The sequence below is a fragment of the Vipera berus genome, assembly GCF_964194415.1.
Source record: "Vipera berus genome assembly, chromosome: 1".
NCBI lineage: Eukaryota > Metazoa > Chordata > Lepidosauria > Squamata > Viperidae > Vipera > Vipera berus.
In genome coordinates, this window is record NC_138202.1 from 32,076,411 (window position 1) to 32,220,589 (window position 144,179).

The 144,179-nt window shown below is 39.7% G+C and overlaps 2 protein-coding genes across 5 annotated transcripts in view; one reads left to right on the forward strand and one right to left on the reverse strand.

Moving 5' to 3' along the window:
• Positions 1–861: 861 nt before the first annotated feature.
• Positions 862–76,622, forward strand: CEP170B (centrosomal protein 170B). 4 transcript variants are annotated; one of them, XM_081332677.1, is made up of 19 exons: positions 862–1,089; positions 10,172–10,308; positions 14,526–14,615; positions 23,988–24,066; positions 29,551–29,609; positions 31,897–32,035; positions 42,418–42,534; positions 46,831–47,307; positions 48,341–49,107; positions 51,628–51,813; positions 53,600–53,732; positions 55,221–56,984; positions 62,137–62,383; positions 64,214–64,373; positions 67,622–67,765; positions 67,948–68,036; positions 68,783–68,876; positions 69,358–69,409; positions 70,651–76,622. In XM_081332677.1, exons 2-19 carry the CDS (start codon positions 10,189–10,191, stop codon positions 70,884–70,886), a joined length of 4,953 nt encoding a protein of 1,650 aa, XP_081188803.1. In that variant the 5' UTR covers positions 862–1,089; positions 10,172–10,188; the 3' UTR covers positions 70,887–76,622. The 4 variants fall into 4 exon arrangements, with proteins under 4 accessions (XP_081188803.1, XP_081188806.1, XP_081188804.1 ...); XM_081332680.1 differs by having other exon boundaries at positions 42,418–42,504; XM_081332678.1 differs by having other exon boundaries at positions 877–1,078.
• Positions 76,623–80,167: 3,545 nt separating this feature from the next.
• AHNAK2 (AHNAK nucleoprotein 2) overlaps positions 80,168–144,179 on the reverse strand; it is a 64,297-nt gene continuing 285 nt past the window's right edge. Inside the window, exons 2-8 of the mRNA XM_081322403.1 lie at positions 117,773–117,840; positions 115,864–115,959; positions 114,313–114,375; positions 108,887–109,028; positions 105,897–106,078; positions 86,962–102,970; positions 80,168–84,537 (exon numbers count right to left, since the gene is read on the reverse strand). Coding sequence (XP_081178529.1) covers positions 80,936–84,537; positions 86,962–102,970; positions 105,897–106,078; positions 108,887–109,028; positions 114,313–114,327 — 19,950 coding nt within the window. The 5' untranslated portion in view covers positions 114,328–114,375; positions 115,864–115,959; positions 117,773–117,840 and the 3' untranslated portion in view covers positions 80,168–80,935. The remainder of the gene's footprint in view (positions 84,538–86,961; positions 102,971–105,896; positions 106,079–108,886; positions 109,029–114,312; positions 114,376–115,863; positions 115,960–117,772; positions 117,841–144,179) is intronic.

Sequence of the window (144,179 nt, forward strand, 5' to 3'; positions counted from 1 at the left end):
CCTGCACCAGTGCTTTTTTTGTAAAAGAAAAAGGTGCCGGAACTCACACATGTCATACAACCCGCCATGCCTACCCTACAAGGTTCCATCCAAAAAAGGTGCCGGAACTCCGTTCTGAGCATTCTATGAGAAAAAAAGCCCTGACCTGCACAGAGAATGTTTCCCTTTCATTTACATGCTTGATAACCCTGGATTAGGTAGGTCATCCAAAGTTCTAGTCCAGGTCTCTACTTGAGAACTGTTGCCTTGGCCACCGAAAATACTTACCTAGGTAACAATCTTATCAGGGTATGTTCTAGACCAGACCCGAAGGTCTTGCTGGACCTAGCACCCAAGATGCACACCGTTTCTTCCCTGCATGTTCCATTGCTCTGGATTTGGATTTATTCTCCCAGTGGCCACGGCGGCGGCGAATAGCTTTGGCCACGGCATGAGCAGCCCCCCCCCCAACTGCGCCCCCTCCTCTCCAATTATTTGCCGCCTCGTCCCCACCCTGCCTTTCTTTCCTAGTAGGACGACGCGCGCCGCGGCTCCTCGCGGAACATCCCACCCCCGGGCTGTTCCAATCCGTCGGTCTCGCCAGTCGCAAGGAAGCTCCGGAGCAGCCTCGGCAGAAACGGGAAGCCAACCGGTCCGGCATCAGCCTCTCGCATCGGCGCGCTCCAGCCTGGCGGGACGAGGTTTCGCTCCGTCGTCACCTGATCTAACCTGTCGGTTTGCTGCCGGAGCTGCCCGGAAGGGAGAATTAGGCTGAGCAAAAGGCGCAGAGAGGCGAGGGAAGGGGAGGAGAGAGAAGGCGAGAACCGCCCCTTGGCGTCTGGAACCTGCTGTGCAAGTCAAGGCTGGAGGCGGCGCTGCCTTCTACTTCGTCCCTGGGCAGCGAGAAAGATCCCAGCGCCGAGGAGGAGGAAGGGAAGAGAACCCGAAAAGCCAATGTGGGCAACAGCATAATGGCAGCGCCTAGTCGAGGAGGCTGAAGGGAGACGCGAGGCTGCCGCCGCCGCCGCCACGCTGGGTTGGGCTGGGCTCGGGCGCTCTCACCTGGCGCGGCGCTGAGGGCAGGACGTCGGAGCCGTGGGTGCGGGCAGGGTAAGGTGGACAGGTAACCGGGAGGAGTCTGAATTTACGGGAAGAGCAGTCATCCCGAGTCCCTGCTGAAGGAAGTCCAGGCCGGGTCCTCCGGCAGGAAACAGCTGAGCCTGCCTTCGGGTTGTGCCCGAGGCCTCCGCCCGCTGAAGCAGCACCTGGTCGCTTTGCGGAGCACAGCCTAGGGCAGAGGCCTCCCTGCAGGGATGAGCAGCCGGGCCGGGATTGCGGATAGAGCGGGGAAGGGCAGGCGAAGGGGGGCGCCCTAGCCTGCTGCAAAATCGGACCGCGGGGGGCGGGTGTGGCTGGTGGTGGTGATGTGGGAGAGGCAGACGGCGGCGGCGGCGGGGAGAACTATCCCTGCCGCCGGATTTGGAGGGGTGGAGGGAGAAGGAAGCAGATGTGACTACAACAAAGAGTCTCGTGATGCCATAAGAGGCTGTGCCTGGGACCAGGGGTGGATCTGAAAGCGGGGAAGGCAGGTGTGGCAGAGAGGGGACTGCAGGTGCAGCGGTTTGAGTCCTGGGCAGGTAAACGGAGGTAATACAACACTTCTTCTCCAGCTAGGATGCGGAGCTGTGCGTGTCACTGGGTGTGTCTGGGTGGAAAGAACAAGGAAGAGGTGTGCAAGTTGGAGGGAGGGGTAGTGGGATTAGTATTTCAGTGACTACAGGTAGGGCATTATTTTCAGTGAAAGCAGGTGTAAGAAAAAATACCCAGTCTCCCTGCCAGGTTTAAAATATGGGATATGGAACTTTGGATTCCCTCTTTGCTTTCTTTCTGTCTAGTTCTCCCTCACATCTGTCACTAGCTCTGCCTCCACCCAGCATAATTTTTATGGTCCCAACATCCCCTCTGCCCCTGCTTTGAGCCAATGCTTGATACTGTCTCTAAACAAAGAGATTATGGTGCTCCAACCTAGGTTTTTGGAACTGTGGAGGTTAAAGGTGCTTCACCTTTTTCTTCTGTTCCCTATTTCCCTTCACCCTCCCACTGAACTGCCAAAGTTTTTCTGAAAGAAAGGCAGTTTAAGCTGGCTGGCAGTTTTGTGGTCACACCTTGACTCGGGTTATTGGTGTGGCTTTTTTCTCCACCCTTTTTTCTCTAGGTGTGGATAGCTGCTGGCAGTGGCTTCATAATGGTGAAAGATCTGGGATGAATCTTGGCCTAGCTAGCTGAGTTGGCATTTGATGGCTGCCAACCAGGCAATCGCCCTTGAGGATATTCTTCTACTTTTGTTCTTAGTGCCTTCCTGTCTTTCTGTTATTAAACTTTTTTTTAATATTTTGTTTCATTTACTCCATTCCACAGCTGCTCTCTCTTGCATTTTGCCTCATTCTCCTTATTAAACTCTTCTCTCCCCTTTCCTCCTGCATCAGATGGATTATTGAGGCCTGCCTGTCTGTGTTTTCCTTTAAATCTTCCCCTCCTTCTCAGAAAATGTCCATAATAAGCACTCATTGCTGCTGAATTTCCCACCTCTGAGGTTTAGCGTGATGATTAAAGATACAGCCGCTCAAGGGGGGCAGGGAAGAGATAAAATAAGCACTGCGAGCTTTGATTACTGCCCTGACTTGTGTCTGCATTGTGGGCCAATAAGAGCCTGCTTAGCATGTTTATTCCCTTCTTTCTAGTAACAGATGCAAACATGTCCTTGCAGTTAGTTGCATATATTAGAAGAGCAAGCAGATCGAGAAAGAGATGCTGTGTTAAAAAGGAATAGTAAAATAGTAAAATTCAAGTTGAATTTTTAGGAAGCATCTTGTGACTATTTACAGTAACACATCTAGTATTTTCATAATCCTTTCAGGGATAGGTCAAGTTCCTATCTTTATGTTAGATAGTGGCAGGACCAAGGGAGAATGAATAGTATAGCCTTTTCCATCTTGATGCTTTTCAGCTGTGTTGGATGACAGCCTCTAATAACTCCAGCCTCTTGGGCTGTGTTGTGTAAGTGCCAATAAGCCCATTTGGTATATAAGCTAGGGACGATGAATGTTATGATTCACACAACTGGAGGGTATTAAGTTCAGTTTGTTTAATTTCTATATGGAATACTGGAATATTATCTTGTTAATATTACTTTAAACAAGAATGGCAGCTACATGAGTTTTTTTATTTTTTTAATCCCATTTATATCCCGCCCTTCTCCGAAGACTCAGGGCGAATCAACGTGCTTAGCAATAGCCTTCATTCTATGTATATGCCTGCTTATTAGGGCTTCCCCGCCTCTTCCCCCCCATTTTTACAAAGTCAGCTTATTGCCCCCAACAATCTGGGTCCTCATTTTGCTGCTCATCTACAGTATTTTGTGTGGTAGAATACACCTATCCTATGTCATGAGATCACAGTTTTGCACATTTTCCTATGAGAAGCTGCTGGTGAAATTGGCAACATAGAATGATTATGTTCTGGGATGTGAGTTATGGGAGTACAGATCTAGTCTTTCTCCTGATGAATTTGCAGCCAGTTTGAATCTCACTTGTTCCAGAGCTGAATCTCATAGAATACAATTCTAAATATACTGCTCAAAAAATAAAGGGAACACAAGATAAGACATCCTACTATTAAAGACAGTACATTGTGTTGTTTAAGTGTTCCCTTTATTTTTTTTGAGCAGTATATATTTAATTGGGAGTAAGGCTCTTCAGTTTCAGAGGGACTTAGTCCTGCTTAAATGTTTCTAGGATTGCAATCTCCTTCTTCATACTATGCTTACATTCTAAAATTGTACATACAGTAGTTCTTGCGGTCTGTGCTCAATTTCTTCAAATGTGTCTTTTCATAGGTCACTAACTAAACAGTACTGGAGTTATAGGTTAATGGGTTTGCCTTTAGTAATTTGCTGCATTAAGTTTGTGCCATACAGAATAAATTATTTCCATGGAAACACTATAAATTCTCTTTTAGTGTTCCAGCCATCAATGCTTTTTTAAAATCAACCAATAGAGTGATCACAGTTATTTTTTTTAAAAATAATTTTGTTGGCAAAGGTGAGTAAAAACAGTCAAAGGGATAACCAAAATGGTCCTGGAACTGAATGGAAAAGTTACAACATATTGTTTTCTTTTAATTTAGAAAAAAGTCAACTGAGATGAGGTAGGATAAAGACAATATATTAAAAGTCTTGCAAAATACGCATGGTTTTGAAAGCATATCCAGAGTCATTCATACAAAGCCATTTGTCTAGCAGAATAGAAGTAGTTTTGGGAACTGTCCCAACATCTAAGGAAAATTACCAATGTAAATGGCTTTAAAAGGGGACTAGTCAAATAATGGAAGAAAAAGCATAAATGCATACTGGTTTAATAGATATAGATTACCTCTATTATTAGTTGCTAAGAAATGTGCGGAGAGGTGGTGTTGTCCTCATGACTTTAGAAAGCTTGACAGATATCTGATTAGCGGCCTCAGGAATAAGATTCTTGGCAAGGTGGATCAGGTTTAAATCTGGCTACTCTTATATTCTTAAACCCCCTTCATGGATTACTGCCTTGTCGTGGCGAAGGGGCTTGCGTAATTCAATGAAGCCATGAGCTATGCCGTGCAGGGCCACCCAAGACGGACAGGTCATAGCTGAGAGTTCTGACAAAACGTGATCCACTGGAGAAGGAAATGGCAAACCACTCCAGTATCTTTGCCATGAAAACCCTATGGACAGTACCAAAAGGCAAAACGATATGACGCTGGAAGATGAGCCCCTCAGGTCGGAAGGCGTCCAATATGCTACTGGGGAAGAGCAGAGGGCTAGTACTAGTAGCGCCAGAAAGAATGAAGCGACTGGGCCAAAGCCGAAAGGACGCTCAGCTGTGGATGTGTCTGGTGGTGAAAGGAAAGTCCGATGCTGTAAAGATTTTTTCTCCATAGGAACCTGGAATGTAAGATCCATGAATCAAGGAAAGCTGGACGTGGTCAAACAAGAGATGACAAGACTGAACATCGACATCTTAGGTATCAGCGAACTAAAATGGACAGGAATGGGTGAATTTAATTCAGATGACCATCAGGTATACTACTGCGGGCAAGAATCCCTCAGAAGAAATGGAGTAGCCTTCATAGTCAATAAAAGAGTAGGAAAATCAATACTGGGATACAATCCTCAAAATGACAGAATGATCTCAGTTCGAATCCAAGGGAAACCATTCAATATCACAGTAGTCCAAGTCTATGCCCCAACCACCAGTGCTGAAGAGGATGAAATTGACCGGTTCTATGAAGCCCTACAGCACCTTATAGAACTAACACCAAAAAATGATGTCCTTATCATCATGGGGGATTGGAATGCTAAAGTAGGAAGCCAAAAGATAACTGGAATAACAGGCAAGTTTGGCCTTGGAGTACAAAATGAAGCAGGGCACAGGCTGATAGAATTTTGTCAAGAGAATACGATGGTCATAGCAAACACTCTTTTCCAACAACCCAAGAGACGGCTCTACACATGGACATCACCAGATGGTCAACACAGAAATCAGATTGACTATATGCTCTGCAGCCAAAGATGGAGAAGCTCTATACAGTCGGTAAAAACAAGACCAGGAGCTGACTGTGGCTCAGACCATGAGCTTCTCCTTGCAAAGTTTAGGCTTAAACTGAAGAAAGTAGGGAAAAGCACTAGGCCAGTCAGGTATGAATTAAATCATATCCCTGTTGAATATACAGTAGAGGTGACAAATAGATTTAAGGAATTAGATCTGATAGACAGAGTGCCTGAAGAACTATGGACAGAGGTTCGCGACATTGTACAACAGGTAGCAACCAAAACCATCCCAAAGAAAAAGAAATGCAAGAAAGCAAAATGGCTGTCTGAGGAAGCTTTGCAAATAGCTGAGGAAAGGAGGAAAGTGAAAGGCAAGGGAGAAAAACATAGATATGCCCAATTGAATGCAGAATTCCAGAGAATAGCTAGAAGAGATAAGAATGCCTTCTTAAATGAACAGTGCAAAGAAATAGAAGAAAACAATAGAATAGGGAGGACCAGAGATCTTTTCAAGAAAATTGGAGAGATGAAGGGAACATTCCATGCAAAAATGGGCATGATAAAGGACCAAAATGGCAGGGACCTAACAGAGGCAGAAGAGATTAAGAAGAGGTGGCAAAATTACACAGAAGAACTATACAAGAATGAGCTTAACGTCCCAGATAATCACAATGAGGTGGTCACTGACCTCGAGCCAGACATCCTAGAATGTGAAGTGAAGTGGGCCTTAGAAAAGCTGAGCAAAAACAAAGCTAGTGGAGGTGACAGTATTCCAGCTGAGCTATTCAAAATCTTAAAAGACAGTGCAGTAAAAGTGCTACACTCAATTTGCCAGCAAATTTGGAAAACTCAGCAGTGGCCACAGGATTGGAAAAGATCAGTTTACATTCCAATTCCAAAGAAAGGCAGTGCCAAAGAATGTTCAAACTATCGCACCATTGCACTCATTTCTCATGCTAGTAAAGTCATGCTTAAAATCCTACAAGCTAGACTTCAGCAGTATGTGGATCGAGAACTACCAGAAGTACAGGCAGGATTTCGAAGAGGCAGAGGAACTAGAGATCAAATTGCTAACATACGCTGGATCATGGAGAAAGCTAGGGAGTTCCAAAAAAACATCTACTTCTGCTTCATTGACTATGCTAAAGCCTTTGATTGTGTGGATCATAACAAACTGTGGCAAGTTCTTAAAGAGATGGGAGTACCAGACCATCTTATTTGTCTCTTGAGAAACTTATATGCGGGTCAAGAAGCAACAGTGAGAACTGGACACGGAACCACTGATTGGTTCAAAATTGGGAAAGGAGTCCGGCAAGGCTGTATACTGTCGCCCTGCCTATTTAACTTATATGCAGAGCACATCATGAGAAAGGCAGGGCTAGATGAATCAAAAGTTGGAATTAAGATTGCTGGAAGAAATATCAACAACCTAAGATACGCAGATGATACCACTCTAATGGCAGAAAGTGAAGAAGAACTAAAGAGCCTGTTGTTGCGGGTGAAGAAGGAGAGTGCAAAACTTGGGTTGAAACTTAATATTAAGAAAACCAAGATCATGGCATCTGGCCCTCTCAATTCATGGCAAATAGATGGGGAAGAAATGGAGGTAGTGACAGATTTTGTTTTCCTGGGCTCCAAGATCACTGCAGATGGGGACTGTAGCCAAGAAATTAAAAGACGCTTGCTCCTGGGAAGGAAAGCCATGGCAAATCTAGACAGCACACTAAAAAGCAGAGACATCACCCTGTCAACAAAAGTGCGTATAGTCAAGGCTATGGTCTTCCCAGTTGCAATGTATGGCAGTGAAAGTTGGACCATAAGAAAGGCTGAGCGCCAAAGAATTGAGGCCTTTGAACTGTGGTGCTGGAGAAGACTCCTGCGAGTCCCTTGGACTGCAAGGCGATCAAACCGGTCAGTCCTAGAGGAGATCAATCCTGACTGCTCTTTAGAAGGCCAGATCCTGAAGCTAAAACTCAAATACTTTGGCCACCTAATGAGAAGGAAGGACTCACTGGAGAAGAGCCTAATGCTGGGAAAGATCGAGGGCAATAGAAGAAGGGGACGACAGAGAATGAGGTGGCTGGATGGAGTCACTGAAGCAGTAGGCGTGAGCTTAAATGAACTCCAGAAGATGGTAGAAGACAGGAAGGCCTGGAGGAATGTTGTCCATAGGGTCGCGATGAGTCGGACACGACTTCGCAGCTAACAACATATTCTTAAACATATATGGTTCATTTGGATATTGACATTTTCAGTTTCAATCTAATTTTGGAAATGCTGTGTTACTTAAGTATGATTATTAAACATATTACCACATTTGGGCTATCTGTTTACCAGATTGAAACAAGTTAAATATATTTAAGTTTACTTCTATGGAAGTTGTTTTCTTTGGCTATTATTTTATAGAAAGAGAATATAAAAGTGTTGTCACCTTTTCCTTTCAAAGAAGACCAACATGCAGAAATTTATTTCTGGTTGAATATGCTTGTGTTTTCTCTATTGTATGCTTGGGTATTGTCCTTTGTTTCTGTAAATTGTACTAATTTAATTTATTTTTATATTTAATTTAATTTATATTTAAATTAATTTCCTTGAAATTAATTTTTGACGTTATGATTTATATTTTTTAAAAATAAAACCATTTTCATTTTTTTCCTTGAGTGACTTGCCGTAGGTTGCCCCAGAGAAGATTATGTAGCCCTTCTCCTTCAAGTATATGGTCAGAGTATATCTGTAAATTAAGCGAAGTTTTAATAGAAAGTCTGGTCTTTCTGTACCTGTAATCTGTTTTTGAGCATGGCGATAAATGAAGGTTGCAGGGAGCTATGTTATGATATCACACAAATGATCATGAAGTTTGGGTCTTGGAAATTTGGGGTGGTGTTGTTCCTTAGCTTCATATTTTTCCCTTCCTTCCAGAAACTCAGTTTTGATGTATGTAGTACTAATTCTCATAATGTTTACCTATCTAGTCTTGAGATGCAGGCTGGTATTTTATTTATTTTATTTTTATTTTTATTCCATTTATATCCCGCCCTTCTCCGAAGACTCAGGGCGGCTTACAAACTTAGCAGTAGCCTTCATTCTATGTATAAGCCTGCTTATTAGGGCTTTCCCCCCACAAGTGGCATTATTACAAAGTCAGCTTATTGCCCCCAACAATCTGGGTCCTCATTTTACCTACCTCGGAAGGATGGAAGGCTGAGTCAACCTTGAGCCTGGTGGGATGCGAACCTGCACTAATTGCAGGCAGCTGGTGTTACTTAAGAGTATGAGAGTGACAGGATCAAGTCACTTGGTGAACTTTCCTGGCCGAGTTTATATTGAACCTGGGTCTCCTTAGTCCTGTCAAACAAATCAATTATTACACATGTTTAAAGAAAGACTAATACTTTAATGCTTCTTTACTAATTTGGAAACATGGTGAAAAACTAGGACTGTTTTTCTTGGGAGTGTCTTTCTAAAATTTAGCAGCATGAATTCAAAAAGCTTGAAGGATGACAAAGAGTGTTTCTGGGACATTTGTCTGGCAGATTGTGAGTTTCCCACTACTATACCACAGGTCAGTAGATGGATTCAGATATAACAAGCCTGGATGTTACAGAATTTTGAGAGTGGTATATTGTTTAAATGATGAATTACATTTGCTGAGATATAATTGCAGCTGTAATGTCAATTGTAGAAACTCTTTGAATGATTATTATCTCTTAGATCAACCTATCTTATAGGACAGTTTTTGAGAGAATATTTGGAGGCAGATGTGCTATGTACATTGCTTTGACCTCCTGAAGTAAATATGAATTTAATGAATGAGCACGTTAAATCTTAATTGATTGTCTAAAATAAATTACCATGAACTCCATAGATATTCTTCCCTCCCCCAAGAGTAATGAGTTAAAAGCGAACCCTGATTTATAACCATTGCCTTTTAAAAGAGGAATAAATCGGGATTATCAGTTTAAATGGAGATTAAGTAGCCACAATTGTTTTTGAAGAACCACCAGTACTCCTGATTCCATGGCTGAATTTATACACTGTGCTAAACCAGGTCAGTTACAGTTGCACAGCATACTAGGTATGCTTTGTTGTTTTGTACTTTAGCATGTTGTGTAACCTTCAGTTTGTTTGTGTAAATGCCAGACAAGTTAATTTGCTTGGTTGTTTTCTTGCAGACATTTCAAACTAGGTAACATCACCATCAAAGACTCCTCAAAATTAAATGTATAACTTCCTTTATGCTTCATCTCTAAATCTTGTACAGAGATGCACTACTTTTCTTTTTCCCTAAAGGCCTCTCTCATTCATTGCTCTGCTAACATACTGAAAATTATATTCTATTAAGATATCAGAATAATCAACTGACAAACTGTCGTGTCTCTCTCCAATGTGTTTGAGAAATTAATTTCCTATTGGTAATTTTTCCCCAGGCTTGGTTTCTGGTGAGCTTTCATTTATGTCAACCATTGATTGTTATTTTAATGGGACATAGAAATATATAGTGTCTAGCTCCTGTAATTTAAACATGATGGATTTTTAATTGGAAGTAATTGGACTTCTAGGAAGATTATTATTACAAACCTAACCAGATTTTCTCTGTTGCTCAAATAGGATGGTGAAAAGTTAAAATGCCAAACAGCAAAATGAGCACGACATCATGGTTCCTGGTGAGTGGGACAGGTATTCGCCATCGGCTTCCTCGGGAGATGATATTTGTTGGCAGGGAAGACTGTGAACTCATGCTCCAGGTAAGTGCATTCTCTATAGAAAGAGGCAGAGTTTTAATTCTCATCATGAAAGCAAGATTTCAGCTAACTATAATATTTACCAGTATTCATATTCAGTTTTGAAGCAGGAAGGGATGATTGAGGTCCAGCCATAGGCACCTTTGTTATACAATCAGTCCTCAAGTTATGACTGGCTGCGTAGCACCATTCAAAGTTATGATACCCCCCACAAAGGAACTTACAACTCTGTTCCAAAATTCTGATGGCCGGTCCTGCATTTATGGCTGTTTGCAGCATCCCATGATTGAAATTTATGATGATTTTACTGAATACTACATTTGCTTCCAGTTTTCAGAAAAAATGCCCCATAGTGAAAAGTGGGTTTGCTTAATAATTGTGGATTCACTTAATGACCATGCTGATCTGCTTAATGACCTCTGCAAAAGTTGTAATATTGAGTCAGTCATCTCATAATCCGCTGTATGACTATTATGACTTTTAGCTGTGGGCTTCAACTCCCAGAATTCCCCAGCTCCAGCTACTAACTAACCCATAGTTTGTCATGATCAGCTCAAGCACATAAAGCTTTGGGACATGATATTTCCCTCCTTTTTTTTGGTAAAGCTGAAAAAAACCTTTAAAATGTACACCTTGGATGAATCAGAGTTTGGTTCAGACAACATATTATACTACTTTAAATATAGTGCCTGAGTTTGTATCTCACGCTAAGCCATAATGTAATTATGGCTTATATCAATATGTGAACTCAGCTAATGTGGCTTGTAAAAGATGGTTTATTGGATAATGTATAGTGAAACCATCATTTTAGCTTTTCAACAAACAATGCTTAAAACTTTATTGCCATGGTGAACCAAAAACAGTTGAAACAATTTTAACCATATATCTATGGGAGGAAAGGTGAGATACAAATTACAAATATATAGTTTGAAATTAATTTAATTATCTTAAAATTTTACTCACAATTTTGTCTAATAATTGCAGTTTCTTTTCTTGCATTAAGAAACATAATGCTTCTTAAGTAGACTTTAAGGATGTGCCCAATGAATCAGGGAATATGTGAGTTAGAGGCTTGCTGGACTTTGTTCTTGGGCCAGATATTAAGGCTTGGCATTAGTTTTTTTCATAAGAGCTTTTGAGAATATGGGGCAAGAGTTGAGTTGGTTTAAACCAGTGTTTCCCAATCCTGCTAACTGGTGTGGACTGGTGAATTCTGGGAATTGGAAGTCCATACATCTAAAGTTGCCAGGATTGGGAAAGACTAGTTTAAACAACGATGGTAAGCTAAACAGTTTTGTTGAACAGAATACTTAATTATATATCTAATTATGGAATAACCAACAACCATTTTCTTTTAAGTGTGACTTACATCAAATCTTTCTACAAGCTTTCTGACCCTATCTCACAATTTGGAAATATTCAACATGCTCATTGTGATTAAGGAGGATGAAATTATTATATACTGAAAAATGGGCACTTTGTTTGAATTAGGCCTTATGTTTGAGCTAATTGTGGACAAAACCCAGTTGCTGTGGGATGGTGGTGGTGGTGTTTGGCCAGGAATTCACTTCTACATCTGCTCTGAATTCTGTGTTTAGATTTGGAAATGCTCCTGGACTTGTGGAGTTGACACATGCCTGATCTGTGCTTCAGGCATTCCAACTTGTACTAAATAAGTCAACACTGAAGGAAAAGGTTTGTGGAGGAAATAGAACAACTCCACAAATGGATAGTTGGGCTGCTATTTAAAATATTTGTTCCACTGAATGACTTGGAACTTTCATCTGAATTCTTCTGCATGGGGTAGCAGAGCATAGGCCTCTGTTAATTAAAGTAGCAGAAAGATGTGATTGGAGATAGTCATATACAGTACTTTAGCAGGGAGAGTGAACAATTATATAAGCTTAATGTTGAACCTTTTAAGAAAACACTTTGCATCTTTTGCTTTTATACTGTGTTTTCTTTGTGTAGCATTTTAACAGACAACTTGTAGATAGGCCACAGTTGGAATATTGCATCCAGTTTTGGTCACGACAATGTAAAAAAGATGCTGAGACTCTAGAAAGAGTGCCGAGAAGAGCAACAAAGATGATTAGGGGACTGTAGGCTAAATCATATAAGGAACGATTGCTGGAATTGGGTTTGTTTGGTTTAATGAAGAGGGGTGACATGATAGCAGGTTTTCCAATATCTCAGGGGTTGCCATGATGAAGAGGGAGTCAAGCTATTTTCCAAAGCACCTGAAAGCAGGACAAGAAGCAGTGGATAGAAACTAATCAAAGAGAGAAGTAACCTAGAACTAAGGAGAACTTTCCTGACAGTTAGAACAATTAATCAGTGGAACAACTTTCCTCCAGAAGTGGTGAATGCTTCAACACTGGAAGTTTTTAAGAAGAGACTGGATAGCCATTTGTCTAAAATGGTATAGGATTTCCTGCCTGAGCAGGAGGTTGGACTAGAAGTCCTCCAAGGTCCCTTCCAACTTTATTATAGACCTGTTCTATACCATCTCAGACAGGTGAATGTCTAGTCTCTTCCTAAAAATATCCAGTGATGGAGCGCCCACGATTTCTGGGGGTTGTTCTTCTACCGGACTTCCTCCTTGAATAATTGCATCTCAGCAGTTTGTAAGATGCTGATTTCTCATGCTGGGTCTTCTCATGAGTGTGTTTCCCCTCCCCTTTCCTAATGCAGGGAGCAAAACTAATGGTACAAACATGCTCCACTGACAAATTTGAAACCAGTTTTTCAGCTTCTCCTCCTAGCAGCAGTTGGATTGGCTTGTAACAATTTTCTTTTTGAGACAAGGGATAAATCCTGTTGGGATATGGCAACTTCACTTTGTTGAATAACAGAATAGGTAGGACATTTGGTATCTGAGGAGTTGGATTTCTAGATATCAGTGGTGTGATGTTCTGATTTTAGCCATAGGAGAGTGCTAGGTACCTGAAGGACTGTTTTCTTCATATGGACTCAATCTACCCAAATCATGACCTGAGAGGTGCTGTTTACAATCCCTCATTTTGGTTTGTGTGGAGCTTGGGTTCAGAAATATTTTTCAGTGATGGTCCCTGTTCTTTAAAACAGTGTTTTTCAACCTTTTTTGGGCAAAGGCACACTTGTTTCATGAAAAAAATCACGAGGCACTCCACCATTAGAAAATGTTAAAAAATTTAACTCTGTGCCTATATTGACTATATATAAAGTAATTCTCTTGAATAGGAATCAAATAAACACAAAGAAAGTATTTTATAATTACTTTTCAATTTTTCCCACGGCACACCAGGCAACATCTCGCGGCACACTAGTGTGCCGCGGAACAGTGGTTGAAAAACACTGCTTTAAAATATCCTCCTTTAGGAAACAATCTAGGTTTTTCTCTTTAGCTCTCCAAAAAATGATTAAACATGTGCTTTTCTGAAGCATGCTTGGAAAATAATTAGGGTGTTTTCTTTTTTTTTGCTTCAGTATGTTATGATTATGCTGATGCATTTTTACTGGGAAAGTTTAATGTTTCTTTGTAATTTTCTATGGATGTTTTAGCTTGTTGTTCACCACTGGGAGTTCTTTAAGATTATATAAGTCCACACAATGAATAAAAGAATAAAACTTATAAGATTCCCTGAGCGTTTTCTTGGCTTTGGGAAAACAAGATCTAACTAGTCTCTTCAGATGTCATTAACAACATTCCTTTCATCCCTTTAGTTGTTTTTTTTGTTGCTGCTGCGCAGTGCAGTATTCCTTCTACTTGTAGTAAGGAATGTCTCAGATATTTCTAGAACTTGTATTGAAGTATGTTTGGGCTAAATGGTACTGCTTAGGTGATGTGTTGATGGTAGGAGACTGACATAGCTGAATGCTCTCTGTGGACAAGGGGAGGGCGGTGGTAATGGCCTTTGGAACTCCCTTTCCATATCAGATTTGTTAAATGATACAGACAATTAACATCATCTTACATTATAGTAGATAGCTAGTAACAGGCCAAGAAAACATGATTGACAAGATTAAGATCTGATTAAGTAAATGCCAGAATGGGCTGTATTGTATTTTTATGGAGGGGGTACTATAATAAAGAGTAATATTGTCCTAATCTGATAGACACTATGCCTGTTAACAGGTATGTTTCCCTTTGGGTTAATATCATTCTTGATATATCACTGGAGCTATTAAAACAGTTTCTGTCTTATAACTTCCTAATTTAATGTTGTTGATCTTCCTAGTCTCGCAGTGTGGATAAGCAGCATGCCGTCATCAATTATGACAAGGAAAAAGACGAGCACTGGGTGAAGGATCTTGGAAGCTTAAATGGGGTGAGTGATAAGCCTGACTGCCAAAGGGTGTGTGTGTGTCATATCCAGGTTTCATTTCTGTGGGTGGGCTTTTCAATTCCAGTTTGCAGAAATGAATGAAGCATCTGAGGTTGGAGTTAATAGGATAGGCTCTAAAAGAAAATATTTCAAATATTTTGATAAATCATACGAAATGTCAGGATATATTGAGTTCTACTTGATATATTGAGTTCTACTTGATGCTTAGTTTTGCCACAAGTTCGGATTAGCTATTCATAGACTGTTCTAAGCTATAGTAAACAATGTATAGTTCAATGCTATCCAAATAAGTCAATATTACGTACTTTCAGTAGATTAATATAAATTTGTACTCACTTGAAAGCTTTATTGTGAATTAAGACCCGATAGTCATCTAAGTTTCTTTTTGGCCATCCTTATCCCTTGCCTGCTGGCTGAGCTGCAATTACTTGTTTTTTTAAACCAATGTTAGATGTTACAGCTTGTTCCGAAGAATGTTAAGCCATCGCCTAGTGTCAGCCATTCAAGGTAGGCATGATCAGGAAACAGGAATTACTAAGAGTGCTAAAATGCACTTCAATGCATTTTGAGTGTTTTTATAGAATCTGAAAGCCCCCTTTCTTCTAATGTACCAGCTTAAACAATCAAATCAAAATTGTTTGAATTTCTTTTTAACATTTTCTAATTTCTCAAGATTCAGATGTATTTTCCTGTAATAGTATGGCATTTACCTTCTCCTTTTTGAGTCAAATTCACATTTTTACACCTAGCTTGTTTGTGACTTAGCATGTTTCTTAAACCTATTGATTATGGCTCAGCTTTATGCACAAACCAGGCCATTAAGGTTATTCAACAAACCTTGGTTTTATAATATGATGACTTACCAGTTTATATTTGAATGTTTCCTAAATAAAGTAAGGATTATAATGTTAAAACTGATTTGAAATGGGTTTAAAAATTGGTTTGTGTTTGCATAAAGGTAATCTATAATTTATGTGACTAATTTTCCTGAATCCTTGAGGAGAAATAGTCTTCTAATGCTGTTGATGCCAGGATTAGTTCAGCAACCTTGACTATTCCGATTTTACCTGGAGGCCAAATTAATCCATTGTGTTGGGTTATAATATGGTTTGTTTCTCATATATTATGAGAAACCAAGATTGTGGTTTATTTGGTAAATGAAATATATACAATGACCTAACATGACCTATCATGATGTATAAATCTTGTTTGTCTTGAAGATGTCCAGTAAGACTGAACAATCATTTCTCTCCATATCACACTGATTCCCAAACAAACATTTCTCTCTACAGTTCACAGATTTCAATTTTTAGAGTTTGCCATGTTTTCTGCAGCAATCTTCTGTTACCTCTTTGCTCTTAAGACATGATTTATCAGTTCAGTTTAAACTCCCATTTTTTTAATCCTACTTAAATCCTGTCCATTAATTCTGCTGCTTGGTTTCTTTTGAGATATTAGGGGTTTTTAATCTCCTGTTTGGAATTTTTAACTGTTTAACTGCATATTTTACATTTTTTTAAGTAACAATATATAAATGTTTCTGATATATTGATGTACTGTTTATATACTGAATTTCAGTAATGAGTTCTCAACCATAGTATCATCCAGATATGTTGTACTATCAGTCCAAAAATTCGGCTACATAAACTGAGAATTTGGAGAGTTTAATTATAGCATAGCTGGAAAATAACAGGTTGGGAATGCTTGTTATAGCAGGTAAATAATATCACTGATGTATTGGATGATTTCCAATGATGAATATGAGTGATTTTAACTAAAAATTACAAAACTAGGAAACCTGAGTTTTGACCAAATGTGAGTATCTACTAAGAGAAATAATGCTGTTTTAGGAAAAATCACACATTGTTCTGATAACATAAGCAATAGGAGATATGCTATTAATAGGAAGCTGACACAGAATTGCTCACATGGGTATGTTCCTTCTTGTTAAAGAATGTGGCTGCTCAGTCTGGAGTATTGAATCTGGAGCTGGGGATGAGGTATTTTGTGGATTTGTGTACTTGAAATACAAGTTTTGAATTTAGAGTAGAGTATGAAACAAATGACTCATATGAAATGTATTTAAATACCGGTATTACCTTTGTCCTTGTTCAAGTTGTTTGCTATTAGGATAAACTTTAGAATGGTGTAAGAGCAATACTAAAACTTTTTAAAGACTAGCTGATACAGCTTTATTTTTGTACAAAACGAGTAACATAAAATTATTATTCGGATATTTCAATAATGATTTACCTGCCTTCTTTATTGCATGTTCATTAGTTGATAGGTACAAGAGGATTATCATTGGAATTATGCCTTTTAATCATGAGGCAGATAACAGTCAAGAGTAACACGCAGGACAGATGAAAATAAAACTGTTGCATTATGGGAGAGGCCTCTTTTAAATGCCTCAAAACCCCATGTGGAAATCTTTAGAGTGAGCAAGAGCCTCAGAGCTGCAAGCGTGCACCACGCTTTTCAGGTTTAAAGGTTTTCTTGTTTTCTCAGATTACATTAACCCATTTTAAGGTCATCACACTACTTTTTTTCCTGCCCCCAAGTTATGGGGAAAATATAATCTGAGGCCAATGGAAAAGAATAAGGGAGTCAGGGCCTGTAGGTTTTCCCTCTCTGAAACTCTTACTAAAACTGTCTTTTGACATTGAGAGCAAGACATTGCAGGTGACACCAGCTTGTGACATTGAGGATTCCCAGGATTCCCCTGCATGAAGCGCTGCTGAGAAAATGCACTAATCCAGGGGTCCCCAACCCCAGGTCCATAGACCAGCACCAATCTGCAGCATGCCAACAAGCAAAGCTCTATCCGTTGGATGCAGGCAGTATTCAACCTCCCCCCATGGTCCGCATAAAATTCTTTCTCCATGGCACCGGTCCCTGGTGCCCAAAAGGTTGGGGACCTCTGCACTAATCAGCTCTAGGTGATCTGCCTCCTTGATCAGATTCCATTTGCTTCTGACCATGGGCTTTGTCCAGCAGGCATCTCCTTGATACGTTTGATACTCTTAGGACCTGTATTTTGAGAACTTCAGGCTACTTGTGGGGAATCTTGTTCCCATTGAAACAAGTTGATGGACTGCATGAGGCACTTAGTTTGGTCTATTATACATAAAAAAGGAGAAGGTTATGTTTCAAGATAAAAAGTGTCAGATGTATGAGGAGAATGTTGACAACTTGACAATTTGTATACTTGTATTAAAGTAAAAATAATAATTCCTCTCTCACCCGCCCGCCCCCCCAGAAAAGAAAAAGAAGAAAAAGAATCACAACAGTTTGGAAGCAGGGAAGGACCATTTCCTCTGTCTGCTTCTGCAAATGAGATATTCTTAGAACAGCTTCTGATGCTGAATAGGGTTTCTATGATATAGATACCCAGTTAGAGCTTTAACATTTTGAACCAAGCCCATTAAGCAATTAGTGATCCCTGCATATCATTCAGCATGGGTATAATCTGGTCATGTTTCCATGTACTGATTAGCAGGGTAGTTCTTCCTTCTTTGGGGTAGCTCCTCAAAGAATCCATTGTAGTATTTATTTATTTATTTATTTATTAAATTTTTATACTGCCCTTCTCCCGAGGGACTCAGGGCGGTGTACAGGGCAGTAAATATTAAAAAACAAAATATAAAAGTTAAAAAACAATTAAATATCATGCCCAATATATACAATAATTAAAACCATATTTAAACCCCAACCCCAAACCCATCAAACCAGGCCAGATTGCTCAAATAAATAAGTTTTTAGATCCCACCGGAAGAAGCGAAGGTCGGGGGCCATCCGGAGCTCAACCGGCAAGCGGTTCCACAGGTCTGGCGTGCCCACAGAGAACGCTCTCCCCCTGGGGGCCACCAGTCGACATTCTTTGATCGGAGGCACCCTGAGGAGGCCCTCTCTGTGGGAGCGCACTGGACGGAGGGAAGTTGATGCTGGCCGCAGGTGTTGCCATAGGTAATCCGGACCCATGCCATGTAGGGCTTTGTAAGTCATTACCAACACCTTGAATCTCACCCGGAGGGCAACCGGCAGCCAATGCAGCTCGCGGAGCAGAGGTGTAACATGGGAGTATTGGGAGACTCCCAACACAACTCGCGTGGCTGCATTCTGCACCAGTTGGAGCCTCTGAGTGGTCTTCAAGGGCAGCCCCATGTAGAGAGCATTACAGTAGTCCAAACGAGAGGTCACGAGCGCATGAGTGACTGTACGCAAGGCATCTCTGTCCAGATAGGGCCGCAACTAGCGCACCAGGCGAACCTGGGCAAAGGCCCCCCTAGTCACAGCTCCAATATGATCATCTAAAGAGAGCTGTGAGTCTAGGAGGACCCCCAAGTTGCGCGCCCTATCTACAGGGGGCAATAGCTCACCCCCCATGGCAAGAGATGGAATAATTTGAATTTCCCGGGATGCCGGCATGAACAGCCACTCAGTCTTGTCAGGGTTGAGCCGAAGCCTGTTCCTCCCCATCCAGACCCGGACCGCCTCCAGGCAATGGGACATCACGTCGAGGGCATCACTGGGGTGGTTTGGGGTCGAAATAAAAAGCTGAGTATCATCAGCATACTGATGATACTCAACTCCAAAACCACGAATGATCTCACCCAGCGGCTTCATATAGATGTTAAACAGGAGAAGTGAGAGGACCGATCCCTGAGGGACTCCACAAATGAGAGGCCTCAAGGTCGACCTCTGCCCTCCTGCCAACACCGACTGCGAACGTCCCAGAAGGTAGGAGGAGAACCACTGCAAAACTGTGCCTCCCACTCCCAATCCCCTGAGACGCCGCAGCAGGATACCATGGTCGATGGTATCGAAAGCCGCTGAGAGGTCTAACAGGACTAGGACAGAGGAACAACCCCTGTCCCGAGCCCGCCAGAGATCATTCACCAGTGCGACCAATGCCATCTCCGTGCTGTACCCGGGCCTGAAATCCGATTGGTACGGGTCTAGATAATCAGCTTCATCCAAGAACAAAGGGAGCTGATGCGCCACCACGCTCTCAACAACCTTCGCAAGGAAGCGAAGGTTGGAGACTGGACGAAAGTTGTTTAATATTGCTGGGTCCAAGGCAGGCTTCTTGAGGAGGGGTCTCACCACCGCCTCCTTCAAGGCGGCGGGAAAACTACCCTCACTCAAAGAAGCAGTTATCACTGCCTGGAGCCAGCCTCGTGTCCCATCCCGAGCCGCATAAATCAGCCAGGAGGGGCACGGGTCCAACAAACACGTGGTGGAGCTCAGCTTCCCCATGATCCTGTCCACGTCTTCAGGAGTCACAGGATCGAACTTCTCCCAGATAACATCGACAAGACTGCCCGTGTCCTCATCGTCAGACTCTGCCCAGTCGGAGTCCAAACTAGTACTCTAGTTGACCCAAGTAGATCCAAGCAATTTGAGGAATGAGTGACATCTTTTATGGGAAAAGCACAACTTTGTAGTTAAAACCATGCTGTTTCAACAGAAAAAAAGGATAAGTTATTTTTTGACATTTGCAAACTGAAAGAATCATTGTAAAATGCTAATTAGAAAGACTAGAGTTATGATTTTTTGTGTATGACAAGAGTGTTGCAGGCTTATTAGGTACACAGTCTAATTTCAAGAGCAAGGGCTTTGAGTGTATCCCCAGCAAGATCTCTATTATCTCTTTTATTTGGAGATCATGTCTTTGTTGATATTCTTGGCTATCTCAGTGGCCTTTAGGTATTGTAATCAGCTTTCCCTATATTAGCATTTTCCACATGTGCTGACTTCAGCTCTAAAAGTCTTATAGATTGCAAATTACAATTGTTGAAAGCCAACATATTTGCAAAGTTGTCAGATTGATAAATACTGCTACAGAAGATCACATTTTTCTGGTGTATCTGGCATAACCTGAAGTAGATAGCAGTGCTTTGCAGTGTTTTGTGCCTGCTTGACAATTACACTTCAGAAAGCATTCTTATCTTGACCTTTATAGTTTTCTTGTTGGTGCCAAAGAGATTTACAGTATTATAATCCTCTTGGCGTGTAGGTATAGGCACTTGTTATTTCAAGGAGATCATTAGGAGAGTAGGAATTCCTCATCCAAAGCAGAAGTCAAGATGAAGTGGGACCATAAGGAATTCATGAAAAAAAATATCCACTCCCTAACTATCTTCCAGAAATATCTCATCTTAGAGGGCTACACAATGCATTGGATTTGAAGGGGAAAATTTTGCTTCAACCCTGGTGGCTCACATAATTGTCAGAAATTCCTAATTATCTGCATCATTTGCTAGGATTGCATGCCTGCCCTCTGCAGCTGCAACAGCTGCACAATCCAGGAATAACAATAACAATAATACATATTTGATTTATACATATTTTATTTAAAAATTTCCCAACAAGTTCTACATGCCTGCCATGAGTTTCAAAACATGCTTTTGGTTTGAATCTGAAGCATGGCATTATCTTACTGTACTGTATATTTAGAGCTAGATCTGATTATTTTGCATATTAGTATTGGATATAATCTCATGATCAGGGAGATTTCAGTTTATGACAGAATTGGGTTTGGGAGGGGTACTTTAGATATTTACAGAAGGGAATGGTTAAAAGCAGAAGGTGAATTAGCTGCTGCCAGGAGCTTAGTAGCTGCCCTCTCTTCAATCTCCCATCATGAAGAGGGAAAAGGGGAGGGAACTTTGGCCCCTGAGCTACAAGTGCCAGCAGTTTCAGGCACCATGGTCAGCAGCAAATATGGTTCAGTATAATCTGGAAAATCTCAGTTGTGTTCCAAACATATTGTGTCCCTTATTCTCTCCTTTGTTTTAAGAGGACAGTACACCATTGCACTGAATAATCATGAGGAACAGGACTAAGTCTTCAGTGTGCATGTGGTATGGGGAGAAAGTGACTGCCAGATGTTCCAGGAGTGCTGCTATTGTTGCTGTAGAAAGTGCAGCTCTTACAGTGAAAAAGATGGACTTAGGGACATGCAATGAGCATCTATTTGCTTTGCAAAGCCACCCAGGTTTAGTGAGAAAGAGGCAGTTTCATTTTGATCTTAATGTTCCAGTTTCTGGTTGAAGTCTGTTTCTGCAAAGGAAGAACAGAAAAAACTACAAAGGAGCAGAACATTGACTCACATTCTTATATCTCCCAAGGGAAAGGTAGGAGCGAGCAGGAAAAAGATTTGCCTGAGACTCAGTTCTATCCCATTATTTGAACAGCAAATTGGACATAATCAGGGTTAGTGAAATAGTGTGTAGAAAACAATATAGATGCTACTGTGGACATAGCTAACTCACAGCCCAGAATGACGAAAAAATAAATTGTTGTGGACAGAGAAAAACAGGTGAAATAGATTGTATGAGCCTGTTTGGTGGGCTGCATCTTCTAACTGAAGGGAGAAGGAGAATATTGTATCTGCATTAGGTTTTTGTTGATAAGACAATGTCTCTTGACTACAATCATAGTGAGATAGTTAAAAGTCCTCTGGAGAGAGCCTTTTCCTTGACGTTTCTCTTCCTCACCCACACTTTTAAAAAAGGCTCGGATGAAGTTAAGTCTGCATCACCTCTGAAGGCCTGGCTGCAGATAATTTCCCGGGCCTTGTTGCTGCCAGCCCCATCTGTAAAATATTGTCCATGTTCAACTTTTTCTAGTTTTGTGAATTCTGGTCCAAATACAGCTGTTTTTCTTGGCATGGCTTGCCTCTGTTTCCAATCACGTTAAAATAATATCAGCCAAAAAAAACAAACCCCACCATGTTCTCTGCTTGCCTTTGCCTTCCTGGATCCTTGGGTAGATTTTACTTAAAAGTTTGGATCTCACCTAGAGTCTGGCATCTGAAAACATTTTGCAAAGCAATCCCATTTACGGAAGAGTAGCAGTTATCTGTTATAGCTGGCTTATCAAATTGCAGAGTATTTCCTCCTCTAGCTACTGGTATCAAGGATAAAGCCATTGATGTACGCTGGCTGTCATTATACATACAGTATAGTTGATTGCAAATTCTTCAGCTGGATGTTTTTTCCAAATTCTCCTCACTCTCCTTGCAGTCCTCCCAGATTGTCTAACACATTTTGCAACACTGATGCCTCTCAATGCATCTTACATCACTGATAAAAGTTTGGGTGCAGCACCCTCTTGCCAAAAATAAAGTACATTTCTTAATAAAGTATTGTGAAGAAAATAAATAATTACTTTAAGATGTTGAACTGTTTCAATTGTTAAAACTGAAATGGACAGTATTTTAGAGCTCAGGACTATATGCTTGTCTTTGACAGTAATAAAGTTTAAAGTTAAGATGGGGTATGATGAGGGGTACAGTAGATGGAAAGTGATACAGAGTGGTCATACCTGTGTCAAGTTTTTTAAAAAAAATATCCTGTGAGCTAGGACTTATTTGTTTATAACTATTTATGCCACCCATTCACTATCCAAATTAACTCTGGGCAGTTTTTTATTTTCTGAATAAAATTAAATCTTTTTAAAGTAGTGTTCACTACTTGTTTTTAATATATTTCCTCTCTGAAAAGTGGCAAGAAACCACGTCATCCGTTTTCAGCAATTGTGAGCAGAGACGGAGTCAATCACAAAAAACACATGTAACCTGGAGTGTCATGTTACTTGACTTGACGGAGAAATCTTTAGTGTAATGCAATTCTGCATGAAGACAGTTCTCTATATTTATCATACTTAAGTCTCTGGGGGTTTGAGATATACTATGACATGCAATATGTACTTCTTGCAATTGTTTGGAATAAATTTAAGCACTTTCAGTACTTCTGTTGTCTAGTGGTTAAGGAAGAGCTGCTTGGTCCAAATTCCTTTTCAGCCATGGATTAAGGCAAGTGGCTGTTCCGCTCTGACGCCCTCTTTCCTGTTTTCACTATATGGATAATCCTAACCAGCCTGTTATAAATTTGTATCTGTTATAAAGATTAACTGATATTATATGTTTTTAAATGCTTTTAAAAGTATATGTTAAGTTTGTGAAGTTGCTTTCTTTGAAGTTTTAGAAGGCTTGCTCTTTAGCCCAAAAAATGCAATAAGGGACATTTTATGGTTTGGAAAAATAGCTTTGTGGTATTGCCTCAGCTGCTCTGTCAAATGCTTTGTATGGCTGACAAAAAGTGTTTGCCTGTTTTTGTTTTTAAATGCAGTCTTTTGCTGAAGCTGTTTTCAGCAACAGAGAAAGGGGCCAATCAACCAAGCACCAAATAATGGGAAATTTTATGTGGGAAGGAAAGAAAGAGGTACCAGTTTATTGGCAGAAAATATAAATTTGGTAAATCTGTTTTCATCTCTAAACTTCTCCACACTGACTTCCTCCTTCTCACACGTCACTTGAATGATATTTTTTGTCTTTCTTTTCCATAGACCTTTGTGAACGACATACGAATCCCTGACCAGAAATACATCACACTAAAACTGAATGATGTGATTCGTTTCGGTTATGATATCCTTTAGGATGTGTTGTAGAGGCACAAATGCACAACCTCTTCAAGTTTCAGGATTTATTATTTTAAGAAAAACACTGTGTTATTTCTTATAAAATTGAAATTCACTAAGTCTAATTATATGAATTGCACTCTCTCTGGAATATCACCAAAATGAGCTTAAAAAAATATATGCTCTTTTGTGGCTCAGAGTTAGTCCTCACAACTATGGTAACTCTGGTAATTGGATTGGCATTTATGTCACTAAGTGATGCAATTGAAAAGTATGATGTCATGTACCAGGTTGCCATAGTTAAACAAGGATTGCAAGGGTTGTTAAGCAAGGACCTCACATGACTTTGACTTCCTGATAGCTTCCCTATTGATTTTACTTGTGAGAAGCCAGCAAACAAGGTCGCAAATCATGATTATGTGGCTGCAGGGGTACTGCAATGGCTGAAATTCCAAGGACCAGTTGTAAGTACTACCGGTACTTACTTAAATGGTCGCTAAAGAAGTGGTCCTTAAAGAGATCCACCTGTATTATATAAATGAAGCTCTTAACAAGAAAAGCAGCTTATTAATATTTGTTTCACTGAGCCTTCAACAAAGAAGTTTGTGGAATTTATCTTTGGTCTTTCGCATAGGAGGGGGAGGCCTGGCAAAACTGAAAATGGGTTCATTTTGAGCTTAATGAAACAGCTGATTAGTATTAGCTTCAGTGTGAGGATTTTCCTGTTGAAAAATTTTGGTGGATCTTCTTTTGGCAGTAACAATATTCTGTTTTTGTATGTATGTTTATATATAAGAATTGCAAGTTATAACATCTTGTCATTATTTATGAAATGAAGATATGCCCATGCTTAACTTTTTTTGGAAAGATTTCTAAACTGTATCTTGATATTAAATCAGTATACCCTTGCTGGTTCTGATGAACAAATAGTCTGATCTGGACAAAGAGTGCAGCATGTTGTTTGTAAGCACAAGCTTTATGAGGTTGGAAATTCTACCCTTCTACTTTTAGGATTATTTCTGAAATGTGTCTTCAAAATATAAAACATGTTTTTCCACCTGAGAGTTACTTGGAGACCACATTAGTTTATATTATAAGTGCAGAAGAATATATTGCTAATTGCTGCTATTCTAAGACGCAAGTTGGTCTGGAAAACAGTAAGTGGGCCAATTTATTCCACAACTGGCATTTGAAGAGTATTTGAAAACATTTTTTGTGATTACTCTTGGTTGTGTTATGCAAATTTCTTTCTTTCTCTTTCCCACACCACTTTCTAAAATAAAATTCATCTTTTATCCTTCTTTAGGTTTGCTTGCTTCCCGGTTTAAGATACTTTTGACTATGGGAGACTAATTCATCTCTTTTTATGTTGTTATTGAGAAGAGATTTGGGATGTGCAGAATACGGCTTATTCTGTCACAGAACAGCTTGTTCCCAGGTTAAGTAGCTTTACGCTTGCAGTTTTATTCTCAACATAGCTTTCCCATCAGTCTTTTCTCAATAAGCAACCTGAATGCAAAACTCAGATCAGGGTTTAAATTCTCTTCCCCATTAGTCAACAACTTCCAGAATTATGCTACATTCTATACCATTAATTCTGAGTTTTTCTTTTTCTTCGAGATTAGCATTGTGTTTTAGGGTGCAAGCCCAGGCACTGCTGTCATATGTTCTTTTCTTGGCAAGGAACCTTTTTTCCCCCAAGACTAGATTAAAGCATGGTTTTGGTAGTCCTTGGCAGCAGATATAGGACTGTCTGAAATTACGTGTATGTCTGCATGCGTGCTGGAAAGAGGAGAGAAAAGTGGAGTTTTACTGAAATAGAATTGCCAAAAACAGTCATATGCTCAAATTCAGCTCATTTTATTCCTTCCTTTTCTACTGAACTATCAGTATGAAGAAACAAAAAAGAGAACACTACCCCCCTACTAAATTCCCTTCTCCCTTGGTTCTTTATAGATTACTCCATTTTTACATTCCCTGAGTCAGCAGAGTTCTCATGCACACATCTGTTCACTGTAGCCAACAAGCAGATTTTGCCTATCGTGCCAGAATATAGCTTGTCCTTGTTTTGTTACTGTTTTTTTTAAAAGTAACATTAACAATCTTGTCCTGGTTTTTCTGGCATCCTTAATTTCCTCCTGTTTCCCACCCTTTTGAGAAAATGCAGGCCAACTATGTTCTGGAACTGTGACATGAGCTTGTGCAAATCTTACTATTGTCATCCTTCATTACAATTACTTTTTTTTTCCCCTGTGGGGATGTCCCACATGTTGAGTGTTTCTGGTTAGGAATAAAAAGCCTGGCTAGTCTGCAATTCATGCCAGGTTTTCAAGATTACAAACTGATCCAAATGAGGTATTGCATGTGGCAGTTTGCTGTTTTTGTTGTTGGAGGATGAGCAAGTTGTGACTCTGCTGTCCCTTGATTACGGTAGCAGTTGATTTGAGTGATGCTGCTAGCTAAACAGGCATCCCCTTCCTTTCCCACCACTCCATGTGCATTCTAATCAAAGTTTGGTGGAAAAGGATGATCGTGTCAGATAGAAGCATATTGGAGAGGCAGTAGTTGCATTCCTTTGCTTGAACATAACTAGTCAGTTCAAGTTCCATGGATAGAGGTATGTAGAATAGTGAAGACTTCATAAGAAGCAGCTTTATTTGGTAACAGTTTCAGTCAAGCCCTGATTTTATCAGTTGCTTGAATGAGATATACAGATCTCCAGATGTATTCCTACAAGCTTTTGAATAGGAGAGCTTTCAGAAAATGACCACCAATTTAATTGTAGAATTTTAAGCTTTTTGCTGCTTAGATCAGAGGTCCCCAACCTTTTGGGCACCAGGGACCAGTTCCATGGAGAGAGGTTTTTCTGTGGACCAGAGGGTGTGGGTTTTGTGTGCTGCCTGCATCCCGCGGATGGGGCTTTGCTTGTTTGTGTGGACCGGTTGCTGGCATGCTATCGCCTGGTACTGGTCGGTGGACCGGGGATTGGGGACCCCTGGCTTAGATGTTCTTTTTCTTTTTAACTAAGAGGTGTCATAGTGTATTTTAAAATATTTGTCCATTCTTTCTTTGGACAAATTGAAATTTGCCTTTGGTAGTGCCATCCTAAGCCTCTGCCTCCTTTCCTTCAGTAGCTCTGTGGAGATAGGACCTCTTTAAACAAAAGACTGATTTTATAAGGAAGATCCACCATCGTAGAAATAAATATTTTAGTTCTTGAACACTGCAGAGCAGAAGAGAGAGGTCTTTCCAGGAGTTGTCATAAAGCAGAGACTGAATAAGGAGACACGTTCTGTTCAGTGCAGAAACAGAACATATCGACAGCATTGGCTCCCCAGCTGTGCACCACAGACAACATGACACTCTTGAAGAATTAAGCCACTATTTTGGGAAGCATCCAACACTCTCCCTGTTTGTTAGAGCAGGCAGGTTCCTTGGTGCATTAATATTTCTTTTCTGCTGGGAAATTGTGAGCAATGAAGGAAAGAGTAAAGCTGCACTTGATGTAACCGTTGAAAGGAATGACAAATGCCTGTGATAAGCACAACAAATCTCAGAAACATCATTGCTTAGAAAGATTAATTTCATCTATCAACTAAGCCAATACAAAGATCAAATTTCTAAAAGTCATTGTATTTATTTATTAATCAAATTTATACGCTGCCCATTTCAATATCTGCTTGACTCTGGGCAGTTTTAATTTAATTTTAATTGGCATCTCTTTTCCCAAGAAACTGTTGCTTTATAGCAGCCTAGAGAAATAGATATTCTTTGAGTGGAATGAAGGGAGACTTAAGTTTTAATTTAGATCAGTTTTATTGTTGAATGCCTTCTTAGTTACCAGTCATTGTTGGAACTAGATAGGTGTTACTTTCTGGTGTCCTCTTTTTACTATTCATTTCTGGTAATTAATGGGACATGCACTAGTGTTTGGAAACTTTCTGGGATGTATAAGTTGTAGCTTTTGCTGCTAACTGCTACTGTTAAAAAATGACTCCTTCATAATGAACAATTCTCCATAATAGTCCATTAATGAATGGTATTGCAAATATATGTCCAAATTGATGCGGTCACTGATGGACTCCTAAGTTCCTTTGGTCATTTTAAGTATAGTTAGTGTGTATTGTAGCTTGATGAATACCGTATTTTCTGGCGTATAAGATGACTTTTTAACCCATGAAAATCTTCTCAAAAGTCAGGGGTCGTCTTATACGCTGGGTGCTGAAACTTTAGGGACAGGGCTGGCTGGAAATCCTGGAGTGGATCTCCCATTCGGTCTGTGCAGGGAAAGTGGGACCAATTGGAGAAGAAGCTGCAGTCTGTGATTTTTTACAGGCTGGGGTCTGGGCATCTTTCCTTCTAAAGTTGAAGAGCAGCTGCAGTCTATCCCAACTTGAAAGGCAGGTGGGGAATGCAGCAGCCAGAGCAACTGCTTAGCTCTAAGGACACATTTGACTCAGGAACTGGGCGGGCTGGCTGGAAAACCTGGAGCAGATCTCCCATTTGGTCTGCGCAGGGAAAGCTTTAGAGTGAATTAGGAGAAGTTTAATCCACTTGCACTGTTTTATGTTTACATGTTTGATGACAAACAGCCTTATGTTTATAAGTGACAGTTTTCCTACTAAGTACCTGCATGTCATAAGCATTTCAATTAAAATTACCATATTAAAATCAAATCTGATGTTTTTTTAATTTTTATTTGGTGTGTGTTGGAAGAGGGGTAGTCTTATACAGCAAGTATAGCCCAAACTCTATAATTTAACAGGAAATGTAGGGGGTCGTCTTATACGCCCAGTCGTCTTATACGCCAGAAAATATGGTATATGTAAGAAAAGGAGAGGGGATAAGGAAAGGAATGATATTGTAACATTATTATCAATCTCATGTGATGTTGATTCATTCATTCCTGTTGGAGCACTGGATAGCTTGGGCTACCCTACAGGGAAGATTTTAGATTCAGTCAGTTTTTAGAGAAGGCTTCTCTATTATTATTAGAATAAATATTTTTGTTCTAAATAAAGGAAAGTGCTTATATGAAACACTTTAATACATTTTAAGAACAAAAATTACCTTTAAGTAGAGCCTTCTTCCGAGATTTGCAATAACGCACATAGCTAAATTCTCTTTTTTATGATCTCCAGTTACGATAAATCATTTGATTGAAAAGGAAATCAAGTTGTGTCTGTTTGCCTTCTCAAATGCTGATAATTAACCAGTACTACTGCATGCACCATATCTTAACCCTTTAACAACAGCTTTAATAATCAGTCATGGTTTTTCACCTCTTTTGAGTTTACTTTCATACCCTAGCCTTCATCCAACTTTGTAGCCTTGAAATGTTTGGAAGGCTTCATGGGGCAATATCTTGCCTATCTCTTTTTAAAATAATCCCAAAAGAGATGGGATTTCTTTGTATGTGTGAATGATGAATTGCCTGAAGTTACTGTTAACCTTCTCCTGAAGCTGCATTTTTCCTTAATATTTTTTCTACATGCAAACATGTATGTCCTAGAGCACATCCAGCACAAGGTTCCAGAAGAAGTGCTAAAAGTAAGTATCTGTCCTCTCTTTTAAGTGGCAAAGTGAAGCTATGATTTTAGTGGAGAATTCCGCCTGAAATTTAGCTGACCACCATCAGTGCTACTACACTTTATTTTATTTTTGCCATCTTTTACATAGGTTGTTTAAAAAAAGAGGAAAAGCAAGAGAGGAAGGAAGGACCAGAATTCTTGAAAAATTGTAGTCCTAGGTCATTAACAGAATGACAGCTCAATATAGATTTTATACATAAAAGTGTTAAGTTCAGTGCTAAAGAACTTTCTTTTAAATAAGGACCAAGTATAGAAGATAGTGGAAAGTGGTTGTCGCTTTTAAAAAACCTGTAATACAGGTTTAGGCAGCCACATAGTCAATTTGGTAAATTGCTTGTTCTTATTTTTGTTTGTTCAAATGCCCAATTCTCATTTTCTAAACTTGTGTATAAATTAGAATGCAGTTAGATGCTGAAAACTGCACTTTCCCAAATTTTGCAATGCAGTGTACAGTTCGAGAAATATTTCCCAAAATACATTATATTCAGGTAAATTACAAAAATGAATGCTTTGAAAATAACTGAAATCCAAGTTCATGTGTATAATAATTGGAATGAACTTTTCATGTGTTGCTCCTCAGAAAACCCAGCCTGGAACCAAGCACAGTCAGTTTAGATGTTTTCTTAAGCTTCATTGATGTGAAAGATCTGCTAATCTTTCTCAGATGCAGATTACTACCTCTCCCATATATTTCCACAAAACTTTCCCATGAGAAATTACCAACATAATATGCTGAAATAATCTTAGAAGGCAGTTCTGCGCTTTGCCAAATCCTGAGTGATAACTTAATGTTCCACCTAGCCCTCAAGACAGGATTCCTTCACATTTTCAGGCTTTTACTGGTAGTCATGAGTTCTAGAGACTTGATTTATTAAAACAAATCAACTGTAAATATTGAAAAATCTTGGCTCGGACAAAGTAGGGATGTAGGCTATAAGCTTTATTTTGATTACCCAACTCTGAGAAAATATGCTTTGCAGGAAAGATAACATCTTTCATTGCACTAATGCCATTGTTGGTCAGAAAACACAAATCCTTTATAGCAGTACTGATTGATAACCTTACCCGATTTCAGTGAGAAGCTAATGGGACTATTTTGGCAATGAACAGCAATTTAAAATGGACTTAGTGACTTACTTTCAACAGTGGATTATACCAATACAATGCTCTTTACCTTTCTCCAAATTTGTCTATGTTTTCATCCAAACAACCAAAGATTCCTAAAGTTTACTTGTTGATTTTGTCTCTGAAAATTAAGTGAATTCAGCTACTAAGCTACTGAAATGAACTCATCTCTGTACCTTGCCTCTTCTTTGTTTGCATCTCCACTGCAACAGAGCCAAGCTTTTCCTGTATGCCAAGATTTGCCTGGGGTAGATTTGCATGTAACTCTACACCAAGATTTAATGTTACGTGCAGGAAAGTAGTTGCCTAAAGGGTAGGTTTGGCCTCCTGTTCCATGTTTGGCAGCAAAAATACTTTATAATTTAGTTTCATCCTTGTATATTTCTAGCTTGTTCTTACTGGGGCCAGTTTGATCTAGTGCTTTTAAAGCACCAGGCTAGAAAGGAGCAGACTATGAGTTCAGGTCGAAGCTGAACTTTAGCCATGAAAGCCAGCTGGATGACTTTGGACAGTCACTCTCCCTCAGCCCAGCCCACCTCACAGGATTGTTATTGTGGCTAAAATAGGAGGAGGTGGATGGGTTAGATATGTTTGCTGTCTTGAGTTATTTGTAAATAATATACAAATAAAAAAAAATCATAGAGTAATACTTAAAGGAGTAGTCAGTTGAGGTCCATTGATATACCTGGTTTTTCTGCTGAAGCCAGTGAACAAGGTAGTAATCCTATGAAAAATGAGCTCTTTATCTTCCTGAATCAGGTGTGGTAGGGAGAGGTTAGAGGTATTCTGCTTAAAATTAGACATGCGTGGAAGAACAGGAACCACTTGTGTTTCTTGTTACTTCTGCTTCTGTATCATTTCAGAAATTACTGTTCAGTGGCCAAAAAGATATTTGCTGAATCTTCCTAATTCAAAACTTGTTACTTTTCTAAAATACACACTGTGTGATAAAGAGATTAGGATTGGAACCAAAACACTGGAAAAATAGGTGTTACAATATTTCTCAGTTATTTTCCTGATACAAATTCCTTTTCACCATCTACCTTACAAAATGACCTTTGTTTGTGAGTTCCTGCGCATTTCAGAATATGCACACCACGTTTCTTGCCTTTCCTCTTCAGCATGAGAAATATACCAGTCAACTTCAGATGAGCTTTAAAGGCACAGCAATGAAAAGAGCAGAGCAGCCAATGGAACATGGTGGAAATATTGAATTGCCCCAAGCCAAGCTGGAGAAAGGAGAGAAGAAAGCAATTACAGGTACCAGTTTAGAAAAACCAGTTAATTAAGATGTGGGAAAGGCCTTTCTCCTCTAGAATTCTGATTTATATTTATTTATTATATTTATATAACCATCCATTTTACACAAGTGACTCTGGGCAGTTGACAAGGATTAAAACACAGGAAAATCTACCACGTATAACTGTCAGTGCCCAAGGATAAAATACCCTACTCATTGAAAAATGCATAGTAACAACAGAGTTCATCTGCTTGATGCTGCATGAGTAGTGTTATAGTGTAAGTGAGGACTACTACCTCTTTTGTTTGTTCCTGTTGACGTTGAAATTAGTGCTTGAAGAGAGTTTTAACAAAGCTTGTTCTTTATTTTCCAGAGGGAAACTGGGATCCAAAGAGTAAAATGATAGATTTTAATAGACTGTTAGAAAAAGCATCTTGTTATGTGTGCAGTATATGCTACATTCATGTGCATACTGATATGAAATCAACTTTGCAATGGGATCAATAATTTAGTCAAGAGATTTGAGATGCTATATTTATCTTATTTTAAATATTCACTGCCTTTAGAAACAAAACTCCCACTGCATTCCTTGAGCAAAGGTCTAGATAATATAAGGAAAAGGAAAGGAGTCCCTGCGGATTTTACTCCACTGTCATAACCGACTATAGGGGGCAGTGCTTATCTCCGTTTCAAGGGACATTGAGCCAGCGCTGTCCAAAGATGTTTCTGCGGTCATGTGGACAGTATGACATCACAGAATGCTGTTTTCCTTCTCAAAGTGGTATCTATTAATCTACTCGCATTTGCATGCTTTCGAACTGCTATATGGCGGGAACTAGACCAGGGGTCCTCAAACTTGGCCACATTAAGACTTATAGACTTCAACTCCCAGAATTCCCCAGCCAGCCATGCTGGCTGGGCAATTCTGGGAGTTGAAGTCCACAAGTTTTAAAGTGGCAAGTTTGAGAACCCCTGAACTAGGTGAAGATGGGAGCTAGTGACGCTCAGGTCTCAAATCTGGGCTGTCAGCTTTTCCAGCTGACAAGCCCAGCATCTTAACCACTGAGCCATCGTGCTACTTAGATAATATAAAGGATCCCCTAATATTGCAGTTGTTTGCATTGTGTTTTTTTCCCCACCACAACATACTCTGGCTGATAGTCCTATCTTTACTTGAATTGAAAGTCACATTCAGATTACCCCAGTTGAACATTTATAAGGTTATAAACTTAAAGATGAAAAACTTAAAAGCTATCTATTGAAGTTATTAAACTTGAAAGCTATATAAATCAGAAGGATTTTGGAGAAGATTTATTTAAAATGAGAGTGTTTTTTTCCTATATAAACAAGTCACTATTTCATTTTCAGCAACATCATTATTAATGTATGTATTAGATTTGTGTGCTAACCATCTTGTCTGGTATTTTTTAAGTGTTTTATGCCTTTAGGGTTTAAAGTAAATTCCTTATGTCTTTTCCATTTTTTTGCTGTTTTTCTTGCTTGAAGACTGTGTACATGCTTATTATATTTTTTTTTAGTAGGCAAATGAATAGGTTTTCCAAAAAGTCTGCAGGCTGGGCAAACTTGTCTTTGTCTTGCAAGTCATGTATGAACAGTTTAGATTAGTGTTTCTCAAATTTGGCAACTTTAAGATGGGTGGATCTCTACTACCAGAATTCCTCAGCCAATCATGGCGGGGAATTCTGGGAGTTCACAAGGTTGAGAAACACTGGTTTAGATGACTCATGGGGCATAGAATGCAAAATTTCTGATGAGCTGTATTTCCATAAGAAATTACAAATTGAATCACCTGTTGCAACTTTGGGGAAACAATAAAAACAGCTTTATTTTAATTTACCTCATGCCTTACCATCAGTCTATTATTAGTACTAGGTATTCTTCTTAAAATTGATTTTGGATTCCAATTATAAACCATCTCATAAAATTTTAGTGTATAGTTTGTCAGCTAAAAATGCACAAAGCAATAAGAAAATAACAATATTTTAAGAAATATAAACAAAAAGATTCCAACATCTTACTTTTTTCCTTGATCTATTGTAACTTGCAATATATTCAAATTTTTGAACTTCACATAGTCTTTTTTAAACAAGCTTTTACAACAGTTTAATTTTTTTAATGATTTCTGTAACTGAGATATGTGATTTGTATTACTTTTAGGCTTCAGAGCTTGTTTATTGCAGAAGTAAAATATAAATAGCATGACAAAATAATTCAATATAGTGGAAGATGCTAAGGAATTCTTGGAAGTGATTTCATCTAGTTGTGTTTGCATTTTTAAGCGCACACTTCCATACTTAATGTGACTTCCAAAAAGGTGTTTTGACCTGGTCTTGGTGTTAATCAGTTAGCTGTTTCGCAAGAGTAGATCAGTGGCTGAAAAGTGGTCTGTCTAAGTATAAGGAGTAACACAAGTAGCAATACAGAGACCCACAATTCAGAAAACTAACAATAATGAATGGGTTTCAAGACTGAGGGTTATGCTTTGTGGAAGTATGATCTCATAGAAGCAATCCTAAAAGGAAAAAAAATGTGAAAAGGAAGTACAATTATGAGTATCCCAAAATGGGAAGGAGATCTACTCATTCGTAGTCTTTAGTATTCTGAGACTTTGGTTAAACTTTGACCAGCAAATTTGTGCCAAGAGCTGTTATGATGGCATGATTCATTTAAGTATATCATATAAGTAAATATTTAATTTGTGATTAAATGTTTTGGGACTAAATTAAGGTCTTTAAAATTGTGGGGGATGGAAGGCAATGTAAAAAAGGAGTTGTTTTTAATTGTGTTTGAGATAATTCTGTTTCTGGTTTGTTCTTAGTATAGTACATGGAACCTTGTTAATTAGATCAGTCTATAAGTATTTCTGAAATAATAAATATAACCATAATCATTATTTTAATTTCCAAAAAAGTTAACTCTCATGCTGTTAGACAAAACATGAAAGGGGTGTTTAAGAGGTTGGTTCTCACTGGTGATACAGGATTGCTGGAATTTCTAAGCTCTAAAGGCATAACTGATGATAGGAGACAATAAAGCTGCTTAAAGAAACAACACTGAAAAACAGCCAGTGTCATGCAAACCACAAATGCTAAAAAAAAACCCTCATAGAAATATGTCCTCTCCTTCTGAATAATGATAGAAGGAAAAAAAATGACTGCTTCATATAACTTGTCCCCTTTTATTTAATCTGCCGTGTGTGTGTGTGTGTGTGTGTGTGTGTGTGTGTGTGTGTATGTATCTATTATTGTTCATATATCTGCTTTCTTATTTTTATGCTCTGGTTAAACTATTCTCCCATATGTGGCAGGTAACATGCTGCGTTGCTCACTAGAACAGTGATCTTTAAACTGACCCAATTACTCCTTTTCCCAACCTCAAAATAATGTAATTACTACCCCCACCCCACAAAAAGTTCTTCAGATAGTTGATTGTGTCTTGGCAGTGGCAGTCCCAACGTGGATCCCCAACGCACAAACAAACAATTACAAATTGCTCCATTATCCCCTGAATATGCCCAAATTACCCTCAGTTTAAGAACCGCTGCAGTAGAAGGTGGTTAAAGCTCATTTTCTCAGCCTGAAGGAAATAACAACTTGCTGGAAGAAGCTGTAATGCAAAGCTGATTTTGCAGTATAGTTAATTTTACATTTTTTCTTTGGCAGTTGTTTAAGATTACATGGATGCTTTACCTGTATGATTTGTTGTTTTCTAACTAAAGGTTTTAAAGGTTTAGTTCTATGAATAATGGGTTAAAAAAAGATGAACATTCAAGATTTCTCTAATATAAAACCATCTATGCATGCAGCAAAAGGAAGTAGGATTTGGCATGACAAGCATGGTAGGATTCTGTGCTATGTTCAACAATACAGATACTACAAAGGAGGTTTCTTCCTGTCCTAGATGCTGATCCTCTATGGCTGTACAGAAAAACTTTCCTCTTATGTTAGGCAATTAACAGAAACATGTACATTAAAATATTTAATTCAGTGAAAACAGACCGATATATTGGAGTAAACAAATATGGATGAGCTATCAATTGAAAGCTGCCTCTGGGAGATTTTTTTTAATATATAGCTCTTTTTCCTTAGATTTGATTAGACTGTATTTTTAGCACAACTGGAGAATTGGCAGAGTGCTCTTTCTAATCTTCCAGTTCGTTGTCCCTGACTTTTTAGTAGATATGGATGAGTGTTGCTGTCTTTAAGCATTCCTAAATTAACATGCCTCCTACTCTCCTTTTAATTTCAGCTGTTTGCTAAATTTTTGTCCTTTGTTCTTTCTTTTTGATCCCCGATGATTATCGCATTTACTGTGGATTTCCTACTTCAGCAGCAAAACCAAGTGCAGAGTTTTCACATAATGTAAAGACAGGCAATTCTTTCTGCTTTCTAGAAACTTCTTAAATGAAGCAATTTATAATTGCTATATATCTTTAAAATACGTTAGCTGAAGTTTATTGACTACCTCTGGAATAAGCAACCATTTCATGCAAAATAGTGACTGAATCACTGACTTAATCAGAGATAGGATAAAAATGTCTACAAGTTGGCTCCTTTCTTGCCAGCCCCTGTATAGATTGCCATTGCTTTCTTCCCAGATGTTTTTTGGGCTTCCCTTTTCTTAAAAAATGGTTTATCCGTCTAAAATTCTCAGCATGGTTGATAGGACATCCCTCTCTAGAATGGGCATACTACATGCTTGGTGACAAAATGGAAGGACCTTTATTTCATGTTTCACTTTTTATGACATGATTTACATGGATTTGGCTAGTCTAAAGAAAAGAAGAAATAGGGGTAACATGATAGCAGTATTCCAGTATTTGAGGGGCTGCCACAAACAAGAGGGGGTCAAATTATTCTCCAAAGCACCAGAGGGCAGGACAAGAAACAATGGCTGGAAAATGATCAAAGAGAGAAGCAGCCTGAAATTATTTATTTATTTATTTATTTGTATACCGCCCTTCTCCCGAAGGACTCAGGGCGGTGAACAGGGCAATACATATTAAAAAACAAGATACAAAAATTAAAAACGATTAAACAAATGCCCATGAATAAGTTAAAACACATTAAAAATAGATTAAACAGATTAATAAAACCCAACCCCATCCCATCAGGCCAGGCCAGCTTGTTCGAAAAGGTAGGTTTTGAGATCGCGCCGGAAGGAGCGGAGGTCAGGCGCTCAACTGGAAGATGGTTCCATAAATCCGGCGCGCCCACAGAGAACGCCCTCCCCCTGGGGGCCACCAGTCGACATTCTTTGACCGGTGGCACCCTGAGGAGGCCCTCTCTGTGGGAGCGTACTGGGCGGAGGGAAGTTGACACCGGCCGCAGGTGCTCCCCAAACGTCCTGACAGTGAGGACAATTAACCAGCTTGCCTTCAGAAATTGTGTGCATTTCATCACTGGAGGTTTTTAAGAAGAGGCTAGACAGTCACTTGTCTGAAATGGTATAGGAGGCTGGAGTAGAAGACCTCCAAGGTCCCTTCCAGCTCTATTTTATTCTACATTGCTCTTGTAAAACAGTGGCGGACTGCTACTGGATACTCAGTTCTTGGTATTTCTACTTTGTAATAACCTCAGATAACTGGGATAAGAAATATGTCTGCCTTAAAGAGCTGCTAGTAGCTCAAATAAATAGTACTGGGTTTGATGAAGTAGAGATGTGACTTGATATAAGGGGACTTCATATATTTGTTCATTAATGTGTACTGAAGCCACAGCCCTGAGAACAGAGAGGATTCTAGTTAGACAGCTAGAAATGTGCCTAGGGAGCCTCCCTCTCTCCAGGCTATGGACATTCACAGAATAGTTTTGGATAATTATTGTCACTACCTTTGAGAGACAAAACAGGCTTTCTTTCAGTTCAGCCTCAACACAAGACTCCTTTCCACCTTTTTCTCTTCCTTTAAATTCTCTGCAACCAAAATCTACCACCGAATCAGGAAATAATCTGTCTCCCTGATCCTCTCTTTCAGTTGAGGACTTTCTGCCTTTTCCCTAGGTTTGCTAATGACATTTTCTCCTGGAAGAGTTCACACCTTTGTGCTCTTTTTCTCTTCAGCATAAGTTGCATTTTAAAAATGGAACCATGTATCAGATTTGTGGACGTGGTGCCTCATCTTCAAGAATAACTTTGAGGAGTGAAGAGTACACTGCTCTAAGAGTACATCTATGTTTATTGTTCCATTTTTGTTGATTTTAATTTGTTTAATTCCATGCGGATCTTACTACCCCAGTATTTTTAACAGACTACAGTTGCAAGGGCCAATCTGTAAAGAGGACAAATGCCTATTGGTTGCTTTCATGTTATCACACACCTGACATAAATACCGGTAGTCCTCACTTAACAATCCTAATTGGGACAAACCATCCCGTCCCACTGAGATTGCACAGCCCTACCTGTGCTGGCAGAGGAGCCAGACTCTTCCGGCTGGTGGGGTCCAGGAGAAGAGCCTTCTTTGCCATCACACCTGCCATCTTGTCCCCCAGGTCGGCTCCAATCATCCTGACCTTCCACAAGACCTTAAAAGAGCTGGCTCTTCCAGTTGGCTTAGGGCTCCAAATGGGGGAGGGGATTTACATTGGGGGTGGTTGAGATTAATAACAGATCCCACCTTCCGCCTGCTCATCCTATTTCCTTCCTCCCCATTTTTTATCTAGAGTCGTGTGTTGTATTTTTGTAGTATTTTATTTATATTGTTTTACGCGGTGGCTCAGTGGGTTAGGATGCTGAGCTTGTCGATCAGATGGTCGGCAGTTTGGCGGGTCGAATCTCGAGTGCCATGTAACAGAGTGAGCTCCTGTTACTCGTCCCAGCTTCTGCCAACCTAGCAGTTCAAAAGCACGTAAAAATGCAAGTAGAAAAATAGGGACCACTACAGTGGGAAGGTAACAGCGTTCCGTGCGCCTTTGGCGTCTAGTCATGCCGGCCACATGACCATGGAGACGTCCTTGGACAAGCGCTGGCTCTTCGGCTTTTAAATGGAGATGAGCACCGGCCCCTAGAGTTGGAAACGACTAGCACGCATGTGCGGGGGAACCTTTACCTTTACCTTTACCCATTTATATTGTAAGCCAGCCAGAGTTATCCTGTGGTAAGATGGGCAGCTAATACATTTAATAAATAAATAAACTCCATCGCTGAGCAGTGTCATTGTTAAGCAAAATATCAGGTGGCAGCTTGGTTACTGATGGCAGTTGCAGCAACCCCAGTTGCTGTTGTTGAGCAGTCATTAGATGAGGACTCACCCAGATGCAAGCCATTGTTGGAAGAAAGTGGGATTGCCTCCATTTCAGCCCTCCCACCTAACTCCCCCCATCTCTGCCCATTTCACCGCCACCTACCCACTGCCACCAGCTGCCGTTGCCATATTCGGTACTGCCTCGAGAACCATTTGTAAGCCCCTTTATTCAGTGCCATTATAACTTTGGACCATCACTGAATGAATGGATGTTAAGCAAGGATTACCTGTAGTTCAATATGCAAATGTCCGATTGACCTTGGTGCTATCTTTAAACGGATCTATTCCCTGCCCTCCACTCCTTAAGCTGTCTGCTTGAATTGATGAGGCAAGAAATGTGCTTGAGGGATTAATGCCATCTGGATAGACTGGCATAAAAATTGTGGTGGTGGAGGGAGGGGGATAATTAATGAGGTATATTCAAAGAAACCAGCTCTAATGCAGTTAAAACAACAGAGCAGTTATTATTTATTCAAGCTGCAGTGAAAATAGAATGATTCAACACTCAGAGTATGGCAATGTTTTTTTTGTTTATTCTGTTAATCTTTTGGCCCTTAGAAAATAATCCCAAGGCATATGACATAGCAACTAAGCACAGCTAGTCTATGTGCTTGGGTTAAGAATGCTTACAAATTTATTTCTGTCTGTGTTATGGAAGGAAGGTGGTACATAACTGGAATGTAAGAGTTGGCAAATAGTTTGCATAGGTGAAGTCATTCAAATTTTCAAAACATATTGCAGATTTCTTACAGAAAGTCTGCCATGGTGACTGTGGTTAAGGCACCCATTTAGCAGAAGACAAACTGGCAAGTGTGTCTCCTACCATTTAGGTCTCTGGGACGATCTAAAGTTATACCATAAAATTACTTTATCTTTGTTCTGAGTATATGTGCAGCCTTCCAAGCAAATAATTGTCAACCCACAGACACTCTGTCATGTTGTCCATCCATGATGTAACTAATGTAAGTTCTGCATTAAAAAGATGGGTCTGAAGCACTGCGGTGGCAAAGTTATGCCAAGGGGTGTGATGGAAATTGGAGGGTAGAAAGTGCCTACTTCTCTGTTGCTGCTATGTTGTCAAAAGCCCCATAATATTAAAGAAATAGTGATACTTGAGTTAAAAATGATTTTAAAGAGAAACAAGATAGTGTTTAATTGGACTTTTCTTAACTGTTAACGGTATTACATAATTATCTGTGAAAGCTAATTTGAGGCAAACGTTTCCAGAAGGAGAATTCTCTTTTCATGTGTGATTATTCCCAAGAAGTAAAAGTGTACTTTGCAGTTCATGTTTTTAAACATACTTTCCTGGCAAATGCCCTTAGCTGTAGCTCATGGGTTTTGATGACAGAGAGATGATGTCTTGAATTGGGGTTAGCCAGCCAGATGTGGACTTAACAAAGAATAAAGAAAAAGTATAGAATGAATCATTTAATTGACCTGTTGTATTTATACAGTATTTACAACTTTACTCTGTTGTATACTTCTCAGAATTCTTGGACTGGGGTGTGCTATAAAAAAGAAATGCATAATAAATTCATTTTACTTTTCCATTTTTTAAATTGTTTCCATCGAGATAGAGGTGGAAGCATGTTTTTTTAGTTAGTTGTGGAGTTGGATACAGTTTATGGTCAAATTTGAGGCAATGCTAAGCATGTGGTAGACCTGGACTGCTTTTCTTCTAATTCCAAAAGAGTTTGTAGAAACAACAGACTCTTCACAATATGGCTTCATGTTTTTTTCCTGTCAGCAGTAGCCAATAATATAGAGGAGAAGCAAATAATATCGCGATTATTGTAAGACTATTTCCAATATTAAAACTGCCTACTTACCAGTTAATGCAGACTCTTAGGAAAAAAGTATGGGTTTGTTTCAATAGCAATTTTTTATTTAAATCATGGATCACAGATCTGTTTTAATAATATCTCTTTCTTTCTAACCACTTTATATTGGACAAGTTGAATAAGTAAAGGTAAAGGTAAAGGTTCCCCCGCACATGCGTGCTAGTCGTTTCCGACTCTAGGGGCCGGTGCTCATCTCCGTTTCAAAGCCGAAGAGCCAGCGCTTGTCCGAGGACGTCTCCGTGGTCATGTGGCCGGCATGACTAGATGCCAAAGGCGCACGGAACGCTGTTACCTTCCCACCATAGTGGTCCCTATTTTTCTACTTGCATTTTTATGTGCTTTCGAACTGCTAGGTTGGCAGAAGCTGGGACGAGTAACAGGCGCTCACTCTGCTACGCGGCACTCGGGATTCGACCCGCCAAAGTGCCGACCTTCCGATCGACAAGCTCAGCGTCCTAACCCACTGAGCCACCGCGTCCCTTAAAGTTGAATAAAGGATCTCATTATCTTTTTTATTGTAACTTGCATTGAGGCCTGATGCAGGTGTTATATTGATTCATTTTTAATTATGCCAACATGATTACAAGCCAACCTTGCATCTCTTTGAGGGCGATGGGCAGTACAGAAATGTGAAAAATAAATAAACCTTCAGATCATACTGCTGCTGGCTTGCTGCGAACTCCCTTTCTTAAGTACAGGCACTTATGACCAGAGCCCAAAATTTATATTGCTAAATGAGACATTTGTTAAGTGAGTTTTGCCCCATTTAATGACCTTTCTTGCTACAGTTGTCAAGTGAATCATTGCAGTTGTTAAGTTAGTAAAACATTTGTTAAATAAATCTGGTTTCCCCACTGACTTTGCTTGTCAGAAGGTCACAAAAGATGGTTGATCACATGACCCTGGGACTATCATAAATATGAACCAGTTGCCAAGCATTTAAATTTTACATCACATGATCATGGAGATGCTGCAATGGTCATAAATGTGAAAAATGGTCATAAGTCACACTTTTCAATGCCATTGTAACCCTGAACAGTCACTAAACCAATTGTTGTAAGTATATACCTGTATATCTGCACTGGATGTAATTGTGGTTAATTTTGTCCAGGTAGTATGAATAATTATGATTTGAAACCAAAGTTTGTAGTTGTTTAAAAATATATCAATGCAGAAGCTTCCCCCCCAGGTAAATAACAAGTGAATGGTTGACTATTTTAAAGGTTGATATTTTGTTCTTAATTAAAACACATACTTCTCCCTGTTTATGTTTCTTGTCTACATTTTTTGTCCCCAGAGGTGACAAGTACTTACCGTACACCACTCTATGGCCGGCCATCATGGTGGGGAGAGGATGATGCCAACAATAAACTGGATTCAACAGGTGACAGAAGGCCAGAAGAACAATATTCAGGTCACTATAGCCTAGCTCCCATTTAGCAGCAAATTCATGTCTTTTATAAATAAGCAATGAGTTCTAACTTTAGGATTCAACCCTTCCATACTTAGTCAGTATCTCTATCTTGCCCTTATTTATTAAGATAATCCCGTCTTGCATTAGTTTAGTTTAGTTTAGTTTAGTTTAGTTTAGTTTTATTTGATTTCTATACCGCCCTTCTCCCAAGGGACTCAGGGCGGTTCACAGGGCATATATAAATAGCAGTACAAAAAAATTAAAAGAAAATTAAACCAATGCCCAATTAAAATACAACAATGATAGAATAATAAAACCAATTAAAAAACCCATATACCCCCATCAGGCCAGACCAGCTAATTCAAATAAATGGGTCTTCAGCCCACGACGGAAGGATCGAAGGTCCGATGCCATCCGGAGCTCAACCGGCAGTTGGTTCCATAATGCCGGAGCACCCACAGAGAAGGCCCTCCCCCTGGGGGCCACCAGTTGACATTCCCTGACCGGAGGCACCCTGAGGAGGCCCTCTCTGTGGGCACGCACAGGGCGGAGGGGAGTTGACGCCGGCAGCAGGTGGTCCTCGAGGTATCCCGGACCCATGCCATGTAAGGACTTAAAGATCATAACCAAGACCTTGAACCTCACCCGGAAGACAACTGGTAACCAATGTAGCTCGCGGAGCAAAGGTGTAACATGGGAGTACCGGGAAACTCCCAAGACAACTCTCGCGGCCGCATTCTGTACCAGTTGGAGCCTCCGAGTGGTTTTCAAGGGAAGCCCCATGTAGAGAGCATTACAATAGTCTAGGCGAGAGGTCACGAGCGCATGAGTGACCGTACACAGGGCATCCCGGTCCAGATAGGGCGGCAACTGGCGCACCAGGCGAACCTGGGCGAAAGCCCCCCTAGTCACGGCCACTATATGATCTTCCAGAGTAAGTCGTGAATCTAGGAGGACTCCCAAGTTGCGAGCCCTATCCACGGGGGGTAAGAGCTCACCCCCCATAGAAAGCGATGGAACATTTTGAATGTCCCGGGATGCCGGAATGTACAGCCACTCAGTCTTGTCAGGGTTGAGCTGAAGTCTCTTCCTCCCCATTCAGACCCGAACCGCCTCCAGGCAACGGGACATCACAGCGAGGGCATCACTGGGGTGGTTTGGGGTCGAAATGAAAAGTTGGGTATCATCGGCGTATTGATGATACCCAACTCCAAAACCACGAATGATCTCACCCAGTGGTTTCATGTAGATGTTGAACAGGAGAGGCGAGAGGACCGACCCCTGAGGAACTCCACAAACGAGAGACCTAGGGGCCGATCTCTGCCCTCCTGCCAACACCGACTGCGAGCGTCCCAGGAGATAGGAGGAGAACCACTGAAGAACTGTGCCTCCCACTCCCAATCCCCTGAGACGCCGCAGCAAGATACCATGGTCGATGGTATCGAAAGCCGCCGAGAGGTCTAATAGGACTAGGACAGAGGAATATCCTCTATCCCGAGCCCTCCAGAGATCATTCACCAGAGCGACCAATGCCGTCTCCGTGCTGTACCCGGGCCTGAAACCCGATTGGTAAGGGTCCAAATAATCCGCTTCATCCAGGACCAGAGGGAGCTGATGCGCCACCACACTCTCAACAACCTTCGCAAGAAAGCGAAGGTTGGAGACTGGACGAAAGTTGTTCAATACAGCTGGGTCCAAGGCAGGCTTCTTGAGGAGAGGTCTCACCACCGCCTCCTTCAAGACGGTGGGGAAATAACCCTCACTCAAAGAAGCAGATATAACCGCCTGGAGCCAGCCTCGTGTCCTCTCCCTAGCTGCATAAACCAGCCAAGAAGGGCACGGATCCAATAAACATGTGGTGGAGCTCAGCCTCCCCATAATCCTGTCCACTTCATCAGGGGTCACAGAATCAAACTCCTCCCAGATAACATTGACAAGACCGCCCGTGTCCTGATCGCCAGACTCTGCCCAGCTGGAGTCCAAACCGGTCCGAATCCGAGCGATTTTATCCGACAGATGTTGACTAAATTCCTCGGCACGACCCTGCAAGGGATCCTCCCTCACCTCCTGATTAAGAAGGGAGCAAGTCACCCTAAACAGGGCGGCCGGGCGATTATCTGCGGATGCGATGAGGGTAGAGAAGTAATTACACCTCGCCGCCCTCATCGCTGCGAGATAAGACCTAATATAGGTTCTTAACCGCAACCGGTCGGATTCAGATCGGCTGGACCTCCAGCAGCTCTCTAGGCCCCGTTTCCGACGCTTCATCTCCCGGAGCTCCGCGGAGAACCATGGAGCTCGCTGGGATCTGCACCGGGTCGGGCCGCAAGGGTACAACCCGGTCAAGTGCCTCAGTGGCTGCCCTTTCCCAGGCTTCCACTAAGGCATCCGCCGAGTTGTGAGCAATGGAGGCAGGTGGGGACCCCAGCGCCGCTTGGAATCTATCAGGATCCATTAAGCGTCTGGGGCGGTACCATCTAATTGGCTCCGTACCCCCACGGCGGGGGGTGGCAAAATGGAAGACCAGCCGCAGGAGGTGATGATCGGTCCATGACGGGCATAATAAATGGAGAGCCCCCACCAAGATCATCCAACCACCGTCCAGATAAGAAAATCAGGTCAAGGGTGTGGCCTCCCTCATGAGTTGGTTCAGAAATTACTTGCGTCAGGTCCATGGCCATCATGGAAGCCATGAACTCCCGAGCTAGCTCAGATGAGCCTCCCAGGGATGGTAGATTGAAGTCTCCCAAAACTATAAGTTTGGGGAACTCAACCACCAACCCCGAGAGGATATCGAGCAGCTCGGGCAGGGCTGCCGCTGCGTGACTAGGCGAAATGTACACCAGCAGCAAGCCCAACTGCGCCCCAGAACCAAATCTCACAAAGAGAGACTCACACCCGACTATCTGAAGAACGGTGGTCTCCCGCGGACATAAGGTCTCCCTGATAGTCACCACCACACCCCCACCCCTACCTTGAGCTCGTGGCCGGTGTAGCACCCAGAAGCCAGGTGGGCAAAGGTCAACCAAAGGGACCCCACCCTCTGGGCCCAACCAAGTCTCCGTGATGCAAGCCAGGTCCGCGTGCTCACCCTCAACTAAATCCCTAACGAGGGGAGCTTTGTTAACCACGGACCTGGCATTCAGGTACACCAGCCGGAGCTCAGGAGGCTGCACATCCTCGCTCCCGGAACCTCGGGGAAGAAGCAGAGGGTCGGAGCGCCTCACCGCTTGCAAATAGCGGAGACAGCCCTCCCGGTAATGATACGGCCCTCTGTCTATCCACCTGCTGCCATTCCCCGTCGTGGGAATCGGTAGTCCCACGATCCGCTCATGAGCCCCGGAGACAACCACACCCATTAGGATCTGCAAGTGCATTTATTAGGAAAGAAGGATTGCAGAGAAGACCATCCCTTCAAAGCAACATGAGAATGTGGCCCCACGGACCTCTGCTTGTATGAGTGTTGGGTCCCCTCATACTGCTGCTCTTAACCCTCAATAAATGATATATTCAGGTCTTACCAGCAAAACACTGCTTTCTGGCATACTGCTGTAAGAAAACTTTCTTTAAATAACTCCTTGTCTTTAAAACAGAAGAGGGAGATTGTGTGGGAGAAGTAAAGTATGGAAAGGAAGGGTATGCCAAAGGAAAGACAGTGTGTGAAAGGAGCAAGAGTAGACAGAAAGGCAGGGTTAATCTTTGCAGTTCTAACTGGTATTGTCCTGGCTTGATGAATTGTGGTACATTTTGCTTCCTAAGGAGTGTTTGAAAACTTTTCAAGGAGCAGAAAATGACTTTCTATCTAGGTAGTAAGAGGTATTGAGCAGTCAGATCATGTGATATACATAGTTCACCAGTTACAATTCTTGCCGGTGTATTTCCAATCCCAATCCAAAGCATTGGTATTTACTTCTAGCCTTTAAAGAATTAGGGGCTAAAATAGACTGCCATAATCCATATATCTGTTCATTCACTGAGGCCCCGTCTTGAGTGCCAATCTGTGAGAAAGAGTAGCAGGAACAAGGCTTACATCCTTTTCATGTTTCTGGAACTCAGGATCAGCTGGGTATGCAGGGATCTCTCTTTACAGTCTTTCAGAAGAGCCCCAAAGGAACATTTTTTAAAAAAACAAAAAAAACAGTAGTTTCTCCTGATAGTTTTCTAGGTCTGCTTGTTGGATTTTGACATCGTGTGATTCATTTTCATATTTGCTTTGAATTGGTTTTGTTGTTTGACCTATGTTACTTGTTATATTATTAAGTTATGAAATTGTGAGCTGATTTCCTCCCTATATAGACAGAACAAAAGACTTAATCCAACACGAAGAAGAAATCAATGGCAACATCACTGGCTACAGAGAATCTCAAGGCGAGTCTGTCTACGCATTCCGAAGGGAACCCAGCTACTTCGAAATTCCAACGAAAGAATTCCATCAGCCAGTAAAATCTCCAGAGGTGCAAGTCCATGAGATCCCCACCAAAGATGTCGATGTGGCAGTCTTGCCTGTGGTGCAGAGCCATGCTTCTTTTACCATTGAGTTTGATGATTGCACTCCAGGTAAAATGAAGATAAAAGACCACGTCACTAAGTTTTCCCTCAGGCAGAGGCGGAACCTCAGCAAGGACGCTGGCCATGTGGAAATTATCTCTGCAGAGAGTAAGGTGGCTGACTGGCTGGTGCATAATGATCCAAGTCTCATAAGAAGGCAGTCTCCTGGAGATGATGTATACAGTACCAAAAGTGACCTCCCTGTTCACGTGAAGACTCTGAAAGGTAAGCCTCTCACTAAAGGAATTGATGCTCTGTGCTTTGTTTGTAACATGTAAAAAATAAAACAATAAAATTCAGAGCCAGGGAAATTTTGGAATTAGAGATATTGAGAAGGAACACTATGTAGAAATCCAGACTATGTTATAAAATAGGTTCAGACCTCTTTTCCCTTCTGAGAAGGGTTGAGCTAGCATGAGAAGTAAGTTGTAAATGCAGTTTCCAAGTATGATTTTAAGAAACAATCATGGGATTTGTGGTGACTCCTAACAAATAATCTGAATGGGAAAACATAGGAAACTACACATTTTATGGATTCCTGCATTATAGGGAATTTCTAGTAAAAATGTCAACAAGGCATGTCTTGGTTTTAATATATTTTTCACACCAGCTGACTTATCTCTTTAAAGTAATATGTTGGTTGTAAGGAAGAAGCTTTTCAGGTCACAATTTCAAATAGTTACATCAAAAAAAAGTAAGACCTAAAATGTGTATATTTTAAATAAAAAACCATGGTTTAAAATTCCTAGTGCTGTGTAAGTATAATTGATAACCCTTAATAGACAAATATATACACTATTAAAACTCTCTTGTTTTGTATGCTTGTAACTTTCAGTTGGGTGAAATGTTGTATCACAGGATAACAATTTTTGAATCAATATGCCTTAAATGGACTCCCTCAAATAATATGTCTCAAATCCCATTAGACTGAGCTTTGATTAAGTTGTGGCCACTTCAGTATTGCCATGCCACTGCATTCACCTGTGGTCATTCTTTCTAACATCCCTGTGTGCTTTTCACAAGGAGAGTCAGTGGGGAAGCCTAAAGACAGTTGAAAGTTACTCTCACTCCCACTGCTTTTTTGGTAATTCTTTTTATCTGTTTAGGTAAGGAAATTTCTCTGAAAGGAGGACTCAGTAAGTCCTGGGTTGTCTAATGCTGTCTAAAGGAAGGGGCAGGGGGATAGTACTGACATACTGACATAGAAAGGAAGCATGCCTTATCCTAGAATAATCTGATCTGCATTCCTGTTTTTTAGGTAACAGACATGAAGATGGAACCCAAAGTGACTCAGAGGACCAAGTAGCACCTAAGCCAGAGAAAGAGACAGGTAGCAATGAGCATATAGCAGAGCAAGCCAAACTCCAGCGCCAAATTCGACGTGATCCCCAGGAAATGCTCCACAACCAGCAGGCCTTTGTCATTGAGTTCTTTGATGATGACACGCCCCGGAAGAAAAGATCACAGTCTTTCACACACAGTGGCCATTCTACCCAAAATGAGGTTGATCCCATCCTGAAGACAAAAGTTGAAAAACGCAAAATTACAGTGCCTGCTGAGAAACCAGGAAGTTCTGTGTCTTCCCAACATGCGCCTGCCACAGGAACCAAAGGGCCAAGCAACGCATTCACCACTCCAAGACCTGGCTCCTTCAGGAGGGAGAAGGCAGATGAGAGGGTCAGCCCTTCCTCATCCTCCACATCACGAACACCTGTAAAAAGTCATGGGAGTGTTGGAAGGAAGTCAAAATTAGCTCAAGATTTTGCTGCTGAATGTTTAAAGGAAAGTTCTCAAGTGACTCAGCTCAACACTGAAAAGCCCCCTCCTGTGCCAACACTACTAAACTCCCGAGTAGTAATTATCCCATCAGCACCAGAAACAATTCCTCCACCAATTGCTGATCCTCAAGTGGCCAAAGCTAGAAAACAGGAAGAGGAAGATAGCTTGAGTGAAACAGGCACTTACACTATTGAAACTGAATCACAGGACAAAGAAGTAGAAGAAGCTCGAAAAATGATTGATCAGGTAAGCTCATAGTTCTTAAAAACAAAAAGAACTAGCACATTTTGCCATTTAAAATTTGCTAACCAAAACATTGGGGTAAGAATAGTAAGGCCTGGTACATCCACTATACTGCTGCTAACCAACTAAATTAATAGGACTAGTAGCCTTTCCTTGGCCCCTATTGCATTTGCTCATGAGTTTACTTTCTCTTGCTTTAAACATTGCAACTTTAAACTAGTTTTCATTTTATCCAGCTTGGTTTGATAGCTGCCAAACCCTTCTTTGATGGAAACCCAGATTAACCTTGTGCAACTAAAACAATTGCAAAAGCTGCTCTTAAATAAGGCATTAATTTAGAAGGGCCAGTTGACTTGTGTGTGTGTGAGAGAGAGAGAGAAGGGGGGGGGGGAAGGGAGGGAGGGGGGGAGAGAAAGAGAGACAAGAAGTTGGGATCATACAAATCTGTGGCTGAATCCTGATCAGATAATCCTGACTGAAATTGTCACGTCTGCACTGGAACAAAATTTTGCAGTAGCTAAGTCTTATTTATCATAGACTGCAGGGAAGGTGATACTCTTGCCTTATCAGAGAAATGGTTGGGCTATAAATTTAATAAGCAAATAAGGTTGATTAGGGGTTGTATCTTTTACACAAAATTTAAAACAATCATTGGGTATAGAAAGAGAAAGGGTATTGGGGTTGTGTTGTGTTACATGCAATATTTGAAAGAGCTGAATTTCTATTTTTCTTAGCTAGGCTTGTGCAGCTTGTAACCTTCCAGTCAAATGTGGTTGGTCAAGTATCTTGACAACTACCTAGTGCTTATAGTGGTATTCTGCCAAAATACACGGTACTACGTCACTAATCCAATTTCAGTTAGGAAACAAAGCAAATTTTAGAACAAGCCAAGTTAAAAAAATGCAAGAGGATGCTTAGAAACAGGGCATTCAACCAAGCTGCAATCAATAGACAAATAGACTTTGGCCCTGTCTCTGGATATATAAAAAAATGTAACTCAAGATTTCATTTACTTGCAATTAACTGCTTTCCAGGGAATTCAACTATGAAGAGAATTTGATGTAGTAGCCATGTTAAGACTAGGAACTGGGAGATCGTAAGTATTAGGCCTCTCTTTGGCATAAAAACCTGTTGAGTGGCTTTCAGCCAGTGACCCACTTAGCCTAATCCAACTCACAGTGTTGTTGCAGCCTTTGAGCTGCACCAGATAAAGAAGTTATAAAAACAACAGCTCCTTTCCCACCCAGGAAAGAATCTAATTTTTCTGAGATACAATAGTTGGCCATTTATAGGGATAGTTGGCCATTTATACACCGGTATATAAAAAGCCTTCAATTGCATTTGTAGTGGAAGAATACTTTTACTAAGACAAGTGGTTACAGAGCAGGGAAAAAAAACAGATCTGAGGTTTCCGCGCAAAAGCTGCCTACGTACTTTCCCAGGTCCTCCCCCTCTCCCCTGGTTATCTCCCTAGTGTCCAGTTAGATTCAAACTTACTGTTTTGGTAACAGTTCTAGTGTTTGGCAGTCTCAACGATAGTTCACATTCCATTCTGAATGCCTTGGGGTCTCTGGCAGGTACTTGGGAGTGGTTTCTGTTTCTTGTCCCCCCCCCCACCTAATTGATAGTTTCCTCCTCCCATGATTCATGGCAGTCTGGCATCAATGAAGCAGCGGTGAGGCGAAGCAGGATGGCAGCACTGACACCATTGCCAAATGAGAGACTTCATTTCCCCTCATCCCCACATGATAATGTTATCTAGTATGGGAATGACATTTGCAACCACGAAATCTAGTAACAATACAATAGGCTAACTTTGAATTACATACATTCTTTGCTATATATGTGTGTATTTGCTGATGGCTTGTTCAAGGAACCCTGTGAACTATTACAACAGTTTTGCCTCTTCAGATTTTGATCAACCTGCCCTTGCATGAACTGCAAGAATAGGGGGATTGTGAACATGCAGTTGGACAGCTGCATTGGGGTTGATAATTACAGGTTGGGTAGACATGTATTGTATAATAATTAATAATGCTGTATCAATTTGGAATGTGTTTCCCTATTTGTTCTAAACCAATGCTTTCTTATGCAAAAATAGATAAAAGACGGTAAAAAAGATGTGAAAGGAGTAGGCACCATGATGATTCCCAGTGTTTTAAATTACAGTACAGCTTTCATATTCTCAAAGATCTCAGCCTGTAGTAGATTGATAATGGTGGACCTGGAAGCTCAAAATATTAGGAAGGCAAAGTTTGCCTTTCCCAATTTTTCCGTGGTGACACGTTTCTCTGATTCATCCCATATTGGAGTAATAATTGCAAGAATAACATCCTTGTCACCTGATAGCTGCCTGATTGAGCCTCTTTTTTTTTGCTTCTGGCCTCCCAGATCTTCATCTTACAGATGAAAATATCTTTAAGAAAGAGGTTCTCAACCTGCTAACCCAGAATTGAAGATGAATCACTATGAGGATGTTAAGGGGGGATTTGTTTAAGCTTCCTTTGTCTTTCTGTTCACCAGGTTTTTGGTGTTTTGGAGTCTCCTGAATTTTCCAGAATTTCTTCAACCTTCAGACCAGTTATAAAAGGCGAAAAAGAAGAATTAGGGCACAATCATTTGCTTGGGGAAAACGGCTCAACTCCGAAGATGACGATGATGCAGGTCATCGCTTCCAAAGTGGCAACTGGTCATCATGCAGATATGCAGGTACAGTCAATATGTAAAAATAGTATCCAACTCCTTATTCACCTACACACCTACACACTGAATAGAACTGGAGGAGATGTTAATACAATTTTTGAAGAATGTTTCCTTTTGATGTTATTTATGGTAATCATAAGTTTAGATTTACATTGGTCACAAGCTCATGTCACTTACAGCAGGACGTTTTGTTGACATTACACAGATAATTAATACCCCACACTTTTTGCCTCAAAAAGTGCACAAAATGGAGTTGTAGTTAGAGACGCTTGAAAAGTTCAGTTACAAAAAACAAACAAACATACAAGTGAGCTGCCTAGACTAATATGCAGATTGGAATGCGTTTAAAGTGGGCTTTTACCCCCCCCACACACAATTTTTTTTTTTTGCAATACAGTGCACTGGTGTTTTTTTGTTTTTATTTTTAAAAAAGCTAATTTAAATACATACCCAGCTATAAATTCTAGGAAAAAGTATTTGGAAATATAACCTGCAGTGTGCAATTTATTATAGAAAGTGAATAATCATATGTATAACAAGTGTGGATTAGAATTTACATCCCTATTTTTTTTGAAATGCTCTAATAGCCTTAAAATATTTATTTATTTTGAAACAAACTCCATTTAACTCAGTGGGTTTTATTTTTGAGTTTATGTACAGAGACTAATGTTTTTAACTGTATTATTTTACATTTGCATACCTGGAAATTTCACAGAAGTGTAAATCATTATAAATGCCTGTACTTTATAACCAAACCAATTTTAATATTAAAGATACAAAAGCATTGGGGGAAAAAAACCCTTAATGAACTGAGTCCACCCCTTACATTACTTCACTTGTATTATTTTAAAACTAAGGTTTTGATCTATGGCCTTTTTTTACTGTTATATAGAACATATTACTCTGATGCTAATATAAATATTTTCCAGCCTAGGTTTGAAATATATGATTTCAGTGTTTAAATAAATATGATATTAATAAATGATACTGTAGACTTCATGTTCACTTTAAAACTTACTGCTAAACTTGTAAGCCGCCCTGAGTCTTCGGAGAAGGGCAGGATATAAATGGAATTTAAAAAAAAGTTATTACTATTTTATAACTACCAAGAGCCTTGGTGGAGCAGTGGGCTAATGCCTCCTTAAGTAACACCAGCTGCCTGCAATTAGTGCAGGTTCGCATCCCACCAGGCTCAAGGTTGACTCAGCCTTCCATCCTTCCGAGGTAGGTAAAATGAGGACCCAGATTGTTGGGGGCAATAAGCTGATTTTGTAATAATGCCGCTTGGGGGGGCGAAAGCCCTAATAAGCAGGCATATACATAGAATGAAGGCTATTGCTAAGCACATTGATTTGTGCTTAGATTGTAAGCCGCCCTGAGTCTTCGGAGAAGGGCGGGATATAAATGGGATTAAAATAAAAAAAAAATGTAATACAAGCTCATATTTGTAGCTCTTAGACTTTGGTTACTATCTGTAATCACTTTGATTCTGACTTACGTTCGTTTGCCCTGGGTGAAGAATTGGGAAGCAGTTTTGGACTACCTAGAAAAACCTGAAAGGGCATCATTGGGAACTGTAGATTGATTGAAGAGTGGAAAAAAATCAATGTGCAACTTCTTTTCTCTGTTGAATCTTCCACTGATCCCTCACTTTTCTTCAAAAATCAAATCTGAATCCAGCTGTGTTTCAGCACAGCAGTTACGTATGAATATCTAGCTGTGATGGAATTTTAAAATGCCACACTAAACTTTGGTCATGTTTTAACCATGTCACATCTTCCACCTTTTGCAGATGTCATCTTCAGCCCAAGGTAGCCAAAAATGGGTCTCAAGATGGGCAAGCCTTGCAGATAGCTACACAGGCCCAGGTTCTGCCCCTGGACCTGGGGATGTTGAGCCAGCTTCCCTCTGTCACGTTAACACAGGTAGATAAAGCAACGGATGTCATTCTTGCATTTCAAAGGACGTTAATTGTATAAAATCAACTTGTTTCTGTACCCATTTTTCATCGTTTTAAATTTGGGTTTATATTCCAAGCGTATAATTTAATGTTCCTAAATTGAATATTTTTGCTGCTAAGAATTCCTTTATATAGGAGGCAATATCAAAGTATGTGATACTTGAGGAACATCCTCCATGTCCAAATGTGAGTAGCTTCTGCTTTGGAATTCAAATTGGCTAGCAATGCAAATTTTTCAGTATTGAAGTGATATGATCAAAGTAAATTTCTTTGCAGGTGTACATTATATCAATGTAAACTTTTCAACTCAAGGTTTATTGATAATTTCTAGGCTGTCAATGACTCTTGTTGTCTTACAAGGAATAGCATATGCTACATTGCAATATTTTAGGTAGAACGTAGATAATTTAGAAATGGACACAGGTGACACACTAAATTAAATGCCAAGTTTTCCTTGTCATTTGACAATCCTTTGAAAGCGTATGGTTAACGAGCTAGCCCATACTGTGAATCAGGTTTTTCAGAAGAATGTAACTTATTTATGAATCTTTGCATTCCAATATAATATGGGTTCCCTACTGACAACAAAATCTCCATCCTTTCTTAATTGAATCTCAGGTTATTCATCTCTGCCATCTCACCCTCTCATTTAGGCAATATTAAAGAGTATCAACCAGCCATTTGGAGTTAAATTTTATAAATTAGTAGAGATGAATGTCACTATTAACATTTCATTCCAGAGGACCCTTCCCAATGAGACTATATAAAAACAACACAGAAGCCTGTGAGACTTCACAGGTCCATTATCTGTGGATTCACTCACTTCGTACTATCTGGACACAAACTGATAGGAAATATTGGAAATGTTGCAGTACAATGACTTCAATGCTTAGTTCTATCAAGTTGTTCAGAAAGATGCTATAATGGTATTACAAGTTGTCTTGAAATCCAACAGAATCCATTTGATGGCGTTTAAAACTTAAGCTTAAAAAATATTGTATCCTACAATTTGAGCTTGATGAAATGCCCTGTTCATATTGCCATATTTTACTCATGTCAAAAGATTTCTGGAAAAGGGGAGAGAAGAAATACCTTCAAAGCAAAGTTTTGTTGTTCTTCATGCATCAAAACACTAAACATGGAAACAAGTTTTCTGTGCCAGTTCCCTTCTTTCATGCCTTTTTTCTCCCTCATGGAATGTGATTGAATTTATTTATGGAACCGTCTTGTAGATTTTAGAATTCTAGAAAATCAGTTCTAAAATCTTGGCAAGAAACTCCATGGAGGAGAAAGGCATTTTTCTCTCTATAGAGAGTGATGAGTAGGACAAAGGGACAAAGCTAAGAACAGAAGAAGGGCAAAGATGACGTAAAGCTCTCATCTCTCACTAACTTTGCATACAACAAGACATCCTAACTTTTGAGTTTAATGACTGTCTCCCTATCTTTTTCAGAAAAGGATTCCAGTTCTAGAATGGGAGAATCTGAGATTTCAGTGGCATCACGGACCAGAAGACTTCTTCCTCAACTCCCTCCTGGTGAAAAATTGGAAAGTCCAACACCAACTATTTTAATTTGTCAGGAGACCTTTCCTGAAGTTTCCCAAAGGAACTTTAGTAATGATTCCAGGGAAGAAATATTTGTGGATTCTGACAGTCGGTTGTTAACTCAGGAAGATTTGGATCCAGATAGCCTTAGTGATGCCAGCAAATCTGATGATGGTATCAACTTGGAAAAAGGTAGGAAAATCCAAGATGGCACCAAAATGTTAGAACAGGATCGAATAAAGGCTGAATGTGCAAAGTCTAGAAGCTCTCAGTGTCCTATGCCAAGACTTTCAGGCTTGAGAGCTCTAAGTGATCCACTGTCAACATCTTTCTATATGGGTGATGAGGCAGAAGAGATTGGGGTACCTTCAAAGCTTACTTCAAACATACCTCCTCCTCCTCCTCAAATAGACAAAGAAGAACCTCCTTTCAAGTATGGAAAGACAGCTGCCAAAGGAATGAACAATACCTGTCTTTACTCAAATGGAAAAATGGTTATGTCATTACACCAGGTACTACCAGAACAACAAGCTGTAGCCACAAAAGAAATTTCATCTTTTGTTAGGCAAGAGAGTTTTACCAAAGAGAAGTCAAGCAGCAACATTCCTCAAAACAGGCTACCACATATCTCAAGTCATCCTCTGCTGAAAGATCTTGAGGTCACACGAGCAAATCGTATGGACTATAACCCTGAGACCCATCTCCTTCTTAAAGACACTGAAACTGCACTGGCAGCCTTGGAAGCCAAAATACTTAGCCAAACTCACCAGCTAGATGCTCCAGAAAATCCTTCTGGGCAGTTAGAAGATTCTTTATCTGGAGAGTCTGATGTGGACACAGCCAGCACTGTCAGCTTGGTAAGTGGTAAAAACCTGCCAATTCACCCACCAAAGCAAAAATCTGCGACACCTTTACAGAAAGAGAGGCCATCATCTACACCATCTGGCCAAGAGCAAGCTAGTGCACGTGAAAGGCTTTCAGAAAAACGGAAAGCAATTCCACCTGAGACCGGGAGCAAAGGTGAAAGTGCAAGGCGTTTTCAAGTGAAACACAGCATAGGAACAAGTGGATCTCAGGATTATACAGATGATGAGAGAAGTAGCAGCCTCCCATATTTGCCTCCAAGCGAAGTAGCCTCCTCTGACCAAGAACAAGCCCCCTCAAGGCCTCTTTCTAAGAAGAAGCCTTTCTCACAGTCAGCCAAAGAAGATCACAGCAAGGTAACCACAACGGTGCAAAAGATTCAACAAGTTCTTACCAGGTCAAATAGTCTATCAACCCCAAGGCCCACGAGAGCCTCCAAGCTTCGCCGTGCCCGGTTGGGAGATACCTCAGACAACGAGAGTGCCGATGCTGAGAAAACAGCAGCACATCCTGAAGGAACCACAGCATCTTCCAAGCAACCCGTGGAGGCCAAGAAGCTCTCAAGGCTTGACATTCTTGCCATGCCAAGGAAACGGGCAGGGTCTTTCACAGTGCCAAGTGACTCTGAAAGTGCCCCATCAAAGCCAACCTTTTCTGGGCGCAGTGCAGAGTCGTACTATTCTACTCGAAAACCGCTGGTGTCAGAAGCTAAAAATGCTGTTAAGAAAACATCAGCGGCAGTAGCTGCTTCCAAGCAATCTTTCAGCAGGACACGTTCCAGCAGTGTGAAATATGCCTCTACCTCCAGTGAGTAATTGGGTCTTTGCACTTTTTTTTCTTTATAATTATGATTTTCCAATACAAATCGCCTACGTTATGCAAAAGATAATGTCAGAATCCATTTATATCATATTCATAAATGGAATGTTTCAAACATTATTCCATGGAATTCTGCCATCTCCCGAAGAGAAGAGAATAGATGTGTATTGAACCGGTATTAGGCATTTCAAAGGAAAGGAGAAGCCTTTTGAACTGGGGAAACAAAAGGGGGGGGCTAGCATCTGGCTTGTGTCACGGAAGAGAGCAATAAACATGAAGGGTCCTAAGTTCCTTTTTCCCACGAGAGGGATGATACGAGATAAAGGATGGGGGACTGACCAAATGGGGTTAAGGGGGGGTTAAACCGGGAACTCTTTATAAGGGTTTACTTCGTGGAATAATATTAAGTCCTGTCTCGTTTCCTACAACCAAGCATGTCATAGTAAAGATTCTTTTTGGAATAGATTTGACTCCAAGAATTTTGTCTTCCTAAGACGTGGTTTGGGGTGGGTCCTGACAGATAACCGTTGGAGATGACTCTAAACCCTTGTCATAATATAATCCTCCTTCATATTATCTTTACTTTTTGCATTTGTATAATCACAACAGAATTTCCTTCTTATTGGTTTATTTCAAATCTCAAACGCTATTATAATGCACCTGTCATGTTCAAAGTCATTGTGTCTACATCCTGCATGTCCAGCCTCTTATAATTTCCATTACCCTCCTCTGGCTAGCTCCTTAGATAAGGTACTGATAAAATGCTTCTATTTCTATCTAGGAAAAAAATGGTGTATTTTCTCAATATCCTTCTTTTGAATTTTTTAAGGCTCCTGAAAGTGCCAAAATTGCATATTTCTTAGATCAAGCAATATAATTGGGAATCATAAATCTCCCTCCAGTGTGTTCTAAATTAGAATTTTAGATTACACTAGCAAAATAGATGTGATATAAGTCATAGTACTGACATGGGCAGCATATACATTTAATAAATAATAAAATAAACAACTTTATAGCCTTCGAATGGCAAGGCAGCTATAATTGACGTGGGATCTCCTCGGTAGAGGATTATATTCACAGAAAAGACAGTCTGTCAGTGTATGTGCATATTTTCATCAGATATGCACATGTGGTTTGAGTAATATCTGTAGGATGAGATAAGCAGTACTATGTTCTCCAGATATTTTGGATTGTAACTCCCACAATTTTTGCCAGTAGCAACAATACCTGTGACCAATAGGAGTTGACATCCAAAAGTTCTAAAGGCACCAAATTCCCTATCCTGAATCTAAAGAAACTTCTTGCCAAACTGTATTTTTTTACTAACTCCTGTGTTTTTATTTATCACTGGGAGACACAGCGACTGTAAGAAAAGACTATAACTTGACATATCCCCTGGGAATGAGTTTGGAAAATATGATATAAATGGATTCTGACAGAACCATTTATTTATAAGTAATTTCAATTTATCTCTAGTGAATATTTAAGACAACATCTGTTCAAATGAATCAAAGCCTTTGAATGGCACCACATATAAATGGACTACATAAATAATAGTGCACATGATGTATCAGTAAGGATCACCTCAATCTTAATTTTGCCCACTCTTTCTTTCAAATGAATTGGTTTTTTGTCTTTTAGTGTTTTTCAGCAATGGTTAACAAGTTTCAGTGTAGAAATTAAGATTGGGAGTATATACAAATCACCATGTGACTAATATTTCTAACCTAACTAATGACCTGTAGGTTGTGGACTTTCTACTTCATCTGTATTGACTCTAGTTTGTAGAAGGGCAGTTCTAAGTGTTTCAGCATTCAGTCTTGACTAACAAGTTTACGTTTATTGAATTTATATAATATATATATATATATATATATATATATATATATATATATATACACACACACACACACACACACACACACACACACATATATATATATATATATATATATATATATATATATATATATATATATATACACATACACACATATATATATATACACATATATATTATATATTATATATTATATATAATAGCATATATAACATGGTTTTGTCTCTTGTGAATACATTTTGGGGTAGGTGAGACAGAAATAAGCGTAGATAACTTTAAACCCAGAGATAAAAGAACCTCATAGAGCAGTTCTGAACCATTACTTTCCAAAAGCAGATTGCATTGCTGCTGAAGTATGTCATAAAAAGATATTCTCCAAATTGTTGCTTTTCTAAGAGACATATAGCAAATTGTTGCTTTTCTAAGAGACCTATAGAGTTGGGGTGCTAAGGGAACTGCAGTCCAATAGCTTTGGAAGTTACAGATAGTCCTCGACTTATAACCATTTGTTCAGTGACCATTTGTAATTACTAGAGCACTGGAAAAGTGACTTGGGATCATTTTTCACACAGCCGTTGTAGCATCACATGATCAAAACTTGGATGCTTGGCAGGTAGCATGTTTTATGACAGTTGCAGTGTCCTGGTATCATGTGATCACTTTTTGCAACCTTCTGACAAGCAAAGTCAATGGGGAAGCCAGATTCACTTAACCATTAATTTAACAACTGCAGTGATTTACTTAACAACTGTGGAAAGAAAGGTCATAAAATGGGGCAAAACTCACTTAACAACTGTCTTGCTTAGCAACAAATTTGAGGCTCAGTTGTGGTTGTATGTCGAGGACTATCTGTATTGCTATAACCGAAAAAAAAATCAATGGATTTGTCTTTCAGTAAATGCAACCAGGGACATCTGATTTAGGCAGGCCTTTGCCTTTAACTCTTCATCATTATGTACAGTGTGAAGGCCCCACAGCCCCACAGAAACAATCTCTTATATATAACATGAGAGACTACCAGGTTACCCTTCTTGTAGAGTTTTCTTTTTCACTCACTGCCTGTTTACATAGTCAGTAATTCTGAAGTAATTAATTCCCCATTGTTAATTGCTGGATGACATAAATTACAATTAAACAAAAAGACTTGGAAAGTTGAAGTTGTCCACAGGTCGCTGTTCTCTGTGGAGATAGCCACATGGTTCCAGCCTTTGTCTATTGCTTTGAGCATTTAGATTAATAGAGATTGGAGCTCAGGGTAAAGGCTATAATTCAGGAATCAAAGCTCTTTTGAAAGTCTTGATTCCTGTTTCTGGCATCTCAGGAGATGATCTCTTAAGATCCCTTTCTAACAGTTAGAAAGTTGCTGCAAGTTAATGTAGGTAGTGTTTAAAACAAGCTAGACGGGTTAGCTATTGGGTAGTTCTCTGGGCTTCAGCATATAATATGGTGTTGCAAGCCGTAGAGTCACTCAGTAATGACATGGGTAGTGTATTAATTTAATAAATAAAATATAAACAAGGCAGTTTAGAATCAAATGCGTCATTCCATTGCAAAAGAAAAAAGTACTAATCTTATTTTAAATAAAGGCTTTCTTCTAAATTCATTTTACTGCCATGCTGTCACAGCCACTATAAAGTGTAGAATGCAGTCTTAGATAGACTTGAGGTCTAATCTAAAGTTTTGAATCTTTGCTTTATTTTACTTCTTTTGGTAATTTCTATAGTCAACAGTTAAACTGTAAATGTACTGCTGAGAGGATTGAACCATTGTTTTGTTAAAATTGTTATCTCTCTTCAAATCTCTTAGAAGCTATTTTGCAAAGTTTGAAACAAATGAATGAGCAATGCTGAATGAAATACCGGTTTAAGGAACCTGCAGTATGAGGGGTCTATTATAAGGAGTGGGGTTTGCTCCTTATGAGCACTGATGACGTTACCTAGATTAGGTAATGAAAAGTCTGCAAGAAAACCAGCAAGCTCAGAGAGCACCAAGAGCTACAAATTTCCCCTTTATTGGAACCTGTAGTATTCCTGACTGTGTAAACAAGCCAACCATTTCTGCTTTTCCTGCTGGCCTTAGAGGTACTTACGTGTACTTGGAAATGGAGCCATCTGAAATTAAAGATTCCTAAGGCAAACACATGGAAGACTAACTTGTCTAATTGTCTCTCTTGGGGCCTTCCGTGCAAGTTGAGATAAAAAAACCTATGCCACATGTAGAAAAATCCCACTGTGTCAAATTTTATAGTTACATGTATATCTACCTAGCAAAATATTTTTCATTCATTGATATTGATTAATTTAATTTATGACAGCAGACAGAAGATGGTGGTGACCACTTTACCACACATTTCATCACACATTTGCACTTCATCTGATGAAATTATTCCTACTGCTTGAGAGGTTGATATAAATGAGTTCTTAACCCTATAGGATGAATTGCTTCTCCCTGCTTGTATGCCTGTGGCTCTGTTCAAGTGTTGGCTATATGAGGTACTAACAAATGTAGAGCATGGGTCAGTGTGAAACAACTGATCCCCAATATTACGTGTCCATCTAACTCAACCCAAAATTTTTGCACCTGCAGAGAGGAAGCCCCTAAAGTTTTCTGTACAACAGGGATTGGCAATCTTAAATTTAGTGCAACCACAAAACTAAAAATATACTTTAAAAGATAGCTGATATCTCACAAGATCATTAAATTTCTTGGTGATTTTGGTATTCCTTCATATTTCTCAAGACTTTGGGCAAGAAATTTGGTGTTCTCATCAAATCTTTTGAGATACCATAGTACAAGGAAATTCTATTAGAAATTATGAAATTTGAAGTTTTTATGCAGTTTTGGGCATTGTTTTATTTTTTTCAATGTTTATGTCATTGCAGTGAAGCCAGGCCTTGTCCTAACTGATTGAGGGGCTGGGGAAAAGGATCCAGTTGAGCATTTAATTAGCTCAGCTTCCAAATGGAATAATATCTCTTCACTGGGGAGCATGTCCTATCTAGCAATGATGAAAACATTAGCAGGTGGCCACCAGATGATTGGAAATAAAGGGTATGACAGATGTGTGATGAAGTGTATGATAATTGGGTCATCTACGTTCATTCCAGCTAAAGTGCAAGCCTTTGATTTTCACACCTATTAAAAATCTCTTCCATCTCATGGTATGCACAGAAGTTTCCTTGCCCCTGCTTTTCTTGGGCTGATTGCCTTTGTGTTATGGCTTTTTTGAAGTCTTGTCTTTACTTTTCTTCAATTTTTTCTTCCTTACCACCATCTGAATACCAATTCATTTTATGTAAGCTTCGAGGAGGCGGCATCAGGGCTCAGATTATACTTCCACTTCCGAGGAGGAGTATGGCTCAAATCACAGTTCCCCTAAACACAAACGCTCCCATACCTCAACAGCCACCCAGACCCCCAGGACCCGTGGCTCCGGGTTGAGTAAACAGAAGCATAGCCACAACCGAGAGACGGAAGATGAAGATTATGGTGAACAGGATCCCTACAGTTTCATTGTGCAGACTTCAGAGATAGCAGAAATAGCCAGGTGAGACACAGCTTGGCAATACTTTGAGCAACGGATCAAACTGTTGGAGTGGGCACAGGTGAGAAAGGATTACACTGAATCCAAAGAAACTAGTTTGGCATTAAATGAACCAATAGGGTGAGTATGTTGTACAGTGGTTTTACAGTACTTTTTAGCATATTTGCCCCATGTCTCCTACCATCCACAAAACAAGCTTGACATAACTGAGAACTGCTTCATTTTACCATGCCTACCAAAAAATAACAGGAAAAAGAAATTGAGCTTTTCCATTCAACTGCTGCTTCAAATGCGCAAAATAATCGACCCTGTCCATCTCCAACCCAAGAATGGATAGCCTGTGTTTTTGGCAACCCTTGGGGCTTCCACTGATTAGATTGGCTGAAGATCAGCAGTGCAGGTTCTTTTGTTTGCTTTGTCCGGTGTGGGAATTGCAAAATTGCAAATAAGCTCTATAATAGGCAATCTCTAGTCCTGCCACTTCTAATCTGCAGCCGTTACTCTCTCCAGCCTCAAAAGCTATTAAGTTTTTACCTCCTTCAACACGTTTCAGTTTAGGAAAATGCAAATGTATGTAATTAACTTACCAATTTAAAATAGTAAGTTGAAATGGTTATATGACAATCCTGATTAAAAGACTGGTTCCAATTCTGGCAAACCTAACTTTGTAGAACTGGATTTAAAAACATAAACCGGAACATTTTGAATTACGTCCCACAGCATTTGTCACAATTGCATTTTTATTTTCAGACACAGTTTATTGCCTTGACGTATTTAACGATTTGTTTATTCCAAGCAATTGAGGGAGAAGGGCAGGTAATGTGATTATTGGGAATAGATGGAAAACTCCAGAGCCATTGTCCCTTTGCTTTTACTTCAGCAGTTGATTGGGAAAATGGACTCCTACTAGTTCAATGGTCAACTCAGGATCCCAATGTCATGGTTCCGACAGATAGAGACAAAGCAGAACTCTGAGGCTTGGAAATTCCTCAAAGAACATGTTTATTAGTTACAAAGTATTGGTACGATCAAAAGTGAAACCAAGTCTGAATTTCCAACTGAAAATTGCAAAGTATATTGTCCCACCCACTAAACTATGCAATCAACTACTTTCCCCAATACTAAGTTGGATAGATCAAATTTAAGTTCAACATGTAACTGTTTTCTAAATACTTTGTAATTTTTGATGTCCTGTGGCATAGTTGCATACTCAACCCCAAATTCACTGATTAGATCACAGTGAAATATAGATTTGGGGACTATAACTGCCCTTCCCATTGGCATTCTGGCTGAGATTGGTGAGAATGAAAATCTGGAAGGTACTTGTTGTCTACCCTTTATAGTAATTTCTTCAGTATATAAGTATAGTTCTTCAATAAAACTCTCTTTTTACAACCCTATAATCCCTTAATAGAGTTGGGGTGTTGGATGGAGCTGAGTATTTACTATCCAGATGCCTTTCTAATTGCTACATGGAGTTTGCAGCAGGTATTTTTTCTTTGCACCCTAGGAGAGAAACATCTGCTGCTATCTAGGATTGAACTAGGCCACCACGCCTAGTCCTTCAATATCAAGCAGAAAACATTACATGAGAAACAATTTTTATAAATTGTTTATAAAATAGCAAAACTAGACACTGTGTTTTTCAAGTGAATATAATTAATATCTAGGTTACATTTTAGATGCTTCCATGTCAGGAATCCTTCTCTCTGAACTCTTTAACTTCTATTTATTTTGTATGCAGAAGGAGACAGAAAGTTCCTTCTAGTTATGAGTAATATATTGTATTAAAATTTATCAGTCTTGTTTAAAGTGTTCATACCGTTCTTCTAGATTAAGCCAGACCTTGGTAAAAGATGTAGCAATCCTTGCTCGAGAGATTCATGATGTTGCTGGAGATGGAGATTCCCACAGTTCATCTGGAACAGGCCCAAGTACTGCCCATAGTTCTGTGCCTAATACCCCTGCGTCAACCATCTCGGCAAGAGAAGAGGTATGGGAGCTGCTTAAAGTTGTCAATAAGTGGGTGCAACTTCATTGACCAGAAGTCCAACCTGATTCATAATAAAGCATTCAATTATTTTCACATCCAAGCAAGGTTATCTCTATATATCAGGGCTAGGCAACCTTGTCTCTTTTATGACTTGTGGACTTCAACTCCCAGAATTCCTGCTGGCTCAGGAATTTTGGGAGTTGAAGTCCACAAGTCACAAAAGAGGCAAGGTTGCCTATCCCTGGTATAGTTGGTTTTTCTGTACTGAAGTGGTAAACTTCTTGCAACATATCCATAGCCAGAATTTGGCTATGAAACAGCTGGGATTCCTGTCATTCATAAGGTACTTTGCATTTTTTTGGGAAAAAGTTCTCACCCACAACTTAGAAGAGGTTGTTTTTTTTAGTGATGATTGGACAAACCATTGTGTTAAACTTGTATGAAAGGCACAATCAAGAAAAACGTGACTCATGGATTCAGTCATACCTAATCCATATGAACATTGCAATATTGGAATTTTTTGGGAATGTACCTTCCAGGATGGGTGAAGGGTCAGCATTAAAACAAGCTCTGGAAAAGTTAATACTCCATTGAAAATTGGAGTAAGAGATTACAAATATTTTGTAGGACTATGCCTCTAAATTTTCCTGAGTGGGTGGGAGACCTTTTGCATACCGTATGTCTCGACTTTTTTAAAAAAATGTATTTAAAACATTGCCTATTATTTCATTGGCTTTATCTAAAACCAAAATTAAAATAAACTCAGAAGATCAGTTATATGTATTTAAATTATCATGTGTGTCCACCAACAAGATCTAAAACTATCCCTTGTAATTAGCGAAATGACCTCAATTGGGGCCATATTAATCTTTAAGCTTTTGAACTGAATTGATTGTCAGATTTTGGTTTCCATTCTGAAGAATCCTGGCTGCAGTCTCCCGACTCCAGCCTTGGGCAGTGGGTTGAAGAAGAAGACCTCCAAGGTCCCTTCCAACCCTATGATTCAGTCTCAGTACTGCACTCTGCACACATCTGGGTGTGGTAAACAAGAATGTTTGTCCTTTGTATTATTATTACTATTAGCGTATGGTATTGTTACATTAGCCAGGAGACCACAGTGCTGTTGCAGAATAGTAGTTTGGCTACCAATTTGCCAGTTCCATCGTAGGACATTCTCACACGCTTCCCAAGGTGTGCCACAAGAGGGCAAGCTGTCTGCGTTTTGTCATAGCTGTGAAGCATACCAAGTGCCAGCTGCATTTATTTGTATTGCTTTAGGGCTATGAGATCTAGATTGCAAAAATTGAGATGACCTCTAGATGGTAGAAGGGAGTTATAGAAATCTTATGGTTCTCTGATAGCACTAGATGTGATTCTTACTTCTTTGATTTGATTTGGCCTTTTTGATTGTGCTATACTCTTCGTTGAATTTAATTTTTCTAACCTTATGGTCAGCACTGACTGCTCTGTATCCCTCCCTCCCCACCCACCCCTTCCTTTCTTTCAAGACAGATTGCTCATTCAGCTTTGCAATTCCATATCAGGTGCATTTTCCATTCCACTGTGTTCTTTTAAAACTTTTAGTGTTCTCTCTCTCTATATATATTTATTTTCTTTATTTCATTTTTTCCCCATTCTTTTAAGCTTTCTTACTTTTCCTTTTCCTTCTTCCGATTTTAAATTTTATTTTGCCAGGATTTAGAGCTGAATCCCTATATTTTTCCCTCACCTAGTTATATTTAAATAAACACTGAATTTAAAAAGTTGATGCCTAAGGAATTGCAGATAGTCCTTGACTTGTGACCGCTGTTGAGCCCAGAATCATAGTTCTGAGTCATCCCAGCTATGAAGCAGGTCATCACGTGACCAGCCTGATTTCATGACATTTTTTGTGGTGGTCATTAAGTAAAACTGGTCGTGAATCTAACACCAGGTGTGTTTAAGTGAACACTGTGGTCACTAAACAAATTCATTGTTCACAACGTTTGCTTTTTGTCGGGAACTAGAAGTAAATGCCAGTTTCTGGCAAAAAAAAAAGCTAAATCACAGTCCCCTGACCATAAGGCGCCATAGATGGCCGTAAGGGCAGCCCAGTTGCTAAACGCCCCAAATGAGATCATGTGATGGTAGATGTGTGTGGGGCCTGGCTGCTGCAACTTTGAACCCAGGTCAGACAGTAAGTACCTTTTGGGGGTTCATTATAAGTTTGAATGGTCACTAAGCGAGGATTACCTGTACTTAGTTGGGAATAATCATTTCTTTCTCCCCTTCTCCTTAAACTCATTACCTCCACCTGACCCCCATACATGGATAAAACCTTGTCATGCTTTGTGCAAGTTTAGATGTCACACACTTATTGTGTTTGTTGAATGTGCAGAAGGGAGGGCATGTGTGTTACCTTTGCCCTTCTGTTGTTTTTGCATTCAGAGAAGCCCTGTCTGAGTGACCTACCAATACAATTGCACCTGCATGCATATATAGGTTTATTGATGCAACTGGGAATCCTGCCCTGTTTGTATTCCTCATTTTCCTCTCATGGGTTTCCAGTCAGTCTTGCAGGATACTGAAGTTGGAAGAGCCATTAGGAATAGCTCTTTAGGGGCTTTAGTAAAGTAGCAAATAGGCATTTCTAAAAAGCTCCATGAGTAAAAATGGTGTCTTACTAGGATTATGCACACGGAAATCTTAAGTGCATTTCATGTTCATGTTTCCTAAACAGCAAAAAACAAAACAAAACACCTCTCTAAAGGAAAGCTTTAATTAATAAAATGACTGAGTCCATTGAATGTGGACTGCCTTCTACAGTTGCATAATTTTTAATGTAACATTTCCTCTGATGCTAGTTCACGTTTTGAAAAGAGATTCTAATATTTTGGAATGATGGAATAGTACTAGTAACATGTATTATATTGAAAGCTGGTGAAAATGACAATCCTCTATTGGATACTACAATATTCACTAAAGTTCTGGTGTCATTTCTATTGTGAATTTTGCCACCATTTGCAGGCAGTGACAGTGAGCAAACTACTTAATATTGAGTCACTGGATAAGTTGTGCAATGCTTTATAGAAATGAAGGAGATGAACTCAACATCATGTGTCATTTTCAGAGCTTCTCTGCAAGTAATATGTTGCTCCAACCTAGATGAAGAAGACTGGTATTAGACGATCACTATAGTTGCTTGTTACTTCTTTCTTATATTGTCAATTAGACAATTCAATTCAGTGTTTAATTTTTTTATTCTTAAGCTGGTACAGCATATACCAGAAGCAAGTCTAAACTTCCAGAAGGTGCCTCCTGGCTCATTGGGATTCCGTGATTTTGACCAAAATATGAACGACAGCCGGGAGGAGGATATCACAAAAAGAACACGGATAAGAAACAGGGAAGAGGCAAGTGTATTTCCATTTCATGGAAATATGGGAAATTAAATTCCTCCATGTCTAAGACAACAGACATAGGAAACTACTTCTGAATGAGATCATCAGTTCCATGAGTAACTGGGTGAAGGTTATCAAAAATATTCACGTTAAAAATGCTGTCTTTCAAATTTGTTTTTGGGATTGTGTTCCAGGTGATCTTTGACAATTTGATGCTAAACCCGGTGTCCCAGTTATCTCATACCATTCGGGAAAATACAGAAAGTCTGGCAGAGAAAATGAAGTGAGTGTATGATGCCAATCTCTACAGCTCTGTTGTGTAACCATTTAGGGATCCTGCACTACTGGAGACCAGTGTTCCATACCAGAGTTGGAAAAATGACCCCAGTTAATACCGGCTCTCAATTTAGGAGAGAATTAAAATAGACATTTGTATCTTGGCTAAGAGTATTAAGTTTTATATCATAGTCTTGAACATGGCTCCTTGAACTATTGGAACTTATTTCAACTAATCATGCTTGGAATTAATCCAGTAAGATTTAAATATTAATAATTAACCTACTTTTTAAATGGATTAACTGACTAAATAAGCTTTCTTATGGCCAGTATTTTGATATACTCTTGTAGCATTCAGGTGTACTGATACGTAGGGTACAGAGATATACATATAAAAGGAATGTGTGGTTGAATCACTAATATAAAACACTTGATTTTTATAAAGTGGGATGTAAATTCTGTTAAGTGGATATCTTTAGCAAGCCAAACCTGGGTGATTTCAGAAAAGCTAAACAGGGTCAGACTTGGTTACTACTTGGATGGGAGACTTACCAGAAAAAACTGTGGTTAGACTACGAAGGCATTAGTCACTGTGGCCATTTTAAATGGAATAACCTGGGTAGGAAACATTTAGCTTCTCATCTGAATATGGTGATGTATTATTTTATAGTTGCAATAAATTAAAAGCACCTGGTTCTGAAGCTTTATTTTATGCTGTGGTGACAAGTAACAACATTAATGTATTTGTATCAGAATTCTGTTCCAGAATACTGAGAGGACATGGGAAGAAATGGAAGCCAAAATTAATTCTGAAAATGAAGTGCCAATTTTAAAGACGTCAAACAAGGTAGGAAATCATTTCCTTAAATTATGTGCTTTGGAGTCCTGCTATTAAAAATATGCATTGATGAAATTGTTAGGTTTATATATACGTTTTAAGTCTTGGAATGAATCTGAAACTCAATAGTCAATAGTCAAAATGTGGGTTTTGCTCAGTATTTGGGTTTTAATCTTATTTCTTTTGTATATTTTTTCCCTTTGAGGAACCATGGAAATAAACATATTTTACTGACAAGGTTCACATTGTGGAACTCAGCACTTGAATTTTAATACAATATAATGAAAACTAAAAAGGATTTTAAAATTGAAATCCATTTATAAATCTTTTTTAAAAGTAAATTTAAAGAAAATATTTTAGTATACACTGTTTAAAACAAGATTGAACAAGTATGAAACTAGGAATAAAGTGCTTTTATTGAATTTTTTTGAAATGTACACAACAGGCTTGTTTTGCTAAATTTGGTCAATGTTTAATGTTTTTAATCTAGGAAATCAGCTCTATTTTGAAGGAGCTTCGCAGAGTCCAAAAACAACTTGAAGGTTTGTAATACTTGCCTTCACAGTTCTTTTTTATATATATAAATGATTAGCATTAAATAGATATGATTAAATTTAAAACAACAGAAAGGTGGAGATGTTGCAACATGCCATGTGTTGGAGTGCAAAACAAGATTTATTTTTACTTATCTTAACCAGTAAGAATGTTTTGAATATTGTGGGGAAAACAAATTTAAATAACAATGTAAACAGGATTTAAGATGAGGCAATCAAGATGATCAATGGAAAGAAGTTTTATACTGATGTGGTTATCATTTGCATGAGAAAAATGTTTATATTAATTGTCATTTATTTAATTAAGAACTGTATTTAAGGTTGGCTAAAGAGAATATTATTGGAAGAAGAGGAAATCAAGTAAAGTTATTATATGGACTATAGAATTATAGAAATTGTTATTGTTTTTTAAATACTAACCCAGACAACACGATGTTTACCAATATTAAGGTGTATGTTAAAAATCAATAAAACATATTTTTTTTAAAAAAACAAGATTTATTTTGATCTTCAGGTAAAACAAAATGTCTGCTGAGAAACTTCAAGTGAGGATAAATATATATCTGCCCTCAAAGGGTATTGGAAGTTTCAACTGGTGTAGAATGCAACCAGTTGCTTGGTGCATATGTCATCACTGCTTCATGTGCTGCACTGGCTGCCAGTATGCTTTCATGTACAATTCAGGGTGCTTCAATTCAATTCACCTTTAAAACCCTTCATGTCTTGGGACTGGATCCATTTACTAATGGGACCGTCTTTCCCCAATTGTCTCTGCCTGTCTAGCAGGAGAGGTATGCTCCAAATACCATCAGTTAAGGAGTATCCCTAAGGCCTTGGAGACTTGGTTTTGTCCCCAAGCCCAGGGCCTAAGGCATGTGATAGAGCCTACTGTATCCAGATACTGTGGATGCCGTAATTGGTTGGATGATCCCGAACTACTATGTATTTTATATTTATATTGCACATTTTATGTATTTTATTGTAAGCCACCGAGAGTCACATACATGAGAGGGGCAGCTATATAAATCAAATCAATATAATTCAGTCTTCACAAAGCAGCCATGAGCTTTCATAGCATTAAATATCTGCCTGGAGATCATGCTTCTGAAATAGAAGCCATTCACTGTCCATGCACTCAGTTGTTGCTTGGGTATCAAACATCAAGAGAAGAAGTAAGTTGGAATTTTGTAAGAAATTCTGCTCATGCTTCTTTCTTTCCTTTTTGGCAGTTATAAACGCCATCATTGACCCAAGTGGGAACTTGGATTTGCTCACCAATAACAAGACCTGTTCTGTGCTACAACCTGAAGCAGCTAAAGTCAGGACTACCAACAACACTTCTGGATCTGTGTTGGAGTCTTTGTCACCTGTCAAGAAAATGAATTACATTCAAAAATCAAACTTTGGGTCTACTGGCCTGCAGGATAAAACATTTGTATCAGATGGAGAGAAATATGTGATCTGACGGAACATTTCCTATAATATGTCATTTACTGTGGCGTTTAGTATTGCATATGAGTTGTGTGTGAGTGGTTGTGGGCACATCCACGTGGAACAGTTGTTTAGATTGTTAGCACATTGCACAAAATGGGGAAAAAGGTACAACCTCTGCTATGTGAGCAGTTGAAGTCTGGATGAAGCCCTTTGTGGGGAAGAAAGGTTTAATGGTGTGGAACAACACATCCACAAGATATTTTTTTTTAATAGAGAGCAATTCAGTGTGCCATTCTTCTATTGTGCCATAACAAAGCAGACCTTGCATATTCTTCATTCTCTATTGCTGAAGCTCTGATATGTTCTCAGATATAGCCTGTTCATAGCAATTGGTTGAGTTGTATATAGAATCCATTTTGAAAATATACTTTTTGAGACAGTGGATAGCTGGTGCTGTATAATTAATTTTAAATATGGAGTATTCAAATGGTTTGGTCAGGATTTATTTTTCATACTGTCAGGTAAAGTAAGGCAGCATAGCTTACTTTTAGAAATTCAGGAGCTGTTGCCTGAAAAATGTCTTCAAGGAGGAAGCAAAGATGATATTGAATAATTTTGCTTCTAGTCATATAGCTTTCACTGGTCCACTTCTTAAAAGAGTGGAGACGAGAGCTGTGAATATGGCTGCATTGTTTTCTGTATGTAATTCATTTGCAAAATTCCAAATAAATAGTTCTATAGGAGAGGATTCAATGACCAAATTAGGATTTTGTATAGCCAGGTTGCCAAATTCTTACTGTATCATGTTAGTCTCCATGTAACAAAGGGTTTATGTGCTCTGAATATTTTTTTAAATTCTATCTAAAGAGGGGCATATGAATAAATGTTCCACAACTGGGCAAGTAGTCACCATTTCTCCCCAGTACTTTGGTGGTAAGGTTTACACATAATCCTTTTAACCATGGCCTGTTGAATAAACCAGAATATCTGGACTGACACAACACTCATCTATAAACCATAGTAATAACATGATCACAACTTTGCTAAGCCACCATGTGGCTTGATTGATTTGGGTTCAGCATGATAATTAAGCTTAAGCCCAAGAGTGGATACTGATGCTTAACCCAGTTCTGTGGAACTAATTTTTTTATCTGGAGGAGCCATTCTGGATCATGCACAGCTTTGTGCAGTTTATTTCTTAGTAGAATTTTGGGTGGGGGCAGTTGAAATGCAGTCTTTAAAACTTTAAGCCAATAGTCCCTGGTTGTGTATGTGTAAATTGGAGGGGGGGAAAGGGGGAAATGCTCTGCAAAGCTTAAGGTACAGGTACCAATTTTGCCTATAAATTGCACAGTAACACAATGTATTTCCAAATCATGGCTCAGGCTACTTTAGTGATGACAGATGTCATCTCCCTTTGGGACTCAGGCTGAGCAGAAAAACATAGTTCAGCTGCTAGGTAGAAAAAGTTGCTCATCCTGGCTTGTTGTGTAGTATGGATCTAAGCTAACCACAACTTAGCATGTGTATACTTGGTCTGAATCTCACTGACATTCATGCACTATTTAAAGAGCAGAAAGGTACAGGCCTTCTTTTTTACCGTTAGGAAAACAGTTTTGAGCAGTAAAAAACAATGTCTCCATATCCTAGTTTCAAGGTTTGGGTAGTGGATCTTCAACAAGGCATGCTCAACAAGCCCCCATGAGATGATCCTCTCATGCTTGGTTTAGGGTTAATGGATATCCCATGCAACATGAGAAATGTAGCATGTTGTATCAGTAGACCAGAGTTTCTCAACCATGACTGCTTGAAGGTGTGTTTGAAACATTGACAGTTTGCAGCTTGACATTATGCTAACTAGGGAATTCTTTGAGTTGATGTTCACATATCTTCAAATTGCCAAAGCTGAGAAACATTGCAGTAGACATTATGCTGAACTTTTGGTTCCAGCAAAGAGCAGATTTCTCTGTCCTTCAGAGCTGGCCTTGCAGAATCCCATATTCCTTTCTATTCCAAATTATTAGATGGGGACTATCAAAAAGTTGCCACAAATAATGGTGATATTGTAGCTGTTGCCTTAAATTGCTCAAATGAATGTAGATCCTGGGATATATCATGGAAATTATATAACAGTTTTTAGTTTAATGTAGCTTCTAGGAGAAAGTAAGTAAACTAATTTGCTCCAATATTCAGTGTTATCCAATATTCCTGTACTGGAAATTTGAGCACCTAAGAACAAAAAGCATGAATTAATACTTGCCTCCTCCATTGTCCAACCACAAAACAATTTCTAATATTGGTGCCATCCTTTCTTGAATCTCAATGCTAAAACTTGTCTGGGTGATGATGTGTCAAGTTAGTAGCTCTTCAGTGCAGTATTATAACTGTCTTACGTCTGGCCATTATAAAGTTAATACCAATACCAAGAATAACTTTGCAAACATTTTTAAATGCCCATTTTTCCAATTAAAATAAATTGTTCATTTGTCAAATCAGTAATTAAGTAGGATGGGGCTACGAACAGCACTGTTAACTATTTGGAGCGCTTACTGATATCAGTTGACACGGGGAAATTTTTTATAATATTCACTTCATTTCTAAATGATTGTTGAAGATCACCAGATTAAATACAGTTGAGAGAACTACTGAATTGACAGTAAGTTATTCAGGCCTGGAAATGATGGAGTGTGAATACAACCTGTAGAGCAGCAGTCCCTAAGCTTTGCGGCTTGGCAACCCAGCGGGGGGGGGGGGTAGAGGGGAACCATGGTGCGCAAGTGGCAGGCTGGCGCACAGCTCAACTTGTTCAAGCGGTGGGCCGGCATGTGCACAGCTTGACTTGAGCAAGTAGAGTTGTGCATGTGCACATGCGCTGGCCCAGTGCTTACACAAGTCGAAGGTGCGCATACATACGTGCTAGCTCACCACTCATGTGGCCTGATTCTGACTAGGCCATGACACGGTAGTGGGGACCTCTGCTATAGAGAACATATCTAAAATGTTAAACTCTTGTAGAAGTAAAATTGCTTTGGAAAGTGAATGAAAAATTCAGTTGAGTTGCTCAGAGGAAAGCTTTGCTATCCAGTTGGATTTTATCTGTCATAAAGATACTTGATTGTGCACAGGTTTAAATAATGTAAATGCTGCTATTGATGTTGAGGCACCAAATAAAAATTGCCAGTACTTTTCCCGTTAGAAACTGATCCAGTTACAGATTCATTTATATAGTGTCCATTTAATTGTACCTGATGGTTGCTTGGAAACTTGTCTCTGAGTCATAGACATGTCATATGTCAATTCTTACTGCTCACCAAACGTTTCCAACTTGTCTTTAAAGAATCCAAAATTTGTAAATGCATCAAAATTCTTCACGTTAATTATTGATGTCACACTTGCTAGCACCAAGTCTATATTAGATTATCTTCGAAATAAACTGTTGCAGAGAGAGAATCTAAGTTTGAGTAAGCTTAGAAAAAGCTTAGAAAAAATCCTAGAAAAGCAGTTTTGTATTTATGCCATCTTCTAAGTCATCTTTTCCCAACAGAATGAATTGCAGATGCATAGAATGTACAATTCTCAAAATTCCCAGACAGCATGTATCTGGGGAATTCTAGAAAATGTAGGTTTAACATGTGGAAAAACGTTCACACCTGAGCATATGTTTCATAAATATTTAAGCCTAAGGTGAGATACTAGTCCAATGCTGTATCTGTGTATGAACCTCCAGAAGGCATGGACATAGAAGTCAGGTTTGCTCAAAGGTAGCAAAAAAGATCTTGGGCTTACCCTACAGATAAAATTTAAACTTGAAACTAATGTTATATAGTTAATATATTACAAATAGATTGCATATCACTTCTGATACACTTAAGAAAGAAAAAGCCATATTCTCATATTGGATTTCTCTAGTGCAATATCAACCAATCAATCAGAATAGAACTAGAAGGGACCTTGGAGGTCTTCTAATCCAGCCCCCTGTGCTCAAGGAGTCCCTATATCATTACAGACAAGTGGTTGTCCAGTCTCTTCTTAAAAACCTTGAGTGATGAAGTACCCACAATGTCTGAAGAGAAGCTGTTCCACTGGTTAATTGTCTTCACTGTTAGGAAGTTTCTCCTTAATTCCAGGTTGCTTCTCTCCTTGATTAGTTAAACATTTAATCCCAGTATGTGGGTACCATCTAGGCCCCATTTAATTGACTTTCTGATAAGCAGAAAGTCAAATAAATGGGACCTAGATGGTGATACATAGGTTTTTTTTATTTAATGAAAACCTCTATATTTGGCTAGCCAGTTTCAAAGGATTACAAAGCCCAGATCCTTTGAAGTTCAGTGACAAATGTTTGAGTTCTTCAGAGTAGCTTGTTTAGAGAAAACAGTTTATCCTCCTTAGGTTAAAATGACTGATCAAGATTGAATGAGTATGACCCATTGAGAGAATGTTTATCTGTTTGAAAAGAATGATGCCATTCTCATGCTGGTGGTAATAATACTATCATATAGGTTGAGAGTGTGTAGTAACATAAATGTGCTAAATAAATATGTATGTAAAAAAACTGAATGAAAGCAGTTAGTGGGGGCAATTTTTGCCCATCTAAAAGTTTTTATATAGATTTCAAACAGAGGTGTGTGTACGTATGATTCTGCATGTTTACCACAATCGAGACTGACAACTCTGTTGCTATGCTACACAATTAAGCAAGACATCACACGTCCACAACTTATTATGCTAGCTTCATCATTGACTCTGCTTGTTGGAAGTTAGCTGTGAAACATGTAAGTGAAAACCACATGACTGTGGGATGCTGCACTATCATAAATTCAAAGACTGTCATAACTTTGAAAGATTGCTAAACAGGGCAGTTATTAAGTGAGGACTACCTCTATGGTTGGGTTCAATTCAAATTAGGAAAAAAATCAGAGGCAAGTTTTCAAGAATGACCAGCTGTGTACATTAGATGGAAGGAATAACTTGTTCTCATTTTACCTGAGAGAAATGGGTTGGGCAAGTGTTTTTCCACATTGCATGAAAGCAACCCAAGGTGCGTTCAAGGCTTTGAAACCAATTAAAAATGATAAATCTCATTACAAGATATCTTAGACCTTAAATCACACTTCAGTTTAAGCTATACAATGTGTCTTAAATATATACACTTTAAAAATCTAATGTATGTATTCCCCAACTCATCCTTACATGAATTAGAGAAAATGTTTGCTCTGAATGTTTACAGATACCTACTTTTGAAAGAAGTAAGTTGCTACTTATTTTTCACTTTTGTAGATGGATTCCTTCCTTCCCTCCCTTCTTCCTGTGGCAAATGAATTCCTGATCTTGCCATTATTAAAGTCCAGAAAACTACTTGTTCACTTTCTGTTGTGTCCCCTGCTCAATGGTGCCTAAGCATCTGGTGGTTGTTACTCTACTGAAACTGTTTTCCACTGTTAAACATTTTTTCACAGCTATCATTGTATTAGATCTGCATGCCACACTAAAGCAAGCTGAGCTGTATGAGAGCATTACTGAAATTCAGCTTTGTATAACTCAGAACTGTTTCAGTGACTTCCATTTTTGGTTCATCTTTTATTTCATGTTGATGTCCTCTTTGAAATACTGTGTATAATTATAAGATCCATCTGATTCCTGCAGACCTTCAATGGGATGCTTCCCCCCCTTTTTTAAAAAAAAACACCCAGTAATTTATTTTGCTTGACAGGCAGTTTATCTGTACCATTTTGTTTCTGAATAATGTTGTGGATGTCTTTCAAACCAAAATAAATGGTTATTTTATATAATTTTACCACAAATTTGCTATAATAAATCATTCTCGTACCAGGTTTATACAAAGTTGGAGACCTGAGCTAATCTCTTTGGAGGCTTCAGGTTGGGAAAGGTAAGAAATACACACCTGTTTGAATCTATAGGAACAGATTTTCTTTTTAAGGTTCCAGACATCTTTCTGACTATAAAATGCTGGGGAGCAAGGAGAGGAAGGAATAACAAACAAACAAATAATCCATAGCAAGCAAGAGAAGGATTGGAGAATTGCTGCTGCTCTGTCTTCCACCATTCACTCACCTCATGCAAATGAGCTTTTAGGTAGCCAAAATAACAATTATCCTATGGAAGAGGGGGAAAAAATAGAAACATGCCAGAAGGAACCCCAAGACTGCTCCCCCACAAAAAAGAGGGACAAAAACTGCATGAGAACTTTACATGATATATACAGGCACAACATTGCATGTTGAATAAAATAAAACAGGACAACTAAAGAATCTCAGTGGAAAAAAAACCTTTGGTGGGTGCAATCTTGAATAAGACTACTGCATGCTGCAGAATTTAGTTTCAGGTTCCATTGGGTGATCACTATTGCCTTTTTCCTCACCTTAGTCTCTTCATCTCTGTCTAGCAGTCTTCTTGAACTTTCATTGTATTTCAAAATTCCTAGATTACTGCTTTCCTTCCCTGTCTCCAGCAGTGGTTTAGGATCTATGTGAAAGTAAGCTGCAAGTTTAGATCAGTAGAGCAAGTCCTATTCATTTTGTAGACCTAGGCATTTTATGGCCCTGGGCCACATCTGGCCCTTTGGCTGTCCTGGTCCAGCCAGCATGAGATCAATTGGAAGTTAGAAAATAAAATGTAAATAAGTGAGCTTCAGGAGCTGGGAGAAGCAGCCAAGAGACTCCCTTAGTCGGCTAGCAAGAGAAAGCTTTTCGGCACCTGCAGCAGAAAAGAGGCACAGCCAGACTGAGGTAAAGTGAGGCCCTTAAGGCTCCATTGCTCCCTCCTCCCTCAACACATGGGTGGCACCAGCAGCAGAAGTAAGTTCAGCCTATTGGTTTGGTCCTCCACAACAATCCCAGCTTCTCATGTGGCCTGTTTGGAGAATTAATTGTCCGCTCTCAACAGAGGGGGAGGGATACAACAACATCTGTCTCGAGTCTACAACACAGTCCTTTCAACAGTTCAAAGGCGGCTGTCAACCCTACAACAAACCTGGCTGCAGCCATCTTACTCGTTCTAAGTTGTCACAAGAATAGGAGGGGATGTGGAGGATTTCTGCTAATCTAAAACATTTCACTGTCCCGTGGGAACCAAGGTCATTTCTATCAGTTAGGTGGGGGGCGTGAGCATTTGGTTAGAAAGCCCACCAAACTATTCTATTGAGAAACGTAGCTGATTGTATAACATTGGGGTGGGAAGTTTAACTTTGTAATAGTTTTTCTTTGGAGGGGATTTCAGACTTGGTTTCGCTTTTGACTATGTAACTACTATGTAACTACTGAACATGTTCTTTGAGGAAGTTACTAGCCTCAGAGTTCTGATTTGGTCTCGTCTATCGGAACCATGACAAATGCTCCACACCCATTTGCACTACTCAGGTGACCTTGACGAAACCAATAAGCCTCCAGGGGCATCCACGACTCGCTAAAAGAATTCAAATGACCAGTATCTGCAAAGAGTATAAATCCTTCCATTCCCTACCATCCAATCAGAGCTGAAGAAGCTTCTTGGATGAGAAGTGAAATGTCTTCAAAGAAAAACAAGAAAGTCCATGAAAAAGCACCTTTGGGATAACCTGAAAGATTCAGTTTCTCCAGAAAATCTGCTCCTTAAAGTGACTTTTGCTGGATAAAATGAAGATGTATGAAATAGGGTCATAATTCTTTAATGAATACCAGAGAGCCTTGTTCTTATAATGTTTAATGCCAAGCACATCCTCCAAGTCTTTGTTAAAGTGTGTAGAGCCCTTGTCGCCTTCTAGTCACAAGGAAACAAATTTGACTGCAGGGAGACTTGGATATGTGTGTTGCTGTATGTTTGTGTGTAACATTAAAAAACAAAAACAAAATAAATATAAGATGAATAAGATAAGTAAGTAAAAGAGTAAAACTTTCTATTCTGAAACTGCAGGATCCAATCTGGATCAGTCATTGGGACCAGAGGTTTAGTCATTCTGAAATTGTTAAATTGCTTTTTGTTATGTTTTCCCCAGTATTCAGCTAAAATATGCCTGCCTAAAACTACTAAAATATCCCATTATTCCTTTATAAGGGGCTTTGATCACATGGTTGGGATTGCCATCTTGACTTTTTGAACCCTTCCCCAGATACTGCTTATGTTCTGTAATTTGGGGCGAAAGAAAATTGCCCTTAATTTATTCTTCAAACATTTTCTGAGTGTTGATGGGTTTAACGTGTTTCCTTTGTTTCACATTTCAGCTCAGTATTTGGTAAATAGATGAGGTAGTTATTTTTTTATCTTGCTTTGATAACTGTTTTTCTTGGGATTTTTTTGTTGTTATACTTCTTGTTATGCTGGTATAGAGCTTTCTTTAATTAAAGACTTTCATATACCATTACACATATCTGTTCTCCTTTATCATCTCTGCCGAACTTTATAGCTATGCTTCGAAGTGGAAGCTGGTTAAGAATGCTCATTTTACTTAACCAAAATCACATTTGATCATTGCAGCAGGCTGATATGGTGTAGTGATTAAGCCAAAATCTAGGTTCAAATTCCCACCTGACTATGGAGCTTTATGAATGACTATGGTCAGTTATTCTCTTTCAGTACAACAGCCCTCATAGGCAATAAAATGATGGAAGGCACACTTGGGAGATTCCAATATATTCTTTGAGTTCCCAACAGAAAGTTGTGGAAGGACTTTGATAAATAAGACAATTTTTTTAAAATAAAGAGTTGTAGACTTTGCCTTTTGGGGGGCTATGTAAATGCATACTACAATATTGTACTCTTTTATTTTATATGGGTTCTAGGGACTTCAAATCTGGTCCGAAGAATACTTCACCATCAGTGCAGGTATGGCACTTATTGCAAAACTGTCAACAGGTTCCTCAAAGAGAAATTTAATAATACAGGAGTAATTGTTCCTGTATTACCAAGTGAGACTGGAATTCTAAATAAATTCTAAATACTCCATAAATATGGAAGATCTTATTGGGCAGAAAGATTGTGCTTGGAAAGATAGAATGGAAACTGTAAAATAAAACTATTTCTAATGAAAATTTACTCATAAATTTACTGTGTGTTAAATTTAAATTAATACCAGATGAAAAAAAGCTTTATTTCATGGAATCTTAAGAGTTTCACTATAGAGCTTTATGAAGTCTTTCAAGTTACTTTTTGCTACCCGCATCTAACATTGTGTATTAGGGAGAGACTAGAAGTTGTTTGAAAAGAACATGTATGAATTGGGATACTTGATTCACAATACTTACCACTTAATAAAGTGCTTTTCTGTAGTAGGGCATTTTTAGTCTGTGTCCTAATTGCAAAGGAACATACCCCACAAAAGCTGAATTTTATATTTATTCATACCACATCCAGATTTCAAATATGTACATGAAATAAGAATGTTAAACTTAAAGAACTCTCTAAAAATCTATGGCTGTATAACTGCACATTGCAGGTTACAGATCAAAGCCTACTATTCAAGTAGCTTAAAGCCCTGCGTAATTTGCCAAGTACCACAAGATGGCAATGTTTTAGAAATGTTATCTCCTGTTATATTTTTAACTGACTCAGTTAATTGTATTGGGTGAAAAAAGCCTCAAAGAGTAACTTTTATAACATTTATTTCCATTTATCTACAGTTTACAATAACCTCTGAGTATTCAAAGAATGATGTTTTTAATAAGATAGCAGCATAAATATAGTTAAAATAAAATCTGAAAAAGGAGAAATAGATTTCTATTTCTCTCAGCACTAACTGCTTTGCTTTGCTTTGGTTCCTCTAAAATAGATTTGGCAAAATAATATCTCTACAGAAATTAGCAGAAAATATCTTGGTTGGTTTCGTTGGAACTATGGATTTCTTTATTCAATGGTCGGGTCCATCATCTGGATTTGTGTCTATATGTATTTCATACTGCAGGTAACAAATGTTTCTGGGAAGTCTTGAAAGACTATTCCATGAACACTATTGCAATATAAAGTATTTTAAAGATCATATTGGTAGCATTCTATTTATTTTGCTGAAATGAAGGCAATATTACTTTCTGATTTTTTAAAATACTTTTCAGGATGGTATTGTATTTTCATATGGACAAAGAAACAATTTTATTTTGATGAGTCTTCAGGAGAAGATTTGGGTTTGGCTTTCCCTTTCTCTAAAAGGATCAATTCAGTTCTTGCTGAAGATGAAACAATGGGCTCTGAGGTTTCTTCTTTCTCTGTGAGTGATAAGGTTTCCTGAGCATCAAAGAAAGTTTCATTTTTTTCTGTTAGATTTTCTTCATCTTTTTCTTCTTCTGAATCTCCTTCCTTTTCTTTGTCCATTTCCTTGCTCTTTTTTGCTGGAGATGAAAAACCTAACTTAGGAAATTTAAACCATCCTGCTTTGTCCGTTTCTTTGGCAGTATCACTGTCTAATTTGGATGTATCATCAGGCTGAACTTTCTGTAAAGCTTCAGGTTTTGAATCTGAGGTTGAGTCATCAGTAGTGGAAGAAAACCCAATACTTGGAAGCCAAAGTTTAAATCTACCAGATCTCTTACTATCAAGTTTTTCTTTCTCATCTGTGACCTCATCTGTGCTACTTGTACATATTGTTTCTTCTGCAATTTCTGTAGATTTAGATATCTCTACTGACTCAGAGTGACTCTCTGCAAATTCACTAGAAGTCTGTATGTCAACTGTAAAGGATTTAAGCTTTGCCAGTGTTGCAGCAGAAGATGTTCCTTCAGTAAATTCGTAAGTTACATCCTTATCTTTATCCGATGTTTTCACGTCACTCAAACCAGTCTTTTGTGCTGCTTCTCCTGTACCTGAATGTTGATGATCCTTATCCTCAAATATTTCACCCATACATTCTGTAGAAGATAACTTGACTGGTACATCTAAGCTCACATGTGATTCCTGGATTTTCACTTTGAAAAGCGAAAATCCAAAGGCAGCAGTTTTAACTTCTGATGGAGGAATCTCAGATTCTTTTACTATTTGAGTGGAGAAAGTTTCCTGTATGTCAGCATCATCACCAGAGCCAAAGGTAGATTTACTTTCTATCTTTATTTCTTTACTGTCCGTGATTGATCCTTTAACCTGCACTGATGCACTTGAACTAAATGGATCTTCAGGCTGAAGTTTAATTTCAAGTGGTGCTCTTTGAATATCTGGCTCCTTCAGCGTTGTAATTTTAGCGATTGACTTTTGAACGTTACCGTCTATAGTGTCTATTTTCTCTGTAAGAAATTCAGCACTGAATTCCTTTGGCACTTGTTTATGCAGATATACTGCTGTATCTGCAAAAGAAGAGTCTGTAGATGGGAATTTACTTCCAACTTGTGGTCTTTGAATGGCAGGTTCAGACAATGTTGTAATTCTGACTTTTGATTTCTGAATATCATCTCCTTTCTCTTCAGGGAACATAGTCTTGAACTGCAATTGAGAAATACCATCATCAGTAGTATCCTTTATCTCCATTGTCTCTTCTGAAATCAGTTTTTCTCCTTCAGAAATTCTGTGTGTGAACTTTGGCATTTTGAATTTGGGCATTTGGAAATTTACTTCTGCATCTCCAGTTTTTTTATCCTGAACTTGGATTCCTGATGTTTCTCCCTCAGATCTAACTAATGACACCTCAGTCTGCACTTTTGGTGAATCAACTTGAATTTCTGCACCCTGAGATTTACTGCGCAAGTTGGCAAATTTTGGTATCTTGAATTTAGATGCTTTTGTTTTACTTGTTTTCTCTTTTTCTTCCGCTTTCGCTTCGCCTTCTTCAGGCAAATCTTTTTCAAAGCCCTCGACTGGGAAATCAATGATTTCAAAGTCTTCATCAGTGATTGAAACTTCCATTTTAACTTTGGAAAGAGTAACAGCAGACTCTTCTAGGTCAGATTCAATACCGGGAACAATGGCACTGCTCTTTGTGGTAGACCATCCAAACAAAGGCACACTGAATGTGGGCATTTTGAACATACTTTCTTTTCCTTGAAAATCCTTTTTTGGTGACTTCTTTTCAGTCCCCATCTCTTCAGGTTGTGTATCAAGGCTTTGCAAAGGCTCTGTGTCTGTAATAATAGCATCAATTTTCCTTCCCATAGTAATTTCAGTAGATGGTATTTCAGCCACTGCCATAGTATCCACGATTTCGGGTTGCTGAATGTTCATCTCACTTTTAGGGATGTTTCTATCAATATCCATCTTTGGGACAGTGCCAGTGAATTCAGTTTGAGAACTTTCTCCTTCTGCACCATCTTTAACTATATCAGCATACACTTTGGATTCCAGGACACTAAGTTTTCTGCCAATTTTTTCTGAGGAGTGTAAAAAACTGCCTTCACCCACTAATTGGTCAGTGGTAGACTGCTTTTCTTTCTGTACTATAACATCCTCTTGAGGAAGCATGACTTTTTGTTTTGAGATGTTTTTTTCACTGTCAGGTTCCCTTGAGATGGTTACAACTTTAGGAGATTTTACTTCAACTTGTAATTCAGTAACATGAGCTTCTCCTGTGATGTCTTCAGTTTCAGCATCACTTTTTTTTGTCTTTGGAGTCCGACCAAATGAAGGCATTTTAAATTTGGGCATTTTAAACCAACTCTGAGATTCCTCAGTCTGAATTTCTTCAGAAATTCCTTCATCACTTTTAACTTGTAAGGACTGAGCTATTCCACCACGTTTATCAGATTCTGTAGTCATCTGAAACTGAGAGACATCAGATTCAGGTTTGGGTGAAGTGATTCCACTGCCTGACAGATCACTTTCTGACAGATCTGAAATTCCAAACTTTGGCATTTTCAGTTTTGGCATCCTAAACTCCCCCTCTGTACCATCAGATTTCATACTTGCACTGTCCATACAAATGTCACCTTTGAACTCTGTTTCTAAACATTTCTGTTCAAAGGAACCTTTTGTGATAGGCACCTTAATATCAGTTTTGAGTAAGTTGATATCTGTATCTGTCTGGAATGTTTTGGTTTCTTCTTTGATCTCACCTTTCAGCATTTTTATACTTATTTCTGTTTCCTCTACTTTTCTTGTAGTAAAACTGCTTTCTATGTCAGGTATTTGCACCAAAGCTCCATCACCTTCCACTACTATATCCACCTCTGCTTTTGGTAGCTTTGTCTTAGACAGTGAGATTTTGGGCATAATTAAATGAGGTCTTTTTACCTGACCTTTTTTGGTGGCTATGTCTACATTTCCATCAGTAGGAACTCCTTGATCTTCTGAAAGAGTTACTTTTGGTTCTGTGCCTGTATCATCTGATACTATGTCCAGTTTGGGTTCTTCCAGAGGTCCTTTTATATTTGTTTTAAGACTTGCTTCCTTTTTAGGGGACCAGCTCAATGATGGCAATTTGAATTTTGGCATTTTGAAATGTGCCTTTTCTTCTCCATCTAAACTTCCTTCCTTCCTTATCTCTCCCTTAGTTTCTGACTCTTTTCCTGCACCGTGTAAATCCTGAATACCTACTTCTGACTGTGTGACAGAAATATCAATAGGTGATATTCCCACTGCTGCAGTCTTCACATCAGCTCTAATAATTTGGGGCATTTTTATTTTCTGTTCCAAAACATTCTTTTTTTCACCAAGTACATCAGACTCCGTTTCAATTGTTGGAGCTTCCACTGCAATATCAGTAATATCTGTTGTTGTTTTCACCTGGGGAACATCAACGTCCTTGGATAGGCCAATAGCAATATCTGGAACTTTCCCTTTAGAAAATAAGATCCCAGAGTTAGCCATTTGAAATTTTACATTTTAATTTTCTTATATTACAACTTTAGTTTTTAATTTCTGTTCCACTTACAGATATTTCAATAGACAGTATTTCTACTCTAATTCCTAATGCTTTCATTTTAGGAACCTTAATTCCTGCTATTGACTTATCATTTCTGTCATCAATATCATCTGGTTATAACTCTCATTTTAAAAACTGACACCAAATGAAGGAACTAAGAGTTTAGGTAAACTGATTTCCATATATACTGTGGAAGCTTTAATTGTTGGTCTAAAATGTTTTGTGCTTGGAACCTTAACTTTAAATATTTTTATATCGTTGTCAATGGTTTCTTTATCTAATATTTCTTGTGAAATATATTTTTCTTCCTTAGAAATAGACACTGCCATGTGATTATTCAGTGACAGCACACAGGTATTCCAGCTTTATAACCTTTCATTTTCAGCAAACTAGAATGAAGCCTTCTAATAGTCCTTTCTTCCATAGTCAGGTTTAATTAAAATTCTATTCTTTTGTTTCAACTGTAAAGGAGAGATCTTCTCTGCTTGCATTAATAACAGTAGAACCACTAGAGTCTTTCTTGAAGTCCAACTAAGTAAATTTTCAATTTTGGCATCTTAAAATATTTTTTTTCTTATGTCTTTAATGAATTAATTTCATTTAAACATCTTTGCTGCTTAAATCTTACCATCATTGTGTACTATAAAATATCTTCAGATGAAAGGACAATATTTATCTCTGAACTTTTAATACTAGATTTCAATATAAGGAATCTTTCATTGGTGAAATCTGCATTTTTATACATGAAACACCTGACACTACTTCAGAGATTTCAGATGATCTGACATCTAAAATTTGCATATCAGAATTTACATCAAAAATATCACCTCAATCTTGCATACATTTTCATCTTTCCCTTTGAAGTCAAGCTTTCTCTTAGCTGTGCTAAGTTGATACACTTTTAGCTCCTAAATTGGAATACATGTAGTCAATAAAGGCTAAGTCAAATCTAGCCCATTCAGCCAGAATAATATTGCCAGTAGGCAAGTTTTCTCTTTTGTCATATTTAGAAGGAGATATTTAAATCTTTGAGAAACCAAAATTAGGTAAATAAAAACTTAGACAAACTGATATTTATCCCACCATGACAGTGAGTTTCCAAAATATCCATGTTAATACAGAAACACCTGTATCATATCTTTCCAAACTACAGTGTTACTTCTGACAATTAAGTTCTCTCACACAGATAAAATTACACATTCAGCATACTTAGTGTGATAGGAACAACTTGCAATTCTGGTCTTACAATATTTCCTTCAGACAGAATGTCAGTTTTGTAGGAAGAAAATATTACAAAAGAATAAGTAATACTCTTAGGCTTGTAAAATTTACTACATTTCTTCAGATTTCTCTAATGATCTAGAACTATTTTCAGTGTTAAATCTAATTCAACATCTTCAAAACACAGAACATCTGTACATATTCAGAATAGAATTATCCAAGGCTGGGATGTCAGCAGCTATTTTCAGTCATTAAATATCATATGTAGGAATTTTAGATTTTTTTTGAGTGATGGCTCAGACACCCTTACACGAAAATTTATATATAAGATTAATAATTCATGAAATCAGCATTGCAAGGTCAGCTTTCAGACCAGCTTTGAACACATCTGTTTCTGTTAAAGGCAATAAGACTTTTTCCTTTATTGCAATACTCCCATTAGGAGATAAATTTCCAACTTTGACATTTTGAACTTAACCCCCCCCTTTTCATCTTAACCTCCCCCCCCCGCCCCATAGAAACATTGCCAAATGGAGGTTATACTTTTAAGTCAGGAGTTCCATGATCACCTGGAATCTCTACATCAGATGCTGAAACACCAATGTCAGCCCTGAATGCTAATATCTTCAACTGAGATTTGGCAGATGTTCATGTGGTGTTGGGCCCCTACCTTCTGGTTTGGAAAATTCCATGCTGGACATCTTGAACTTGGGCATGGGGATTTACATCTCGCTTCCCTTAATTATGCTTTCAGCCTCCACAACTAATATTGGACTTCCATTGGGAAGGAAAATATTTGACTCAATTTGTGACAGGGAGATCTTTACTTCTGGAGCCTTCAGTTTGGGGACTTTGATGCTAGTCATCTTGATTCCAGACATTTTGCTCTCACCATCCTCTCTGACCTCCATATCCAGGTTGGCCCCTTCAATTTCCACTACTGGCAGTTTTACAGTATTTCAGCTTCAGGTTCATCAACTAGGATTTCAAATTATATGTTTTGGGGTGGTCTGCTTCTAAGGAACTAGGGTGTTAGGGTGCCCAGCAAGGGCATTTGAACCTTTGAACTTATTACCCCACTACCAAGCTCAAAGCTCTCCCTGTACAATAACCTTACCTGAAAAAGTTTGTACTTCTATGTTAGGAGCTTCCAGCTCCACAGTGACTGGGACCCAGGGAATCTTTACTTCAGGGGCTGCTATTCCAATGTTGCCCTCCAATTCAGTTGTTGTAAGCTGGGGTTTTGTAGTGCTGAGCTCAACTTTTGGAAGAGAGGTGTGTACATCAGGCATGCCGGCATCTGAATCTATTTTGGGTCCCTTGATATCAGATTTGGAGAAACCCATGCTGGGCATCTTGAACTTTGGCATGTGTATTTTCATCCTGCCTTTCTCACGACCGCCTTCTGCTTCCACCACTTTGCTGGCAGCCTCAGAATCAGGCACTTCGGCATTAGCTTTGGGAACAGAGACCTCCACCTCAACTCTTGGAACGGAGATGTCTACTTCTGGTGAAGTGAGCTTGGGCGGCTTGACACTGGGCAACTTCACTCCAGGCATTTTGATCTTGCCCTTCTCTTCAACATCCACGTCCAGGCTTGGGGCCTCCATGTCAACTTCTGGAAGAGTAGTGTCAGCTTCAACCTCTGAAGAGGGCAGAGTGATTTCCATTTTCAGTCCTGTTTTGTGAAGGTCTCCTTCCACAGAAGGGATGCTGATTTCTGCTTCTGGGACACCTTTCCCTTTGGGCATTGAAATTCCAAATTTCGGCATATGAAACTTGGGCATTTGGAATTTCCTATCCCCACTTTTCAGCTTGACATCAGGGCCCTGCACAGATGGAGGATCTATAGCTACGTCGGGAGCTTTCAGTTCCAGGCTGGCCAAGTCCGTTGGAATCTTTACTTCAGGTGCTGATATGGAAATGTCTCCTCCCTTCACCTCAGGTTTCTCAACATGGAGCTCAGCTTCAGGAAGAGAAACGTCCACTTTAGGCATACTGACATCCACATCGACTTTGGGGCCCTTGATGTCTGGTTTGGAGAATCCTATGCTGGGCATCTTGAACTTTGGCATGTGTATCTTTAGTCCTCCCCTATCGATGGGGCCTTCAGCCTCTGGCAATTTTACGGCCTCTGTACCATCAGACACTTCAGCTTTTACTTTGGGAACAGTGACATCAGCCTCAACCTTTGGCAGGGATATCCCTACTTCTGGCCCTTTGAGCTTGGGGATCTTGATGCTAGGCATCTTAACGTCAGGCGATTTCATTTTGCTCTCATCAACAATATCCACTTCTAAACTAGGTGCATCTACCTCCATTTCTGGCAGCTTAAGATCAGCTTCAAATTCCACAGAGGGCATTTTTAATTCTGTTTTCAATTCTGTCTTGGGCAGGTCTGCTTCCACAGAGGGTATGCTGATTTCTCCCTCTGGGACACCTTTCCCTTTGGGCATTGAAATTCCAAATTTGGGCATATGGAATTTGGGCATTTGGAACTTCCTATCCCTGCTTTCCAACTTAACATCAGGGCCGTGCAGAGAAACCTTGCCAGATGGAGGCTCTACTAATACGTCGGGAGCTTTCACTTCCAGGTTCACTGAGCTTGTTGGAATCTTTCCTTTTGGTGCTGATATGGTAATATCTCCTCTATTCACCACAGGTTTCTCAATGTGGACCTCAGCTTCGGGAACAGAAACATCCATTTTAGGCATACTGACATCCACATCGACTTTGGGACCCTTAATGTCTGCTTTGGAGAATCCTATGCTGGGCATCTTGAACTTTGGCATCTGTATCTTCAGTCCACTCCCGTCAATCGTGCCTTCAGCCTCTGGCAATTTTACGGCCACTGCACCATCAGACACTTCAGCTTTTCCTTTGGGAAGGGTGACATCGGCCTCAACCTTTTTCAGGGAGATCCCTACATCTGGCCCCTTTAGATGTGGGACCTTGACACTAGGACTCTTAACATCATGCATTTTGATTTTGCCCTTATTACCAATCTCCACATCAGGGTTACGTGCATCTACCTCCACTTCTGGCAGCTTACGATAAGCTTCAAGCTGCACAGAGGGAAGTGTCATTTCTGTTTTCAATTCTGTCTTAGGCAAGTCTGCTTCCACAGAAGGGACACCAAGTTCTGCCTCTGGGACACCTGTCCCTTTGGGCAGTGAAATCCCAAATTTGGGCATTTGGAACTTGGGCATTTGGAACTTCCTATCTCCACTATCCAGCTTGACATCGTGGCCCTCCACAGAAACCTTTCCAGATGGAGGCTCTATGGCTACGTCAGGAGCTTTCTGTTCCAGGCTGGCCAAACTTGCTGGAATCTTTACTTCAGGTGCTGATATGGTAATTTCTCCTCCCTTCACCTCAGGTTTCTCAACATGGAGCTCAGCTTCGGGAAGAGAAATGTCCACTTTAGTCATACTGACATCCACATCAACTTTGGGGCCCTTGATGTCTGGTTTGGAGAATCCCATGCTGGGCATCTTGAACTTTGGCATGTGTATCTTTAGTCCTCCCCTATCGATAGTGCCTTCAGTCTCTGGCAATTTTACGGCCTCTGCATCATCAGACATTTCAGCTTTTACTTTGGGAAGGGTGACATCAGCCTCAACCATTGGCAGGGAGATCCCAACCTCTGGCCCTTTGAGCTTGGGGACCTTGACGCTAGGCATCTTCACTTCAGCCATTTTGATTTTGCCCTTATCTCCAATCTCCAGGTCCAAGCTAGGTGCATCTACCTCCATTTCTGGCAGGTTAAGATCAGCTTCATGTTGCACAGAGGGCATTTTTATTTCTGTTTTCAATTCTGTCTTGGGCAGGTCTGCTTCCACAGAAGGGATGCCGATCTCTGCTTCTGGGACATCTTTACCTTTGGGCATTGAAACTCCAAATCTGGACATATGAAACTTGGGCATTTGGAACTTCTTATCCCCACTTTTCAGCTTAACATCAGGGCCCTGCACAGAAACTTTTCCAGACGGAGGCTCTATGGCTACGTCGGGAGCTTTCAGTTCTAGGCTGGCCGTATCCCTTGGAATCTTTACTTCAGGTGCTGATATGGTAATGTCTCCTCCCTTCACCTCAGGTTTCTCAACATGGACCTCTGTTTCGGGAAGAGAAATGTCCACTTTAGGCATACTGACATCCACATCGACTTTGGGGCCCTTGATGTCTGGTTTGGAGAATCCCATGCTGGGCATCTTGAACTTTGGCATGTGTATCTTTAATCCTCCCCTATCAATGTCACCTTCAGCCTCTGGCAATTTTACAGCCTCTGCACCATCAGACACTTCAGCTTTTCCTTTGGGAAGGGTGACATCTGCCTCAACCTTTGGCAGGGAGATCCCTACATCTGGCCCTTTGAGTTTGGGGACCTTGATGCTAGACATCTTGGCTTCAGGCATCTTGATTTTGCCCTTATCTCCAATCTCCACGTCCAAGCTAGGTGTATCTACCTTCAGTTCTGGCAGGTTAAAATCAGCTTCAAGTTGCGCAGAGGGCAATGTTATTTTCGTTTTCAATTCTGTCTTGGGTAGGTCTGCTTCCACAGAAGGGACACCGATTTCTGCCTTTGGGACACCTTTCCCTTTGGGCATTGAAACTCCAAATCTGGACATATGAAACTTGGGCATTTGGAACTTCTTATCGCCACTTTCCACCTTAACATCGGGGCCCTCCACAGAAACCTTTGCAGATGGAGGCTCTATGTCTACATCGGGAGCTTTCAGATCCAGGCTGGCCATATCCCTTGGAATCTTTATTTCAGGTGCCGATATGGTAATGTCGTCTCCCTTCACCTCAGGCTTCTGAACATGGAGCTCAGCTTTTGGAAGAGAAACGTCCACTTTAGGCCCTTTGAGCTTGGGGACCTTGACGCTAGGCATTTTCACTTCAGGCATTTTGATTTTGCCCTTATCTCCAATCTCCACATCCAAACTAGGTGCATCTACCTCCACTTCTGGCAGCTTAAGATCAGCTTCAAGCTGCGCAGAGGGCAGCGTTATTTCTGTTTTCAATTCTGTCTTGGGCAGTTCTGCTTCCACAGAAGGGATGCTGATTTCTGCTTCTGGGACACCTTTCCCTTTGGGCATTGAAATTCCAAATTTGGGCATATGAAACTTGGGCATTTGGAATTTCCTATCCCCACTTTTCAGCTTGACATCAGGGCCCTGCACAGATGGAGGCTCTATAGCTACATCGGGAGCTTTCAGTTCCAGGCTGGCCATGTCCGTTGGAATCTTTACTTCAGGTGCTGATATGGTAATGTCTCCTCCCTTCACCTCAGGTTTCTCAACATGGAGCTCGCCTTCGGGAAGAGAAACATCAACTTTAGGCATACTGACATCCACATCGACTTTGGGGCCCTTGATGTCTGGTTTGGAGAAACCCATGCTGGGCATCTTGAACTTTGGCATGTGTATCTTTAGTCCTCCCCTATCGATGGTGCCTTCAGTCTCTGGCAATTTTATGTCATCTGCATCATCAGAAACTTCAGCTTTTACTTTGGGAAGGGTGACATCAGCCTCAATATTTGGCAGGGAGATCCCAACTTCTGGCCCTTTGAGCTTGGGGACCTTGACGCTAGGCATCTTCACTTCAGCCATTTTGATTTTGCCCTTATCTCCAATCTCCAGGTCCAAGCTAGGTGCATCTACCTCCATTTCTGGCAGGTTAAGATCAGCTTCAAGTTGCGCAGAGGGCAATGTTATTTTTGTTTTCAATTCTGTCTTGGGTAGGTCTGCTTCCACAGAAGGGACACCGATTTCTGCCTCTGGGACACCTGTCCCTTTGGGCATTGAAATTCCAAATTTGGGCATATGGAACTTGGGCATTTGGAATTTCATATCCGAACTTTCCACCTTAACATCGGGGCCCTCCACAGAAACCTTTGCAGATGGAGGCTCTATGTCTACGTTGGGAGCTTTCAGATCCAGGCTGGCCATATCCCTTGGAATCTTTATTTCAGGTGCCGATATGGTAATGTCTTCTCCCTTCACCTCAGGCTTCTGAACATGGAGCTCAGCTTTTGGAAGAGAAACGTCCACTTTAGGCCCCTTGAGCTTGGGGACCTTGACGCTAGGCATTTTCACTTCAGGCATTTTGATTTTGCCCTTATCTCCAATCTCCACATCCAAACTAGGTGCATCTACCTCCACTTCTGGCAGCTTAAGATCAGCTTCAAGCTGCGCAGAGGGCAGCGTTATTTCTGTTTTCAATTCTGTCTTGGGCAGTTCTGCTTCCACAGAAGGGATGCTGATTTCTGCTTCTGGGACACCTTTCCCTTTGGGCATTGAAGTTCCAAATTTGGGCATATGAAACTTGGGCATTTGGAATTTCCTATCCCCACTTTTCAGCTTGACATCAGGGCCCTGCACAGATGGAGGCTCTATAGCTACATCGGGAGCTTTCAGTTCCAGGCTGGCCATGTCCGTTGGAATCTTTACTTCAGGTGCTGATATGGTAATGTCTCCTCCCTTCACCTCAGGTTTCTCAATATGGAGTTCATCTTCAGGAAGAGAAATATCTACTTTAGGCATACTGACATCCACATCGACTTTGGGGCCCTTGATGTCTGGTTTGGAGAAACCCATGCTGGGCATCTTGAACTTTGGCATGTGTATCTTTAGTCCTCCCCTATCGATGGTGCCTTCAGTCTCTGGCAATTTTATGTCATCTGCATCATCAGAAACTTCAGCTTTTACTTTGGGAAGGGTGACATCAGCCTCAATATTTGGCAGGGAGATCCCAACTTCTGGCCCTTTGAGCTTGGGGACCTTGACGCTAGGCATCTTCACTTCAGCCATTTTGATTTTGCCCTTATCTCCAATCTCCAGGTCCAAGCTAGGTGCATCTACCTCCATTTCTGACAGGTTAAGATCAGCTTCAAGTTGCGCAGAGGGCAATGTTATTTTTGTTTTCAATTCTGTCTTGGGTAGGTCTGCTTCCACAGAAGGGACACCGATTTCTGCCTCTGGGACACCTGTCCCTTTGGGCATTGAAATTCCAAATTTGGGCATATGGAACTTGGGCATTTGGAATTTCATATCTGAACTTTCCACCTTAACATCGGGGCCCTCCACAGAAACCTTTGCAGATGGAGGCTCTATGTCTACGTTGGGAGCTTTCAGATCCAGGCTGGCCATATCCCTTGGAATCTTTATTTCAGGTGCCGATATGGTAATGTCTTCTCCCTTCACCTCAGGCTTCTGAACATGGAGCTCAGCTTTTGGAAGAGAAACGTCCACTTTAGGCCCTTTGAGCTTGGGGACCTTGACGCTAGGCATTTTCACTTCAGGCATTTTGATTTTGCCCTTATCTCCAATCTCCACATCCAAACTAGGTGCATCTACCTCTACTTCTGGCAGCTTAAGATCAGCTTCAAGCTGCGCAGAGGGCAGCGTTATTTCTGTTTTCAATTCTGTCTTGGGCAGTTCTGCTTCCACAGAAGGGATGCTGATTTCTGCTTCTGGGACACCTTTCCCTTTGGGCATTGAAGTTCCAAATTTGGGCATATGAAACTTGGGCATTTGGAATTTCCTATCCCCACTTTTCAGCTTGACATCAGGGCCCTGCACAGATGGAGGCTCTATGTCTACATCGGGAACTTTCAGATCCAGGCTGGCCATATCCCTTGGAATCTTTATTTCAGGTACCGATATGGTAATGTCTCCTCCCTTCACCTCAGGTTTCTCAACATGGAGCTCAGCTTCAGGAAGAGAAACGTCCACTTTAGGCCCTTTGAGCTTCGGGACCTTGACGCTAGGCATCTTCACTTCAGGCATTTTGATTTTGCCCTTATCTCCAATCTCCACGTCCAAGCTAGGTGTATCTACCTCCAGTTCTGGCAGGTTAAGATCAGCTTCAAGCTGCGCAGAGGGCAATGTTATTTTCGTTTTCAATTCTGTCTTGGGTAGGTCTGCTTCCACAGAAGGGACACCGATTTCTGCCTCTGGGACACCTTTACCTTTGGGCATTGAAACTCCAAATCTGGACATATGAAACTTGGGCATTTGGAACTTCTTATCCCCACTTTTCAGCTTAACATCAGGGCCCTGCACAGAAACTTTTCCAGACAGAGGCTCTATGGCTTCGTCGGGAGCTTTCAGTTCCAGGCTGGCCAAGTCCATTGGAATCTTTACTTCAGGTGCTGATATGGTAATGTCTCCTCCCTTCACCTCAGGTTTCTCAACATGGAGCTCACCTTCGGGAAGAGAAACATCAACTTTAGGCATACTGACATCCACATCGACTTTGGGGCCCTTGATGTCTGGTTTGGAGAAACCCATGCTGGGCATCTTGAACTTTGGCATGTGTATCTTTAGTCCTCCCCTATCGATGGTGCCTTCAGTCTCTGGCAATTGTATGGCCTCTGCACCATCAGACACTTCAGCTTTTGCTTTGGGAACAGTGACATCAGCCTTAAACTTTGGCAGGGAGATCCCAACCTCTGGCCCTTTGATCTTGGGGACCTTGATGCTAGGCATTTTCACTTCAGGCATTTTGATTTTGCCCTTATCTCCAATCTCCACGTCCAAGCTAGGTGTATCTACCTCCAGTTCTGGCAGCTTAAGATCAGCTTCAAGTTGCCCAGAGGGCAATGTTATTTTTGTTTTCAGTTCTGCCTTGGGCAAGTCTGCTTCCACAGAAGGGGCATCGATTTCTGCCTCTGGGACACCTGTCCCTTTGGGCATTGAAGTTCCAAATTTTGGCATATGTAACTTGGGCATTTGGAATTTCATATCCCCACTTTCCAACTTACCATCGGGGCCCTCCAGAGAAACCTTTGCAGATGGAGGCTCTATGGCTACGTCAGGAGCTTTCAGATCCAGGCTGGCCATATCCCTTGGAATCTTTATTTCAGGTGCCGATATGGTAATGTCTTCTCCCTTCACCTCAGGTTTCTGAACATGGAGCTCAGCTTTTGGAAGAGAAACATCCACTTTAGGCCCTTTGAGCTTGGGGACCTTGACACTAGGCATCTTCACCTCAGGCATTTTGATTTTGCCCTTATCTCCAATCTCCACGTCCAAACTAGGTGCATCTACCTCTACATCTGGCAGCTTAAGATCAGCTTCAAGCTGCACAGAGGGTAGTGTTATTTCTGCTTTCAATTCTGTCTTGGGCAGGTCTGCTTCCACAGAAGGGATGCCAATTTGTGCTTCTGGGACACCTTTCCCTTTGGGCATTGAAATTCCAAATTTCGGCATATGAAACTTGGGCATTTGGAATTTCCTATCCCCACTTTTCAGCTTGACATCAGGGCCCTGCACAGATGGGGGCTCTATAGCTACATTGGGAGCTTTCAGTTCCAGGCTGGCCATGTCCGTTGGAATCTTTACTTCAGGTGCTGATATGGTAATGTCTCCTCCCTTCACCTCAGGTTTCTCAACATGGAGCTCGCCTTCGGGAAGAGAAACATCAACTTTAGGCATACTGACATCCACATCGACTTTGGGGCCCTTGATGTCTGGTTTGGAGAAACCCATGCTGGGCATCTTGAACTTTGGCATGTGTATCTTTAGTCCTCCCCTATCGATGGTGCCTTCAGTCTCTGGCAATTTTATGTCATCTGCATCATCAGAAACATCAGCTTTTACTTTGGGAAGGGTGACATCAGCCTCAATATTTGGCAGGGAGATCCCAACTTCTGGCCCTTTGAGCTTGGGGACCTTGACGCTAGGCATCTTCACTTCAGCCATTTTGATTTTGTCCTTATCTCCAATCTCCAGGTCCAAGCTAGGTGCATCTACCTCCATTTCTGGCAGGTTAAGATCAGCTTCAAGTTGCGCAGAGGGCAATGTTATTTTTGTTTTCAATTCTGTCTTGGGTAGGTCTGCTTCCACAGAAGGGACACCGATTTCTGCCTCTGGGACACCTGTCCCTTTGGGCATTGAAATTCCAAATTTGGGCATATGGAACTTGGGCATTTGGAATTTCATATCCGAACTTTCCACCTTAACATCGGGGCCCTCCACAGAAACCTTTGCAGATGGAGGCTCTATGTCTACGTTGGGAGCTTTCAGATCCAGGCTGGCCATATCCCTTGGAATCTTTATTTCAGGTGCCGATATGGTAATGTCTTCTCCCTTCACCTCAGGTTTCTGAACATGGAGCTCAGCTTTTGGAAGAGAAACATCCACTTTAGGCCCTTTGAGCTTGGGGACCTTGACACTAGGCATCTTCACCTCAGGCATTTTGATTTTGCCCTTATCTCCAATCTCCACGTCCAAACTAGGTGCATCTACCTCTACATCTGGCAGCTTAAGATCAGCTTCAAGTTGCGCAGAGGGTAGTGTTATTTCTGTTTTCAATTCTGTCTTGGGCAGGTCTGCTTCCACAGAAGGGATGCCAATTTGTGCTTCTGGGACACCTTTCCCTTGGGGCATTGAAATTCCAAATTTCGGCATATGAAACTTGGGCATTTGGAATTTCCTATCCCCACTTTTCAGCTTGACATCAGGGCCCTGCACAGATGGAGGCTCTATAGCTACATCGGGAGCTTTCAGTTCCAGGCTGCCCATGTCCATTGGAATCGTTACTTCAGGTGCTGATATGGTAATGTCTCCTCCCTTCACCACAGGTTTCTCAACATGGAGCTCACCTTCGGGAAGAGAAACATCAACTTTAGGCATACTGACATCCACATCGACTTTGGGGCCCTTGATGTCTGGTTTGGAGAAACCCATGCTGGGCATCTTGAACTTTGGTATGTGTATCTTTAGTCCTCCCCTATCGATGGTGCCTTCAGTCTCTGGCAATTTTATGTCATCTGCATCATCAGAAACTTCAGCTTTTACTTTGGGAAGGGTGACATCAGCCTCAATATTTGGCAGGGAGATCCCAACTTCTGGCCCTTTGAGCTTGGGGACCTTGACGCTAGGCATCTTCACTTCAGCCATTTTGATTTTGCCCTTATCTCCAATCTCCAGGTCCAAGCTAGGTGCATCTACCTCCATTTCTGGCAGGTTAAGATCAGCTTCAAGTTGCGCAGAGGGCAATGTTATTTTTGTTTTCAATTCTGTCTTGGGTAGGTCTGCTTCCACAGAAGGGACACCGATTTCTGCCTCTGGGACACCTGTCCCTTTGGGCATTGAAATTCCAAATTTGGGCATATGGAACTTGGGCATTTGGAATTTCATATCCGAACTTTCCACCTTAACATCGGGGCCCTCCACAGAAACCTTTGCAGATGGAGGCTCTATGTCTACGTTGGGAGCTTTCAGATCCAGGCTGGCCATATCCCTTGGAATCTTTATTTCAGGTGCCGATATGGTAATGTCTTCTCCCTTCACCTCAGGTTTCTGAACATGGAGCTCAGCTTTTGGAAGAGAAACATCCATTTTAGGCCCTTTGAGCTTGGGGACCTTGACGCTAGGCATTTTCACTTCAGGCATTTTGATTTTGCCCTTATCTACAATTGCCACATCCAAACTAGGTGCATCTACCTCCACTTCTGGCAGCTTAAGATCAGCTTCAAGCTGTGCAGAGGGCAGCGTTATTTCTGTTTTCAATTCTGTCTTGGGCAGTTCTGCTTCCACAGAAAGGATGCTGATTTCTGCTTCTGGGACACCTTTCCCTTTGGGCATTGAAATTCCAAATTTGGGCATATGAAACTTGGGCATTTGGAATTTCCTATCCCCACTTTTCAGCTTGACATCAGGGCCCTGCACAGATGGAGGCTCTATGTCTACATCGGGAACTTTCAGATCCAGGCTGGCCATATCCCTTGGAATCTTTATTTCAGGTACCAATATGGTAATGTCTCCTCCCTTCACCTCAGGTTTCTCAACATGGAGCTCAGCTTCAGGAAGAGAAACGTCCACTTTAGGCCCTTTGAGCTTGGGGACCTTGACGCTAGGCATCTTCACTTCAGGCATTTTGATTTTGCCCTTATCTCCAATCTCCACGTCCAAGCTAGGTGTATCTACCTCCAGTTCTGGCAGCTTAAGATCAGCTTCAAGTTGTGCAGAGGGCAATGTTATTTTCGTTTTCAATTCTGTCTTGGGTAGGTCTGCTTCCACAGAAGGGACACCGATTTCTGCCTCTGGGACACCTTTCCCTTTGGGCATTGAAACTCCAAATCTGGACATATGAAACTTGGGCATTTGGAACTTCTTATCCCCACTTTTCAGCTTAACATCAGGGCCCTGCACAGAAACTTTTCCAGACAGAGGCTCTATGGCTTCGTCGGGAGCTTTCAGTTCCAGGCTGGCCAAGTCCATTGGAATCTTTATTTCAGGTGCTGATATGGTAATGTCTCCTCCCTTCACCTCAGGTTTCTCAACATGGAGCTCACCTTCGGGAAGAGAAACATCAACTTTAGGCATACTGACATCCACATCGACTTTGGGGCCCTTGATGTCTGGTTTGGAGAAACCCATGCTGGGCATCTTGAACTTTGGCATATGTATCTTTAGTCCTCCCCTATCGATGGTGCCTTCAGTCTCTGGCAATTGTATGGCCTCTGCACCATCAGACACTTCAGCTTTTGCTTTGGGAACAGTGAGATCAGCCTCAACCTTTGGCAGGGAGATCCCAACCTCTGGCCCTTTGAGCTTGGGGACCTTGATGCTAGGCATTTTCACTTCAGGCATTTTGATTTTGCCCTTATCTCCAATCTCCACGTCCAAGCTAGGTGTATCTACCTCCAGTTCTGGCAGCTTAAGATCAGCTTCAAGTTGCGCAGAGGGCAATGTTATTTTTGTTTTCAGTTCTGCCTTGGGCAAGTCTGCTTCCACAGAAGGGGCATCGATTTCTGCCTCTGGGACACCTGTCCCTTTGGGCATTGAAATTCCAAATTTTGGCATATGTAACTTGGGCATTTGGAATTTCATATCCCCACTTTCCAACTTACCATCGGGGCCCTCCAGAGAAACCTTTGCAGATGGAGGCTCTATGGCTACGTCAGGAGCTTTCAGATCCAGGCTGGCCATATCCCTTGGAATCTTTATTTCAGGTGCCGATATGGTAATGTCTTCTCCCTTCACCTCAGGTTTCTGAACATGGAGCTCAGCTTTTGGAAGAGAAACATCCACTTTAGGCCCTTTGAGCTTGGGGACCTTGACACTAGGCATCTTCACCTCAGGCATTTTGATTTTGCCCTTATCTCCAATCTCCACGTCCAAACTAGGTGCATCTACCTCTACATCTGGCAGCTTAAGATCAGCTTCAAGCTGCACAGAGGGTAGTGTTATTTCTGTTTTCAATTCTGTCTTGGGCAGGTCTGCTTCCACAGAAGGGATGCCAATTTGTGCTTCTGGGACACCTTTCCCTTTGGGCATTGAAATTCCAAATTTCGGCATATGAAACTTGGGCATTTGGAATTTCCTATCCCCACTTTTCAGCTTGACATCAGGGCCCTGCACAGATGGAGGCTCTATAGCTACATTGGGAGCTTTCAGTTCCAGGCTGCCCATGTCCGTTGGAATCTTTACTTCAGGTGCTGATATGGTAATGTCTCCTCCCTTCACCTCAGGTTTCTCAACATGGAGCTCACCTTCAGGAAGAGAAACATCAACTTTAGGCATACTGACATCCACATCGACTTTGGGGCCCTTGATGTCTGGTTTGGAGAAACCCATGCTGGGCATCTTGAACTTTGGCATTTGTATCTTTAGTCCTCCCCTATCGATGGTGCCTTCAGTCTCTGGCAATTTTATGTCATCTGCATCATCAGAAACTTCAGCTTTTACTTTGGGAAGGGTGACATCAGCCTCAATATTTGGCAGGGAGATCCCAACTTCTGGCCCTTTGAGCTTGGGGACCTTGACGCTAGGCATCTTCACTTCAGCCATTTTGATTTTGCCCTTATCTCCAATCTCCAGGTCCAAGCTAGGTGCATCTACCTCCATTTCTGGCAGGTTAAGATCAGCTTCAAGTTGCGCAGAGGGCAATGTTATTTTTGTTTTCAATTCTGTCTTGGGTAGGTCTGCTTCCACAGAAGGGACACCGATTTCTGCCTCTGGGACACCTGTCCCTTTGGGCATTGAAATTCCAAATTTGGGCATATGGAACCTGGGCATTTGGAATTTCATATCCGAACTTTCCACCTTAACATCGGGGCCCTCCACAGAAACCTTTGCAGATGGAGGCTTTATGTCTACGTTGGGAGCTTTCAGATCCAGGCTGGCCATATCCCTTGGAATCTTTATTTCAGGTGCCGATATGGTAATGTCTTCTCCCTTCACCTCAGGTTTCTGAACATGGAGCTCAGCTTTTGGAAGAGAAACGTCCACTTTAGGCCCTTTGAGCTTGGGGACCTTGACGCTAGGCATTTTCACTTCAGGCATTTTGATTTTGCCCTTATCTCCAATCTCCACATCCAAACTAGGTGCATCTACCTCCACTTCTGGCAGCTTAAGATCAGCTTCAAGCTGCGCAGAGGGCAGCGTTATTTCTGTTTTCAATTCTGTCTTGGGCAGTTTTGCTTCCACAGAAGGGATGCTGATTTCTGCTTCTGGGACACCTTTCCCTTTGGGCATTGAAGTTCCAAATTTGGGCATATGAAACTTGGGCATTTGGAATTTCCTATCCCCACTTTTCAGCTTGACATCAGGGCCCTGCACAGATGGAGGCTCTATAGCTACATCGGGAGCTTTCAGTTCCAGGCTGGCCATGTCCGTTGGAATCTTTACTTCAGGTGCTGATATGGTAATGTCTCCTCCCTTCACCTCAGGTTTCTCAATATGGAGCTCATCTTCAGAAAGAGAAACATCTACTTTAGGCATACTGACATCCACATCGACTTTGGGGCCCTTGATGTCTGGTTTGGAGAAACCCATGCTGGGCATCTTGAACTTTGGCATGTGTATCTTTAGTCCTCCCCTATCGATGGTGCCTTCAGTCTCTGGCAATTTTATGTCATCTGCATCATCAGAAACTTCAGCTTTTACTTTGGGAAGGGTGACATCAGCCTCAATATTTGGTTGGGAGATCGCAACCTCTGGCCCTTTGAGCTTGGGGACCTTGACGCTAGGCATCTTCACTTCAGCCATTTTGATTTTGCCCTTATCTCCAATCTCCAGGTCCAAGCTAGGTGCATCTACCTCCATTTCTGGCAGCTTAAGATCAGCTTCAAGTTGCACAGACGGCTTTTTTATTTCTGTTTTCAATTCTGTCTTGGGCAGTTCTGCTTCCACAGAAGGGATGCTGATTTCTGCCTCTGGGACACCTTTCCCTTTGGGCATTGAAACTCCAAATTTTGGCATATGAAACTTGGGCATTTGGAACTTCCTATCCCCACTTTTCAGCTTAACATCAGGGCCCTGCACAGAAACCTTTCCAGATGGAGGCTCTATGGCTACGTCGGGAGCTTTCAGTTCCAGGCTGGCCAAGTCCATTGGAATCTTTAGTTCAGGTGCTGATATGGCAATGTCTCCTCCCTTCACCTCAGGTTTCTCAACATGGAGCTCAGCTTCAGGAAGAGAAACGTCCACTTTAGGCATACTGATATCCACATCAACTTTGGGGCCCTTGATGTCTGGTTTGGAGAATCCCATGCTGGGCATCTTGAACTTTGGCATTTGTATCTTCAGTCCTCCCCCGTTGATGGTGCCTTCAGCCTCTGGCAATTTTACGGCCTCTGCACCATGAGACACTTCAGCTTTTACTTTGGGAAGAGTGACATCAGCCTCAACCTTTGGCAGGGAGATCCCTACTTCTGCCCCTTTGAGCTTGGGACTCTTGGCACTAGGCATGTGTATATTCAGGCCTCCCCCATCAATGTTGTCTTTAGGCTCTGGCAATTGTACAACTGCTGCAGCATCAGACCCTTCAACTTTTCGTTTGGGAAGGGTGGCATCAGCCTCAATCTTTGGCACGGTGATCCCTACTTCTGCCGGTTTCAGTTTGGCGACTTTGACACTAGGCATCTTCAGTGCAGGCATTTTGATTTTGCCCTTATCTCTCATCTCCACATCCAGGCTGGGGCCTTGTATGTCAACTTCTGTCAAGTTAATGTTGGCTTCAATCTCTGGAAATACTTTGGGGAGGTCTGCTTCCACGGAAGACATGGACTGTTCTTCCTCTGGAACACCTTTCCCTTTGGGAAGTGAAATCCCAAATTTGGGCATTTGTAATTTTAACATGTTGAACTTACTTTCTTCATCTTCCAGAGTAATGGCTGAGCCTTCTACAGGAATTTCGTCTGATAGAATATTTCTTTCTCGGTCTGGTGTTTTCAATTCCAAAATGCCCTGGCCTGCTATTGACTTTATGTCAGATAATGAGATGTTGATATCACCAGTAATTTCTCCCATCTTAAGCTCAGGTTTAGTAGCCTCATGGTCAGCTTTGGGAAGGGAGAAATCCATTTTAGGCATTTTGATGTCCACCTCAACTTTGGGACCTTCAATTTGTGGTAATGCATACTTGGTAGCAATATTTGTTTCTTTTCCTTTTTCCTGTTTCTGATATTCGGTTTCAATTTGTACTTTTGAATCTTTTAGCTTTTTTTTCCTTATTTTTGGAATGTTTTGTGAAATTTTGATCTGAGAGTCTGTAATGTCTTCAGTATGAATTACTGCTGTTTTCATCTGTGTTTTTACAACTGTAGGTTCTTGTTTTTTCTCTTTGGGTTTTGAAATAGTTACTTCAACAGCAGGGTATTTTTTTGTATGTTGTGGAATTGGAAATACTGTGTCTGATACACCTCTTTTTGGCTCTTTTTCTTTTGGTTTTCTGTCTACATTTAATGAAGTATACTCTGTTGTCATTACCTCGGAGAGTTCCATAGTAGTATCATTCTCATATTCTTTGAATGGATTTATTTCATACGGTTCTTGTTTACTTTTGTGCATCTTGAATCCAACAGTTGGAAACTTTAGTTTCTTTTGGCTTCGTTTTTTCATTTTCCCATGAATTTCTTCTGGCAGAAATTGTGATTCTGTATCGGTGCTTGTGGGAGAAACATCTGGAATCCCATGATCATATGCATCTGATGTACTTCGAGATCTTCTGTGTCCCAAAATCTTCTTTCCTTTAATCGACTGGAATTTTGGCCATGAGAGTCTATCCTTCTTGGTTCTTTTTTGTCTTCCCACTCTTTGTTTTACAATTAAGTTTGCTTTATCTTCTTCTGAGATTGTCTTCTCAGATATTTCCATTGTATCCATTCCCTGGGGAGAAAAATTCTAAAATGAATAGGTTTGTTTATGAAAGTGTATATGGAGCATTATTTATATCATTTTTAATTTTTATTTACAAGGATTATACTATGTTACAGTGAACTCCCCAAATCTGAATTAAAATAAATACAATTTGTGCAGTTACGGGCATCAGAAATAAAATATTTTTTTTAAAAAAAATAACGATTTAAAAATTTTGCTTAGCCAAAGAGGCTTGGTAAAATACTACCAACTACTGTCTTTCTGAAGATCACAATGGAAAGGCCCATCGAAATGACTGGTAGATTACTATTCCTGAGAAGGCACCCTGACTAATCAGTAACAAGGAATGCTTCTGTAGGATACAAGACCTCTTTATTGAATGTTCCTAGGTGGGCAGCTAAAATCCAGGCCCTGAATCATTAAAGGTGACAGCCAGAGGCTTGAATTGGATCTGGAAGTCAACTGGCAATTGGTGTGGTGGTATCAGCATCAATGCTATATGGAGAATGTTGTTTTCACTTTTTAATTAATTTTAAACATGTTTTATCATGCTTGTCTCTTTTTAAATTTTCTAACTTTTATGTACTGTTTTTATCTTTTAATATTTCAACTGTGCACAGTCCATACTTTCTTTCTAAGGGAGATGAGCGGTTCAGAAAGGTGAAAAATCAATGAAAAATCAACCAATCAATCAACTTAAGATATGAGGAGCAGGAAAGAAAGAATTTTGATGCTTCATAATTTAATATTGGAGAAGACTCCTGAAAATATCTTGGATAGCCAAGAAAATAAACAAATAGATCAGAATAGCAGAATAACAGAGTTGGAAGGGATGTTGGAGATCTTCTACTCTAACCCCCTGCTCAGTCAGGGCATCCTATACTATTTCAGACAACTTGTTGTCCAATCTTTTCTTAAAAACTTCCAGTGTTGGAGCACCCACAACCCAGAGTTCTCACTTGAGATATAAATGACCAAGCTCAAATTATAATTCTTTGGAATTATAAGGTTAAATGTAAAAATTGTCTAAAATACAAAAAAAGATTGTGATTGCCTGACTTAAAATTGTATTTTGCAGCCTCCTGTTTGGTTTGGATAAAAGAATTGCTACTGTTAAGAAATAAGAGAATGTTAGAACTGTAAGAGCACAATCTAGAATGAGTTTTGTGGTATGATAAAATTAAAGATAGATTTCAAAAATTATGTTAGGAATATTATATTGAAAATATGGAACAGATATAAACCCAAGCTACGCCCCAAAATATTTAATGGGCTCAACAGGCACAAAAATGGTTAATGTATCAAGATTTATTAGTACAGGAAAACTGAGAAGATGAAATCAGGAGAACAAATGACTGCAGAGGGATTTATTTTTCAATAATTTTCTTATGCACAATGAAGGGAAAGGTTTAATATTAATAAAAAGCTATCAGGTATAAGACAAAATGCAATTTGAAACAGAATTATGTATAAATGATGAACATGTATTTGCTAAAATGTACCAACTTTTACTAAGATTTGAAATTAAGTTAAAGACTGCATAATAAAGTGGGCTAAGAAATTTGATTAAACATACAAATGGCTCAATTGGAGAGAATGTGATTAAAGGTGGTTGAAATTCACATCCTTTTTTCTTCATCTTTATTCCTTTCCAACCCTTCTTCAATATTTTTTCATTTTATCTTTTATCTTTGTAAAAATTCTTTAATAATGATTTGGACATATACAGGTGGAGCTGTGCAAAATCCATTTCTGATCACAGACTCTATTACTTTCTATAGCTAGTAGTAACAATTGCTGTAATGTGTTTTTATAAAATTTTATTTTGTAAAATTGTTTCTTTGTTAAATTTATAGTGAGAATTGAGTTGCCTTACTTTCAAATATTTCCTGAGCAGAAACGCAGCAGATCAAGAGCAAACTGAGTGAACAGAAATAGAACAGAATAGAGCTGGAAGGGACCTTGGAGGTCTTCTAGTCCAGCCCCCTACTCAAGCAGAAGAACCTATACCATTTCAGACAAGTGACTGTCTAGTCTCTTCTTAAAAACCTCGAGTGATGGAGTGCCCATGATTTCTGAAGGCAAGCTGTTCCACTGGTTAACTGTCCTCACAGTCAGGAAGTTTCTCCTTAATTCAAGGTTGCTTCTCTCTTTGATCAGTTTCCAACCATTGTTTCTTGTCCTGCCCTCTAGTGCTTTGGAGAATAATTTGACCCACCTCTTCTTTGTGACAGCCTCTCAAATATTGAAATATTGCTATTGTGTCACCCCTATTTCTTCTTTTCTTTAGACTAGCCAAACCCAAGTCCTGCAGCCGGTCTTCATACATTTTAGTTTCCAGGCCTTGGATCATCTTAGTTGCTCTTCTCTGAACTTTTTTTTCAAGGTCTCAACATCTTTTTTGTAGTATGGGGATCAAAATTGGTTGCAGTATTCCAGGTGTGGTCTCACTAGGGTTTTATAAAATGGTACTAATACTTCGCATGATCTTGATTCTATGCCTCTGATTATGCAACCCAGGATTGTATTAGCTTTTTTGGCTGCTGCTGTGGTTTTAGGTTAGTTAATTTTTCTCATCTTAACTTTATCTCATCTAAATCTTAGGGACATAGTGAGTATAAAATGAGCTGAGATATAAACATTTAAAAATCAGGCATCAAACAAGTAAGGAAATGCTTAGAAGAAAACAGCAATAAATTCAAACAATTAAAATAAATTATATAAGAAATTGTCGATGGAGCCTGACTTTTGGAATACCCTGTATCTCTTCATTGCACTTATCCTAGGGAAGAACCTCAAAATTTTGCCTCAAATTTTATTTCCCTTTTGGTAGGGTGGGGAATTTTTTTAAAAAACTCCTAAAATTGCTTCACTAATAGGTGGATTTTCATGATTACAGCTTAATCCATAGTATAATTCAAGAATTATATATTACCTGACTTAATTTTTCCTTTTTGGACTGTGTTCCAGAATGTATTGTTTCCAGCTCATCTTTCCCAACAAGTTTTCTTTTAAGATTGAACTGTACTTTGTATGGTTCAGAATACTGTAGTATTTTAAGTGCATCTTCATATTTGATGTTATCAAAAAAGATTGTGGCACTCAAAAGCTGATCACCTAGAAAACAGAAACAGGGCTTTAAGACGATCAGATAAATCCATCAGTTCCTTGTCTGAATTTGCAAATTATACTACTTTTCATTCAGTTTTCAAAAGTATATACAGATACTTCTCAATTTACAAGCGTAATTGAGCCCAGAATTATGGTTGTAAATTATACTGGTCATTAAGCAGGTCATTAAACAAGAGACCATGCTCAATTTTACAGTCTTTTCTGTTGTGGCCAGTAAGTGAACATGGCAGTCATAAAGTGAACACTGCAATTGGCAAAAAACACAGTAAATTGCAGTTGTGTGACTGCAAGATGTTGCAAACAGCCATAAATACAGGCTAGTTGCTGAGTGCCCAGATGCAATCACATGGCCCGTAGGGGCAACCATCAGAACTTCAAATCCAAGTCATATGTACCTTCTGGGGGGTCCATTGTAACTTTGATCTGGGCGTTAAGTCGAGGACTACTTGTACTACTTTACCATGCCCTGCAGAATGTTCATCAATGTGCATACCTTTTATAAAGTACTGTATATTATGTTTTTATTTTATTTTTAAAAAATATGTTTTAAAATATGTTTCATTGATTTTTAACATGCACCTTAATATTTGGTAAACATCATTTTATCTGGGTTAGTGTTTAAAAAACAATCAATAACAATTAATTTCTATAATTCTATAGTCCATATAATAGCTTTACTTGATTTCCTCTTCTTTCAATAATATTCTCTTTTGTCAACCTTAAATTAATAGTTATTTAAATAAATGCCAATTAAATATAAACATTTTCTCGTGTTTCTGCAAATAATAACCACATCAATATAAAGCTTCTTTTCATTGATCATCTTGATTGCCTCATCATAAATCCTGTTTATATTCTTATTTAAATTTGTTTTCCCCACAATATTCAAAACATTCTTACTAGTTAAGATTTTCTCAAAATTAGTTACACTTAAATATTCAACCCTTTTTTCTCATACAAGCCATCACATTTTTACATTTCTCATGTTTTAAAGATAAATAAGAGAGAAAAAGAATAAACAGAGAAAACATTTCTTTTATGTAAACCATCCCAACATTTTTATATTTCTCATGTCAAAAAACTAATTTTTATTTATATTCAAACTCTTTCTATTTCTTTAACCATTTTGAAACAAATGTTTAATTTTTAAATACTCCCTCTGGTAATTCCATCATCTAATTTCTTAACTCTCTCTTTACCCTTTCCCCCGCCCCCAACATCTTCCCTGTTCAATATGCTTCAATGAATCAAAGAATCTTCCCATAATCTTATAAATGTTGTTGCAGATACAAAAGGCAAAACAGGTAAGATGTTTTTATAGGAAGGTTTCGCCCCTTCGTATTCACTGAAAATCTTTTCCTTTTTTTCTTTCTTGATTTTCTTTATTATTTTTTGTCTCTCAAATTCTCATAATTCTTCTGGCAAAATCCATTTTGCCAAAACTTTTTTCTTGTCCTCAAACTTATTTTGTAATCTTAAAGCGTAGTTTGTCTTTTCCATTTCCAGAGTTTCCTGTAAATTTTTTTCCATCTGGGTTAAGTCATACTTCCTTATCTTGTTAAATTCCATCTTTAAATCTCTCTCCTCTGTCTCGTATTTAGTTGTCTGTTTTTTCTGCTCACTCTCTATTTATATTTTCTGAGAATTTTTATGTTGTAAAATTAAATTGGAGATGTGTTCATTTATGTTTTCAAGGTTATGTTTAATTTCGTTGTGGTTTCAGATTATTGTTGCTTGGATTAGTTGCAACATAGCATAGGTCTCCTTCTGGAAAGTATTTGTTTTTCTTGGTATATTCTTTCTGTGGATCTTTGGTTTTTCATGATAGCCAAAAATCAGGGTTTTCCTTTCTCTGCAGAAAGCTTTAGATTCACAGCTGAGTTAGTATTTGTAATCCAGAAAGGTCAATTCTTTTTTTTTAGAGTTTATAATTCTCACTTTGTAGAAAGCCCAAGATGTTTTCTTTTTTCTTTCTTTCTTTTGTCACAGCTGTTCTCTGTTATTAAGACATTGAAGGTCACCAGAATCAAATTTATCTTTTCCTGGGCCTTGCCAGTCCCTGTAATAGAGCAGCTGTTGTATATTTTCATCCACCATTAGATGTCAGCACCAGTTCTCTCAGTAATAAACAATTATTTACTTCTATTTTCATGATATAAAAAGAAAATCTTAATAGAATCCACCGATTTCAAACTTATCCAAATTAAGTCTTATATTCTTTTCATTTCAATATATTTCTGTTCCCCTGGAAAGGTTTAATTTGCTGCTTCCGTGTGCAGGAGGGTGGGGCAAAGGTCCCCTTCTTTCTCACTTTCAGAGGCTTTTTGCTTCTTGGGGTTTTTCTTTTTTCCCCCTTTTTTTCTAAGAAATCAATTTCCAAGTAGAAGAGAGAAAATCACACGTTGTTTACAGTCAGCTTGAAGTAGTACTTTTGGACTTGTTGCTTGTAGCTTGGGCTAGACTCGGAAGTTAAGCTAGCTAGCCTCTTCTCCTGCCAGTTTCTGGAGGGCTTTTCCCAAACTGATCAGATCGACCACTGTCTCTCCACAAACGGTGGGACTTCTCCCCTTCTATGTTGCCTCTATGGGGCAACTTCAGGCCCATTTAGGGTCCCCTGGCAGGCAGAAATCAGCCATAGGGTGCGGAGCCCCGCAATCCCTCGGCTCCTGCGCTACTGCCAAAACCCGGAAGTTTGTATATTATTTTTTTAATGTATGCTTTAAAGATATGACCATTTTCTTAGATAATGATTTTAAGAGAAAATGTAAATATAATTCGAGAGCAATACTGTACCTTCTCTTAGACTAAATAGTTTTGATGCTGAGGACTCCTTGAGCACTTGCTTCACAAATATGCCTTCGGCTCCCCCACCGGCCACACTGAATCCACTTGCGCCAGATTCCACTTCTGTTTGTAATGTCACTTCCATAGATTCCTAGTAGTCCCCAAAATTAAGCTATTAAATCTCATCTCTAAATTAGTGCATTCTTCAATTCATTTATATCATGAGGTCACTCACACTGTCATTATCATAATCATAACCTTGACTGTATCATATTGCCAGAAATATCACATATTAAATTTACTAAAACACCACAAACATTTCCTGGCACTGAAAGACAAGCAAAATTATACAACAGATACCAAGGTTTTTTAGAGATTAGATTTATTATCAGCTTGCTGGATGAGCACTGTGGATAAGCCTATCACAAGATCAGAATGTAGGATTTGACAAGAAAGTATTAATATTTCTTAATGATCCATGACAGGCAGATAAAGATTTTTAGAAGATATAAACATCTCTCTGAAATTTTTGGAATGGAAGACAAGTAATTTTAAATGAGAATTAAACAATCAGCAATGATAAAATCTTCCATCTAAATGTCTACGCTTAATACCTTACATATGTATAATTATTTTTCAAAAGCCACATGTTCCTGAAAAAAAAACCCTCAGAACACACATCTTCATTCCTCTGGATCTTATGACAATACTATTTACAGTCACCAGCAATTCATAAAATTATAAAATATATTCGTTGAAAAGGACTGTGTTGATTTGCTTTCTCTTCCATGTAATGAGCTTTTAGGCACCTGCATTACTCCTTAGTATTCTTTTTTTTTCAGCTAATCATACCTAACTCCTTGATTTCTTTATTCATTTCTCATAGAGCTTGGTTTCCAAATAATAATAATAATAATAATAATAATAATAATAATAATAATAATAATAATAATAATAATAATAATAATAATAATAATAATAATAATAATAATAATGTTGGAAGGGACCTTGGAGGTCATCTAGTCCAACCCCCTGCTCAGGCAGGAAATACCATTTCAGGCAAATGGCTGTCCAGTCTCTTCTTAAAAACCTCCAGTGTTGGAGCATTCACCACCTCTGGAGGCAGGTTGTTCCACTGGTTAATTGTTCTGTGAGGAAGTTTCTCCTTAGTTCTAGGTTGCTTCTCTCCTTGACTAGTTTCCATCCATTGCTTCTTGTCCTGCTTTCAGGTGCTTTGGAGAATAGCTTGACTCCCTCTTCTTTGTGGTAGCCCCTGAGATATTGGAACACTGCTATCATGTCACCCCTCACCCTTCTCTTCATTAAACTACACATACCCAATTCCAGCAACCGTTCCCTATATGTTTTAGCCTCCAGCCCCCTAATCATCTTTGTTGCTCTTCTCTGTACCCTTTCTAGAGTCTCGACATCTTTTTTACATCGTGGTGACCAAAACTGGATGCAGTATTCCAGGTGTGGCCTTACCAAAGCATTGTAAAGTGGTATTAGTACTTCACTTGATCTTGATTCTATCCGTCTGTTAATGCAGCCTAGCACTGTGTTGGCTTTTTTGGCAGCTGCAGCACACTGCTGGCTCATATTGAAGTGATTGTCTACTAAGACTCCGAGATCCCTCTCACAGTTACTACTATTCAGCAAGGTACCACCTATACTATACCCATGCATTTGATTTTTCCTGCCTAAATGTAGAACCTTACTTTTTTCACCATTGAATTTCATTTTGTTAGATAGTGCCCAGTGTTCGAGTCTGTCCAGATCCTTCTGTATCTTAAGCCTATCTTCTGGAGTATTGGCTATTCCTGCCAGCTTGGTGTCGTCTGCAAATTTGATGAGTTCCCCATCTATCCCCTCATCCAAATCATTAATGAAGATATTGAAGAGCACTGGGCCCAGAACAGAGCCCTGGGGCACCCCACTACACACTTCCTTCCATGTAGATGCGGTTCCATTGAGGACCACACGCTGAGTACGGCCTGTCAGCCAGCTACATTGTTTCCCAGCCTGGTAAGTTTTCTCTCAACCTATTCTAGTTTCTCCATATCCCTTTAAAGGGGGGGGGGGAGACATATGGCCTGACCAAAGAAATATTACTTCCTGTAATTTAGATGTAATACTTCTGTTAAAGCAGAACAAGACTGCATTGAACATTTTAGCAGCTGCATAATTCCACCTGTTTAACCAGTACTACAGATCTTTCTCACACTCTTCAATTTCTAGTATTTAATTTTGAAAAATGCTAAGGTAATATAATTGTCTACTTAAAAACAGAACATTAATGGCTTCTTCCAAATGAGATTTTGTTTTCTACAGAACCTAATTTTATTATCATAGTACTTTAACCCTTCCTTCCTTCCTTCCTTCCTTCCTTCCTTCCTTCCTTCCTTCCTTCCTTCCTTCCTTCTTTCCTTTTCATTTAGTAAAATGAATATATTTAGAACATTAATGGCTATAATTTGACTTCAGCCACTTGCAAATCCTGTTAATTTACATAGGTATTCAACTGTAAATGAATCAGGCATCAAAATAACTTGAATAAACATTATGGAAAAAATATGCATACTAGCCTTTCCACAGAATTCCCAGTCCTGCATTATTTCAAACAGATCAGTGCCAGAAAACTACAAGTAGCCTACTGGACTTAGTCACACATACTAAGATGTAAAATGTGATTGGAGAGCCTAAATTTAAAAGGGTTTAAGAGAATTTAAAAGGACTTGTTTAATTGTTCAAAGGCCAGCTAGTTTACCAGCTTGAACTAAAGAGCTCTTATGCTATCAACTAGTCTCTAGATAGGTTTGGGGAAATTTTATGTTCTATATTTGTCGCCTTTAAAACAGAACAGAAACAGAAATAATGTTTCTCTATGCAGCATGACAATTACAGCTAGTCCTCAACGTATGACCACAATAGAGCCCAAAAATTCTGTTGCTAAGTGAGATACTTGTTAAGTGAGTTTTGCACCATTTTACAACCTTTCTTGCCACAGTTGTTAAGTGAACCATACTGTTGTTAAGTTTGTAACATAGTTGTTGAGTAAATCTGATTTCCCCATTGACTTTGCTTGTCAGACGGTTACCAAAGATGATCACATGAGTCTGGGACTCTGCAACTGTCATAAATATGAACCAGTTACCAAGCATCTGTATTTTGATTGTGTGACCATGGGAATGTTGCAATGGTCATGAGTATGAGTAATGTTTATAAGTCATTTTTTTCAGTGCCATTGTAACTTCAAAGGGTCACTAAATGATGGTTGTAAGTCGAGGATTACTTGTATAATATTAGCATACTGAATTATATTATAATCTAGCAAAAGGAATCTATGCATAATTTACAACAGGATTATTGTTGGCATTTATTAGGAATGATATCCGTTCTTAGAACAGGACTGCATCTGTAGCAAATCAGCTGTTTGCCAGTTTGGATAGCTCCAATCACTTATTCAATGTAAAGGCCCAATTCTAGCTGCAGTAGTGCTATCAGTGCTGATTGGAGTGATAATTTGCTGTGAGTGTGTTCAGGGCTGTGTGCAGAAACATTAATAAAATGAGAATGTGATAGTGGGTGAAGAATTCATACAACTTGCTTATTTTAAATTTATGTTGGAGTGACAGAATATACAGTAGGTAAAGGTAAAGGTTCCCCCGCACACGTGTGCTAGTCGTTTCCAACTCTAGGGGCCGGTGCTCATCTCCGTTTCAAAGCCAAAGAGCCAGCGCTTGTCCGAGGACGTCTCTGTGGTCATGTGGCCGGCATGACTAGACGCCAAAGGCGCACGGAACGCTGTTACCTTCCCACCGTAGTGGTCCCTATTTTTCTACTTGCATTTTTACGTGCTTTCGAACTGCTAGGTTGGCAGAAGCTGGGACGAGTAACAGGTGTTCACTCTGTTACTTGGCACTCGGGATTCGACCCGCCAAACTGCCGACCTTCTGATCGACAGAATATATATTAGTGTAATTATTATAAGTTAAATTATAAAATACCGATTTGGGGAATTCTCGGACACGCGATAGAAGGTGTATCTATGGGAGTGAGTTTGGATATGTTTTCCTATAAGGAATTACTTAGATTGGAAGGGAATAATTGGCAACTTAAATCATTAGATGAGTTAAAACAAGAAAACATAAGTTACTCTTGGTTCCAATACACCCAACTGAAAGCTAGGTGGAAGCTGGATCAGAAGGTTGGCATTACAATTACAGATGAAAACTTAGTAAAACAAATTAGAGATTTAAATCATGCACATATAAAGAGGATATATAATGTTTTAATTGAATTGGACTCGGAAATGGAATTAGTTAAAGATTGTATGATAAAGTGGGCACAAAACATAGGGGAACCAATTCCGTTGGATACTTGGGAGGTAATCTGGGTCAGAAATGTTAAATTTACTCAGGCTCAAAATTTAAGAGAAAATTTTTATAAAATGTTTTATAGATGGCATTTGAATCCCAAAAAGTTGTCTTAACATGTATCCTAACCTACAGTCTAAATGCTGGAGATGTGGTAGTTTAGATGCTACTTATTTTCATATGTGGTGGACTTGCAGAAATATAAAAGCTTTTTGGATTAAAATTTGGTGGAACATTCAAAAGATTTTTAAGAGAAAGATAAAGTTTTCTCCACAATTTTCTCCAACAATTGTATTGTTGTAGATTGTGATACTAAAGAAATCAATTTGATGTTGAACTTGATAACAGCAGCACGGTTACTGGTGGGACAATATTGGAAGAAGGATAGTTTGCCTACTATAGAAGAATGGGTACTTAAGGTATCGAATCTTGCAGAAATGTCTAAGATTTCTGCTTATTTGAAGGATCATTCGCAAGAAAGATATATTTCAGTTTGGAGGAGATGGATAGATTATATTCAGAATAAATATGGGACTAAAAAGTTCCATTTAGCTTATGAGTAGATTTTAGATTGTTATTAATTTTAGTATTAGTATTGATTATATTTTTGTTTAAGTTATTATTATTATGTTTTTAATAATTTGAATGTATCAATGTTAAAGAAGAGTTAAAGCACATTATTAATTTGGTTAATTTTATAATGGATAATTTTAGTTAGAATATGATTATTATATCTATGACCCTGTATTCAGCTCTGGGAAGTGGGGGGAGGGGGTGGTTTGGGGCGGGTGGGTTTTGGGGATATGTATTGTAAAATTTTTTTTTGTAAAACTCTTTAATAAAAAATAATAATGTTGTGACATTTCAGTTCCAGAAGTTCAGTTCTGTTACAAAAAGTGACTGAGTGAAAATTTAACATTGTTTTAACATCTGTACCTATCTAATGCAAGTAAAAAAATCAATTGTCATCTAATGAGATCCAGGATTTTCAAGAATTCTAACACAATGCTTTTCTATATTAAAAGACACACCTGAAGCTTTACAGGTACTTAATCTCACCTGTGAATCACTCATTTTGAAGGTGGATTCTCTTCTTTGTCTGTTCTCTATATCTTGCTGAAGCTGGAAATAAACATGCAACCTTTAATGCTTAGTTGTATGTCATCAACAGTGAAGGGAATATGAACTAAAGAAGCAGTCCTGGGAAGAAGCCTCAGAAATCCATGTATCTTAGGGACTTAGATGGCAGCAGAGTTCCACTGACAGTGTTTGGACAAAATGGCAGCAGAGCACTGCGAAAGTCAGCCTAGAAGGGGTGGGGGTGATGGTGAGAATGGTATCATGCCACAAGTGGCATAACTGGCCTCCAAGGAGAATGGTGGATTGGATTGTGAAGGATACTGAGATGCCCTCCGCTTCCTCAGATTCAATGATGGCTTTTCCAGGATCATTTGCCAGTATGGATGCCCCACCTCAGCAGGCTGAGATGGCATTGGCAGGAGACCCTTCACCACACAAAAACAAGAGGCTTTCAATATTTCTAAGATGTGACTCCCCCAGTTAACTGCCTTGCAATCAACAACATGTGGGACAAAGGTTCTGCAGTTTAGATGAAACTAGCCTTAAACAAATCTGTCATATCCCCCCATCTTGGCATCGCTCCTGACTTATACTGATGGCAAAAGAATACCTGTGGCTCAAGTTTTGTTGTAGAGAATACTGTTCTTGTTCCAACCTCAAAGACTATCATGCTTCATGTCTCCCCACTTACTTCAGAAGAATGTGTAATACAATGTACATTCAGCACTCTCTGGGCCAGCAGCTTTACATGTTTACATGTACATACTATGCTGTCCTGCCTATCACTCTGCCCATAGTCTGGAGTTTGATCCTGATAGGGCTCAAAGTTGACTCAACCTTCCATCTTTCCGAAGTTGGTAAAATGAGGATCCAGATTGTTGGGGGCAATATGCAAATAATGCCAACATTGTAAGCCACCCAGAGAGTGCTGCAAAGCACTATGGAGTTGTATATAAGTCTAAATGCTATTGCTATCATATTCTATTCTACTGTCCCTCACTTTTGCCATCAGCAACTGCGTGCAAGTGCACACACAATGCTTGCTTAATATCAACTCTTCCTGCTGGGAATTTGACGTATAAATACAGTCATCTGTCTTTTCACTTTCAAAGCTGGGAGTTTCATCACCTTCTATCTTTCCCTGGTGTACTTTGGATGAGAATTACTTTCCCTTTAAAAAGGGTCAACCATCTAAATTTACTTTTTTTAAAAAAGGTATTTTTTCATTACCTTAAGCAACCTTGCAGCTTCCCCTTTCCCCCTTGCAGCTTCCCCTTTCATTTCTGAATCATTGCATCATATGTAAGTGATAATAAGTGATGGTACAGCATTTTTGCTAGGATACTCTTGCAGAGCATACAGAGCAAGAAAAAATGGCTGCCCCATTAGCCAATCAATATTAATTTTGTCTTTAACTTTAAGGGGCTAAGAAAGGCATAATAACTGTGTCAAAGGCTCCAAAGGCTTATAGATTGTTACCTATAACTAAAACATGCAATATACTATAAACTCTTTCATTTTGAGTCTTACCTTTTTGTTAAAATATTCATCTTCTATGCAGTATTCATACACTGGAGAAGATCCTTGTGGCCTAGGTCTTATACTTTCAGTTGTCACTTCACTGATCTATAGAAATGGAGAAACACCATTAGCTTTTCCCTTATTTCCTGAATCACACACAATAACATTTGGAATTTTAATCTTATGTCCTAGGAAGGCTATCAGTGCAGAAAGGATAAGCTTGGAAATTGTTAAATCATTTCTCTTTAGTGGAGTGTAAAAACTAAAAGAGTTTCATATAAGAATTATGGCAGAGAAGCCACATTTAAAAGTGTCATACAATTCTTAATTAGGGGTCTTTTTCTGTCATGTAAATTTCATGGACTTAAAAAAATGATTATCTATTGTGAAAAACAAAGTGGTGGATTATACTATTATTCGATTTGATCCAGCAGGATATTGAATGCCAAATTCTTATTAAATTAGCCAAATGGATATAATATAATTAGTCCTCACTTAACTATGGTAATTGGGACTGGAATTTCCATTGCTAAGTGAGTGCTTATAAAGCATAATGTGACTTAATGACAGAAATTCTGGCACTTCCCAATGTCATCATTAAGTGAATCACCATGGTTCATTAAGCAAAAACATCATATAGCTTCCATTTATGATCTCCTGCCAGGTTTCCCATTAACCTGCTTATAGGAAGTTGTCAAAGAAGGTTGCAAATAGCGATCATATGATCGTAGGATGTTGTGACGTTGTAATGTGAGCTAGGGGATCATTGTGATTGCATGACTACAGGGATACTGCAACCAGCATAAATATGAGAACTGGTCATAAGTACTATTTGCCCACCACCCTTGTTAAGTTCAAACAGTTGCTGAACAAGTGATCATTAAATGTATCTTATATCTCCTTTAGATACTCTGCCAATATGTGTCATGGATTTTTTTGTTTTAGAAGGATTTAGTTTAGCGTAGTGGACCTACCTCAGCTAAGCCTATCAAGAACTCTTGAAACAGGCATTGTCTCAAAAGGAACTTTTATTAGGGGCTAGTGACAGTAGGGAATCAAGGCAGGATCTGAGAGAAAAACCCATGAAGCAATATATTAAAAGGAACGTTCAATACTCCTCCCTCCAGAGTCTCAGTGTTCATTTGAATCCCAGCCAATCCACAGGTGACATCGTGTTTTGGTAACTGGTCTTTTTGGTGGCCTCTTCAAGGTCTTTCTCACCTTCAATTTCCACTTGCTCCAAGCGCAAACTGTCTCCCAGATAAGGGAGAGACATTCCATCCCCTGGGGCAGGGGTAGACAACCTTGGCTCTTTTATGACTCCTGGACTTCAATTCCTATAAAAGAGCCAAGGTTGCCTACCCCTGCCCTGGGGGAAGGGCATCCTGCAGACAGTGTGAAGCAATCCCCAAAGCTCCCCCCTCCCAACAGAATGGCAGGCCACAAAGAAAGGCTACAGAAAAAGGGAAAATAAAATATATTTCTTTGGGGACCTGACATATAGTTTAACTTGTGACTGAAGTTGTTCAGGTTCAAGCTTAATAAAAACTTGATAATGATTTCTGAATATTCAATTAATGAATATTATTGTGTTAAAATCAGATGTAAATCATAACTCATTAAAACAGTTATAATAATGGTATAATTGAATATGCTTAACTGTATATTTAATGTTTACTAGCGTTAAACATTTGTTTCAAACAAATAACTTAATCTTTGTTTTAAATATCTGTTCTGGGCCAGGTTGAGCAGAGGCTTTCAAGAAAACATTTTGATTAAATTCAGGAAGAAGAATGGTTTAATTTGGCCTGTTATTTGATTAGATGAAGTTTGATTTCCTGCTGTGAAGTTCTATTGTAAAGGAAATGAAGCTTTACAATTCCAAATTAAAACTAATAGAGCAATCTGGATTACTTACAGAATCATCTTCTGCATCGGCCTCACCATCTGCCTCTGTATCTTCAGGTCTCAGCTGTCTACCTGAGGCTGGAATTATTTAAAAAAAGCATCAAAACTGTTCCATCCATCATAGCGGTGGAAAAAAATGTATAGCTTGATGTAAAATTAAAATTTAAGTTTTATTGCTCATCTAGTAGTAGCTATTAGAATATCTAGTTCTGCCCTCCAATGGATATTGAATGGATATGCATTAATGATTTCTCATTTCTCATTTAAAATCAATAGTTCATGGGACATAAATAAGCATTATGAAGTAACAAAGTAGAGAAGACTCATCTTACAGGTCTCTCTTGGTTTGGCTTAATTAGACTATACATATTACTGAATTCCTTGTTCAAAATTTGGGCAAAAAATGATGACTTGCATTTTCCATAAGAAGCATGTAAGGATTGTTTCCAAAAATTAACAATAGACCAAGTTTATTTTTTAAAAAAATCATCCTGCTGCTTCCTGTTTTGTTTCCTATCTGTTCATTATGAATGAGATGTATAAGAAACAATCATGGTTAAGTCTAGTACAGTATAGTGAAAACTATATGTTAAAACAAACTGAATTCATTCTGCAACCTGAGACTCTATACTTGATTGTGGCAGGATATAAATAAAATAACTACCGTAAATAAATATTGTATTTTTGATTATATTTTTGCATTTTGCACAATTTATTCTAGTTCTACTACTCATAGTAAGCAGTGAGGAATATGCAAGTTACTGAAGCCCCATCTTTCTTTATTAATAGACAGCCAGTTTGGTTCAGTGGTTAAGCCGCTAGGCTAGAAATCAAGAAACTAGAAGGTCTAGGCCTGCCAACAAAGGAGAGTATTTGTGGCTCAGGCTTGAAATGAGGGTTGGTGCTCTCTGAGCTTGTTGTTTTCTTGCAGACATTTCATTATCCAAACTAGGTAACATTATCAGTCCTAGAAGGAGTGGGGTTTGTTCTCTGTTTATATTCTAGTGGTTTGCTCTGTCAGTTTTGGTGGGCGTGGCCTTAGAGATTCTTTGGACTGTTTACTGTTGGCTTGTTTGGCATTCCTTGATTAAGTTATTGTTTACCTGATTGTTCGTCTAATGTTAATCCTGGAGTTAATCTATTCTCATCTGAATACTGATTGCTGGTGGTGGGGAAGTCACCACATACATACATAGAAGCACCCACAGACACAATGCAAGAAAAGAGCAGAAATGAATTTGTCTGTATGTCTATTTGTCTCTACACACACACACACACACACACACACACACACACACACACACACACTATTACACCAAATAAAATGTAGACACCTCCTATGACAACAGCTGGTGCGGCAGCTCGAAAGAATTCCAAAAGGCATGCTCTGCATGTTTTCTCTATGTTGTGGGTTTTTTTTAATCTCTGAGAGATGAACAAACAAACATAAAAATGAGATAAAATTGAATGCCTAAAGCTTGATATACCATTTTGCTTCTTAAAATTCTTCAAAACCAAAGGAGGAAATAACACCGATTTACCTCAGACAAAAGATAAGCATGAATGAACCAATCAGCTTTGTTTCAGCTTTTAAAAAAAGCTCCAGTTTCTCTCTTTGAAACTATGCTTTATAGTCTTATGATGCTAAAATATTATGATCTGTCTTTACTCCTACACTTTTCTTGCAAAATTATTCCTTTGTTTTGAAAGCAGTCCAGTGGCCACTGGGAACAGTTACAGTGACTAATTCCATCATATTTGTGAAAAAGAAGCTGAAACAAAACACCAGTTGTGAAAGATTTATGAAAGAATAAAAACTACTAATCTAATGAAAAATAGCCTAGAGATTTTTGTCCAAATCTTAACTTAAGTAGTAAAATGCTCAAACTGGGATTTGTTTTACTTCTGATTTTCAAAAGCTTGTTATTGTACTTCGAAAACCAGGCTGTTAGTAAATGTCTAAATGCTTGATTACTCATTTTGAGGGGAATTTCAACTGCCAGGATATTTAGTATCTTTACAGATTTGCAGATCTTGTTTGCTGTAGGTTGTATAAGTCCACTTTAGTATTTGCCTGGCATTTGCAACTACAAAGCTATACTTGTCTTGACCCAGATTTTTCTCTCTCTACAACCTACAACAGAGGACTTCAACCCCTAAAAGTTCAACCTAAAAACTTGTTGAAGCTAATGTTAACTTAATCAAATCATAATGGCCTTTCTCTTTATAATTCTTTAAGATCTTGAAGCATAGATCAAAATTGTGCCTGATTATTCTGATCAACTAATACTGTTGCATTATATTATAGTCATTAGGAGAATGGAGTTGTTCACCCAAGTTTTAGGTAATCAGGATGGTTATTTAATTTTACATTAATGTTTGATATTATTCATTGGAAATTTTCTATTACAAATCTTGTAAACAGCTCTTACAACCAGGCATAGTGACAATATGGGGAAATAATTTCAAAATCCTCACTTCTGAACCTAAATATCTATCATCCAGGATCAAGGAAAATATATAAAAAGACATTTTGGCTAAATGGTACACCCACTCAATGCAGTGGGGCACAGATAAAAACTGCAATATATAACTGACTACATAATTGCCTCTTCCTGTTAGTTGGCATGAAGAAGCCAAATTCCACACTTAGCATAGCACCTTCCAGAGTCAGAATGTATGAACTGTTGTAAGTTAAGGACTACCTGTACTACACAAAGGAGGATATGACATAATGTCATACAGACTTAAACACCGAATGACTTTAAACATTTCCACTTATTAACAGAACCAAAAAACATACTATAAAACACAGTATATGACAGTGTTCATACACTAGTCTAACACTTGACAAACTGCATAAATGAAATTTCAGTTTCCATCTTTTGTCCTTCAGTTTCCTCTCCATTCATGATTTTTTTTCGTTGTATGTCTTGGACGCATGAAACAATTGAATATTTACAAGCTTTGTCATGCAAGGGAGATGAGTTAACTTGCCTAAATCAAATACTGTAGACACACTAGACACTTAGGCAAATTCGCACTAGACACATTTTTGTTACTTCATGAGTAATTTAAGTCATGGGGTTTTTTTTGTGCAGATATGCAGCATCTCTGAAATAGATATTGAAATAGGACTCTGTTTTGCCAATGCTGTTGTTCCTTCCACTGGGTATTAAATAAAAGTTGACAAAAACTCCATCCTAGAGTACAGTCTTGCCAAAGATGGAGTGACTGCACATCCTGAAAGGAACTTTTCTTGGTCTATTCTGATTTTATCTCCCTCAACATTCCTTTGAAGCTTCTCCTTAACCTAGCCTTTCATATTATTTTCCTGTTAAGCTCATCTCCAAAGACAGTTGACCTCAGTCCACCAATTTTGATTTCACACTTGCTTCCAATTATTCTTCCTAATCCTAAAGAGTGCTTTTAATCTAAATATTTGTCTGCTAGATGTTGCTAGCTAAACTGAAGGAAACCTTGACAGGATTCAAGGAATCAGTCTGAAGTCTAGTCATAAAAGATTGACAGCTAAGGAGTCAGTATGAAGTTGATGCTATTATTGATACAGTAATGTTTCTGATTAAGGGATGAGGTGGCTCAGTGGGTTAGGCCGCTAAGCTTGTCAATCAGATGGTCGGCAGTTTGGCGGGTTGAATCCCAAGTGCCGCGTAACAGAGTGAGCGCCTGTTACTCGTCCCAGCTTCTGCCAACCTAGCAGTTTGAAAGCATGTAAAAATGCAAGTAGAAAAATAGGGACCACTACGGTGGGAAGGTAACAGTGTTCCGTGCGCCTTTGGCGTCTAGTCATGCCGGCCACATAACCACGGAGACATCCTCGGACAAGCACTGGCTCTTTGGCTCTGAAATGGAGATGAGCACCGACCCCTAGAGTTGGAAACGACTAGCGCACAAGTGCGGGGGAAACTTTACTTTACTTAATGTTTCTGAACAAGCTACTGTGTAGAATTCACAATAACAATTCATTGTTCTCAAAAATCTTACATGTATAGCAACAAAAACTAAGTTTTGCTTAAATCAAATGTATTTCTAGGGCTATTGAGGCCCTGTTTCTACAATCAGGAACCTATGTGCTTAATTTACAGGGGAAAAAAAGCTGTTCAAATTCAAACCCATCTGAAAGAAAACATACATTTTTGTTTTCTAATCCTATAATGTTATAGCAATAACTCTTTTTTAGAACCTACTGTTTGAAGAAATTAATTTTGAAATAATTTTAGAACAAATATCATTGTTAGGCAACATCTTTCCCAGCTCACCCTAACTGGCCTGTCTTGTCACTTTAAAACTTTAATTGTTAAAATAGTTATTTAATTTTTTCACAGTTTCCTTTTGTTTTGGTAAGGTTAAAGTTTGTATGGTTAGAAAAAAAGAGGAAAAAATAAAGATATTAGAATCTAAACAGTTATTGAAAAGAATATTAAGCTTTCTGATAAACAATTCACACAGATAATGCAAAAGAATGTGTGCCTATCCAGAATTGCATGTTTCATTGTCTTTCTTAAAAAAAAGTTAATGAAACAATTTTTTAGTGATTGAGGTTCTACCTCAGATATGTCAAACATCCGGCCCCCCATGTAGCCCGAGAATCCGCCCTGGAGACAGCAAGGGACTGTCCCCGTTGCCTTGGCCCTGCCTCCTGGGCACATGCCCAGGAGATGAGCTGCACAGCCTGGAGTCCTGGGTGAAAGGGAAGTGCTCAGAGTGCGGCCCTGAAGTTGTAAATGGGTGCCGCGCCTGTCACCAGCAACTCCATGGCCCACCTGGCCTCTCAGCCCACAAGTGCTTCCCTTTCACCTGGGATGCCAGGCCTTGTGGTTCGCCGCCTGCTGTGTGTGCGCTGGCCTTGCCTACCCAGCCATGCCCCTCCCGGCCCTTCCAGGATAACCACGATGAGGATGCGGCCTGCAGTGAAAGCGAATTTGACACCATGTTCTACCTCAACCCCATCCCATGGTGGTAAATCAGTGCTTGGGGACTGGCCAGGTCTCCTTGGGCAGCCATTTTGTGTGCATAAAATCCTCTCAAAATTTCCACTATGCCCATCAACCTTGGACAGAGAGACATCCAGCAGCCCACATTCCCTATTAGTGGTCCCACCCTCAGAAATGAATCAAGCTAATTTTAAAAAGGAGCTTGGTGTTAGCAGGTTTGGCATGTGGAGAAGGATGAGCAGAAAAAGGAAGAGAAGCAAAGTAAAGTGGTGATTCAAAGACAGCCAAGAAACAAGATAACCAGTTGTGTCCAGCAATATAGCTGAAAGGCCCAGAAGGCTGGTAAGTCCTGAGGACAGGAATGGTGCTCAGAGCCCAGCAGGCTGGCAGAACCGAGGCAAAGGAGCTCAAGGCTGCGATGTAAAGGGCTGCACCAAGCATTGATAATTCTCAACCCAGCCTCCAGCCTTGCAAATGACCATACTGTACTAAAATGAGATAGCTGCATATTTTTGAGCATGAAAATTAGTTGAAACTGTCTGGAAGTTTCTTGCCATTTTCTTAATATAAACTGACAGTCTTTTAAAATTTAAAATGAGCCATAAATAGGGTGCATCATGGTGGAACGAAGATACTCTGGAAGTACAAACAGTATAATCAGTATATCTCTGACAAGATAGCATTTGGTTTGGTAATTTCTGATTAAATATTGTTTAGCTTTTGTTAATTTTTTAAAAACTCCAGATGCCTACCAGATGGTAAAATCTGGTACAATCAGTGGTGGGATTCAGTCAGTTCGCACCAGTTCGGCAGAACTGGTAGCTAATTTTTTGTTGCCTTTGGCCCAGAATGGACGTTTGGAAGCAGCATCCACAGAGAACCCATTGTTCACATATTCGAATCCCACCACTGGGTACAATCCAGGTAATTATCCCATCACGTGCTCATTGTCCAATATAATAAAACCAGATTTAATTCTTAGTGAACAGTGAGACATAGAATTCCCAATACATTGCCACAGGAAAATGTAAAACTGAAGATAGCCCTATCCACATCCAACTAGCTCCAATCAAATAAACTAAAGTTAGGTATAACTTCAGAAAACTGGCAACATTGTTGATTAGGAAATGAAGAAAATAAGAGAAGGAAAATTCAGTCTAGTTCATATTTCTAACCCTCTGATTGATATGATGTTAACTTTCTAGCCTTTTGTAAAGTAAGAATTCCAGCTGTTATGAGAACGACTGTTATCTTGTTTCAGTAAAGTTATCTTGTTTCAGTAATTGTACTGGTCAGAACCTTTCTGTATATGCATCTTTTACTGAATCGGGTGTTACTTTCTTTTTAATTGATGCCAAGCAATTCAGGGAAAAATGCATACTTCTGGCTTTGCTGACTAGGGATGATGAATGCTGCACCAGGTTGGGGAACAATACTTATGGCACTTCCTGTAGTTAGGGCCCTTTGGTGGGATGTAAGAATTTATTTCCATACTCAAATTCATTCACACAACAAGAGGAACTCTACTTGATATGATGTATGAATTATGTTGTCAACCCTCTACCTTTTTCCTCAGTTTGACATGGAATAATATTTTGAAATGAAATAAAAATATTCACAAACAAGAAAATAAAAACTCCATAAAATGATGTAATCAGAGCACTAACCAACAAAGAGGTTCACATTCTCAATTTCTGAAAATAAATTCAAGCAATCAACAGAAATGAATAGTGATTCCCTACATTAAATTTTCTAGCACTCCTTTTACATGAAATATTAACCCCCATATTAACTTTGATACCCACATCAAGCTGGCTGATGCAGGTATAATGTAACCTAAAAGATGGTTGGGTAACATGGCTTATGAATTCCTTTCCAAATTCTACATAGCAGCTTCTGACTGGGTTGCAAAGTCAGGAGGTAAATGGGAAGTTTAAGCATTAATAACTGATTAATTTGCAATGTATGGCAGTGAAAGCTGGACCATAAGAAAGGCTGAGCGCCAAAGAATTGAAGCCTTTGAACTATGGTGCTGGAGAAGACTCCTGCGAGTCCCTTGGACTGCAAGGCGATCAAACCGGTCAGTCCTAGAGGAGATCAACCCTGACTGCTCTTTAGAAGGCCAGATCCTGAAGCTAAAACTCAAATACTTTGGCCACCTAATGAGAAGGAAGGACTCACTGGAGAAGAGTCTAATGCTGGGAAAGATTGAGGGCAATAGAAGAAGGGGACGACAGAGAATGAGGTGGCTGGATGGAGTCACTGAAGCAGTAGGCGTGAGCTTAAATGGACTCCAGAAGATGGTAGAGGACAGGAAGGCCTGGAGGAACATTGTCCATAGGGTCGTGATGGGTCGGACACGACTTCGCAACTAACAACAACAACAACTGATTAATTAACCAAAACAAAGCATTAAGCAAGCAGAAGTGTTCCAATCCACCCCCAACAGCTTCTCCCATTGGGATGCACTGAAGAAAGAGGATGGGGCTTGCAAAGAGTTTGGCAAGAAAAGTGGACCTTATCATAGGTACTTTTTTGCCATGAAAAGCTGAAGTTCCATGTCAGAGAAGTCTTAGACTATGAATTGTCTGCACCTAAAAGTTGCTCTTAAGGGCAGAGCTGTGGTGACAGTGCACGTGTCCACTGTCAGAAGCCAAGTGGAGAAAGCATAGCCTTGTTAAAGACCAAGGGCCTCACACAAGTTTAATTAAATGTGGAAATCTTCTACAGCAGGTTTGCTCAGTCTGAGATCTGACTGAGAAAAAAATCAGTCTATCAACAATGGTTGGTGCAATCAGTTGTGAAGCCCAATCAAGTTCTTGTGTAAAACTGCAAAAAACGTGTGGAGGCAGATACTCAAGAACATCTGTTTGGCTGCTGTGCATACAAGGTAACTCAGAAGCTGTGCAAGCTTGTTCTGGAGAGTGTTAATAATTGACAGTATTCTGGCACTTCTATTGGACATTTGTGGGAGGTGGCTCCACTTGCAGTTAATTTTTGCAGTTAATTTTTCCTACAGTGCTCTGGGATCACAAGGCATCTACGAGGCATTGTAAGGAATTTAAAGTAGTGTTTTGGCTTCCTAGGTACTTGCTTCTTTCTTCATATATTTCAAGATATTTTGGTAGACAACAGGGTACCTCCTTTTATTTTATACACAGTAGCTGTTCAGTGTAGCTATGGAATAATTGTGGGATAATATCCCTGTACTATTAGGAGGTTCAGGATAAAGCACATGGTTTTGTCCATTCCCCGGCCATCAGCATTAATTTCCTGTAGTGGCTGTTCTGCTTACATACCAGCAGGATTGCTTTCAAGTAATTTCACATCTGTGAAGATGGGAGAAAGTGGAGGAGAAAGAAACCAGATGGCACTTTGCCAAGAGCTCCTTTAAGCAAAGAACTTGCTCTTACCTAGGCAAGAATTTAGAAATAATGCCAGTTAGAAAACAAATCTAATAAATCTCTGACTTGGCTCTGCCCAGACAATTTCTCACCTGCCAGAATTAAAGTAGGCCACTTGCCAATGAATTGGTATGAAATGTTCACAAAAGTACTTACTTCGATTTTTTTAAAAAGTTAATCCAGGAGCTTTAATCACTGCTAGGTGAACTGTTTCTATAATGCTAAGGTTAGCAGTGCAACTATAGCCGAGTTGCAAAAGCAACAGCAGCAATTCAGTAATTGTCCAGACACACATGTTTGGGATAGGCCAAAATTACTGTAAACCAGTTTAGGTTTTTTTTTGGGGGGGGGACTTATAGCAGGAACAGGTGAAACATTTTTTAGCATTGGAAAGAAACATGCTTATGTATTCAACTTCTTCTACTGTGGATTCAGAAATGGTAAAGGACTTAATTACAGTATTTCTAACATTTCTGATTATATTTTGCTGTGCTAAATCAGAAACTGGCAGGGGTAGAACTTGGCTTAAGTGTTATCAATTTGCAATGGTTCTATTCCTTATATTCTAAAAAAATAAATCCTGAAGCTTCTGTGCTAAGTTTCTAAAGAAAATGGTTTGGAAATGTTAGAGACTAATGACACCAAATTTTTAAATAAATGAAAGGAAAATATGACAATATGACAGCCAACTGGTAGGTGGATCAGTCAGTCCCAATTAAACCATCTCTTCATTTTTTGGTTTTCTTGCTCCACATTTATCAAGTAAGCAAGCAAAATCAAAACTGATGCTTTTCTCTCCCACATCAAAATACACGATTCCAAGGTATATTTAGGAACAAGTGAGCTTAGGAACAGCAACCATTGGTGGCCACCAGAGGCACTTAAATTTGCAAAGAGGGGCCAAGTGCCAAAGTGGGTGGGGATCAAAATCTTCATTGCTTGCTGCCAATGATCTAGTCTGAAGGCTCAGACAAGTTTCTTGTCTATGGTGGGTGGAGGTAGGAAAGAATGTGGGCACCTGGCGGCACTGACTCAGGGGTTCCTACCAGGTACAGCCAGCATTAGACATTCATCTGCAGCTCCACCAAGTAAATGTGTTGCACTTGGGAAGAAAAAGGGAATAGGACTAGCAATGAATGGGAACCATAAGCATGGAAACACTGAGACAGAGTTATTGAGTGGGAGCTGTAAGCAGGTGTTAGTTTTTGTTATTGCAACAGGCCAGCTAAGCTCTCTGACCCTCAAAGACAGGGATGGAGCTATGACTGGTTTTTTTTTTATTCAACATGATCTGCCATGACATTTTGATAGTAGGGAGAACTTTTTCATCATGCAAGTGCTGTTGGTCTTACTATATTTTATTTATTTATTTAATTGAATTTCTATACCGCCCTTCTCCCGAAGGACTCAGGGCGGTGTACAGGGCAATAAAAGTACTACATACAAAAGTTAAAAGTAAGATTAAATTAATTTAGCCCTAACAATAAATAGTTAAAAATACCCCAAACCCTTAGACCAGGCCAGCCTGTTCAAATAAGTAGGTTTTCAGATCACGGCGGAAAGAGCGAAGGTCGGGAGCCATCCGGAGCTCAACCAGTAATTGATTCCAAAGGGCTGGCGCGCCCACAGAGAATGCTCTCCCCCTGGGGGCCGCCAGCCGACACTCTCTGACCGACGGCACCCTGAGGAGGCCCTCTCTGTGGGAGTGCACAGGACGAAGGGAAGATGACGCCAGCAGCAGGTGCTCCCGTAGGTAATCCGGACCCATAGGACTATAGATTTTCAAAATTATTTTAAAAGGCTATCTCAATACTACATCATAGTAAAATTTTTCAGCTGGCATATAATGAAAAATCCAAATAAATACCCAAACTGCATACATAGAAAGAAGATTCTAAAGACTCTTCTTGACAAAGAACAAGAAATCAACAACAAACAAGAATTCATATCACACAGAATGACAAAGTTTCTTCCAAATTCCAGAGATAACAGCAGTCACTGAAATTAATGAAAGGACCTAAACAAATTTCCTAAATGACAAATAACTATATAAGCTTCCTTGTACAGAGAGTTCCAGTGATTAAGTTTTATTGCAGAGAAAACTGGAGCAGCTATATCTAGAATGTGACCTACTTAACCTTCTTGTTTTAGACAAGTGGAGACCTTATAGACTAGAGATTGAATTCAGGGCACTAGTTGTATTCCCTGACATATGCATGTATGCATATGCATGCTTACTCCAAAACTGATTAAAATACTTCTTATGAGCCTGAAGCCTTTTTTTATATTTTATTTCCAGTTCTGGCTTGTAGTACATGCTTAGTCCTATTTTGATGTTCTATGAAATCCAGAAATTTTAACCAGGTTTGTGTGCAAAATTCTGAATTGGGTTAATACAATAATTCACAGGGTCTGCACTCTCACTTCATGTTTTTAATCACTGTAGGATAGAAAGTTGCAGCAGGTTCAGCTTATTCCCAAGGTTGGAATACACCCCAAGAGGGGTAACTTTTAGGGCTACGCAGGGCCTCAGATCTGATTGTCCAAAAGTACTCTGGAAAATGCAGGGATGGGAAGACACCCACGCCTTTTCCCTGGGATTACTAGGAGCCGCTTTTAGGTGTTTCAGACAAGTATTACGTTTGTATTCCTATGTGCTCTGAATCACCTTCTAGAACAGACCTGCATAGCTTGTAGAGGGGAAAAGGCCACATTGATAAATTAAAAATCTTGAGCCGAAAAGGAATACTAGGTGCACCAGTGATGTGGCATCTAGCAGTGATGGAGTCAGCAGTGGCGGTGAGGCATTAGAGCTGCTTGGCAGTGTATATTCTGGGCTGGTGGCAACAGTGGCGGTGAATTTATTGGTTTTAAAAAACATCAGCAGATTTCTTGGCAGACCGCATGGTCTTTAGACCTGTTTTAGAGATTGAGTCCAGGGCACTTCCCAGTTCCAATAAGGGCCTCATCTATTAGTAAAACCAGCATAGCGTTTTGCAACATTTTTGAGGACTAATAATTGGATGATTGTCTCAGCTTCTGTGGATGCAACTATATCTATTACCAGGGTCAGCACTATTTTCTGAAACAGACCCATAATTCAAAAGTGTGAATAGATCCCACTTAACTGACTGTTATGTAGCAACAGCACCTCTTAAAAATTGAGCAAACTCTGGGCAATGTCAGGAAAAAAAATATGTTTATAGCTCCCTGCCAGTTTCTGACTCATGCTTTTGTTTGTTGCTATAGAACCAGCCACAAATCCATCAGTCGAAAGGCATGCTTTTGTCCAACTTTGTCTGAAAAATGGAAATTGAGGAAACAATACAAGAAGACTTAAAAAGGAAATGCCTACTTAGGCATCCAATCAAACCAAATCTTAAACTAAGAGTGAAAAGTATTTAAAGATGGGGGGAAAAGAAAGAAAGAAAGAAAGAAAGAAAGAAAGAAAGAAAGAAAGAAAGAAAGAAAGAAAGAAAGAAAGGAAGGAAGGAAGGAAGGAAGGAAGGAAGGAAGGAAGGAAGGAAGGAAGGAAGGAAGAAAGAAAGAAAAAGAAAGAATATATGGGTTTCCCTTTTTTTCTTTTTAATCTTAGTTTTAGAAAAGGAAAAATGAAAAGTAATCTATAACATAGAAAGCATAGCATAACATAGAAAGCAGCTGATAACATTTATCACCGCTATTCTAAATATTTCTCAGAACAAAAAAAGCAGCATCCAATTTCCTTCTGGCTTAACTGACAACCAATCAAGAGACACTAGTCTACCAAGCCTCTGAAGGGCTGGGATGTCACTGGTCTACTGAACCTCTGGACAGTGGCACGGCAGTATGCAACACTGAAACAAGCACACATTTGTCAAATTTCAATCCCATGGATTCTCACTGGATTCTGTAAACTAGCTCATTTGAAATTACAAATTGTCGAATTTTTGGTTCAAAAGTATGAACTGTTTCACCCAGTTAAAGTTATAGACATGACAGTCTCAGTAGAATAGAGATAAGCTACTTGAGGGGGCTGATCAGTGTTTCTCATGCTGGCTGGGAAATTCTGGGAGTTGAAGTCCACACATCTTCAAGTGGCCAAGGTTGAGAAACACTGATCTAGATGAATAGATAAAGGTTCTTTTAGACACAGCTTTAACTTCCAGTTCTGAACTTCTTAATGGAATCTATCTTCTCTCCTACATTGGAGAAACAGTTAAGAATAAGATGGAATTGTGTGAAACATTAATTGTAGATATGGTTCTACAGTAAAAAGAATACACAATTAAGTTTTTTTCCTAGCATTTACCTGTTAATATAGATTTTGTACGAAAAGGGCTTGTTATGGTTTCATTTTGAAATAAAACTTTTTTTGAGCTTACAAACTTTCTGCCAGAGTCATTGTTACGCATAAAGGGAAAAACTAACAGCTCTTTGTTGACCTTAACTTCTGTTTCCCCAGATTTTTCTCTATGGTGTATTCCCAAATTAACTTCTGAATCAAGCATATATCATTCTCTTGGGACAGTTTTATCAGGTCTATGTTTTGTCAGCTTTTTGACATTGGAGATGTTCTGCCTTTGAAGTCATCTTTCATTATCATATTTTTAAAAGGTTTTTTTCTGTTAAAAATATAGATTGATATGTTATAAAAGCAAGAAATGAATTTAAAAAGTCATCCATCTGATGATCATATTATTCCTACAGGAAATGTATATGAAGAGCCAATTGAAATAGTGAAGCAATATTGGATCATAATATATTTTCTCACTATTCAAAAGCCTTATGTATGTACAGTGGAGAAGCAGACTGTAGATCTTTTATACAGTGGTTCTGCTCTAAAATGACCTTCCTCTTACACAGAAGGTAACATATACATTTGATTCTTACTTCTTATTTTGGATGAGCGAAACTAAAGCATATGTTTCAGGTAGGACAGTGGTTCTCAACCTATGGTCCGCAGACCTATGGGGGTTTGTGATGTCATCAAAGAGGGTCCGTGAAGACTTAAATAAATATTATGATTTAAATCTTGAATTAAGTCTTGGTGGTCTGTGGCCATGATCCCTGGCCACAAAAGGTATTTAAAGGTGGTCCGTGGTGAAGAAAAAGTTGAGAACCACTGAGGGTATTGCTGGAATCCATTTGAACTGAACAGCAATGTGATACAAACAGAATAAATGGTTAAAGAGAATTAATTCTGCAGCCCAAATTTTTAAAAATATCTTGTGCAACTTGCTTTTTTAGAAAATAAAATCCAGAAATACCAGAAATGCAGCTTTTATGGCTGCCCTGGAATTTTACTGCTGGCAGATTTTTTTAGTCAGGATGAGTAATACTAACTCACAGAAGCTCTTCTGTTGTCAAAAGGACAAGGAGATGTAGGTTATAGATGTTTTATTACTTCCTTACAGGTAGGTTGTACAATTGTACAATTTCAGTTTTACAGCATGTGTCTTAGACCTCTCCTACTTCTGGCAAGAATCCTATTTAAATCAAAGCAGCTAATTCTTCCAGGGCCAACATGGCCTGTGATCAGCATGGCTAATGTCATTACTTTGGAACAGACCTGCCCAACCTTTGACCCACAAAGATGAATGCCATTCCCCAGCTGAATACAATGTCGCTTTTTCTATTAGCAGCTCCACACTAGCATCAGAAACAATTTTCTTGAGCCTCTGGAAGTCTGCCAGCCATAAAGAAATTTATTATTTAGTGCCTGGATTTATCATTTTATTTTATATAATTATCTGTTCTTTCCAGTAAAAATAGTGCCCCCAAATAAAATATAAATGCACAAATTATAATTAATCTTACAAAGTACCTGGAAATATTATTATTAAGATCTGTGTTAAAGAAAGAAAAAGCAGCTTCAATCAATTAAATTCTTTAAAATCAAAACCCTTTGATAAAGGAAACCACTTTGTTGGAAATAAAAGTATGGAGCTATCTGTCCCCCAACAATCAACTATTTTTTAAGCATGCTTCTGGTCTTCCTGTGTGCCACACACATATACATGTACACATCAAAGTAAATTAGGCAATGCAGAAGTAGGTAGACGAAAAAGGGGGAAAGTATTGGTATGTTCTTCTGTTCTCTTAAGCACATTTTAAATTACACAAGAATTAAATGCTGCAATCAGAACATATTATGTAATGTCAATATATTTTGTCCTTTCTTGATGTACGTAAGTTCCTTTTTGAGAAATCTCATTATTTTTGCCTCCACTTTTTACTTCCTGTCAACTGCATAGCAGCACAAATTGAAGTTAACCACTCCAGAAGAACTTGGAGAAGAAGAAATTTATAGATATTTTTAATCTATAAAACCAAAACACCATCTCAACCTTCAGGGAGTTATAAGTGGAAATTGGGTTCTTGAAGAATATGGAAATTAGCTCAAACTATAGCACAAATTATGGAGAAAAGCCTTTCCTTAATGTGTCTTGTCTATTTGCTGATGCTTCCTCTGTTCTTCTCTATTCATTCTACATTGTTTTATACCAATTAGCTTATTGATTTTTGCTTAATTTGGATATTCTTGAATGCTTTACTTTCCAAAGGCTGCAAACATGGAACACACTAAATAGCAAAGATTTAAAATATAACAGTACAATATTTAAATGTCCTGAGAAAGTTAATACTATATCAATCACTATTAAAAATACAGAATTTTATTTGTAAAAAGTAATTTTAAAGTGTCTATGCAATACAACTAAGGTGTCAGTCATATCTTATTCTGTAGCTAGGGAACTTTTCTCATGTGCCATTAATAAATGCACTCATGTAAGCTAAGGAAAAAGATATTTGTGGGTGGTCTTCAGTGATATATGTGAGGGGTCCCCTCATTTCAACCCTGAGCTACAAATATTCACCTAGTTATACTAGTTGTAGTATCTTAAATTAAATTATAGCAATTATTTTCACACTTGCAACTGAATACATATACTATTGAATGTCAGTTCATTCATTTCTGCTTTATTTTTTGCATTTCTTCTTCTTTTTACTGATGAACCAACCTAATGATGCTATGTACTTTGCCCAGGGTGCTTTAAAGCTGGATGTACACTCAATTTAAGGTTTATGTTTATCTTGTGAATCATTCCATCATATAAACCTGAATCTAATATTAGCACCTTGTATGTATCAGCACTTTTTTACCCATAGAAAGAGGGATAGGTATTTATTACAACGTTGCAATTAAGAGCATGTGCTGAATACAGAGGAAGAGAAGCAAACATAAACAGCCTCAGAGAAGGATTATTACAAAAGTAAAAGGGACCAAGGTAGCAGAACATGCAGCATTCAACCATTCCACTCTCAACAGTCAATTTTGAGTTTGGTTCCCATGTGGACACTTTAAATATGGACACTGTAAATTGCATAGTGCTCTTACATTTAATATGCACAGCAACTTCCTGGATCCTAATAATAGTCTTTGCTGCACATTATAACTCTCAGGATGTTCTTCCCTCCCATCCTGAATGGCTTTGGCAGAACTATGAAGATGATCGAAGTAAAGATAAAGTAACCTGTCTTGTGATGTGAGATATCCTTGTAATTTTTTTTTACCATGATAGGGAAGTATTATTCCCATCTTCCAAGATGCTCCTTCAAATGTCTGGTCTAGTTTACAGCTTTGGGCTTTGCACTTGGCAATTGCAGTGTATGCCACTCAGCATACACAATGAACAGCTCAGCAGGAGGCTGAATGAGCAGCTCAGCAGGAGGTTGGACAGCTCCAGGCTATAACCGCTCACGCGGGAAAAGCCTGAATGGCTCAAGCTGTTGACAGCCCCAGGCATGGTCAGCCCTGGCGGGAAGCCAGGATTTAAACCCATTGGCCACCTGCACTGGCGGGAAGCCCAGGTTTGAACTGATTGGATGTCATCCACCTGGGCAGGTACAAATAGACGCCAGGTATCCCCTTTTCCCCAGTTCGTTCTGTTCCTGAATAAACGCATCGTTACCCAGCTCTGTGTCTGTCTCTCTGTGAAGCATGTGACTTTACACTGGTGACGAGGATGGGATCCGGCACTGGACAACGCTAGCCGCGGACGAATTCCCATCGGCAGCTCGGAAACCGACGCAGGACGACCCAGACCACGGTAATGGCACAACTGGGGCAATACCCCATCTTCCACAGCAACTGCCCTGAGGAGTGGGAGGCGTTTGTAGGTCAGCTTGAGTGCTACCTACGGGCGAACGGGGTCAAGGATGACCGACAGAGAGCGGCGGCGCTACTCTGCAGCTGTGGCACGGAGACATACCAGCTGGCGGTCGGTCTCTGCACGCCCGATGACATTCACGCCGTCGGGTACAGCGAACTAATAACCAAACTAATGGAGCATTTTAAGCCCGAAACCTCAGAAATAGCATGGTGGTACCGGTTCAAGAAACAGGACCAGTGACCAGGCGAGACCGCCAAGCAGTACATGGCCGCCCTGCGACAAGCGGCTAGACTCTCCAACTTCGACAATCTAGAGGTCCGTCTGTGAGACCGGATCGTCTGCGGACTAAGGGACCGAAAACTGCGGCAGAAAATGTTTGCCAAGCAGAAGCTGACCTTACGGGACGTCCAGGAGGAGTTCTTAGCCTGGGACGTAGCGGAGGAGTCCAAAGCGAGGGAGAGCGGGGCCATCCATCAGTTGTCCGGCCACAGCGACGCAGAAGGGGCAGAATACGAGGTGGACGCCATTCACCATCAGCAGCGATCGACTGCCTTCTCCAGGGACCGCATGAGGGAGCAACGACCAGCGGCAGCCGAGCAACGGTACCAGGAGTGCGGGTGCGGAACGAGCGGACCCCGGTCTACCCAGCTTCCCGGCTGTGGCGCCAATCACTCCCGATCTACCCAGCAGTGCAGCTGCGGCCCCAGGTCTACCCAGCCCGGCGCTCTCGGACAACCCCGGTCTACCCAGTGCGCCGGCTGCGGACCAGGAAATTCCACCCGGTCTACCCGATGCGCCAGCTGCGGAGGACAGCATCCCTGGTCTACCTGCCATTTCAAATCGGCCAAGTGCAGAGCGTGCGGAAAGACCGGCCACATTGCGGCGGTCTGTCGGAGCCGGCCTAGGGACAGTCTACACGAGGTGGAGGCGGACTTCCAGCTGGCCACAGGTACAGGGGAGCAGATGCCAAGGCTAACGGTTAGCCACACGGCGGGACGGTCGGCTGTTTGCGTAACGGGGGCATCCGCCCCTAACGCCAAAAATCAAACTGAGGGTCAAGCTTCAAGGGGTTCCCTGCGTAATGGAACTTGACTCTGGGTCGGCCGTATCCATAATTTCCGTGCGGACATTCAACGAAATCTGCAAGCGGAGCGGCCAGCGGGTTCCCTTGAGGCCATCCAAACTGACCCTCTCGGACTTCCAGAACTCTCCAATTAACGTCAGGGGGGAGGCGTCGGTGATGGTCCATTACAAGGGGTTTAAGGGGAACTTAAGTGTGCTGGTCATTGAGGGTCAGCGGACCAGCCTCGTGGGGCTAGGGTGGTTCAGGGCATTGGGCGTTGGGATCACCGGGATCCACCAGACACAGACAACTTACTTTTCCAAGACAACTTACAAAAAGTAAATATATGATGTATCTGAATTGAAGATGGATTGGCAATAAATTGATCTTCATAGGCTTATTTGCTGAGTCTGTAGTTGATTTTTTTAATGGCATTTCTCATATTTGATGGAATATGCTCTGTCTCCAAACACTACAATTTATCTAACACCAAATAACCTCTATTAACGGCAGAACTGCAGCACATATTGTAACTTCTTCCTTAGCTGCGTAATACAGGTAGAACTCAATTTATGACCAAAACTGGGGCTGAAATTTCTGTGGCTATGTGATGCAGTGATTACATAAGTGGGGCTTGATTTTGTGATATTTTTGGCTGGGGTTGTTAAGTGGCTTCCCCCATTGATTTTGCCTGTTGGAAGTTAACTGGGAAAGTTGCAAATGGCAAACACACGACCCCAGAACAGTGAAATAGTAAAAGAGCTTTGGTGGAGCAGTGGGCTAATGCCTCCTTAAGTAACACCAGCTGCCTGCAATTAGTGCAGGTTCGAGTCCCACCAGGCTCAAGGTTGACTCAGCCTTCCATCCTTCCGAGGTAGGTAAAATGAGGACCCAGATTGTTGGGGGCAATTAAGCTGACTTTGTAATAATGCCGCTTGGGGGTGTGTGAAAGCCCTAATAAGCAGGCATATACATAGAATGAAGGCTACTGCTAAGCTTGTAAGCCGCCCTGAGTCTTCGGAGAAGGGCGGGATATAAATGGAATTTTAAAAAAAAATCTTGGTGAAGCTGTTTGCTTCTTCCAGCCAAATCTAATGAAGAGGCCAACTGACATTTCAGAAAGTCATATGGATGCGAGGCTTTCACTTGTTGACTTTATACTAACAATGACTGCATTGTTAATATATGAATTAATGCACCAAATTTAAATGGGGCAGAGATGCAGGAACTCAACCATACTACAAACTCAGCAGTGTTAATATTTGCAGATTGGAATGGTAAGTATTAGGACTGACCATTGTATTTGCTACCTTGCAATATTAACCCAGCTACCACTCCTTTTGTTCTTAGCCATAATGCTGGAAATGTGGAGAGTGATAATTGCAGTTCATCAACTGGAATAGCAGTCTGGACTTGGGATTGCGTTGATACTCCCTGTTTCTGTGAAACACATTTTAAACTAGTTTAATGAAGAGAAGGGTGAGGGGTGACATGATAGCAGTGTTCCAATATCTCAGGGGCTGCCACAAGAGGGAATCAAGCTATTTTCCAAAGCATCTGAGGGCAGGACAAGAAGCAACAGATAGAAACTAATCAAGGAGAGAAGCAACCTAGAACTAAGGAGAAACTACCTGATAGTTAGAACAACTGACCAGTGGAACAGCCTGCCTCCAGAAGCGGTGAATGCTCCAACAGTGGACGTTTTTAAGAAAAGACTGGACATTTGTTCAAAATGGTATAGGGTTTCCTGCCTGAGCAGGGGGTTGGGCTAGATGACCTTCAAGGTCCCTTCCAACTACTACTACTACTACTACTATTATTATTATTAAACTTTTATTCATAAAACATGAAACTCAGTCAACTGAACACTCGAATTGACTGGCACTAATGGTTGACATGGTTTGCTGCCAGCATCCTAGGTATCAACCAAGTATATCCTTAAAATGTAAGATGTTCCGAATAGCGCATTTTTTGTAGGTTTGCTGGAGTTATTGCAGGAAGCTGCAATTTCTTGATGTATTTTACAAAGTTTCTTCTTTTATTATTATTATTATTATTATTATTATTATTATTATTGTTGTTGTTGTTGTTGTTGCTGCTGCTGCTGTTATTATTATCATTATTTATTATTATTATTATTATTATTATTATTATTATTATTATTATTATTATTATTATTATTATTATTATTATTATTATTATTACTACCAGAGTGCTAGTTTTGATCTATAAAGTTTCCCACAGCCTCAGAAGTTAAGCTCTCAATTCAACAACTCATGGTCCTTATTTATCCTTATTTATTCATCCTAAGGAATAATCTATATTGTCCCCATTTAGCAGCCACTATTGAAACCAACAACTTAGTTGTTAAAGAAGGGGCAGCTAAGTGAAACAGTGACTGTGCTTCTGATTATACATTAGGTCTCCTTTATTTTCCAGACCTGCAAAGGTTGCCAATGTGAGGATTAGTTGCAAAGTTAATTTTTTTATTACTATTGTAATTGGGGTAACCACTGCAGATGTTTGCTGTATGAGGTAATTACTAAACAAAGGCTACCTGATGATACAGGCCCGCTTTCCAAGCTAAGCCTAGCCCACCTGTCTGAATATATTTTAATTTTCTACTGAGATTCCTCAAATCCCAAATTTGGATGTACAGAAATAAAATGTTGATCTCATTGTTTGGAATAAGAACTGAACTAACAAGATGAATAATATATTTTAAACTGTTTTCCGCTGTCAGAGAAGTTAGAAGAACAGTTCCAGAGGAAACATTTGTCAACCTTCTTTCCAATCTAATGCATTAAACAAGAAAAGTCGTTGCAGTGCACACTGGAATGTTGCCATCTTTACTGAACTACTTTTAAGGAGTGACTGAGATAATCTGCCACACTTTACTGAGAGAACATTAAATTAACCCTCCAGCCAGAGAACTGAATTTTCTTTATGAAACTGCCATACCAAAAACAGTTAGCAACCCACCCTGCCCCGGATATCAAAGAAGCCAGCTTTATCAGTTACTCAACTACCTCACCCCAAAATTAAATACCAAAATAAATACAGCTTGCAAGAAGTGTGAAGGTGGATTGTTATTCTCAGGACAAATCTTCTTCAGGGTCCTGTCTGACAGACACAGCAGGGAGAGAATTTGATGAATGTCCAGCTCAAGAGACATGGGGGGCTAAACCACCTGGAGAAAGGCACTGTCATTTGGGGATATTTATTTGTTTAAAATATTTACAGAGCCACCAATCTTATAACCAACTCTGGGCAACTCCCAATCAAAAGTTAAAGCAACATTAAAAGCCATATTAAAATTGTAAAACCAACACATTGAAAACAAAAACCTGGCACCAAGTCCTACTTCTGATGTGTAGTCACCTAATCTTATCCTAGTATTTGGGAGAAAAGCCAGATCTCCAAAGCTTTAAGGGAGGCTGGGAAGGTAGAGCTTTGCCAAACTTTGGTTAGAGTGTTCCATAGGGCAGGGGCTGCCACAGAACAGGCATGCTTCCCAACTCCCATTAGATGGCAATATTCAGGGAAAGGGACTAGGAGCTTGCCCATCATATATGACCTGGTAGGATGGATAGATGTTCTCAGGAAAAGGATTTGCAGATAATCTGGCCGTATGCCATCTAAGGATTTAAAGGTGATGACCAGCACTTTGAACTGCATCCAGAATGAAACTGGAAGTCAGAACAGCTCATACACAAAAGTGTTTACAAGAGCAAACCTAGGGCCCTCCATTACTCCATTCTGGACCAGTTGAAGTTTCTGAGTGGCTTTCAGGGGCAGCCTCATGTAGTAATTGAAACAGAATAGCTCAACCTAGGAGGTTAGCTCAGCCCCTTGAGTCATTTAGGAAACTAAAAGGATTGTAGAATCAGTCTTTTTTCCTAAAGCATTTGGGGAGGAAGGCTTAACTGAAGCTGGCAACCAATGTAGTTGTAACTCTGGATAGATTCTTAAGGTTGTTTTATTGGAAGTATATTGTGAGCTGCCTGGAGTCATATGAGTAGGTGGCATATAGATATTAAACAAATAAAAAAACAATAAAGCTTGTGTGATACCTTCAGCAGCAATTTTTAATAAAATCAAGGAGTTATTAATGGGGGAGTTGATTTGTAAACTTGACTCTGTGCTGAATTGCTGCAAAGGACAGCATTTGAAGTAGCAATAGAGTCACTGTTAAAAAAGCCAGTTTGTGGTAAGGCCTCAGGGTAGAAACCAGGAAATTCTGGATTCTAGTCCCACTTTAGGCACAAAGCCTTTTAAATTGTTGGTGGATCTGTAAATCCTAAATCTCCATTGGTAACAATTTCTTCCCTTTAATTGTTTCAACATCATCAAAATGAAACAAATTTAAAAATGGGATTTGTCCGTAACTAGTTATACTCACCTAAGCTTTTTTAAAGTTTTAAAGTTTGTCAAAGCTCTTGATAGAATGGCACCTGCCAGGCCTTCCTAAGGTCGGTGCTTCAAAAGTCCAAAAAAAATCTCTGCTGCAAAAGCCCAGTTGACCACTAGAGGCCAGCAAAGAGAGTGTTCTTTGTTGCCATGTAATGATCTGGAGCTTTACTGCCTAGAGATAATAATACTGTAATCCTATTGTATGGAATGAACCACAAATGTGAAAAGTCCTGCTGTTAAGAGAAGCTGAACTCACAAGTTCTGAAGGGCCTCTTGTGTTCTAAGTTAGCTTGGCCAAGAATCTAATTTAACACACCCATTTGTTATTATTTGTTTTAAAAGGAGCATCCTCTATATACCCCTGTCACAACTTTGCTTGATTAAACCACTATTGCTATTTCTTATTATTTCCTTTATCAGGTTCTTTGACGTCTAACTGCTGCATGATTACCTCACTTGGCTGGCTGCTATCTATTTCACTGGCTTAAAAAGTTCAAAGAGAGAAAAAACGGGAATGAAAGGAAGAGGTTGGTTTATGGATCTTGTACCAGGATCTTGTACCAGGATCTTGAATTCTTCCAGAAGATGTGACTTAGAAAACTGAAGGCATTCTAGTAGCCTATGAAAAAACTCACCCTGATAAAAACAATCATGTACTTGATACCATAAATTAACAGAAACATAAATTAAGATTGTGCAGTGGTACAGCATAGAAGGGCAAATTTCTTCAGCTGCAGAAGGTGAATCCAAGAAAAAAAATCATAGGATTTTTTTATGATATTCCTGACAGGAGTGTGCACTCTGAATCACTCTAAATCTGGATCTCTGCACAGCCTCTGAACTTATATCTTCTGCATATAATTAAAGTGGGATAATTACTCTTTATAGATGCTAAATTCTGGTTGGCTGGTTTTCCACTGATATTTTGCTTGCAATATGGCAAAGCAGAGAAGGAGCTGATGTTCACAATCACAGGTTATAGTTGTAACATAATGTTCTCTGTCAACTCAAGCCCTCACCAGATGTATCCATCCACATTAATATGTATTATAACAGAAAATATATTGGCACTTCTGGCTGACTTCCTCAAAATAGTTACAAGTCATATGAGACAGGAAATAGAAATGCAATAATTATACAATCAAACAGTCCAATTATTACTATAAAATACTTTACTGAATGCAAACTGACAACATGTTATTATTAAATTTTTGTACAAAACTAGCTAAAGAAAGCCACAGGGTGTCCGGCTCTTTATCCTTCAGAAGGTAGAAAAGACGGAAGAGGTATGAATAATATTCTAATAATCAGATAGTAACAAGCTCTGTTCTTACAATATATGCTTATATATGGTTGACTTAAGCATAGTTTACTCAAATAATCAAGTTTTCTGAAGTTGTAAGACATAGTGAACTCAAAACACATGGGCTAACTGAAAATGTTAGGGTAAAATATGACTGACAATATCTCCACTCATGTTGGGTAGTTTGTATCTGCTGTATTATCCTAAAGATATTTATTGTATAGTACTCAAGCTTTTTTAATGTATACATAGGCATTCAACCAGAATGCAACAAGTGAAAATTTAGGTTATTTCCTCATGTTTCCTTTCTTGCTTTCCGTTCTTGCATGTATCTTCAGACTTTTAATAAAGTCAGCTGATCAGGAGAACTTGTCATCTGGTTTGATGCATGCTCAACTACATTTAGCAACACTGTAGGGGTATAAACAGCTGAAGATACTACCTGTTTTATGTCCATTTACTCAGAAGAAACTTGCACTACTTGCAATGAAACTCCCAAATTAGCATGTGTAAAACAGTTGCTGCAACCCTTTACACTGCATGTTAACATGGATATCAATATCACTGATTTAACAGGACTTACTCCTGTTAGAAGAGCAGCCCTATAGACATATTTTACATAGTGATACTTAAACAGTCACATTTAGTGTTAAAACTAATCCTGTAGATCTTTTATAGCAATCTGCTCTAATAATATTTCTAATCACATCCATTCATTTAATTGCACAGTATGCAAGTTCCAATTATCGTCTCTTAACAGGAGCTAGGAAGGAGATGGAACATTTTTGTCTTCCCTGTGTTTGTGGTCTCCAAGTCCAGCAGCTCCAGCCAGCATGGCCAACAATCAGGGATGACAGAATGTATACCGGTAGTAAATCAGGAAGATCACACATTCTTCATTCTCTGATCCAGAATTTATATAGTTTGAACATCAGTAAATCAGAACATCAGTACCCAATGAACAGAGTGCAAATATTTTTATTGAAAAATGCCATCAATGTTTCTTCTACCAGATCTGCATTTGTAATCATAACCAGCCTTGAGATTTGTTGTATTTATTTGTGCAATCTTGTGCAAATACTTAGTTATAAGCCCCATTAAAGTCATAGGACTTGCTTCTGAATAAACACTGATGCAGTTGCATAACATCTCAGTTTGTCCAGTGAAATGAATGAGCCTACTGTATAAGGCTATACTCCTTCAAACAATTATCTGTGAGTAAGCCCTGTAGCAAACCTGTTTTTGAGTAGGCATTTTGGAATTTCTCTGTTATAATTCTATTTACAAGAAAGTCAATGCCATTCAGTTGAATGGGATTTCTGAGCTAATATCTGAATAAAGCAGGCTTTGCAAATGCCTAGTTCTGGATCATTTCCAGTAAGCTAAAATTTATTGCATAAATTGGTATCACATGTTTGAGTATTGCACACAGTTGTTTTTAAAACTGGGAGTGACTGTCTGCAGAGAAGATCAAAATAGAAGATGGCCATGATTAATTAAGATTGACAGGTATAAAGAATGTAAATCTGACAGTTCTTGCATTAGAAATATTTGGGGAGTCATTGCTTATAACTCCAGAAAATAAGACAGTGTTCTGATTACTGTGTGGATAAGCCAGAGGATATGTAAGTCACTTGGTTAATGGAGGTACAGTACTCTCTTTGGGGAGATGTAGGCTGTCTGCATACAGAACCAGCTTTTGCTTGTCCAGGAGATCCAGGATTCCAAGTACAAGCAGACAACACCTTAAGTGCCTGGAAAACTACTGCAGATGAGCATAAATCAACCATGGCCATGGCGAATAGGGAACACGTCATGGAATCATCTTAGGGAAAACTGTAGCTAGGACACACCTGAGTTAGAGGGAGGATTGATCTGACTGAGGGTAAGATTTTTTTTTCTCCTGTGGGTTTGGATGAAGTAGTATTTCTCAATCTTGGCAATGTCAAGATGTGTGGACTTCAACTCCTAGAATTCCCCAGCCACCTACATCTTAATGTTTTTTGAAGGAGAAAACTTTGCAAAGCAAAGTGACTATGTTGCAGCCACACCTGCCACAGCCACTCTGTCTCAGAAGTTCTCTGTCTTCAGCAAGCTGTTGCAAAAGGTACAGTGGCACTTTTCTAGAGCTTGATAAGAGCTGCTCATTTCTGTGGAAGAAATGGGTGCAGGGATGTGGACTCTGCTATAGGTGGGATTTAGGACTACAGGATATTGCAATTGAGAATCAAGTTCGTCCTTCATTTTTTGAAGTGTGTTCTGTGCACAGTATGCTTCCACATAGTAATGGGGGTCATTCACACCACAGTATTCAAAATGACAAGCACTGACTTTTGCATTCAGTAATAGGGGCTGATCTAGAAAAGACCAAATGTGATAAATGAGCTTCATAGCAGAGCCCAAATTCCAGACTAAGTATTGTTTCACTCTTCTGCACACTGAACTGTCTCAGAAAATTACCACAAAGAAATTTTGGAGGGATGGTGACCAGAACCAACTGGGTCAGGTTCAATAATAGGTCTACATACAAGAGACTTGGGAAATTCTTAATTCCTAAATTCAAGAGAAACATATTTGACAGGAGCTAATTTACTGCACCGTTTTGGACTGCAACTCCTTCCAAACCTCAGTTTAAAAAACCTCCACCCCAGAACAATTTCAATAGCGTGCATCTTTTTAAAATGTTTTTAATCCAACAAGTCTAATTTCTAAACTACTAAGGGGGAGGTGCACGTTATCCCTCTATGATCTTTCTAGCTTTTTCCCTCCTCCAGCACTGTAAAACTTAAGGGTGGGTGTGCCTCTGGTTCTCAGTTGGCATCTCTGGAGCACTTTACAATCGGACACGCTGCGTTCTTTAGCATGCGTTTTGTACGCGGGCAGACTGCTCTTGCTATAAATCCCATGCATCAAGAAATACATATTTTAATTGTTCATCTTGGTTTGCAATCTGGTGAAAATCGTTCCCCAACAACATAAGGGTTGGGGGTGGCAGGGAGGGAAGGAGGGAGAGAGACTGAGACATATCCCCCTCCACAAATGACCCCAGTTTATATACAAAATTGAAAAGTTGCTCTGAAGTTGCAAGACCTCAAGGCATGCTAATCCCAGAGCAGCCCCTCCCTT

Excerpts from the sequence above, each read along its gene's own strand:
- CEP170B (XM_081332677.1), top strand. The coding sequence starts at position 10,189 with ATGCCAAACAGCAAAATGAGCACGACATCATGGTTCCTGGTGAGTGGG. Across the intron at positions 56,985-62,136 it reads GAAATATGCCTCTACCTCCA|CTTCGAGGAGGCGGCATCAG; the intron begins GTGAGTAATTGG and ends ATTTTATGTAAG. Across the intron at positions 68,877-69,357 it reads TTTTAAAGACGTCAAACAAG|GAAATCAGCTCTATTTTGAA; the intron begins GTAGGAAATCAT and ends TTTTTAATCTAG.